The sequence below is a fragment of the Brassica napus genome, chromosome C5 (assembly GCF_020379485.1).
Source record: "Brassica napus cultivar Da-Ae chromosome C5, Da-Ae, whole genome shotgun sequence".
Lineage (NCBI taxonomy): Eukaryota > Viridiplantae > Streptophyta > Magnoliopsida > Brassicales > Brassicaceae > Brassica > Brassica napus.
In genome coordinates, this window is record NC_063448.1 from 51,027,290 (window position 1) to 51,162,458 (window position 135,169).

A 135,169-nucleotide genomic window follows, 5' to 3' on the forward strand; every position below is an offset into this window, starting at 1 on the left:
AGAGATCCATCTGCCACTTTCTCCCGAGCAAAGTGATAGTGTGTAGCGAAATGTTTGGACTTGCGATGAAGCACTGGGTTCGCAGTCAACTGCACCGCGGAGAGATTGTCGCAATAGACCTCTGCAGCAGTTTGATGCTTTACTCTCAATACTCTGTAACATCCCACTAATCCAAGATAGTTCAGCCGCTGTATCCGACAAGGTTATGTATTCCTCTTCAGTGTACGAACGAGCAACTGAGTCTTGTCTCTTAGCAGGCCATGAGATCAGATTTGATCCAAGGAATGTGCAGAATCCTCCAGTAGACCGTCTCGTATCTTGACATCCAGCCCAATCATTGTCACAGTAGGCTCTTAGCTGTGAGTCTGTATCTGACGTTAAGAAAAGTCCCATGTTGATGGTCCCTTTGAGGTATCTCAGAATTCGTTTGAGAAAGTTGAAGTCTGACACACAGTTGGCTCATGCATCTTCTAACACACTAGGTTCACAGAGAACTGAATGTCTGGTCTGGTCAATGTGAGGTATTGCAGTTTGCCTGCAAGGCTTTGGAAGTAAGTAGGGTTCGAGAATACTTCGTCTTGATGTGGAACTCTATCAAGTTGTAGAGGAAGTGGCGTCGGCATTGGAGCACAATCTAGCATGCTTGCAGCTTGCAACAGATCAGAAGCATACTTTTCTTGATTGAGAAAGAGGCCAGTGGGTGTGAAATGAGCTTGAATCCCAAGAAAGTAGCTCAGATGACCCATATCTTTCATTCTAAACTGCTTCTTAAGTGCATCAGGAAGTTGTTGAACCAATGCTTTGTGGTTTCCTGTCAGTACCATATCATCAACATACAGGAGCAAAAAGATCACATCCTTCTCCTTCTGATAGACGAACAATGAAGGGTCTTTAACATTGCAAGCAAAGCCAAACTCTAGCAGGTAAGAGCTGAATTTATCAAACCAGGCCCTTGGAGCCTGCTTGAGACCATAGATAGCTTTGCGAAGTAGGCAAACATATTCCGGATGAGCTTTATCTTCAAAACCCAGAGGCTGTTTCATATATACCGTTTCATTCAGATCACCGTGCAGGAAGGCATTCTTAACATCTAGCTGCCTTATATCCCATTTGTTGATGACCGCAAAATGTAGCATTATTCTTACTGTCGCAGTCCTAACAATTGGACTGTAAGTTTCCAGAAAATCGACGCCTTATGTCTGCTCATTTCCTCTTGCAACTAGTCTAGACCGAAGCTTTTGTAGTGTTCCATCAGCAATAAGTTTGACTTTGTGAACCCATCCAGGTCCAATTGATTGAACTCCTGACGGCAATGGAACAAGACTCCATGTTTCTGTTTCATTACATGTTGATATCTCCTCTCCCATTGATCCATTCCAGCCTGGGTGATTCAAGGCTTCTACCACTGTTCTAGGAGGTGTAGGAAGGTTTTTACCGTGAATATGGCATACCTTGGATTAGGTTTCATAACTCCTACTTTTCCTCTGGTTGTCATCTTATGGGAATTGGCAGGAGGTAGAACAACTGGAGCTTGATCTTCTTGAAAACCATCTTGACTGCTCTCATCAGAAGAAGAACTATCAGTAGACTGATGAGAAGATGAACCTTGCGCAGAAGGAGTTGCAACAGGTGAGGTTTGGTCTAGTACATGCTGATGATCAGAGACCGGTAACAGAATCGTTTTCCCAATCTCTTCTTGAGTGTTGGGGATAGTTTCTTCGGTTGAAAGTTGTTCTGTTACTGGATACTGTAGTCTCCAAGAAGAGCTTAATGGAGTTGTTACAGTAGGAAGCAAGTGTCGATACACATCAGTATATGGAAGTCTTGACTCATCAAACAAGACATGTCTGTTGATATACACACGTCCAGTTGGAGGATGGTAACATCTGTAGCCCTTGTACCTTTCGTTATAACCAACAAAAACACACAGCAAGGACTTAGGGTCGAACTTATTCTTCACATATGGACTTAGATACGGGTACCAGGCACAGCCAAAGACTCGCAAGGCTGTGTAGATAGGACTGTTTCCATTCAGCAACTCAAAAGGACTTATCATCTTGTCATTGACTGAAGACGGAAGAAGGTTGCTGAGAAAGGATGCAGTGTAAAAGGCTTCAACCTACAGTGTGTAAGGCATGTGACTCTGGTATAACATTGACAATCCAATCTCCGTAATGTGTCGATGACGTCTCTCAGCAATTCCATTTTGTTCCGGAGTGTGTGGACGTGACACAATTTGTTTGATCTCGGTTGCAGCAAAATGATCAGTGAGAGACTTGTTTATGAACTCACCACCCCCATCTGACTGAAAAATTGCTATCTTCTGATTATATTGATTTTCTACTTGAAGTTGAAAGGCTTTGAAGATTGCAAACACATCAGACTTTGATTTAAGGGGATAAAACCAACAGAATCTTGAGTAATTGTCAATGAACACAACATAAAAACGAAAACCCTGAACTGAAACAACAGGTGCAGGGCCCCAAACGTCACAATGTATTCTCTCAAGAACTCTACTTGATCTGAAAACTGAACTAGAAAAGGGAAGTTTGCTTGTCTTGCCAACTTGACACGCTTCACACAGAAACTGAGACAGCTTATTGAAAGAAATGACCTTTATTGTTGATAGATGCTTCAGAACTTGATCATTTGGATGTCCTAGTCTCATGTGCCACACTCTATCACTGGCGATATGTTGTCTTGACGAGTAGAAAGCCTGAAACTGAGAGTCATTGAACCGATATAAGCCCTTATTTTTGCTTCCCTGACTGAGCACCTTGTTGGTTTGCTTGTCCTTAATACACACAGTAGTAGCATCAAAGGTGAACTCACATGGATAATCATCAGTGAGTTTAGACACAGACAACAATGACTTGGTAATTTTCGGACAGATTAACACATCAAGGAGTGGAATTTTACCTGATCCAGTAGGAATGGATGCAGAACCAACATGAGTGATAGGAAGGAAGTCACCATTGCCGACCATTACTTGACCATCTCCATCATATTCTTGAGCATTGTCTAAGAGGTGAACTGAACTGGTAATATGGTGAGAAGCCCCACTGTCTGGATACCATTCAGCTCCTGGTGCCCTGTTGTGTTGTGATGTGGTGAGGAAGTTGGCTTGTGGAGAGGGACTGTTGATGGCAAAGTGTTCATCGAACCTTCTGTAGCACTTGTACGCAGGATGACCATATTTGCCACAAATCTGACACGTTGGACGTTGATCAGACAAGCCAGAAGACCTGCTTGCTGGATGACCAAACTGTTGTGGGAATCCTCTTCCTTGCGTAGTGTATGAGCCACGACCTCTATAACCTCCACGGTTCTGTCCTCTACCGCGTCCAGAGTAACCTCCATGATTTGTATAGTATGCTTCATGAGATGAGACGTCAGGAACTTGTTTGTATGTCTCGAGAACTTGTTCGTATGTCTTGAGCTTGTCCTCAAAGCCGGTGAGTTTGTGAACAACATCTTCAAAGCAAGGACCTGGATACACATCCATTGAGTGCTCTATCACGGTACAGACTGCTTCATATTCTTTCCCTAGACCATTGAGAACTCCATAGATCTTCTCATGCTCTGTGATAGGGGCTCCTATGGAGTCAAGCTGGTCACAAAGATACTTTATTTCAGATAGATACACTCCCATGGTTTTGTTTCCTTTTACCGTTGTCTGAACACGCCGCTGTAGGTCGAGCTTTCTTGTTGCAGACACACGGTTATACTTCTTTGCTAACGCCAACCAGACATCTTGAGAGGTGTGGAGACCATAAACTGACTTGAGCGCATCTTCAGATAATGTTCCGTACAACCAAGCGAGAATGAGTTGATCCTTCTGGATCCATTTGTTGAACTCTGGGTTCACAGCTTGAGTTTCTTCTTCACCGTTGAGGACTGTGAGCGTCGGAGCAGGACGAGGCAAAGCACCAGTGACATACCCCAGAAGCGTCTGATTGGAGAGAAACTGCTCAAACTGAAGTTTCCAGATGAGATAGTTCCCTTCTTTGAGCTTCAAGGTTACTGCTTGAGTGATTGTGAGAGCTGAAACAGCGAGCGGATCTTGATTGCCGTCCATCGTCTGAGCTCTGATACCATAAAGGTAAGCAGAGAACTTGAGAGAAAGTAAAGATCTTTTTTGAAGTTTTATTAATCTCAAACTTGATTACAACTCTTGCTAGGGTTTTTTTATTTATAACAATCGAAAGAGCAATATGATGACCTCACAGCTGTCATGACAGCTCACTCATCTTCACTTTGGAGAGCATCAAATCGGTTGCGCTGAGGGAGGTGATTAGCTGTGAGGACCGTACTCGTATCTTGTCTTCTTGTTCTGTTTTGACTCAGAGGATTTGTGACCGTTGAGAGTTGTTTGATCTTGGTATGTGGAGAGCCCAACTCGTTGTTGCTTTCTGACCCATTGGGCTTAATAACTAAGACAGGCACTGCCAAAGCTATCTTGCCAACATCCTCGTCATAATCTTTTTAATACGAGCCTGATAAGTGAAAAAATAATTCGTACATGATAGTCCAACTTCAATGATTCAGTATAACCTAATGCAATGAACCGTCTTCAATTGATTTCTACGTCATATTCTACTACCGATTCACCCTAAATAAGATGAATCCGGTGACAGCGGTTTTCCTCCTGACACTCCCCGATGGAAATAAAATTAATTTTATATTATGTATAACAAAAAAGTTGGGTCAAAGGAAAAAATGCATATAGTCAAAAATCTAAAATCTATAGTATGTTAGTTTTTTTTTTTGGAAAAGTTGCATAGAAAACCCTACAAACACTTTAAACCCTCAAACTTTTTTGGCTAGCATTTTTAACTTTCAAAGTGATAATTGTATCATAGAAAACCTTCAACCTAAAAACTGACCTGTTGAACAAATAAAAACGATGAAGTATCAATTTTTTAAAAAAAAAATAACTATTTAATTAATAAAATAAATAAAAATTCAAAAAATTAAAAACTAAATTTCGAAAACTAAATAAAAATTCAGTAAATTAAATAAAAATTCGGAAAATAAATAAAAATTCATAAAATTAAATTAAAGTACATAAAATTTAAAAACAAATTAATTAAAAATTCTGAAAATTCATAAAAATTAGAAATATCAAAATATCAAAATATAATTGAAACAAAATTAAAAAAAAAATTCTAAAAAAATTACAAGATTATTTTTTAAAAAAACTGACATATCATCATTGACAATAAAAGTTTTAAACGTATCACTATTGACGATGATGGTGTCTCATATAACTAGGCCTGGAACTTTTATCCGAGATCCGGATTCGATCCGTGATCCGATCCGGATCCGATCCGAAAATCCGGATATCCGGAGAGGCCGAATCCGGATCCGGATAGTAAAATGTTGGATCCGTCAAAGCCGAATCCGGATCCGGATATCTTGATTTTTTAGTCCGGATATCCGGATCCGTAAATTTTATTAATAACTATTTCAAAAATAGTAATATCTATATATAAAAACTAATTTTATTTAATATATTTTCACTTTTATAATAGTATATATAAAATTTATGTAAATTTTGTAATATTATACATAGAAATAATAAAAACATTATACATTTTTTTATTTTTTAATTATTGTTAATATTTTATATATATTAATATTATTTTTTATTTATTTTAAGGATCCAAATCCGGATCCGGATATCCGCCGGATATTATAATTTTTAGAAGGATATCTGACATCCGGATATCCGCGAACCCCGGATCCGGATAAGGATAGTAAAATTATGGATCCGCCGGATAAGGATCCGGATCCGGATATCTTAAAATTGCCCGGATATCCGATCCGTCCCAGGCCTACATATAACCATTAACAATGACGGTTTTTGACATATTTTCAATGATAATTTTTGACATCTTCGTTGAAAATGGTGGTAGACATGTCAATAACGAGATATCTTAAAAATAATATTCTTGTAATTTTTTTAATAAAAAGATTTTTGAATTTTTGTGAAATTTATGAATTTTTAATATTTTTTAATTTTATGTCTTTTAATATAATTTTATTTAGTTATTTGAATTTTTATTTAGTTTCATGATTTTTTATTTAATTTCTGAATTTTATTTATTTTTTATTTATTTTACTGATTAAATAATCATTTTTGGGAAGAAAACTGACGGCTCATCGTTTTTACCTATACAACAAGTCAACTTTTTACTTGATGAACATGTAAGTTAAGTTGAAGATTTTTTATGATACGAATATCAATTTGAAAGTTAAAAGGTGCTAGCCAAAAAAGTTGAAGATTTAATGTGTATTACTGACTAGTAACACTTAAGTTTTTTTTGTTGCAAAAAGTAATGTTAGTTATAAATAACTTTATATGGTGGTTCACAAGTATTCGTTAGATTCACTAAAATCAGATTGTCCGAAACGATCTGACCATGATATGGACCTCGTGGGGGGAGTTAGTTTCCTTTTTCTTTCGCTTGAACAAAAAATTAGTTTCCATTTTTTTCTAAAGTTAGTTTCCTTTTCTTGTTAATGGCGGTCAAAAAAAAAAAGGGAATATCATACGACAATAAATATAAACTAGATTTTGACCCGCGCTTTCAAAGCGCGGATTTATTTTTGTTTTTTTTTTCAATTGACAAATATTTAGTAAATGTCACATTTTCATATATTTGTGTTTTACTTTATAAAAGACTTAAAAATTTTATCTTTATTTATCGTATTTCATTTTAAATGACTATTTATGTTAAAAAAAACTAAACTTTATTTTTTTTATGAATTAAGTTGGTATAACTCTGATAAATTAATTTTATTATGGGGTTAATATTTTAATTAAAAAATTATATACTTTTAATAAAGATTTATACTTTTCAATAAAAAAATTCAATTATTTTTATGAATGCTTAAATTATATTAAGAAAAGAAAAAAATAATAATTAAGAATAGTTGAAAAAAAATTATTTGAACTTGGACTCAATGGTCCAAAGGAAAAAAAAAGGTGAGAATTGAATCTGATTTTTTAATAGGCCCAAATGGCACAAGGGAGATTTGATTTGGGCTGGATCCAAAAATAATGACCCAATATAGATTTGTTATTAATATTACTTAATTGCGCTTAATGAAACATGCAATGTTAGTGAAGGAAACATGCCCCTAAGGTAATTATGACAATAGGATCCTGCTTTAATAGTATAGATACAGCTGGTGATCAAGTCATCTGAGAGAGAAGAAAGCCAGAGATTAAGAAACAAGAGTAATGTTCTTGTGTGTTCTAGTTAAAACCTAGAAATCTCTATATTTCTTTGAGTGAATAGAAAGATAGGGTTTTTTTGATATTGATTTCATTCCAAGTTTAAGCCCTAAGCAAAGGTTTAAAAGCCTAAACCCGTACGAAATGCAGCAATTCCTCACCTCCGTTCTCATAGAGAGCGGTCCCGAATCCGTCCCTTACGTAGAATCCAGCAAGCTGTTGATCAGGCAACATCTCCTCGACCTAATCTCTTGCTACCCTTCCTTAAACCCCAAAACGGCGACGTTTATCCACAACGATGGCTGCCCCTCCATCAACCTCCTCCAAGCGGACGGAACGATCCCGATGGATTACCACGGAGTCACATACAACATCCCCGTCATCATCTGGCTGCTAGACTCTTACCCTTTCCACCCTCCTTGCGTCTACTTGAACCCCACTCCAGGCATGATCATCAAGCGACCTCACGCCCACGTCACCCCTTCGGGACTCGTCTCGTTTCCTTACCTCCACAACTGGGCTTACCCTAGCTCCAACCTCGTCGACCTCGTCTCCGAGCTTACCGCTTCCTTCGCTCGCGATCCGCCTCTCTACTCCCGACGCCGTCCTCAACCGAAGCAGTCGTCTCCTCTGCGTGATCAATCATTGTCGAGACCGTTCCAGCACGTTCACCACCACCAGCAATCAGATGACGTGGCGGTGGTTTACAAGAAAGAAGCGATCGATAAGGTCATTAGAGAATTAGCTGAGTTGAGTTTGCAAAGAGTGCTGAGGAGAAGAGAGGAACTGAGGAAGAGATCAACAGAAGGTTGAGGGAGATGGTGGCGGAGAAAGAGACAGTTTACATGCCTGAGTGAGGTTCAAGTTTTTTCTTCTTTTTTTTTCTGAGATGATGTTGTCTCACAATGATGGTTATTATATAGTCTTGTGGTCAGCATCTTTGATGAGAATTATGTGGCTTTAGTGTGAATCATGCCTTCCTCTTTCAGCTTGCGACTTTTGTCCAAACCGAACCAAAATTTTCGGTTTTAGGTTCAGTTTCGGTCTTGAATTCGATTTACTTTGGTAGGATTTTGAAAAGTAATTCGGCTTTCGGTACGGTTTTCGATTTTCAAAAAATAATTTTAAAAAATTAAAAAACCGAAAAATAACCGAAAACCGAATCAAATTTAACCGAAAAAAATCAAAAATATCCGAACTTAACCAAAAATATCCGATTTTTTTGAAAAATTAGACCGAAATTAACCGAAAACAAAAAAAAACGGTTATTTTCGAAAATAATTATGAAAACTGAAATTAACCGATAACCGAATCGAACCGAACCGAACCAAAATTTAATTCGGTTAATTTTCGAATAGGTTTAAAAAATTTTGGTTAACCGAAAATCGACGGTTCGGTTTGGTTTCGGAAAACTGAAGTCGCAGGGCTAATTTATACATTTACACAGCTGTGTGCACATACACATTTAAATGGATCACAGTATCACATCTTTTCTTCTTTGTTCAGTGTGTGATGGGAGAATCATCTCCATTTGTGAATCTGTGATCTATGACTATTTCTTTTTTATTTTGGGAGTCTTTTCTGATGAATGTCATTATCTAGTGAGTCAATTGGTTTGAGAATGTCAATGTGTCGATATTGGAAACTGGAACATGAGAAAAATTGGTGCGTGAGTTCAGTTCATCATGCAGAAGGAAACGTAGCACAAACATAATAAGCCATAACACATGAATTCCTGCATTAATTTTGTCAAGTCTTGTTATCAGCAACTGCAACATTCTTGAACATTGGGTTTCATCACTCTAGGTGCAACAATAGAAACATCTTCAAGGTGTGCTCCTCCTTTGAATCCTTCATTGTCATGTACAAAACTAGTCACTTCCTTGCAACTCCTCACGCTTGACCTCTTGGTCTGGAACAGAAGGATCTATTCACAAAGTCAGAACTGTAATCGCCAACACTTGTAAATATTCAAAATCAAATCAAACTGAAATTCAATAATCTATGAGGTTTATACTGATACAACACTGAAAACCACTTCAAAGGAAACATGAAAAACAAAATTCCAACTCATTTTTGACAGGCACCACATTTAAAGTTGAAACGATTTAGATTTAGGTGGTAAGTTCCATGATGGCAGTGACAATATCTCCATCAGCAGCCTTAAGCGCTTTCACAGCCTTTGGCCTAGTCACTCCCGCTTGGGTCATCACCAACTCAACGTCCTTTGCGTCAACACCATCCTCGTCAATCTCCTCATCATCGTCTTGAACCACTGCAGCGCTGGACGAAGATTCACCTTGCGAGACAACGTTGCTGAGATCCGGAGCCTTGAACTGCTCTGCGGCCTGGGACTGGATCTGAGAGCTCAAATCCTCAATCTTTGCCTCTCCGAAGATCACATAAGTGTCTGACGCAGGGCTCTTGAACACATCGGGTTTCGATATGACGAACATGATCTGTGATGTTCCCCACAATGAATCAATATATTATAAAATGTGTAAAATCTATGTAAAAAGGAGGAACAAAAGAAAGAAAACACCAACGTTCTTGCTCTTTTTGATGGTGACACGGCTAACACCAGTGATGGGTTTCATCCCAAGCTTCAACATGGCTTTGCGACTCTTCTTCTCACTCCTGCTTTGTTTTGACTTGCCTCCCTCTCCATCTTGTCCTGTTTCACAAACAGGAGCTCAAAAACGACACAAACTAGAATAAAATATAGTTCCACATACAAGAAACATATGATTCAGACAGCACAGCACAAGGTATGTTCCGTAACAAAGACGAGTAAATAAATCCACTTCAAGATTTGTTTTTTTATCAAACACCTTATCTATCTTACACATACTCAAAGCATAAAACCAATGTAAACTAACCAAATACAAAGACTTACCCTCTGCATCATCATCCTTATCATCGTCTTCGGAGTCATCCTCATCGTTGTCGTCAGCGTCCTCAACCTCAGGCTTATCAAGCTACAACCAGTCCACAAAACCCAAACAAATTCAGACACAGGCTAAGCTAAAAAATTCAGATCTAAAGTTGCATAGCTCCAAAACACTAAGATCTGAGCGGGAATCAATAAACTAATTGCAGTCTAGTTATGTTCCAAAGTGAAGAGAGTAAGAAGATAATCAAAATTACATCGATCTTCTGCTCTTCCAATTTGGCGGCGAGGATCTCTTTCTCTTCGGTAGTCATGATGATATTGATACGTGTATTGAAGATTCGTGCGGAAACCTTAAAAACCCTAGAAAAGATACAATGGAAGTGAAAGCAGACCGAGAGCTTAAGTGTTCATTTTTATTGCCAAGGAAAATTAAAAAGGCCCAATACGTAGTTCGATATATGGGCTTTGGGCCCAATTAAATACTTTTTCTTTTTTATCAAAGGCCCAATTAAATACTTCTCGACTTGTTTTCTTCTTTCCTCACCGGAGAGACTATGGAAGTGAAAGCAGACGGAGAGCTAAAGTGTTCATTTTTATTGCGAAGGAAAATTAGAAAGGCCCAACACGTAGTTCGATATATGGGCTTTGGGCCCAATTAAACACTTTCGACTTGTCTGTGTTCATAATGTATCTTCTTCTTTCCTCACCGGAGCACTAGCCGGTGGAATTACTTATATGGTTGAAGCAGACGACGGCGACTAGGGCGAGGACTGAGAAATAGGCATGCCGATCGTCTCGAAGACACGCAGGCAGACTGATTATAACCTCTTTCCACCTTCGGTTCCCATCGTTATCGATAATGGCGCCTCCTACTTCCGGATCGGGTACCTTATCCCCATAAACCCTAACTTTCATTCCATCTCAGTTTTACTTCTGATTCTGTTAAAAGTTTGAAACTTTCTCAGGTGGGCAGGAGAAACCGAGCCTCGTATTGTTTTCCGCAATATCGTGCAAAGACCGCGTCACAAAGCTACAGGTCTTTGATTTGTGGTGCATTCTTCCCAAATTATCTGTCTTTAGTGTGGCTTCTTGTATGCTTCTTAGTTGCTTCCCTTTGGTGGGTTGCAGCTAGTGTAGTCAACCAATGAGTCTAATGATATCTTCCTCTTCGTCTCTTTGAAGTTGATTGAAACTGTAGCTGCGATTTACTGATATATGATTATGCTTAAACTTATTTTCTTTACTGGATTGCCTCCATATTCTATTTTATTTGTGTCTGTATCCGTTTGTTAATGGTTTATAGATTTGGTCTTATTTCTGGTACAGGAGAAACTGTTACGATTGTTGGCGACCAGGGTCCTGCGATGATGAAGTTCTTTGATTGCACTCGCTCAGGACCACGTTCCGCTTTTGACAGCAATGTTGTTTATCAATTCGAGATCATGGAATATGTATGGTTTCTTAACCCGTTTAGTTCTATTCTTTGTATGATTTGTCAGTGAATTTTCCTGCTCACATCATGTTTTGTACCACTTTTGTATTTGGTTTGGCTGGTATATAAGTGTTCTCTTTTTCTTCGAGTTCTCTGATTTTTCTGTTCTGATTTATTAGATACTTTTGTCGGATCAAACTTCAAACTATGACTCTTTAGATATTCCCTGTTGCATTTGTGTTCATTAGTTAATGCAATCACTAACGAACTTGTGACACTTATCTATTTCATTTTCCTCTGTTTTTAGATTCTTGACTTCGCCTTTGATCGTTTAGGGGCTAGTGGATCAGCGGTAAGTTTCTTCTGTCATCTTGATTTTGTGTTTCATTATACTCCTTGTTAGCTCTTCATTTAACGCCATTTTATGGCAGGGCAGATCGATCACCCAATCCTGATTACAGAATGCGTTGGCAACCCAGTTTATTCTCGTAGCAAAATGGCAGAACTTCTATTTGAGACTTATGGAGTGCCTTCAGTTGGTATGACTCTAGTTTCCTCTGAATTTGATTGTCTCTTATTGAAACAAAAGTTTGATAGAACTCTCCTGTTAACGCAGCATTTGGAGTTGATGCTGTTTTCAGCTACAAGTACAACCAACGACATGGGAAATGTCAAAAAGATGGAATTGTTATCTGTCCTGGCTTCACTACAACACACACCATTCCGGTATGTATCTGTCACTACTCATTCATTGGTATGATAGTGTTTAGAAGTCCATATTGATCTGGTGCATGGTTTCACTGGTTACAGTTTGTGGACGGAGAACCTGTTTATAAAGGATCCTGCAGAACTAACATTGGTGGATATCATGTCACTGATTATTTAAAGCAGCTTCTGTCACTCAAGTACCCTTTTCATTCGTGAGTACTTCCACTGGATCTATATAATCTCAATTTAGTTCCCCAGGTTTCAAGATTTTGATATTTTTGTTGTCTCCATCTTCAATTTCACTAAAGGTCTATATTTACATGGGAGAAGGCAGAAGAGTTAAAACTGGAGCACTGTTACATCGCTCCTGATTACGTTTCTGAAGCTCGGAAATTCCAGGTAATTTGATTATTAGGTAGCTTCTGACACTACTAGTAAGCTAAAGCCACATGGTATTCATTGATCAGGAAGGAACAAAGGAAGCTGAAGAGAAAACAAGGTACTGGCAGCTTCCATGGATACCTCCACCCATCGAGGTCCCTCCATCAGAAGAAGAGATCGCGAGGAAAGCAGCTATAAGAGAGAAACAAGGACAAAGGCTGCGAGAAATGGCCGAAGCAAAGAGATCTTCCAAGATAAACGAAATGGAAAACGAATTGCACAGCTTGCATTTTCTTGTGAAGCAACTTGACCAGGTTGAAGAAGATGACATTCCGTCTTTTTTGTCAGACACTGGTTACGCGTCCAGGCAAGAGCTGGAGTCTACTGTCTCGAAGGTGACACAGGCGCTTCGAAAAGCAAGGGGTGAGCCGAAGGATGAAACTGATGAGTTCGAAGAGAATAATGATTCTAACGAAAAGTATCCTCTTATAAACGTCCCGGACAATATGCTTACGCCTGAGCAGGTTTGTTTTCAGAACAATGTGAATCAACGCATATGATGGTGATTTGGTTTTAATATCATTTGTTGATTGCAGATCAAAGACAAGAAGAAGCAGCTATTTCTTAAAACAACAACAGAGGGACGGCTAAGAGCTAGACAAAAGCGTAACGAGGAGGAACTGGAGAAAGAGAGAAGAAATCAATTAGAGGAGGAGAGACGTCGGTAATGTCTCCAATCCAACTCAATAGTTAAAAAAATGAGACATCATTTCATCATGTTGTCATCTTCTTGTTGTTGTAGTGAGAATCCAGAGTTCTACTTAGAGGAGATGCGAGCTCAGTACAAGGAAGTGTTGGAGAGAGTCGAGCAAAAGAAACGGCTGAAAACAAACGGATCGAACACAAACGGGAATCAAAAATCTGGAAACGTTGGGCGAGGGGAACGACTAAGCGCTGCAAAGAGAGAAAGAATGCGTCTGCTAACGACAGCAGCCTTCGATAGAGGCAAGGGAGAGGATACGTTTGGTGCTAAAGACGAAGATTGGCAGCTCTACAAGCTTATGAGCAAGGATCACGACGAAGACGACGAAAGACCTGACTCAGACGAGGCTGAGCTGGCTCGTTTATCGTCCAGGCTTCAGGAGATAGACCCGACGTTCGAGCTGAAAGCAGAAGGAGAGCCGGGTCAGGCATCAGGGGAGGCGCCACGTGTTCGTCCACTAACGGAGGAAGACTACAAGATAGTGATTGGTGTCGAGAGATTCAGGTGTCCTGAGATCTTGTTCCACCCTAACCTCGTTGGGATTGACCAAGTGGGGTTAGACGAGATGGCCGGTGCATCTATCAGAAGGCTGCCGCACGATGATAAAGAGTTGGAGGAGAGGCTAACGAGCTCGATACTGATGACCGGTGGGTGCAGCCTTGTCCCGGGGTTGAAAGAGCGGTTGGAGTGCGGGATTAGGATGATCAGACCGTGTGGATCAACCATAAATGTGGTTCAAGCTAAGGATCCAGTGTTGGACGCGTGGCGTGGAGCATCTGCGTTTGCTGCTGATTTGAACTTCTTGGGGAATGCGTTTACCAAGAAGGATTACTACGAGAAAGGTGAAGAGTGGCTTCGAAGATACCAGATTGGATACAACACTTTGTGATCCCTCCTCTCCTATTGTGGACCTATCTATTTGAGCAGCTTTTTTAGCTCTCTCTATATTGCTACTTGCTTAACTCAGTTTAAGGATGTTTTAGATTGAATATAAAGTTGTTCGGACAATTTACCTAATATAAGGATGTTTAGGGTTCGGTTCGTTAGCTTAATTCGATTCGGCAAATTTGGTTCGTAGTTGAACTAAAAAATACTAATTGTCGAATTGAACCGGATTTATAACCGAACCTGAACCGAAACCAGAGTAAAACCTCTCCGAATCTGAGCCCTAGTCTCCTCTCATTTCGCACCTTCCAGCGAGATGGCCAGCCTCAGAAGAGCTCTCCTCGTCGCAGGCAAGACGAAGCTCAACCTCCAGAACTGCCACTTCATCACCGGGATCAACTACAACGGCCTCACCGTGAAGCAGCTACAAGAGCTCCGCGGGATCCTCCGCGAAAACAGCAACACGAAGCTCCTCGTCGCCAAGAACACTCTGGTCTTCAAGGCCCTGGAAGGGACCAAATGGGAGTCTCTGAAGCCGTGTATGAAAGGCATGAACGCCTGGATCTTCGTGCAGACCGAAGATATCCCCGCGGCTCTGAAGACGTTCGTCAGTTTCCAGAAGGAGAAGAAGCTCTTCGATAACAACTTGGGAGGTGCCGTGTTCGAGGAGAAGCTGTACGCTCCTCAGGATTACAAGGTTATTGAAACGATGCCGTCTCGGGAAGATGTGTATGGGATGATGTTTGGGGCTTTGCATTGGCCGGGGTTGGATCTCGTCAATACGTTGGAGGCGCCGGCTGCGTCTGAGAATGAGAGTGCTGCTGCTTAGAGGATGAAAAGAGAAATCCTCTTTTGTGTTTGTTCTTCTGGATTAAAGATAGTATTTTTTTTTGTCAAAATAAAAATTTGAACTTCAGTTTCAGACCAGTGTTTCTGGTTTTGTTATAATTGGGATTGAGATTTCTTGTCGTATACTGTTGTTTGTTTGAAGTGAGTTGGCTGATCGAATGGTTAAATAACAATACTTGCTGTATGTAGACTTGAGATCCTCTGAATCCAACATGTTTCAGCCTTTCAGGTAACCTATTCTAGAACCATTGCATCACAAACTTGACTTGCTTGAAATGTACTGTTCTCAGAAGTGTTTGTTTGTGGATACCTAACCTTGAAACTACTAGCTACTTTTACAGTGCTTTCACTTCCATGGCTTTGTCTGCGTGTTCTTAAGGTTTATACTTAGTATAGACATTCTTATTCAATGGTTGTTTTGCCACTACTTGTGAACAGTAGTGACTTGTTGGAATGAGAACTGCCTTTCTAAACCAAGCCTTGCTTCATTTTCTTTTGTTTTTTTGTGTGGATCATACGAGGAAGCAGTACACTGTTATCCATTCTTTCTCGGTGACTTGCCCTGCTACTGCTCCTCTTTCAATCTAAGTTAGATAGATAATTGTGGCTATGTAGAGAACGTACGCAGCTCCTAACCTTGGTTCAAATATAGCATCGGGCACAAGAGATTATTGGAATCATCAAGAATATAAATGATTTTCCAACCACAGGACGAACTCTTACTTGTAAAATAAAAAAATTAAAATGGTAAACCATTCCTCGGAGAGAACGTGAAAGTCCTTGTGGCCACGCGCTGTGAAAATCTGGTGTGGTGCGGATTCGAATTCGGTTCCCTTGGAAATTCACGGAACGTCTTGACCATCCGAGCACAGACGTGTGGTTAAAAAAGTGCTTTCACCTCTTTGCCGGGAACCCAACGTAAACTCTTACTTATATGTACATCTATTCTCTTTCTGAATACGGTTAACCGAAATTTTGGAATATAATGAGTTGAGCAGTGTTTACAACGTTTTGTGACAATTGTGTTTGCCTATTGATGTTCAGGCTTTTATACACAAAACCGTCTAGTCTAAGCTCTCTTCACCAAATATATTTACATCATTATTATACCTTCATGCATCATCATTTTAAATTGCAAAAATAGGATCAACTTCGGAGTTGGAGTAATCTGAATGATGCCACGAGTTGGAACCACTCCTGCGCGCACTCTTAACCTTCTTCCTCATAGACCTCGTCCTCTTCGACTTCACCACGTAGTAAGTCATTGTTCCAAGAACACCAGCCATTATCACACCACCAACAACCGTCACAAGCTCGGCCGCCCACTCGTTTTTACGCCCAACCACAATGTACGACGACGCAATAAACGCCACAGACGTACACATCGATGCCAACCACATCAGTTTGTTGATCACTTCCACCACCCTCTTCTCAGCTTTCGTCTCTCCTCTCACCAACGTGATCTGGACCACCACGACGGCCAGAGAAGTGAATAAGGCTATTGCGTTGAAGATGAAGAAGATCTTGAACGATGCTGTCCCCACCACCACCGCTGATCCATCGTTGTTGTCTCCTCCAGGCACTGTGAATATAGCAGCAAAAGCTACAGTTGCGAACAGCACAGCCACGACTGTTACCGAGTTGGTTGCGTTGTTGATCCCTTCTCTGTGGAGTTTCCTTAGCTCTTTGGAAATGTTGTGCACGTTTTTGTTAGTTCTTTTGGTCTGTTCGAGCTGGATATGAACATCGTTCTTGATTTGTGTGACAGTGCTTCTCAGCTCGTCTCTTGGCTGGTTAAGCTCATTCGCTCTAAGAGCTCCACGGCGAGCAAGACACTCTTTTATGTATGAAGATTCTTCCGAGAGTGGAAGCCCCTCTGCAATGTCGAGTGCTGTCTTGCGTTCTCTAGTTAAAGCATTGGCGTTGGTATCAGGGAGTGACAGCAACAGTTCTACAATCTGCAAGAACATACCAATATGTGAACACACAAATTAAAGACATCGAGATGAAATCAAACCAGCTAGGGGATACATTAGCCCTGGGCATTTAGTTTTCAGTTCGGTTCTTTTGGTTATAGAGGTTTAGTATCCATTCGAGATAATTTAAAATTATCTCGGTTTCGGTTCAGTTATTTTGGTTTTCGGTTTAGGTAACAAAGTTAGAAAACAGCTAACGAGGTAATAGGCTTTGGTTCCAGATTTTCGGTTAAAAAGTCTGAAAATTTGGGTTTTCCGGATTACATATCAGAAATTTTTGAGTTTTCAGATAAAAATTTGGATTATTCGGATAATTTTAAATATTTCGGATAAAAAATATTCTGTTAATTCATTTTTTGATATTTCGGTTTATAAATAATTTTTTTAATTATTTGATACATACCTCTGCTCGTTTCTTCCTGGTGGCAACATGCAACGCCGTGTTACAAGACTTGTCAGGGAGCATAACAATGGCAGGATCTGCATCAAGCAGGAGTTTCACCACTTCAGAGCTCTGTCCTTTTACAGCCATGTGAAGTGCAGTTTGTCCTTTCTTATCAACACGTCTCGCTAGGTGAGCATCCTTGGCGAGCAGAGCTTTGATGACCTCCACATGTCCTTGTCTTGCAGCTAGATGCAGTGCATTTTTATGGTTAGACCGAGAAATATCTAGCAGATTCCCAGCTTTGGATAAGAGCTGGTTCACAACTTCTGTATGGCCTCTCATAGCTGCTGACACAAGCGGAGTTGCATTTGATGGTCCAAATGTATGGCTAAGCGTCGCATCGTGATCTAGCAAGACCTCAACAATAGCTGCAAGAAAAAACCATATTTTTATTAGGCTTGCGGGTTCGGTTAGTTTAGTTTTTGGTTAGTTCGGTTCAACCTAAATCTTACCGAATTAACCCGAAATAAAGTTTGGTTCGGTATGGTATTTGGTTAGTTCAGTTTTTGAAAATTCTACTGAAGTTAAATTTGGTTTAATTTTGTTAAAATTTTGGATAAATTTGGTTAATTTATTTTGGTTACACGTTCAGAATTTGGTTAGTTTTGTTTAAAATCCTAGCCTGGTTTTTATTATTAACATATTCAGAACAAATAGCAGATCCAAGAGGTAAGGAGAGGAGCTTTACCATGATGACCTTGAATGGCAGCAATATGAAGAGGATCATAACCAGACCGGTTCTTCTTAGCAATACTCTCTCTACTCGAATACTTCAACAGCTCTTTAACAACATCAAGATGACCTTTATCAGCAGCAGTGAAGAGCGCAGTCTCACCTAACTCATTCACCTCATTCACAATCGAAGCCCTAATCTCAGCAACTTCAGCGTCAAACTCTTCCCCACTCAGAGTCCCTTCCATCTGAGAGTTAATGTCCTTGAGAATCTGCTGCACAGCTGCTAAATCGCCGCGCTGAGCAGCTAAGTGAAGCTCAGTGTCGTTGTGACGGCCAGTGACTTGCTTGACATACTTCTTTTTGCCAGCTTGATCCATTCTCTTGCCTGAGTTAGACAGAACCAAAGCTGGCGCAGTTGCTGTTGCGGACGGTGAAGGTGTTGGTGAAGGATCTTGATTCTCACTTGACTGTAGAATCATTCCTCCTTTCTCCATATCTATGTCTCCTGAAGAATTCAATAAAAGAAAACTTCAATAGATCTGGAATATATACACATCTATGTAACATAAATGATTAATCATTTTGGATTTAAATAAATTTAAGACAATAGTTCATGAGTGAAGAAGCATGTGGGTGGTTCGGTGATTAACAGACAAGACTCGGGACCATGAAGATCAGCATGTCTGAAAACGGTTGAATTATTCTCTTCCGACAATCACGCAAATAATCAATCAAACTGCCAAACTTCGAAGAGAATAATATTCAAGGCTGCTTAAAACTAAGTTTCCAGCTCAACACAAAAACAAATAAAGTAGAGATCTTTTCAATAAATCAAAGATTCTAGATCGTGTGGTTGTGTTACCATCTAGAACGGATGAGGCGGCCATGAGTGAAGCTCGAAGCTACGAAAGATAGAAGAAAGAAAGATGTTTGGTGTGTTTGTTTTTGAGATGTAATTGAGGAAAGATAGAGAGAGAGAATGAAGGAGATGGGAAAGTGAGAAGTTAGATGGAAAAGGAAGACTCATAGCCATGTGGTCAAATCCATTAGAATATTTGCTTCTTTTCTCTTTTACTATTTAATTAAACTAATCTCAAGCTTTTTATGTTTTATGATTTTGCCCTTTATTAAGTTATGTGTTCGCAAACTTTCCACGTACTTTAGTGTAGGACTTGCAAAGTTTTTTTGTCAACTTGTACATTTTTTTTTTTTGCAACTCCAACTCGTGTCTTCTAATAATTGTCATATCACTCCAATAAGCTCCATTGTATTCCTATATTTTTCTAAAATAAAAGAATCCAATACGCAATAATACGAAACAATATATTTACTCTTTCTATTTAGAAAATAATTTATTTACTAAATAATATATTTACTCTAATAAATATAAATAATATAACGTTTTTGAAAATAAAAATGATATTAGTTTCTTTAGAATTAAAAAAATAAAGGTTGGAAGTTGAAAATGCTCTAGCTAGTAGCCCACCGATAAAGTCACTCTTACGGTAATAGATGATTAGTTTAAACTTGGCTTTTGAATCTGTTGATGATATACAATATTTTAGTAAGTTACAGACTGTAACGATTGAAATATTATATACTTTCCTAAGCTTTATAGTGTAAGTGGATGTGATTCCACCAGTCACCAGTAGTAACCTATTAAACTTTCCAGGAAATTGAGTACCACTCACGAAAATGTATGTACTTGTAAAAAATTATAAAAAATAGAATATAAAAATTTCTTATCCAAAAGGCAAAGGAGGAGAGTGAGAGAGAGTGGGAAGGAGACACGAAGCTCTCTGAACAAACACAAAAAAATGGCGATAACACCTCTACGAATCACGACCCCTATCCCATCTCTGAGCTTCCTTCCAACCGGAAAGCCACACGCTTCAAAGATCTTCACCGTCCGCGCCACCGACGTCGAATCAACGGAAGAGACTCCTCAACCCGACTCAGACACCGAAGACTTCGAGTCACGTCTCTCGAACATCCGTCTCAGATACCGAAGCGGAACCGGGAAGAAAGCAGAGGTTAGAAAGTCTAAGAAAGGCTCAGCAGGGCCACCGTCGAAAAGCTCGGGGCTTTACTTGCCGCCGGTGAGTTTAAAGGAGCCGGTTTCGGGCGGGTTGAAGGTGGAGTTGGGGTTTACGCCTTACACCGAGCGGCTCAACGGGAGGATGGCGGGGTTGGGGCTCGCGGCTTTGCTTCTGGTTGAGCTGGCGACGGGGAAGAGCTTGTTGAGTTACCACACGCCTTCAGTTGTGTGGCTTCAGGTGTATTTCATGGCGGCTGTTTCGGCTATGTTTGTTAAGATTGAGAAGGAGAAGGTTAGTGTCTGGCCTAAGGATTAAACGTTGCTTTTGTGATTGAAAGGTGTATGCTTTTGTATTGTATATGTAATGTATACTCTATAGAATTGAACAGTTTAAAGGATCTTACTTTGGAGTGAGTTTGTTGTTGTTCTTGTTGTTTTGAGTAAATGCAAATGCAAGTTTTTTAAAGAAAATTATGGATTATTAATTATAATGGTGAGCTAAAGAACGTTGGATGTTGAAAGAAGAGTTGAATCGGAGTGATGTTTGTTCTCTTGATTCGTATTCAGTATAATTTGAGATGAGATGGATGTGATTCATATTCAAAGTTGTAGCCGTCTGCCACAAAAGAGTCCAGGTCAACTGCGAAATGTGGTTATCCTAAAAACATTTTGGTTGGCGAGTCTTGGAAGCGAATATTACAAAATTTATACAGACTTTCTTCAGTCTTTGACGGCTTTGAAACCGCCACAAAACATCTCTCTCTCAAACTAGGAATGGTCAGCGCAAGTTCATGACTCATTTGCTTCTTATGTTAAAAATTTGATAATATCTTTCTTTTGAAATTTGGGCTATATGAGGCCTTTTATTGAGTTGTCATTGTTTTTCTTGCACTTGTTGTGATGATGACGATGATAAACAGACCAGGGATTGAAAATAACCGTGCCTAAGAATAAGTGGCTAGTTTATGAAGCGGAGGCTGTAAAAATCAGACGATGCCATCGCTTTTCAAGAATAAGTATTTTTTTTGGAGTTCATGCTGGTTATAGTTTGAATAAATGCTTCTGAATTATTGAAACATGTACTCTTTCTAATATCAAGTTTTAAGCCATTAAGCATTGTTGCCACACACTTATAAAGTAAAAAGAAACTTACTGCAGGATGTAAAAAGAACCAGATTCTTTAAAGACAGATCAAAACTGAAGTTTGCAACATTAAAGTCATCTATATACACACAAATATACACATGTAGTAACAAAATACTTCATATAAGAAGATGTAGAGACGATAACGGTTGATCTTGATCCAACAAGAGAAGCTAATGTACTCTTTCTGATAGAGGAAAGCTGCTTATGTTGGATTCCATCTTGTTGTATGTGAGGTTTGCGACGGCTCTATCGATTGAGTTCGTCTCAGATTCAATCTCTTCCTCTCTACTCATCCTGCAATCAAGTAACTGTCACTCTGATCAGTTTCTATCCTAATGATATTACCTCATTTCATGTGCGGATTAGAGAAAAAGAAGAAGAAGACATGATGCTATACCTGGTATTATCACCATAAGCATATCTGGATGCTTGCATATATAACTCCTCTGAGTTGGTGCTGACTGAATCAAACTTCTCCTGTGAGTTTCTTGCAAGCCGGTAAAACGTATCACGGAAGCACTTTCTTGTATCATCAGTTAACTAGCAAGAGAGAAAACAAACACTTATTCAATATTTCCAAAGACGAAATCCAAATTTCCAACAAAACAGGTCCATTGTAAACGGGAACTCACCTTTTCAGAAGCTCTTTGCAGATCCTGCAACACAAGTTCTTCAGAAGACAGTTCATCCCCATACTGTGAGTCTAACATGTTCTCTTCAGACAGATCCGAGATTGTAAATGGAGCCTCCTCCTATTAACCACAAAGAAAAAAAGGGAGAAATCTCAGGCTTTAACATCAGAATCTCCAAAAGGAAACCAGCGTTGATCAGCTTCAATTTTATAACATGTAAGAAAAGTCAACTTTGGAGACAAATCTCTTACCTTCAAAGGCATGTCATGACAATGGAACATGTGAACTTCATTTCCACCATACAAAGAGGAAGATCCGACACTGTTGTAGCTGCTGGAAGCTTGATGAACATCTCCATCATTCCCTGGAACATCCTCCAAAATTGAACTTCTTCAGTAAAAACCGGAAACACACAGAGAGAGACAAAACATAAGCATATGCAAATTAAAAATGACAAAGACACTTATTTAGCGATGATGATGATCAAAGAAAGAAAGAGGCTTTACAAGAATATATCATCCATGTGTTCGATTCCTTCGAAATCATGAAGAGAAGAAGCACCGTAGAAAGCCTTTGATCTCTTGGACTCCTCCTCTTCTTCACTCGTCCTCATACCCATCTGACTATACAACGATCCTTCTCCACTGAAACCATCGTAATTAAAACATGTTTCTGCAGCTTCAGGGGAGTTCATGCTCCACCCACCCCACATACCATCAGAACGGTATGTCTCTGATGACGATGACTCTTGATAATTGGGCACAGCAAGCTCTTCAAACTTCATTCCGGAATAACAATCCATGATCGATAGATCTGTCATAATAACAAACAAAGATAGCTAATTTCAGAAACCCATTAGAGAATAAACCTAAACTTATCGAGTAAAAACAGAGAAAGGAACTCACTTTCAGTGAACCGATGAGAGATTTTTTTGATCAGACACAAACCAGAAACTGAGATTAAGAGAGAAGAGAGAAAGTTTTAGATTCGGTTGTCTTCACCTGTAAGTTAGAAGAGACCAAAGAGAAAGGAGACTAATGTGTTCTGTGTATTGTTTCAACTTCCGAGGAGGTAAGAGCAGCAATCAAGCAAACGCGTGGTGTAGATAGCGCGTGAGGCAGATCTTGTTTTCGTGGCTGAGAATTCATAGACGAGATTTGTGGCTCAGATCTCTCCTCCATCTAAAGCACTCTTCTCATTGGTCCACGTGTAGTTCACATCTTTCCAACCTTTGTATCATTCCGAAAATAGCCCTCTGAAGTTGTGAGCGAATACTGCGGTAGTTAGAGGATAAACTAGTCATTTGCGTATCAAGAAACGTGTCTTTGATTGGCTTATATCGACCTAACACGTGGCGAAGTTTTTGTGGAGAGACGAGCACGTGGCATGTGATAAGCGGTAGAATGGCACGTCGGTATTATCCAGGCGAAGGGCATATGCTGGAAAGAAATGGTATCCACTATCTAGCTGTCTTTCAACTCAAAGAATAGGACAATTCTTAATGGGTCAAGGCCCAAGGCTTACAACATAAGCCTTACAAGGATGATGACATACAATCCAATGTGCTTGAAGTGGTTGGATCAAGCATCCCATCATGTACGTGTGCATGCAAATTTCCAAATATCATGGATGGTACAAGCCATCCTGTAACTCTCACCTGTCTGTAATAGATCAGCGGGACATGTAATGTATGTAGACTGGGTAGATACAAACAGTAATATACCATGATAATACATAAATAAGATACATAGTCTATTTGTATAAGTACAGTCTATTTGTATAAATACGGAGAAACTACTCAGCAATCATAATGGCCGACACATAGAGCCCACACGAAAATTTCCGCAGCAAAATAATAAAATTATCAATTAATTAATCACTCAAAATGTCGACACCACTCAGAAGATGACACGTATCAAGACAAGTGTCGGCGCCATTCAAAAAAAAAATGTATCAAGACATTAAGCTTCCTCATTATCAATAAAGGAAGGCACAATTGTAGAGATTATCAACTTATATTATTTAGGTTAGAAGTTATCTTGACCTAGGTCTTAGTACTGAAAGTAAAAGACACACGATTTAATGAGTTCACGGCCTCTAGCACGGTACGTTTTGTGGAAGAACTTCTGCTCCCAAAATCCACTAGATCAAAGAGACTCTAGCAACACCAAATCAGTGTGCTAGATAGTTTGTTTACAAAGAGCCAAATACTCCAAATCTAGAGGATACAACAAAACCCTTAGATAATAGTCTTAGGCCTAAGCTATGTATCTTGCTTATCCTTGATTGATCTGATTCTTGTTGCTGTAAACTCTGAGTTTCCTTAATGACTTTGTAACCCTAATCATCATATTAACATCTAATATATATGCTTCGTATGTGATCAGGTGTCATAAGCTGGAGTGGGCTTGTGTGTGCTCAGTCCATGATGACATGATGTTGTTGCTGGGCCATCTGACTCCTGGCGAAACCCAAGCTTCACAAATCTCCACCAGCTTGGATCGAGCCCATTGATGGCCCATCAGGCAAATCTTTGTTGCCGACAGCCCAACTCCTCCTCTTCTCTTTGTCTTGATCGAGAAACCAAAAAAGCCAGTTTGACTCTCTCTCTCTCCTCTCTCCTTGTCTTTCTCTCGCGAACCTTCTCCAGTGAAATGGACTCGGTCTCACCGTGAGAGATCCCCGTTTGCTCCGCGCAAACGCTGCTCCTATTAATAAATATCTCGTCAGCTCCACCACGATGGCGTTGCATCTTCTCTTCTTTACTCTTTCCATTGAAGTCTCTTCACCGCAAGGCGATTTACTTCTCTGTGAGCGACGATAGCTACCTCCGTCGTGACTCCATCACCTTTACCTCTTGAATATCCTCAGGTACATCTAATCTCTTCTCATCATAAGCGATTAGGACCTTCTGTTAAGAATATCAAGTGGATCTTGTGGGTATGTAACTAACCCGTGGATTCTTCTCTTTTGCATACCTTCTCAGACGGCTCGTGTCTCTTCTTTGGACGCGAATGAGATTCTGACATGTACCTGAGCTCACACCTGAGCTCCACCATCACGCTCCACCTCTTCCGTAGACCAAGTAATCTCCTTTCTCGGCGAACCCTTTACAATATGCTTTTCATTTGTCGATCTGACTTCTCTGAATTGTTTCATGAGTTGATTCAGCTCGATGATGAGCTACCATAGTTTCTAGCTTGAAACCCTTCCTTGATTAAACATTTGATTCAGCTCCCTGAGCTGTTAACAAACTATCATGTTTTGTTGGTAAGCCTTTCCTCAAATACTCTTTTGCTAGGTAACACTCTTAAGTTTGTTACTCACAACAGTATTTTGTGGCTTGATGTAGATTCACTTTTTCTGAGATGTTGGTGATAAGTTTCCGAACTCTTTCCTGATCCGGATGCTTGCTTCTGACGGCTCACGAAGCACTTTCTGGATCATAGTGTCTTTCATATGGGAATGTCTGGTGGCCCAATGTTGCTCCACCTGAACCTGTCCTTCTGCCTCGGTTCTTATTATCCTCCAGGTGATTCCTCCTTCTTCTACTGACACTCCCTGTTGTATTTGATTTCCCTTTTCCGTACACACTGACTATTTGTTTTATGTCTGTGTATTGCGAGAATGAAATCATACAACTTGAATCACCTAGAACGTCTCTAGTCTTATCAGTTCACATTCAAAAGCTCACAGCAAAGCTGGAACTTCTGACCAGGTATCGTCTTAGTTAAGAAATCTGCAGGATTAACATTAGTATGGATCTTGTTTAGGACAATGTCTCCTGCTTCCACTAGGTCTCGAATGAAATTGAACTTGGTAGTTATGTTCTTCTCGTGATTGACTGGATTTCTTGCTAGAGCTAGGGCACTTTGAGAATCGCAGTAGAGTTTGATCCCCTTGCTTAAAACCTAGTTCAGCGCATATTTCCTTTAGCCACATTGCTTCTTTAGCTGCTTCATTGATAGCCATGTACTCTGCTTCTGTAGTAGATAGAGCAACCACTGATTGTAAACATGACTTCCATGAGATAGTGTTGCCTCCAAATTTGAATGCATATCATGTTACTGAACGCCTTCTGTCTATGTCTGTTGCATAATCTGAGTCTGAGTATCCTTCTACTAGAAGTGTAGAGTTCTTCTTGAATGTTAAATTCGAATCAACTGCTCCCTTTATGTACCTTAGAATCCACTGAACAGCTTTCCAGTGTTCTCTTCCTGGTCTACTCATGAATCGGCAGACATAGCCTACTGCGAACCCTTGGTCAGGTCTGGAGCCTACCATGGCGTACATTAGGCTCCCCACGGCGCTAACATAGGGAATCCTTTCCATCTGAGAAGCCTACACTTTCCATTCATCATCTGTGAGACTTCTTAATTTGAAATGTGATGCAGTAGGAGTAATCACAGGCTTAGCGTCCTGCATTCCAAACGTTCTTAGGACTTTCTCAATGTAGTTGCTCTGAGATAGGATCAGGGTTCCTCTCTCTCGATCCCTTGTGGTATCCATGCCCAAGATTCTTGAGGATTTTCCCATATCCTTCATCTCAAATTCTCCACTTAGCTTCTCCTTAAGATCTTTGATCACCTTATTGTTTCCTAAGGCAATCAACATGTCATCGACATATAGGAGTAGATAGATAGCCTTATCCGTTTGAACATCCCTCATGTAGACACATAGGTCCTTACTGCAACGTTCAAATAACTGATCCTTCATGAAGCTGTTGAACCGATGGTTCCATCTTCTTGGGGATTGATTCAAGCCATACATAGACTTCCTTAACATGCATACTTTATTCTCTGTCCATGGCTTTATGAACCCCTCAGGTTGTTCCATTAGGATTCTTTCCTCTAGGCTCCCATGTAGGAAGACAGTTTTAACATCCATCTATTCTAATTCTAAATTCAAATTCACCACAATGCTGATCATAAGTCTGATAGAGACATGTTTCACAACAGGTGAAAATATCTCATTGTAGTCAATCCCTTATGTCTGAGAATATCCTTTAGCAACTAGTCTGTCTTTGTATTGTTCATCCTCAACACCTGGGATTCCTGGCTTTAGCTTGAATAGCCATCTGCATCAAACAAACTTTGCCTTTGCAGACCTATCAATGAGATCCCAGGTTCTATTCTTTCTATGAGATTCCATTTCTTCTTTTGTTGCATGCTTCCATAGTTTCTTTTCTTGGCTTCTCATAGCTTCTGCATAGCTTTTTGGTTCCAGAACTTCCAAATCCTCAATCACATTGAGAGCGTAAGCTACAAAATTCCCATCTTCATATCTAGATGGTGGTCTCACATTCTGTCTTCATTCTCTATCTCGTGCCAGAACATAGGTATTTAGAGTTTCAGTGTCACCACTCTCACTCTCACCCTCGTGATCACTTTCACTATCAACTTCGTGATCTTGTTCTTGGTCACTTGAGCTGTTAGAGCTAGATGATGATGATTCTTCTCCACCTTGATCAGATGTGTATTTGGATTCGACAGAAGGAGAAGGCCCTCTGATCAAATCATCACTGAATGAGACCTTCTTCTTAGCTAGTTTGTCAGTTCCTTTGGTCACTTCTGTGCTTTGTTTTTCTTTAGCAATAGTGTACTTGTAAAGCTCTTCTTCGTTGAAAACAACGTTTCTGCTGGTTATACATCTGCCTTCGTCCTCTATCCAAACTCGGTAACCTTTAGTACCCATAGGATATCCCACGAACACTCCCTTTATGGCTCTAGGTCCCGTTTTCTCCTCAGTTACATGAACATAAGCAGTGCATCCAAATGTTCTGAGATGTCCCAAGTCGGGTTTAGCTCATGTCCAAACTTCTTCAGGCATTTTGAATTCTAGTGTAGAGTTAGGTGACCTGTTAATCAGATGGATAGCAGTAGATGCAGCTTCTGCCCAGAAGCTTTGGTCTAAGCTAGATTCGGCTAACACGCATCTCACTTTATCCATGATGGTTCTGTTCATCCTTTCTGAGACCCCATTCTGCTGCGGGGTATAGCTGCATGTTCTGTGACGTTTAATTCCAACATGTTTGCAGTAGTTATCAAACTGTCTATTATAGAATTCCAACCCATTATCTGTCCTTAGGCATTTGATTTTCTTCTCTGTCTTAGTTTCAACCTCAGCTTTCCATTCTCTGAACTTAGAAAATACCTCATCCTTAGTCTTCAGAAAATAAATCCAGACTTTCTTCGAAAAATCATCAATAAAAGTCACAAAGTAGTTGTTCCAGCAAGACTGTCTGGTGTAGAATGAGAACCCCAAAGGCCAGAGTGAACATACTCTAGAATCCCCTTAGTAACATGCTTAGCCTTAGGAAAACTTTGCTTGTGAGATTTCCCAATTATGCAGTGTTCACAGAAATCCAATGTCTTAACCTCCTTGTCAATGATAAATTCCCGTTTGACAAGTTCAGACATATTATTAAGACTCATATGACCGAGGCGTGAATGCCAAACATTAGTCATATTCTTCTCAACTTTAGATAGATTAGCCTCTCCTCTTAAGACTGTTCCGTGAAGATAATATAATCCTTGATGATATTTCCCTGAGATAACCTTCTTGTTGTCCTTGTAGAAATTAACCATGAGATCTTTACCTTCATATCTGCATCCTGAAGTTTCCAACATACCATAAGAGATTAAATTTCTACTCATACCAGACATGTATCTCACGCCTGTTATAATCACGCTAGAGCCATCTGCATTCAGAATTTTAATCTTCCCAATTCCTTGAATGTTGTTGTGTGTGTTATTTGCCATTAACACTTTTCCACCTTTAAATTCTTTCAGGTCGAATATGAAGCTTTTATTAGGTGTAATATGGAATGAGCAGCTGGAATCCATTACCCATTCCTCCTTGGTGTCGTGGGTACTAACTGTAAGTATCATTGATTCCTTAGATTCCTCTGCTAAGTTAGCTGAATCTTGCGGTTTGAATTGCTTCTTGTCAGGGCACTCACACTTTCAGTGGCCCTCCTTACCGCATATAAAACACCCCTTTGTGTTTTTGTTGTTCCTGGGACACGATTTAGACCGTCCATGTCTGCATTGGATCTTCCCTTATAGGATTTTCCATTGCCTTTGCCAGAACGTTGGTCTGATCTTCCCATGTCTGCCACCATCAGACCTTCTCCACCTGAACTGGTAAACTTGCCACTCTCGATCAACTCTCTTTCTTTTGACTTAACGGCCCCAGTAACCTCAGCTGGGCTCAGTGTGTCTCTCTCATACTTGAGAGTCTCCTTGAGTTGATCATACTTGTTAGGTAGAGAACTTAGCAGTAGAATGGCTTGAACTTCCTCTGATACTTCAACTTGCAAATTGTTTAAATCTGCCACTAGCTTTAGGAAGTCATCCACATTCTCATCAATATATTTTGAATCAACCATCTTGAAAGTGTAGAATCTGAGATGTAGATAAATTTGGTTGGGTAAAGAAGTCTCTGTGTACAGGCTATTCAATGTACTCCACATTGCAGCAGCAGTCTCACAGTGTTGAATTTTCCTTAAGACTTTGTTCCCAACATTCAGCACAATCAGGTCCTTGGCTTTCTCTGATTTTTCGAATTTTGCAGGATCAATAGCAGGTGTGGGTGTAACGATTCCAGCTAGCCCCTTACCAGTGTCTTTCATGGCAGACTCTGGTTCATCCTTTGTGTCAGGATCATCCTTTAAAAGCTTCTCGTCAGTGAGAATAACTTTTAAGCCGAGCACTCCAAAGTGAGCAAACATCCTCACTTTCCATAGTGCGAAGTCACCATCACTCTCGAACCTGTCTGATCTCGATGCGTTCCTTTGACTTCACCATCGAGGAGCAGATACTGAATATGCACCTCCTTTGTCTCTATCTATCCTAAGCAACCTTGATGTAAACTGGATGCTTTGATACCACTTGTAGAGATTATTAGCTTTAGGTTACTTAGGTTAGAAATTATCTTGACCTAGGTCTTAGTACTGAAAGTAAAAGACACACACGATTTAACGAGTTCCCGGCCTCTAGTACGTTACGTCTCGTGGGAGAACTTCTGCTCCCAAAATCCACTAGATCAAAAAGACTCCTAGCAACACCAAATCAGTGTGCTAGATAGTTTGTTTACAAAGAACCAAATACTCCAAAGCTAGAAGATACAACAAAGCCCTTAGATAATAGTCTTACGCCTAAGCTATGTATCTTGTATTGTTGTCTCCTTCCTCTTGCTTATCCTTGATTGATCTGATTCTTGTTGCTGTAAACTCTGAGTTTCCTTAATGCTTTCGTAACCCTAATCATCATACTAACATCTAATATATATGCTTCGTATGTGATCAGGTGTCATAAGTTGGAGTGGGCCTGTGTATTCATGATGACATGATGTTGTTGCTGGCCCTTCTGACTCCTAGCGAGACCAAACCTTCACAACAATCAATTTTAAACTTTTGATATTCTTTTTAACACTCCAAGTTTTCAGGTTTTAAGTTTTTGAAATTTTTACATTTTTCTTTTGTAATCTTATATATTAACTTTGTATTTTAATCCAAAATCTAAAGAAAAAGTTTTAATTATACATTTTTACAATTTCATTTTCAAAGTTCATAAATAGCAAATTACAATCGTTTAAATTACCAATGTAAATGATATCAAAGCCAGGTTTTGATCATACTGATGCTAAACCTCATGTTGTGTACAAATTTGCGGGAAACAAACATTCAAAGGACATGCAAGCTTCACTTTATTTGCAAGGAACAATGTCATCAAACCGAGAGCGTAATTATAAAATGTATGAAACTTCAGATTCATTTATAAAAATACAGTAGGATATTATTTTACTGGCCAATGACCCGCTTGGCACCGTCTAAGGTGTTCCTCAGCAGCATCGCCACTGTCATTGGACCTACACCACCAGGGACAGGAGTTATGCAACCTGCAACTTTACAAGCTTCTGCGTAATCAACATCTCCAACCAACCGGTATCCTGACTTCCTGCTCGGGTCGCTCACTGCATTAGTTCCAACATCGATCACCGCAGCACCTGGCTTAATCCAGTCGCTCTTAATCTGAAATGCAAAGACCAAGAGTGAGTGTTTATCTACAAGAACTAGACTGTATTATCTTCTCAAAGACAAGTGAAAACGTCTGGAAAAAAAAAACTCACCATGCAGGCTTGTCCGGCTGCAGCAATAACGATGTCAGCTTCGCGTATGATAGCCTCAGGATCTTTGGTGTGAGAATGTACGGTTGTAACAGTAGCATCAGCCTTGAGCAATAGAAGCGAAACAGGTAATCCAACAATGTTGCTGCGACCTACTACAACTGCTCGTTGCCCTTTTATCTTTACGCCACTTCTCTTTAAGAGTTCCAAACATCCCTGCACACAAACAAAATCACCTCACCACTAGCAAATTTTCTTGGCACTTGTTAAGAGTCTGTATGGAAAAGAAGGAAGGAGACAGTACCTTTGGGGTGCATGGAAGGAAGAGGGGCTCTCTGCCTTTCATGGCTAGCTTACCAATATTCAGAGGATGGAAGCCATCTACATCTTTATCAATGCTGATTGCACTTAAAACATTCTCCTCATTGATATGTTTCGGCAACGGGAGTTGAACTAATATACCTGCAAAATCAAGTGCATTCATAGTTGGGATTAAATGATCATACAAAAATGAAGCATTTATTTACAATAAAGCTAACCGTGGACATCAGGATCTGAATTTAGTTGATGAACTTTGCTGATAAGATCAGCTTCAGAAACATCCTCTGGTAGGTCCACGTCAACTGATTTGATCCCAACCTCAGCACACGCTTTCCTCTTCATATTCACATAAGTTTGTGAATCCTTCCGTACACCAACTATAACCACCGCTAGTCCTGGGACCTGCTCCAAGGTAAGATCAGACTCAGTTGAAGCATACAAACAAACAAATTCAAACCTTTTGTTACATTATCTCTTCCTTTCTGCTTTGTTACAATAACAAACCATATAAACTAAACATACCATCTGTATTGGGGCTACTAAAGTAGACACAAAAGATAAATGCTTTAGTGAACCAAACTCAAAATATCTAGAAGTGACCAACGCAGACGCAGTTTCAAATTATTCAACTGAACTGGAGCTAACGTTTGAGAGATGTGACTATAGCTGTCTAACGCTACATAGAACACTAAAAAACTAACATAAAAGTAAAGTTTTGATATTTCAATCATCTTATGATCAATCGCGGTTCGGTTAATATTGAGACACATCTCAATATTCAGACACTGAGTCTTTAGAGCAGTAAAAAATCGTTTCTTTGGATCCCAAACAGTGCTAAAACCAATGAAAGTGACTATAATTGATATAAAGTGAGTCTACCTTGCCGTGTTTCTCAGATAGATCGCGAACTTCCTCGGCGATCTCTGATCGGATGGTATGAGCAATCGCCTTTCCATCGATTATCTTCGCCGTTTGATCAGATGAAGCCATGAAGCTTGTTTGGGAAAAATAAAAAAATCTGAGTCTCTGGTTAGGTGTGGCAGTGTATCATCCACAGTCGAATGATAACGAAGCAGACTTTATTGAATCTATAAATCCATCCACGAATAGGAAGACACTTGTACTCCTGCAACCAAACAAAGTTAATTTTTCCAACTAAACGACAGTCGATAAAAACGGCGTCGTTACAGTGTGGGTCCCGTCGTAACATTCACGAGGCTTTGTCGCAGTCACGAAACCCCAGACGGCGAGAATCTTTTTTTTCCCTCCCAGACTTTCACGCAACAGTAAAGTAAGTTTTGGCGGTAAACCGGGGTCAAAGGAGGGTACGTGTCGAGATATCATTGGTTGAGAGTGCGCGTATGTAAAATGTATACGCATGTATGTGTATGTATACTTGGTATTGTTTTTCCCGCGCAAGATGTATTATTTTCTAGGGTTTGCCGCACAAATCATACCCCACAACAGTCTAGAGAGAGAGAGAAAGAGTCAGAAGAGAGGGAAAATTGGTAGGAGATTGACAGAGATCTCTCCTTTTCCTCACTGTTTAATTCGTCGATTTCAAGTGAAGAGTTCTTAAAAGTTGGATCCTTTGTTCAGCTTTAACCAGCTGACGTCTCCTTTTTGTGGGATCTGTGATACAGAAACAAATGTAAGATCTTTCCCCCTCGTGTCTATCCTTCGATTTGAATTTTTTTTAATTAGGCCCTGAATTTTCTTAATTTCGTTCTTCAATTGCAACTTTGAAAACTTTTTCTCCTGAGAAAAAAAAAATCGAAACTTTATTGTGGAATTTGCGAGTTTTATTTCCTCTCATAGTGTTAGAATCATTGTTCGATGTGGTTCAATTTACGCATCCTATTGCCTTGAAAAAGTACTGTCTTTTATTTATCCGTAAGAGCAATTAAGTTAATTTTTTTTTTTTTTTATGTTTTTCAGCTGAGCTGACACGACCATGGAAGAAGTTCAGCCACCAGTGACCCCACCCATTGACCCCAATGGTAAAAGAAGTGAAGCCATTCTCTCTGACTTATGCGAGGTTCTACTCTTTATCTTTGCCTGTTTATATACATTATACGTAGATACCACTGAGGATGATTTGAAGATTAGATAAGCTCTAATCCCTAGAATTGATTTTCTTATTTGCAGAAAGTTCTGTCTCTTGAAGGGAGCATTTGCGATCAAGCTTTGAAGTTGTTTACTGAAACCAAACCGATTTTGTCAGCAAACATGGCTAACATTGGAAGTGGAACGGTGAATATATAATTATTGTTTCTTCTCTTTTTTTTTGTTAAGACTTAAAGAGTATGGTTCACTATGACTAAGTCGTTGTTATTTTACTTATTAGCGGGAGGAAGTAGAGAGGTTCTGGTTTGCGTTTGTTCTCTACTCAGTGAAGATGCTTACTCTTAGAAAACAAGTGGACGGACAGTCTGTGTCTGGTGATAATAAGTTTAATCTTTGTCAGATACTGAGGGCTCTAAAGCTCAAGTACGTAATGCCCAACTCGTCTTTTCTTCTTACCTTTCTCTTTATACATTTGCATTGATTATATTCTTTGTTTCTGTTTCAGTATTGTGGATTTCTTTAAAGAGTTACCTCAATTTGTGGTCAAGGCTGGCCCTGTGCTATGTGAGCTTTATGGCGCAGACTGGGAGAACAGACTTCAGGTTCTGCTTAAGCTCTTTTTCTATATAATTCATCACTTCTAAGTTTTACTTCTTCTCTTAACCTGTGTTTCCTTTTCCTAATATCTAATTACTAGGCAAAGGAGCTTCAAGCAAACTTTGTGCATCTTAGCCTTCTAAGCAAGTGAGTTTAGTTCCCCTCCTCTGTTTCGTCTTTTCATTTTTCTTGTTCTTTCGCATGATAATGATTGACATAGATACAGTCTGTTATACCTGAATCCGAGAAGAAAACTTTCTCATTATGCAATAATCAGAAGAGAGCTTGAATTATTCCTCCGACTTTCTATATTATCACGATTTAGAATTTCATGTGAATAGCTCTAGTGAATTGTCGTGTATGTATAACGTTTTTGGTACATTTGGTGACAGATACTACAAACGTGGGTACCAGGAGTTTTTCTTGACATACGATGCAAACGCAGAAAATACCTCAGCGAACTCTGCTAGTTATTTGCCAGATAGTTACCGTTTTGGGTGGTTACTCTTTCTGGCACTCCGAAACCACGCTTTTAGTCGGTTTAAAGACCTTGTGACATGCACCAATGGCCTAGTTTCTATATTGGTTAGTGACTACCTTTGAAGTACTCCCTTGTCCGTTATTTATTTTAGTCTTGTTCTTTGTACTCACTTTCTCATTCTTTTTGACATCAGGGTATTTTGATCCTACACGTCCCTTGTCGGTTTAGAAATTTCAGCATCCAAGACTCTTCACGTTTTGGTAAGTGTTTATGTTCTCCTCTTCATGTAACCACGGCGGCGTTGAAAATATATATTCTCTATTCTCATTTATGTGTTTAATTTCAGTTAAGAAAGGTGACAAAGAGGTAGACTTGGTTGCATCACTTTGCAAGATATATGACGCCTCAGAAGATGAGTTGAAGAAAATAATGGACCAGGCAAATAATTTGATAGAAACAATATTGAAGAAAAAGACATCTTCAGCATCCACTTGCAAAATTGACAAGCTAGATAATATTAACCCAGGTTGGTCTAAGAACATTTTCCTTTCACAAATTCATGAGTTGATTGAAACGTTACCTGATTGGAGTTTCATTTTCAGATGGCTTGACTTACTTTGAGGATTTACTGGATGAGGCATCCATCTCAACTAGCTTGATCACACTAGAAAAAGATTACGAAGATTCAGTTTGCAATAAAGGCGAACTTGATGAGAGGGTGTTCATCAATGAAGAGGATAGCTTACTCGGATCCGGAAGCTTATCTGCAGGAGCTGTAAATGTTACTGGTGTTAAGAGGAAAATTGATTCTTTGAGCTCACCTGCGAGGACATTTATAAGTCCACTCTCTCCTCATAAGTCACCTGCTGCTAAGACAAATACTATTAGCGGTGCCATCAAGTTGACAGCGACACCAGTAAGCACAGCAATGACAACTGCCAAATGGCTCAGGACGGTTATATGTCCGCTTCTGCCAAAACCTTCACCTGGGTTGGAGCATTTCCTCAAATCCTGCGATAGGGATATAACAACGGATGTCACACGAAGAGCACATGTAATGTTGGAAGCTATTTTTCCAAATAGCTCCCTTGGGGACCGATGTGCAGGGGGAAGTTTACAACCTGTTAACCTAATGGATGACATATGGGCAGAACAGCGAAGATTAGAAGCTGTGAAGTTATACTACAGAGTTCTCGAGGCAATGTGTATAGCAGAAGCTCAGATTTTGCATGCAAACAACTTAAACTCTTTGTTGACGAATGAGAGGTTCCATAGATGCATGCTGGCTTGTTCAGCTGAACTGGTTCTGGCTACCCACAAATCCATAACGATGTTGTTCCCGGCGGTTCTTGAGAGGACTGGGATCACAGCCTTTGATCTCTGCAAGGTTATAGAGAGTTTCATCAGACACGAGGATTCTCTACCTAGAGAGTTGAGACGGCATCTGAACTCACTGGAGGAACGGCTACTCGAGAGTATGGTATGGGAGAAAGGCTCTTCAATGTACAACTCTCTGATCGTTGCCAGGCCATTGCTTGCGTTGGAGATCAACCGGCTCGGATTACTAGCTGAACCGATGCCATCTCTGGATGCAATTGCAGCTCTTATTAATTTCTCCGAAGGATCACATCATGCACCATATATCCAAAAGCATGAAACATGTCCAGGTAATTTAATTTGTATTTGAGTCAAAGCAGTTAAAATCGAACTTGCTCTTACCACAAACTTCAAATTTTACTGCCACACAGGTCAAAATGGGGATATAAAATCGCCCAAAAGACAGTGTACAGATTACCGCAGCATTCTAGTTGAACGCAATTCCTTTACATCACCGGTAAAGGATCGTCTGTTGGCCTTTGGCAACGTTAAATCAAAGATGCTGCCACCTCCGTTGCAGTCTGCCTTTGCTAGGTACATTTTGGTTATTAATTTTCTTTTTTTTAATCTAAAGTCTATCAATCTAGTTTGCTTTTCCTGAGTTTATCCATGTACTTGTTAAGCTTACCTTTTCGGATATTTGTGTACAGTCCGACACGGCCAAACCCAGGAGGCGGTGGAGAAACTTGTGCAGAAACTGGTATCAACATTTTCTTCACTAAGGTAGGTCAATGCAATCTTTGGTCTAATGCACTAGAACTTTTGATTAATCGTTTGGTTGGACTTGGATGTAACTAAAATATAGCACATAAAACGTGATAGTGCTGATTAGGCTGGCTAATGTTTTAATGTCGTATTCATTCAATGATGTTGTTCCCCAGATTAATAAACTGGCTGCTGTCAGAATAAATGGAATGGTGGAAAGGTTACAACTTTCGCAGCAGATAAGGGAGAGTGTATATCGTCTCTTCCAACATGTACTTGCTCAGCGGACTTCTCTTTTATTTAACCGGCATATTGACCAGATCATTCTCTGTTGCTTTTACGGAGTGGCCAAGGTGAGCAGCGTTATTCCTGGTCTTACGTTGATGTTGTCTGGTTTATATTGACTTCTCTTCGGCTAACACTTTTTTTTCTTCCATGAACTCCCTCTAGATATCCCAAATGAGCCTAACTTTCAGGGAAATCATATACAACTATAGGAAGCAACCACAGTGTAAACCACTAGTTTTCCGCAGCGTTTATGTGGATTCGCATCAGAGTCGCCGTCAAGGTCAAGGGGTAATTTAATATATATATATATATATATACACCCTTAACTTTAAGTTGAACAGGTCTAGTTTGTTTTGTGAAGAAGACTAAAACTTTGTCATCAATAACTTGTGTAACAGAGAGTGGGGCCAGATCATGTAGACATCATCACATTCTACAACGAGATGTTTATTCCTGCCGTAAAGCCGTTGCTGGTGGAGATAATTCCTGTGAAAAAAGACCAGGCTATGGAAGCCAATAATAAACCTGAAGGTAGTTTAGAAATGCTAGGTTATGTGAGCTTTTTATCCATGAATGAAATATTTAAGTTAATTGACTGTCTTATATTGGATTTACAGGTCATTGTCCTGGATCGCCAAAGGTGTCTGTGTTTCCAAGTGTTCCAGACATGTCCCCTAAAAAAGTATCTGCTGTGCACAATGTTTATGTTTCTCCCCTTCGGGGATCAAAGGTAGATATCCTAGTATCATGATATGAGAGAGTCATGAGGGAAGGTTGGTGACAAGGTTGTTTTGGCTAAACCTTCCGTGTGTTGGTGTGTTTGCAGATGGATGCTCTTATTTCACACAGCTCAAAGAGTTACTATGCTTGTGTTGGAGAGAGCACACATGCTTACCAGAGCCCTTCAAAAGACCTATCTGCCATCAACAACCGGTTGAACAAGTAAGTTTAAAAAAAAAAAACATATCTCCTCATCAGCTTCTTCCATATGTGCAATGTGCATAAGACCATCCCGCATATAAAGATATATCTCATTTTGTGGCATAGCAGCTGCAGCACCAACCGCAAGAGGACGCTTAAATTTGACGTGGAAGCAGGACTGGTCAGTGATTCCATGGTAGGAAACAGCCTTTACCTCCAAAACCAAAACCAAAATGGAAGCGATGCATCGTCTTCAGGTGGTGCACCCCTTAAAACCGAACCAGTAGATTCATCATAGATTATATATTACTTTTCCTTATTTGCAACGTCAACTTCTCTGTAACTATGCTATCATCTGTAAATCCTTTTCCTAGAGAGTTGTTTTTTAATGTTAAGCTTTCTAGTGATCACCTCAGGCTATGAGCGAGTGGATCTTTTACTGTTTCTCTTTCTTATTTATCAAAATAAGCGTTAATAAAAATCTTCTTAACAGTTGGTACTTACTTTTTCCATCTCTAAACACAACTTAGGGTCCTAATACTATGTTTAATAGCAGAAAATCCAGAAAATGACTCTTAGTTGATACGTTTTACGCAAATCTAAATCATTTCCAAATTTAAAAATTCTACCAATTTGATTAATGAAAAGACCTTTAGCAAAATTGAAGTTAATCATCATCTTTGTTGTAGATCAAAAATGCAGAAAATGAGTCTTACAAAAGGGTACAACAATCACATTCATAGATTAAATATCTGAACTGGCCAACGACGCTTCTGACCCTTTGAGCTCACCCCTGTAGTCTCTAATGAGACATCAATGCTGCGATGCTCAGACGCTCTTGCAACACTCACGCGAAGTTGAATGCTTGAGGCGGGACATTCTTTCGTTCCAACGGCTCCTCGTCTATCATCACCAGACAAAACAGTTGCCGGTGCCAATGAGATTGGTTCTTGAAAAGTCAAGACCGTTTGTGCCCAATGTGTTGGGGGAGTGTAGGGTGATGTGGATAGCACGGTTGGGTTTTCCTTGCAGAACCTATCCGTGAAACCTGTGTCGAACCACAGCACAACACCATGGCACAACCTAGCTTCTGTTTCTGCCTCTGTGGGTTCGAGTGTTGCTGTTGCTGTGAAATCTACTTCATCTGGTATCATGGTAGCCAGGTCAAATGACTACAAACAAAAGAAACATAAAAAGTTCAAGTAACTTGTCTTTTTTGTTGGGAGAAACAAATAAAACTTGAGCTTTCAAACCTGGAGAAGTGCAGGCTGTGTCACTAAATCACGCTCCTCTATAACGTCAACAATGGGAATCCGAGCTGTATCTTCAAGAATTTCTTTACCAATTGAGGACATGTCAAAGCCATAGACATCTTCCCAGAAAGGGAGACTTGTGGCGCCTTTTCCAAATCCAGCAACTAACTGATCCCAAGGAGTAAACAGAGATAACACTCACCGATGTGACTTCAGAAGAAGAAACAACATCAAGAGAGAAAAATAAATAAAGTGTTTTTTACCATTGTGGCTGTGTCAGGGAGGATTGCACCTCCAGGCTTCAACCACCGATCTCTTGCATAGAGCACAGAAGTGAGCATTGACTCATATAGAAGGCAGTATCCCATCCATTCGCTGACTAACACATCAACACTATGCGGTTGAATCTTTATGGATTTTTCTAGCTCTTCCACCATTGAATTTGCAACTTCAAGTACCCCACTGTGCTCCTTATCATTAAACACTTTGTTATCCTTGGCAATCTGTTACGAAAAATAACGGGAGAAAAAAAATTAATATATGAGAAATATAAGATAACGAAAAACGATTTAGAAAGTAGAGAAAACTAACCTTCGTTGCAACTTTGGCCATCTTCTCACTAGCTTCAACTGCAACCACCCTTGACGCCCCAGCTTTAGCAGCAAAGAGACTGCATGTAAAAGGAAAAAAAAATGTACATTATTCCTTTTCAATTAGGATATTGCATCCATATCCTAAATAAGAAACACCAAACTTTTGGCATAAACAATCAAACAATCTGCATATAGACATGGTAAAGTAAAGAAAGCCTTCAGAATGCGAAACAAAACAGGCAATTAGAGCCACCAGACAAGAAGACGCAAGTAAAAACTTTAATAACATGTTTAGTTTTAGAAAATAGATGCAATAACTGAGAATGAGTGAGAGGATCCCTGAAGAGAATGAAATGGCCAATATAGAGTGAGAGTTACCTCAATATTCCAGTTCCACAACCAACATCCATTACAACAGAGCCAGACAAGAGAGACGGATTCTTCAAAAGTGCATCCCGGTAAGCTTCTGTTCTAACCTGCGAAGGAGAATACATCCAACAGTTGAGAAACACACTCCCACATTTGCAAGTTAGTTCATATTGACATTATTTACCAAAATTTTAAATGCATTTACCTTATCACTTATCATCTCCCTGTGAATGCCGAAAGAACTATAAGATCCAAAATAGTTCTCATTCACTTTTCTGATGTTCCTACCAACTAGCCTCCCATCACAAACTCTCGGTTCTTTATCTTTCCCATTGACTATTTGTTTCACATCATCGCAGTTTGAGATACGATTAACATCCTTGCATTTGCCATTGTTTGTCATGGAGCTCTCCCCGATAGCTTCATCATCAACAATGCTCAAATCCCCAAGTTTCTGCAAATCCTCAATCAAATCTTCTCTGTCTAACGCCTCTTCTTCATCTTCCTCCTCCTCGTCATCTACAAAGCTGTACAAAAGCGAATCCTCCTGCCAAAAGGGCTTCAGATACTTCTCTTCATCCCAAGGAAAGTTCACATCTTTGGCTTCGAGTTGGCACTTCTGCAAAGCTCCCCAGCTCCAGCATTTGTTCGCAGCCACCTAGTTTCATTAAAGGAACAAACTTTATCAATAAAACAGAGCACGAGAAACAGAGAATGAGAAACAGAGAGATTCACCAACCTGTGAGCGGATATAGTTGATGAGCTTAAACGAAGCGTAGAAGTCCAGCTTCAGTGCCTTTCTAGCTCCATGAAAATCAAAACCGTGGCTCAGACGACAGTGCTCGAAGAGTGAATCACACGAAGCGAAGCGTGATTCACAGAACAAACAAACGAAATCAGATTCGAGGACGTCGTCGTCGTCCTTATCAGCTGCTTCCCAATCTCCCCAGTCTCCATCGTCTGAGAAGTTCTCTTCTTCTTCGTTATCGCTGTAGTTGGGAACCACGTCCTTCACCATCTTTGTTTCCGCCGCCATGAGAATGATAAACCAAGAACGGCGCCAAGTCCTTGAGAGAGGGTTTAAGACAGCTGAGAAACACCAACGGAATGGACGAAAATGACCATTTTACCCTTATTCAGAAAGCCAACTGGTTCAATCAAATATGATTTAAACTAAACTGAGGTAACTACGACCGGTTCTATTTACAAATTATTCTTCCTCCTCAGATTTCATTTTTATCGATTAGGCCCATTATCCAAAAATATTAAATAGGCCCATTTGGCTACTCTTTTTGAAACGACGTCGTTATTGGCAATGATCTTTCTACTCTTCTTCAGAAAACCAATTTGGTTCAATCCATTATGATTTAAACCAGAGATTAAACCGAAACCTGAAAGACTCGGCGTCAAAAGACGTCGTTGACTGTTCAGATGTTTACTCTGTTTTTATCTCAGGAAGAGAAGGAAAGACTCTCTCTCTTGAGCGATTCACCAGCGTAAGATCAATCAGATGGCAGCACCTTTCACGTTGAGGAAGATCGGAGTTCCGCCGAACTCAGCTAACCTGACGGAGGCTCGCCGCCGTGTTTTCGATTTCTTCAGAGCTGCGTGTAGATCCCTCCCCACCGTAATGGACATTTACAATCTACAAGATGTCGTCGCGCCTTCTCAGCTCCGCTTTGCGATCTCTGCTCAGATTCGTAATAACGCTCACGTCACCGATCCTAAGGCATTTCCCCTAATCTCACTCTCATTGGTTACCACATCGACACGAAACATTTGAACGGTTTCCTGTATTGTTAAGCTGATTGCTTCATTGATGTTTAGGAGATCAGTCTTTACTTCCTATTGCGATTTTGACTTTTTTTTTAACTGTCATCTATGTTTGAAAGTTGAAAGCTTTATCCTCTGGGTGGGTGGAGATTTGCTCAGAGCTGAAAGGTGGGAGCTTTACACCGTTACTTAATGTTAAAGCTGTGCTACCTCGTGGTTCCTTCTGTATGTGAAGGATTAATAGATTCTTTCTCTTTAGTAGTACCCTGTGTTAAGATTTGGTTGTGTGGCAATCTGTTTGAGTTTTGAACTATTAGTTGAAGGCAGCTTTCTTGTGTCTTTGGATGCATTGGTCTCGTGTTGTTTTGGTTCTCTTTTTAGAATGCAATGTAAAGTATTCCTGATGATAGTTCGTTGCTTCTGCAGGTAATTGATCTTCTGTTATTCAAGGGAATGGAAGAGCTTACTGACATTGTGGATCACGCAAAGCAGCGTCACCACATTATTGGTCAGTACGTGGTGGGTGAAGGGCTCGTCCAGAATACTGGAAGCAAGGATCAAGGGAAGTCTGATTTTCTCAAGAACTTCTACACCAGCAACTACTTTTGAGCTGGTGATTGTTTTTCTCTACTGGATTTACCAAATTCAAGAATAATTAGACATTTTCATTTGTATTAATTTCGCCAAACATTCAAGTTTTATCTGTGACAGTGTTAGCTGCGCAAACAATGCTATGATTTCAAGGTACATAATCAGCTCTCTTTTCTTTCCAACTCTTAATGTAAACTGAATGTCTATTTGACTTATGATTATCATACAATCCAAATTCCTGAAATTATCCCATCTTCTGTCATGTTGGTTGCTAAGATCTTGCACTGATGATCTAAACATTCACTCTCTATAAACTACACAACCTGATTGGCTAAAGATTACAACACACACAACAATCTAAGGAAACCATTTCTAAATCTGTATCTTCTTTCCCAAAAATATTGCTTTTGGTAAGAATCTGAGAAGGCCTTGCTTTGTGATCTCTCTCTCTCTCTCTCTCTCTCTCTTGGAAGGAGTGTCCCTACCGTACAATTATGTATAGAGCTGAGCAACGCACTATTCTCGTGTGTTCACTCTCTTGGCCTGGCAAGCCACAAGGAACTAAGGGCCCGTAGTCGAGATGAATAATCATGTATAGCAAGAAGAGCACGAGCTGACTGACGCGTTGTTAACACTCTAATCATCTGTTGCAGTGTTTGCAGCCTCAAGTTATCAGCCTGTCACCAAGAAATGCATGCCCTATGAACTCCAATAACAGACAGAGATACCTATGCATAAGATTTATCTCTTTTCATTACAGGATATATCTAACGAACATACATTCGCATTCCAAATGTACCTGGCGGATAAAGCCTTCGAGTGTGCCTAATTGCCCCATTGCCATGGCCATCTGACCCATGTAGCTCGCAACATTATCAGACGAACATGAACCAAGAGTTCCACTAGACAAAGTCTCAGCTAACGATTGCTGTAAACTCTCCATCCCTTGAGATAACGCATCTTCAGCCTGCTGGGACGTCTGCTGCAAGCTGTTGATGCCCAACACCTGTCGCTCTGTCATTGGCTCCAGCTGATTCGCAAGAAGCTGTTGTAAAAGTTTTGACCCGTTAGAGTTGGTTTGTTTTAGACCATCCAATGAACTTATATCTCACCTTGAGAAGTTCTGATGAACGGAACCCGCCAAGCCACAAGAAACATCTCTCAGCTGGCGTTTTCCACATTCCAGATAGTATATGGAAGACATCGTTCTTAGCTGCATTGCTTTTAATCCTGAAAAGCTCCTCATAGTGAGCCATCACTCCATCCACAATTGTCCGGAGCTCGGTATCACCAGCGTGAGCATTCAGAGCAGATCTCAGCTCGTTCATTTGCCTGTTCTTTTCTTCAAGCCATCGTGAATATTCGGCATCAAATGCCAAAGCCCCTGCAGGAAGACAAGTACACAAGATCAATAACAAACCCATGATACTCACACCTGTCAAACCTAAGCCTACACCAGCTTGAACATAAAATTAACTTCCCATCCAGATGCTAACTGAACTCTTGAAACTATGAACTCTAAACAAGCCTTATGTTGCCATGAGATGAGTTATGCAATCACCAACCCATCAACAAACATCAAGCCACTAGCCAATGAAGAATATGCAACTATCTTTCCTATAAGTTACAAGCCAAAGGATCAATCAGAAAACTAATGAAAAGGAAAGAAAACAACACACCATTTCCACCTGTAGAATGGGCTTGGTCTCCAGAGCTTGAGATGAAAACTCCCTAAAATTATGGAAGTAAGAAATATTAGTAATGTATGCAGAAGTCTTACTTATAAGAATCAAACCGAATAAGAAGAAGAAGAAAAAAAAAAAGTTGAACCTGCTGCCTTGCTCTTTGCAGCTCTTGCTCCAGTTGAGTCAGCTTCAATCGGCTGTTCTCCAGCTGCTGAACATACGCCTATGGAGGAAACAATAACATGTTGCAAGGTAATGGCAAATAGCTTATTCTTCTACAGATGTTGCAAGGAAATGAGGAGGAATATACCTTTTTCCTCAGTCTACTTTTCCTTGCTGCCTCTCGATTTTGAGCAAGCCTACGAAGGGTCTATGGATAGAAGAAAAAAAAGGATTATGCATATGAGCAATATAAGAAGATAGTTATTGATCGGCAAAGATGAGTAAATCACCTTTTGATCCAACTTATCTTTTGATCGATCACTGGAATCAGAAGCACCGGCAAGCATCATTTGCCCTCTCTCGGACTGCATGTAATTGACATCAGGAGTTAGTCCTGTGGAGTTGGCTCTACCGGTAGAATGTCCCAAGGGAACCCCGGTTCAAGCCTGCCACGAATGACACTGTAGAGATTATAAAATGACTAAATGATTAGAGCCAGATTACGAGCTAACCCCCAGATCTCTAGGATCTGTGTCGCCGTCAGTTGAGGCATCAGTCCTTGAACTGGTATCAGCCATATTGATTTATGTACTAATGCTTGTTGCAGAGACAAGTATCCACGTCTGCTCCTTTTGCAGTGCGGCGATTAACCTCTGGTGCAGACACTAGAGGAAGAAAAGACTGCAAAGGGGAAGAGAAAAACATGAAGGGTAATGAAATTAACAGGTAGCAGAGAAGGGAAACATTACAAAGCTAAATCACCTTACCAAAAACAACCAATATGAATGGATAAGGAACAACCAGAGAACCATTAAATGAACGGAATGAAAAAATAAACAGTTTTAAGTACTAGTATCTTTTTTAGCTACCATAGGTTTTACATAATCCAGACAAGGGGTATATACTTGGTGGTTGGTGCTGTTTCATCCAAGTTTAAACAAAAAAAAATGCAAAGGGAACTCACTAAGGCACCGAGAACAAAGTAAAACCAATATAGTTCTGCCCAACCAAACAAGTAGTTTCTGCAACTCCCGACCCAAGTTACTCTTAACTATTTTCTCTTAGCCAGTAGACCAGAGTTAATGTAACTGCAACGGTAGGATTTTTCTAAGCTTGGGATTCGAGTTACACGAACAAGAGATGAAGATATTGGTTCAGTAAAACCCGGCTTAAGCCACACTACAGTAGCTTTATTAACAACTTGAGCCTCTTAATTAGGAAACAGGTTCAGAACAAAGACAACGGTTTCTGTAACTAACATCAACTGAAACCAAACCAGGGCTTGTAAAATCTATCACAAGCGAGAGAACTAAGCACAGAAGCAGCAGTTCATCACTCAAACCAATAACTCACCACCCGAGGATTCAAAAACTACTTTTTAAAACAGAATTCAACAGACAAATGAAATTCCAAATCATATTAAAATTTGAATTCGTCGGAGAAAAAAAAAAGCTTAAAACTTTTTGAAAAGAAAAAAAAAAGAGTAAGCTTTCTGATGACTAAAGCAAAACAGAGAACGAAGAAGCTCTCCAAGGAGGAAACAGAGTAAGCTAGAGAGTTTGAGTTAAGGTAAAGAAGCTGACCTGAAATAAAAAAAAAAAACCGAAATCTTCTGTCCGAGTAAAAAGGTTGTCTGAAATCGGATTGAAAGAAGAAGCAGCGGAGACACGATCTGTAGTTTCAATCTCCGAGACGTCGTTTTGTCTACAATCAGCCCACCATCCCCCAGAAGAACATCGAACAACTTAACGGAAATTTGCAAACTAAGCCCCGCGTAGTATTATTATTACCCCCAGAGAGATCTGTGTTTTCTTAAATAACAAAACTGCCCACATAGTTGAAAAATTAATGTCATTGATCAGCTTGCTTCCATGTGCGTAGTACTGTAAAGCACTTTTACACACGACTATGTCCGTTCTACTCTACTACGTGCATGAGCTCACGTGACCCAACTTTTTATTTCAGGATTCTTTCTTGTGAATATTCGATTTAGATTTGATTGGATAGAAGTGAGAAAGGCAAAGATCTAAAGATAATAAAAGCAGAAAGATTATTATAAACCCCCTTACCTACTCGGTTATGGACTAACTCGAGTTTTGTTGGTTTAGATATGGCTATCGATCGGTTTATATGGTTAAGCGGATACCAACTGAAAAGATTCCATATTTTTGGGGTCAAACTCAAGTTGCTGCAGCTGCAAGCTGATATTCCTTCCTCTTGAGCTTGAGACCGGGTTTTGTTCCTCTCTTTCTTCATCTTTGCCTTATAAATTTATAATGTATGGCTCTTTATTCTCAGTTTTGGAGTTTATTAATTTCAGGTACAGTAGTGCTGGTGAGGCAGAGAGGAAGGTCAACTCTTCTACTACTTGATCAAATCTGAGCAATCTAAAAGAAGACCCCACCTTCTTATTTGATTAACCGGAGGACCTGGCTGCTCTTCTTTCTCTGACATTGTTTATGAGAATGGTAAATCTAAAATCTTATATCTTTAACTCATTCTCACTGGCGGAGCTAGGTGAGGAGTGGGTGGGTCAACCAGCGGGTTAGCCAAGTGGTACTTGAAGGAGCTTCGGCCCCTATACGGTCCCGGGTTCGATTCTTGCTGGCCACTGGGGGAAAATTTTAAAATCCGGGCTCCCCCAGCGTCCGGTGACCGAGGCGTGGTCCGGCCGAAAACGTAGGCTGCTACGGACCGTCGCCGCTAGTCTGGACCCACCACGGTGGGGGCCTGGATACACCGGGTTATTCAAAAAAAAAAAAAAAAAAAAAGGAGTGGGTGGGGCAGCTGCCCCCCATGATTATTTTTTTTTTGCTAATATTGTATATAAATTTTTAGTAATGTCCCTGATGAAAAATTGAATTTGTAACTATATTACTAGTGTTTTAAAGTTTTGTTTCGGGTGAAAACTATTCCTAGATCCGCCAGTCATTCTCATTTGTCAATGAGTTATTTGAGTTGGGGAAATCAGGACCTCTTGCTTTCAATGTCGAGACCGACAATGGAAGTATCCATTCCTTGGTTTATACTACTAAGGTAACAATAAGTTGAATTCATATTCATGATGCTCAAGGGAATCTTTTCCATCTTCAGGTTAAATGCATATAACAAACTCAGGTTGTCTTTTATAGCATCTTTCTGTTGATTCATACACATTTTGAGTGTATTATTATTCTTGTGCAGTGTGGCTAGCCACGGATCCTGAGTATCTTTGTGATTGAGGCCAAAACACTCATGAAAATGGATAGGCATACTAGTATTACTACTAGAGTAGTTCAAAAATTCAGGAAAACTTACAGAGACTTTCATGGTAGATCTTAAAACAGATAGAACACGAATTAGCAAGAAAGTAACCAAACAAGGGGAATGACAAAATCTGCTAGATATTCGTCCAGATTATGAGAAAAAAAATAGCCGATGATAACTGAATGAATATACTACAACAGGGTTCTTTGGTGGTTGGTTACTCCTTACGTTTTCTTTTCTTCTCCGATGAGCTCTTCTCGGCTGGCTTTGACTTGGAACGCACAGTACAATTCCATAGAGCTCTCTCAACATCTGAAGCCCCACCCCACTCTCCTTCCAACTTTAATTCCTACAATCCATAACTATTATTTTAAGGCAAGGTCCACTCCAAATTTAAACTAATGCTTTAAACACCTTTCCTACTAGACGAGAGAGAAGACAGTCAAGATCATCATACGCAGAACCAAAGGGAAGAGATTTTGTTTGTGAGATGATTCAGCGCATATGTAAAGACTCTAACTAAATAGAATCACGCAAGCAGCAGTAAGTAAGAAAAGAGTTAATGCTAATAACACAGGACAGTTCCTACCACAGTTATCAGTGAAGATTCTAGAGTAGGCAAGTGTGTGTATCAGGGACAAAAGTGAAAACACACAATTAACTTTGTCTGAGAGAGAGAGAGAGAGAGAGAGAGGCTAACCTTTGACTTTTTCTGTAGCTTAGTGACAAACAACAAGTATCGCTTCAAAGAGTAATCCTTTGAGTTCCCAAGAGCCACCTCCATTGCCTTTACATTTCACAATTAGAGAGAACAAAAGAGAGTGAATAAAGATTGTTCCTTTGCTGCTCTCTGATTGTAAACACAGAAGAAGAAACGTACCTCGTCGGACATAAACGGAGCAATGTCGGGAGCGTAAGCAGCCAGAACAGCGGAGGCAGTTGCGGGACCCACGCCTTTAAGCACGGTGAGCTCATTCACAGCCTTGGAGATGTCAGGGAGCGATTTGAAAGCCTTCTCAGAAGCAGACTTCACCACCGAATCGTCCAGAGACGACACGAAGTCGAGCAGACGCGGCCTTGGAGGAGCAAAAGGGAGAAGAAGTAAAAACAAAACTGAAAAATCAAATCTAGGGTGTTTAGAGAGAAAGAGAGAGAGAGAGAGAGAGAGAGAGAGTACCGCCATTTGCCGCGAGAGAGCTTCCATTTCATGAGCTGAGAAAGCTCGGAGGTGGTGAGGTAAGGGTTAGGGTCTCGGCCGTGAAGAAGACTAGGGAGCTCGACGCGGTAGTATTGGTCGAGAGAGACGAGGTCTGGTTTGTTCAGAGACTCGACTTTTGATTCGTAGGAAGACAGAGCCTTCTTCCAGACTCCGACATCCGAACACTTGAAGTCTAGTTCCATCGCTGACAATACAGACAGGTCGTGTTCACGTTTACGACCTAGTAACTACTCCGCCGCTAAAACATAACCTGTCTGAGTGAGTTAAAACGCGCGGATTGAGTCGAGAGGACTCGAACAAGGCCCATCTAGTTTTAGGCCCATCTAGTTTTAACAAGGTCCATTTTGCATTACAGCTCAGGGTTATTACTTCTTGCATCACTGAGCTAACACCATGTGCCCTGAGGTATTAGAGCAACCACAACTCTGCTAAATCAGTGGCTTCCTCTCTTGATACGTGGGTTTATTCGATTAGGGTTTCTTCTTGGGGAGCTTGCATGTCGATTTCGATGTGATTTTGACTTGGGTTTCGGGATTTTCGAAACGGTCTGGGGATTTTTCGATTTGGGGTTTTCAATCGAATAGGGTTTCAAACCGATTCCGATTTTAATGGTTTTAGAGATTGATTTCGTTCTCATTTGTGTTTTCTATTTCATTAGAATCCTTAACTCTTAAAAAAAAATAGTAAAATATACTTAAGGACTCCAACGGTGGAAACACCATTGGAAATGCTCTTAGAAGATCAACCATATCCATATGTATATAAGTCTTGACATATGGTCGCTGGGTAAATTAAAAGAGTTTAACTCCCAATACGTTCAAGACTTCAAAGTAACTGATAAAGAATCACATTTATTTATGCTTGATTTGTTTTGTTCAGGTTACTGTGTGTATGAGATTACATCACACCAGCCTGCGATTAAAGCTCCGGTGAGCCTGTCTTAGCTTTTTATATCTCTTGATGTGACTATATGAAACTTAAGTTAAGAGGAAAATTACAGTCATCAACAAAATAAACAGAGCCATGTTGTCTCATATTCCTCTAACTTGTTTCTTCTTCTTTCAAGTGACATAACCATCCAATGCCAAAAAACGAGTCACAACTGTTTTCATAGTATATTACAGGAAACAAATGATAAAGCTTATACTTAGGAAGAAGCCGGAACATAGACCAACCAGGCCCCAGGGCCCATCACAATTTTTGTATTTTCTAAGTTTAGATTAGGGTCCTTCCAATAAAAAAAAAGGTTAAATTAAGAAAAAGACTCCAAATTTGTCACAGTTCAGGGCCCATAATATTATTGAGACGGGCCTGAGACCGACAATAAGTTATTGACATAGATCTTTGTTGAATGTACAGTAGTGTAGTGATCATTTGACTAACAACACTAATGCAAGTAATTATTCTTCAGGCTAGTGAATTGTTAAGGAACCCTTGTCTACAGCCATACCTCCTTCAATGCCAAAACCTGTCTCCTATTTATCTTCTTGTTTTCCCTATAGGCAGTCCAAAGGATAAGACAAGAAGAAGTTTACTGCCAGGCAAGTTTGCTAAGGAGAGAGATTCAATTTTGGACAACCTTTATCCGTTTTGGATATGACTGGACCTAGTAGCTCACCGCAAGCGGCATCATCCACAAATGGATCAGAGGAGAAACTTGAAACTAAAAAAGAGTTGATCCAAGCTGCAACACATTGAGCTGTAAGTTAGACCATGAGACTCTAAGCTACACACTGTAGAATCTCAGCTACGTAATGTTGATGTCGGGGTTGTGAGTGGACAAGAAGCTGAAACTCAGGAGGAAGTTTTAGAACCAATTGTTAGATATTTAAGTGAATCCTTACAACCATTAAAGTGAAGCATTGCAATTGTTTAAATGAACAAATGCAACCGTTTGTGATTGTATCTATTAGTGATGAACATGTGCAACTTTTGGTGATAAATCATTTCGAGCTCTGAAGTTGTAGCAGAAAGTGAGTGCTTGTCTGGAAGCGTTGAGGTCACTGAAGCCAAGACGGTGAAACTAAGAGCCGAGTGAAATGTCTTCAATACTGTGTAAGTTTACGAAACTTGTTCCACCGCAGAGTAAAGAAAGGGCAGATGGAGTGTTTGTTGGAGAAATGTGCAGGGCTCGGAAAGCAAGAGAAGTATAAAGCACTTGCTGGTTTGCTTACACCATTAGGAGAAGAAGGTGTTTCGGCTAGGGACACTGCTATTTGTTTCGCAACGACACTCCTTGTCTTCTCACAAACTCAACCAAGGAACCTGATCAAGTTTGAGTATGAGCTCAAAACCATTTTCTTAATTCTTCAAATACTGAAACTTTCCTTCTTTTTTCTCTAATAAGTTTTCAATTTAGCTTGTGAACAATCTGTTGTCCTGTGAGATTTAGATTAAATCCCTAATTTCACTAATACTAAGAAGGGAATGTAGAACCAGCTGTCATAAAAGTCTATCACACACTAAGAAAACAAATAGAGATGCATCAAAACAAGTGAAGTAGATCATCATCCTCTGTGAAGCTATAGACCGCTGAGAGAGTGAGCCTGTGAAAAAAACGTGGTATGGACTCAGTAACAGAGAGAAGATTTCAAGAAGAGCGCGTCTAAAGCTGTGATTTTTATTACCTAAAGACAACCATGATGAAGAGAAAGATGTAGAACCCGAGCTTGGTGAAACGGAGCTTCTTTTCAAAGCTAATACCACGGAACACTTCAGTGACATCAATGAGATGTCGTCGCTCTTTGTATCTTTAGTAAAAACCAATTGAGGAAAGGTTAGTTTCCATACATTTCAATCAAGAAACAATAATACTAATATAGGATAGAGAGGGACTTACAGCATAGCGTGATAGCATGTTACAGGGAGAGCCGCGAGAAAAAACACCCAATGCCATGTGATGAGGAAGAGAACACAGAGTGAGCCTTGGAGGATAAACTCAGGTAGTATCAATCGGTTGATACGGGTTGATGTTTCAAAAGGGTTCAAGTAATCCGCTTCTAAATCCGTTAAACATATAACCTACACACAAAAAGAACTTCACACCATATCAATAGAAGAAGGGAACTGAGGCTAATAATCATTGGCAAGAGGTACAAGTAGTATCTTTATATCTCATTGATTACATCACTTCTTCTCCCTATTATCTCGCAAAGACATCAACTTTACACTATGGAAGCATCATCTTACAGACCCAGTAGCTGCTAAAACTAGTCTTGAAGACAAAACTAAAATCACAATATGTGAACAATTCCGACATTCAAGATTTGAACAGGACAGATCTCGATTCAAGAATCTCAGTTGTTGACTGAAATTAAGGGGGGAGAGAAAGGTGGGTTGACCTGATAGAAGACGGAAGCGACGAGGGCTAAGCTGACGAAGAAGGAGAGAATCCATAAGAACAAGTCCCAAGCCATTGTTTTTCTTCAAAGAACCGGAAACCAAATCTACTTCTCAATATGCGACTCTTCCTCTTGCTTGCTTATACTACTTGCCTTTACTCTCTTTTTTTTTTTTTAGGAAGTTCTGCTAATATTTTACTTTTTTCAGTTTTGTACTTTTTACTTTATGTCCGAGTGAGTTTCTGTTCGAAACTAGATTCCTTTATTTTCTTGTCGGAATATTTCCTTCGTTCTTTTGGCGTGAATTGCATTTTTACGGTGTGGAAAGAATATGAATTTAGTTTGGTAAGGTTAAAGTTTCCTTATGTTTTGTGAAATGTATAATCCCCACATTATCTGAAGAAACCCTCTCAGAGGCAAAACGCTGTCTTGATTGATCAAAAAGTGATAATTTTAGATTAGAATTACGATAGAGATTCACACTGTAGCAGAAATGTAACCTTAGGAGAACAAACATGTGTGATCTAAAGATTCTGAGAACATTCTTGTCCATCACAAAGACAAAACCTATAAGATCACACACTACGTCTTCTTACTTTGCTTGCAAACACCTTCCCCATCCCTCCAAAAGCTTTACTTTCTTCTAGGCTTCTTCTTCTTCGATGATGATGATGATCTCTGGCTTTCAAGTTTTCTCTTGGCAGCTTCAAATTCTTCTTCGCTTGGCTCTGAGTCAGCATTTTCACCATACCTGGAGACAAGTGACGAGAACATGGTGTCGAACTTCTCTTTCCTCGCATCTCTTCGCTGTGCAATCAAAGCGTAAAGATCCGTCTCTGCGCCCTTCTTTGCTCTACAAGTATTGAACATTTGAAACATGTCACAAGAAAAGGTTATTACTTTCAAGAGGGAAACTATTCGAAAAAGGTAGACATAGATAGAGAAGTTTACTTTCTTCTAGTCTTTCGAGGGCTCGTGGGGGGTTTTATTTCTGAAATTTCCTTTGCCCACTTGTTGTAAGCTTTTGTTGCCTTCACTTCTCCTGCATAAGTAAAACAATGGTTTCATAGCGCACAAGTAAATAACACGACCTGGCACACAGAGTTACTGCAAAAGAGACAAGCTTACCCGCTGTGATGGCCTCATCAATAATATCTTTGAAACGGTGTGAGTCAAGCTTGGGGTTTGAGCAAAGCATTGAGCAGAATAGCCTGGAAGAGATGTAATGGCATTATGGCAATAATGTTCATATAAACTTCAAGTTCACACAAATTGAATATAACGAATGAAAACAAGGTGGATGATCGTAATAAATTTTACCTGCTCATTTTACCCTTAAACTTGGTGTAGAGCTCAATCAAATCTTTCTTCTCAGACTCAGAACCCCTGTAGTTGGCCTCAAACTCTTCAATATCTTCCTCGGTGACCTATTACACGAGAATCAGTAAGCGAAGGAAACAGAACAAAGAGTGGTGTGGAAAGTCCAAACAGGATCCAAAATGGTGCAGGTTACCTTCTTGTACATAGCCTTGAAGAAGTCCCTCAAGTTGTCAACCACATCTCCCGAAAGATCCTAATGAGATAAGAAACACCAAGTTTGTAAAAAAAAATATCTCCTAGTATTATTACCCAAATTGAGAGCTTTTCTTTCACCAATTCATATGAAAACAAACTGGATATGTGCAGTGTGAACAATCTACAAATCACCAACAGTCTGAAACTCAAAATCAGGAAGAAGCTGACTTACAGCATCATCAACGGAGCCAGTTTGATCATAGACTGCTCTTTTCTCTCCATCACCGAGAATCGAAATCACCTTCTGCAGCTGCTGAAACTTCTCTTTAGCTTCCTGTTTAAACCAAAAGAAAATTCAAACTTCCTTGTTAGATACACGCAAAACAAAGCCAAGCCACTCATCTCAAGAGAAAAGTGTATAATAACCTCATCGTCCTTGTTTTTATCAGGATGAAGCCTCAAAGCCAGCTTATGGTACGCTTTCTTTATCTCCTGTTGAGTTGCTGTCTCTCCGACACCAAGAACCTGTAACAGAAACCGACTTAGATTTGAATTTAATCTTCTTAATCATACAATTTAATCACCAACAAAACAAGTGGATAATAAACAAGTAGAATTTCAACAACTAGCGATGAAATTCAGACACGGAACATCACTAAGAGAAGCAATCCAAAGCACATAGATGCCCAAACGATGAGGATAAGAACAATAAAATTAAAAAAAAAAAACAATTCGAAGCTTAATCGCCGAGACAAATCAGAAGAGAGAGAATTCACAGAGGATTGATAAAAGAGATACCTCGTATAGATTTTTCTCGCTACATTTTCCATCCTTGTCCATCTTCAACCTTCTCGTTTTTACTCTTTCCGCGAACACAGCAATAATTGAGAGAAGCGATCGAGTTAAATAAAATGCTTCTTAGAAGAAAGGTTTGTGGCGCCAATAATTCCCCCCACCGTTTTGTGTTGCCGCCTATTCTATATCGTGAAGATATTATTTATGATCGTCTCTTAAACCTAAGAATCTGGTCAAGTAGAAGTAAAGGAGGTGGTATGATCACAAATTTGTAGAACTTAAGGGGTTAATTCGTTATTTTGTTAAACCGAATTTAACCGAAACTGTTCTAAATAAACAAAAACCGATTGATTTGGTATTTGATTTTAATCATTTCGAACCAAATCAGCGTTTTGGTTTCTTTATGAATTGAAGGAAATTATGGTTTGCTTGAATTTTTCGAAATTAAAATGGTTAAGCGATTTAACGGTCAAGATGATTTCATGGTTTAGTGTGGAATACGTGGTACACGCCACACAGGAATAGAGTAACTGGGTCCCGCATCGGCCGTTAATCCGCCCTTTTTCGCTTTCTTCCAATTGGCTCGTTTCCCTTTGTCTCTCTTTCCGTATCCAATGCCTAACCACCATTCTGTCCTCGCTCTTTGATCTTGAGTTCCTTTGTCCGTTCATGGTAGATTCGGCTGCTTACGTGCGCAATACGAATCCGAGAGAGAGAGAGGAGCCTTTCGATTACGTGATCTGCAATTATCTGGACGTTTTTGTTTCCGACCAATAAGGTGAACGGATCCGAAATATGTCTAATCTGCAAGGAGATTACAACCAAAAGATCGACTATGTATTCAAAGTGGTGTTGATCGGTGATTCCGCCGTTGGCAAAACTCAGCTGCTGGCTCGGTTCGCTAGGAACGAGTTCAGCGTCGACTCTAAAGCCACCATCGGTGTCGAGTTCCAGACTAAAACGCTCGTCATCGATAACAAAACCGTCAAAGCTCAGATTTGGGATACCGCTGGCCAAGAAAGGTTTGCACATTCCACTTATTTAAATTGCTTATGATCTCTCAAACCGGGCATTAATTATTTGAGAGAGTGACATGTGCATGTATAGAATGTGGTAAAGATATTCTGTATCTGTAAATTACAACTACCCTTTGATGATTGTCGGAAACATTCACAACTCATCCATTTGATCGATTGGTGTTGGCAGAAATGTATTCGAATATTAGGCAACATACGATCCTATTTAAGTATATACGAGTAACAGGTTGGAATCTTCTGGAAATGTATTCCAAAGTTTTAGTTCTTTTATTTTTTCAAGTGGCAACAAAATTCAAATAAGATTGTTGTTTATCTTAAAGATATCATCACCTTTACTGAACAAGATTGCTCCACATTGCTTTTGTTTACTCCATGCCACTTTTTTTTGTCAGCTACTCTATGCCGCTTATGTGAACCAGTTTCTGCTTTCTTTGTCTCGTAACTATTCATGTGTACTCATTAAATAAGCTTATATTTCATGCATTACTTCTATAGTTTGATATATGTCATACTAAAGGCAACATGACTATCTAATTGTTTGACCGTTCCTTTAATTTTTTAGATACCGAGCGGTGACAAGTGCATACTACCGTGGAGCTGTTGGGGCAATGTTGGTCTATGACATGACCAAACGTCAATCATTTGATCACATGGCTAAATGGCTGGAAGAATTAAGAGGACATGCGGACAAAAACATAGTCATTATGCTTATTGGAAACAAATGTGATCTTGGAAGCTTAAGAGCAGTGCCAACAGAAGATGCACAAGAGTTTGCACAGAGAGAGAACTTGTTCTTCATGGAAACATCTGCTCTCGAGGCTACCAATGTCGAAACCGCGTTTTTGACCATCTTAACAGAGATCTATCGAATAATCAGTAAGAAAACCTTAACGGCTGATGATGATGACGCTGATGGGAATTCAAGTCTTTTAAAGGGGACTAGGATCATCATTCCGAGTGAGCAGGAGACTGGGAAAAGAGGTGGATGTTGCGGCAAATCGTAACTCACAAAGCAAAAGACAATACATGATCGTGTTTTTTTTTTTGGTTCTTGTTGTTTTTGTTTTGTTCAGCCTTAACCATATTTTCTTGATACGAAACAATAAGCGGAGATTTACTACAGAAAAAGTATGAGTGTGAAACCAAGAGCCCACATTTTTGCATACCACGCAACATTTTCAGATAGTGACTGTTTATTTTTGACTTTTTCTTGGGTTCACAAACCAATAGAAAGTTGTCATTTTAGATCTACTATCTTTTAATTAAGGAAACAAAATAACTTGCCAAATTATATTATGCTTTTAAAATAAAAAAATAAAAAATTAAATAAATAAAAATAACAATAGTTCTAAAAAAAGATTATTTAAAAAAAAATATTTATTTTTAAGATTTATAGTTTAGTGTTTAAGATTTATAATTTAGAATTTATCCAAATGTTTAGTGTTTTTCCAAGGGTTTAGGGTTTACCTAAGGGTTTAGGGTTTACCCAAGGGTTTAGGGTTTACCCAAGGGTTTAAGGTTTTCCCAAGGGTTTAGGGTTTAGGATTAGAGTTTAGGGTTTAGTGTTTTGTTGACAACATGTTTAGTGTTTTTTCAAGGGTTTAGGGGTTTACCCAAGGATTTAGGGTTTACCCAAAGATTTAGGGTTTAGGATTTGAGTTTAGAGTTTAGTATTAGAGCTTAGGGTTTAGTGTTTTGTTGACAACATTTTTTTTATTTTGAATTCGTTTTTTATATATTATTTTTATTTATTTTTAAATTTTATTTTGAAAAAACAATATAATTTGCAAGTTATTTGGTTTCCTTAATTAAAAGATACTAGATTTAAAATGACAATTTTTTATTGGTTGGTGAACCTTTAGGTTCACCCCCTAGGGTGAACTCAAGAATAACTCTTTATTTTTTGGAGAAACTGAGAGTAGTAGGTGAATGAATATATTTTGTTTCACGTACGCCCATAATATTTTTCTATGGCCGTAAGTACATACACTACCAAAGTCTAATTATCTACAATAACAACAAGAACATATATCTTCCTCTAGTGCTGCACACGTTCTCATGGTTTGTGTGGTTATTATGTTCACAATTATAATTAACAACCTGATGTAATAATATACTTATTAATATTGTTGTAGAGGTTAGCTAAGCATAATCAATTTAAAATATTATGATCGACTTTATATTGAATCATGTGATGTTTTAAAATTACTTAATGGAAATATGGAAAAGAGTATTGTTTCTAAAATCTATTGTGGCTGATATGAATATGCAGCTTGATTGGTTTATATTCTACGAAAAGCGAAGAACAGAACAAATCAATGAAATCACATAAGAAACCATTAATTCTTAAACCTTATCAAAGAAAATAAAAGAAGCAAAATCAGACCATGCATTTATCAAGCAACTTTTGTTACCTGTACCGAGAATCAAAAAAAAAAAAAAAAAGACAACCAGTAAACAGAGGCCCAGCAGATTTCAACCATTTCATACTTTTGGCTTCAAAATAATAATATTTATTTTTTTCACAAAAATGTCACTGTCAAATAGTATTTTTAATGAATAATCTCTAAAAAAGACCAAACACACAAAACGGGGACCCATTCAATGACAGCGTGGCACCATATCATATGATTAGTCACAAAGCCCACCGTTTCTCTCTCTCTCTCTCTTCTGCGGTTTTCTTCTCTTGGCCTATCTCCTTCTTAGGTTTAATCTCCGTCGATCCATCACAACATTAACGTTTGCTTTCGATTCCGTAACCTTTAATCCCAAGTCAAATCCTCAACGCTGTCATCGATTCAACAAAGTAACAAAATATATCTGCTTTCTTCTTTCTCATCAGATCTGAAAAAACACCCGATTCCAAATTCCACATTCTCTCGATCAGTTAAACAATGGTATCCGCCAGATTGGGAATGCTCCACTACGTAATCGACCACGTCTACGGAGCCTTCATGCACCGCACGAGGATAACCCCTCCCTTCTTCTCCCGAGGCTGGGGCGGTCCCAAGCTCGAGCTCCTCGAGCGGATGGCTAAGCAGCTCTTCCCTATGTACGTCGAAGGTCACAATTGGCCGCCGCCGTTGGTCCGTCCCGTGTGGAGGACCGTCTGGGAGACGAAGACCGCTCGTCTCAGAGAAGGCGTTTTCCAGACTCCATGTGATGACGAGCTTACCGCTGCTCTGCCTCCAGAGTCTCGCACGGCCAGAGTTGCCTGGCTTGTTCCTAAAAACGTTCCTCCCCAGAAGATGTCTTGTGTCGTTCATCTTGCAGGTAACAACGCGCCATGGAAACAGAAACGAATTGATATGTGGTATAATGGGTTTGTTTAGTTGTTGATGTGATCTTGATTTGTGCACACAAAGTTGTGGCTTCTTGGTTGTTTGTGATTGATATATATGCAATGTTCAAGATATAGCTTGGCATTTTATGGGATTATTGATTAGACGGATGCCTAGACCGATTTTTTTAGTGCATAGACTAATTTAAAAGAAAATAGTTTTAGAAAAATCATTTTGTTTAGGTCTGATTTGTCGACTAGACAAGGTCTAAATCATTTTTTAGAACACTGACTATATGCCAGTTGCTCTTAAATTTGTAAATGGGATTATTGATTAGACGGATGCCTAGACCACCAATTTTTTAAAAATTCTTTATATTTTAAACCGATTTTAAAATATTTAGACGGCAAATCATTTTGTTTTGGTCTGATTTGCCGTCTAAATATTTATAAAACACTGGATATATGTCAATTGCTCATAAATTAGTAAATATTATATATTTTTGATTATGGTTTGGATTGTTGTAGGCACAGGTGATCATACATATGACAGGAGACTGCGTTTGGGTGGGCCTTTGGTGAAGCAAAACATTGCAACCATGGTGCTGGAAAGGTAATCTTAGAGAGACTCTTTCTCTCATTTGATGAAAGCTTTTTAGCTTTGGCCGCTTTTGAAGCTTTTGCCATGTTTTTGATCAAACATAGATAATGAATGCCACTGCAGCCCTTTATATGGCCGAAGGCGTCCGTTTCTACAGCGTGGAGCGAGGCTTCTCTGTGTTAGCGATCTTCTTTTACTTGGGAGGGCAACGATTGATGAGTCCCGCAGTCTTCTCCACTGGCTAGACACCGAGGAAGGCTTTGGAAAGATGGGTGTTTGTGGGCTTAGTATGGGTAAGTTCAAGAACAACTTGTGAGCTATTGACACTGTGTTACGGATGCTTTCTAGGACTAGCCACTGTATTTTGAAAAGTCTTGTGAATATATGAAGGAGGAGTACATGCTTCGATGGTTGGATCACTTCATCCAACACCAGTTGCAACGCTTCCTTTCCTGTCTCCACACTCTGCAGTTGTTGCATTCTGCGAAGGAATACTAAAGTATGGAACCGCTTGGGAGGCGCTGAGGGAAGAACTTGCGGCGCAGAAGATCACAATGACACTTGATGAAGTGAGAGAGAAGATGAGAACTGTTCTCTCCCTCACAGATGTCACTCGGTTCCCTATCCCCAAAAACCCTGATGCTGTTATCTTTGTTGCTGCAACTGTAAGTATAGAATTTTCAACAGTTTGTTATGGAGACACATTGCTAATGCTGCTGAATCTAATCTTTTATGATTTTGTATAGGATGATGGATACATACCGAAGCACTCTGTGTTGGAGCTTCAAAAGGCGTGGCCTGGTTCAGAAGTGAGATGGGTTACAGGTGGACACGTCTCCTCCTTTATTCTCCACAACGATGAGTTTCGCAGGGCAATAGTGGACGGTCTCGATAGAGTAGAGTGGAAGGAGTCATGGTGACCCAACATAACACAACTCCGTGTTAACTCAAAGAGAAGGGGTCTTCATGTATATGTCTTAAATCTCCTCTTGTTGTTGTATCATTTGTTCTTTTTAACATTCTTTTCGCTTTCAAAAGTGGTGAGGATATCTAATATCCACTTGATTTGGCCGTTGTATTGTTTCTGTCTCGACACACACAGCAACAGTTTCAGGGAACTTCACTTATTACATTCCATTATTAACTCATATGCAATAGATCTCTCTGTAGTTTGAAAAGGTTTTAGAGCTCTTTTGCCTTGCTTTCACTGTAATCTGGAAAGTCTTGTGAATATAATGAGAGGTACATGCATCGATGGTTGGATCGATTCATCCGAAACACTTCCATTTCTATTATCATAAACATTGATTTTAACACGTTTTGCTTTTCTCTGAGAAAAGTGTCATGACGTGGTTATACTGTACTCATTAGTCGTCTAACATCTAACAATTATTATTAACCTTACGTATTATACTGTTCAAACATTTAGTACATGCGACTCTTTTAGCTGCATGTATATGAAATGGTTGCAGCATGGGAATGGTCGTGGAGTTTGAAGAAATCACTGAACCGAACCGGAGGACTTCTAACCGTACCAAGATTCCAAACCGGAGATGTATATGTAGCAGATGACTAAGTCTGTGCTTTTTTATTTAACTTCATGTTTTTACAAATAAGAGAAGAAATGGTCTTCCTTGTGTTTAGGAACCAAACAAAAACAGTTCTATTCCTTTTGGAACCATCAAAATCTCTGATATATATAGTGGCTTCACTGCGTCAAGGCAACCACTCATATCACAATGAAGCTCCTTCTTTGTCTCTCTATGCTCTTCATCTCTTCTCTCCCATCATCATACAGCTGCAACTCAAAAGACGAAAACACCCTCCTTCAAATCAAGAAACATTTTAACAACCCCGATCTCCTCTCCACATGGAACCCTGCAACCGACTGTTGTACTAGCTGGACCGGCATCGAGTGCACTAACGGCCGCGTCACGTTACTCTCTATGTCCAAAGACAACAACCTCGTCGGTCATATCCCGGACCAGATAGGCGACCTCCTCGAACTCCAATCACTCGAAATGAGTTACATGAATCTAACCGGAAACATACCACGCACCATCACTAAACTCAAGCACCTAGACTTCATCTTCTTAAAGTGGAACAGACTCTCCGGTCCGATTCCTGATTACATCAGCGAGCTCAAAAACGTAACGTTCATGGACCTCTCCTATAACAAGTTTACCGGTCCTGTTCCCGGTTGGCTTACTCAGATGCCGAAGCTTCAGACCTTTCAGATCGACAACAATTCGCTAACCGGTCCTATACCGAACTCTTTCGGTTCCTTTGCTGACAGCGTCCCTAATCTCTTCTTGAAAAACAATAAGCTCTCAGGTATACCAATATATATATTGTTTAATTATACTATTTCATAGCATAAGTAGTTTAATTAAGAATTTTTTTATTACAAAATATAAGTAGTTTTAAGATTTGTATGCACTTTTTACATTTATGTGACCAATTATGAAAACATTTTTATGATTAGTTATGAAAATGTTAAATTAGATTAAATATTAGTTTTTTGAAACATATAAGGAGGAGTATAACTTTAGATTTAAATATTTGATCTATAGATACACCAATTTGAGATTTCTTAAAATATGAATTATTTTTAGAGATCGTATTATTAATTATTTTCAGCACCAAATTGTTATTCTTATTATTGATTAATAAATCAAATTCATTAACATTGCTCTGGCAGGAAAAATACCGGAGTCGTTGTCAAAGATCGACTTTCAAGCAGTAGTTCTGGCGGGAAACAGTTTCACAGGAGATGGTTCAATGTTTTTCGGAGGGAACAAAAGAACAGTACAAGTGGATCTATCGAGAAACAAGTTTGAGTTCGATCTCTCCAAAGTTAAGTTCGGTAAGAGCATGGCTTTGTTGGATCTGAGCCATAACCGAATCTTCGGGAAACTTCCTAGGGAGCTGACCGAGCTACCTCTCCAGCGTTTCAACATTAGTTACAATCGTCTCTGCGGAAAAATCCCACGTGGTGGTAAACTTCAGACTTTTAAATCATATGAGTTCGCTCACAACCGCTGTCTTTGTGGGTCCCCGCTTAAGAAGGCTTGTTAAATTGATTTGTTTAGTGGCGTGACAACAAATAATTACGTTTTATCTGTACGATGATGATGTGTTAATTATCACTGCTTATCAAATGAATTGTTCCTTTGAGGAATTAATGCTGTTGTATCATTTGTTCTCTTTTTTAAGAATAACGTTCCTTTTCCTTTTAAAAGTGGTGGGTATACCGGTGATTCATTAGCTGAACTTGAAATGCCTTTGGCCATTATATCAGAGATCCTTGATAAAGATAATTTAATTATGAGAAATTTTAAAAATACTTTTGATAAAGATATTCTAAAATATATAAGTAGTCTCGTACAATGTAGATTCCCGCCAGGTATGAAAACTCACGTTTATTTTCTATAATAATAAGTAGTAGTTCATTAAATGGCTGGCAGCTCAGGGGCTTAATCAAGATCTTATTCACATTAGAAGATTCTTTGATCACTTATAAATTATCAGAGGAACGACGTACTACACGTCTACACCCAAGTTGTTCACATTATTTAATAACAGGATACAAAAATTGTTCACATTCGAAGTAATAAAATATTTATTGACTTTTGAAATACGATGTTTTTTTGGCTACTTAACATGCGATATGTAATACTTCCATATCATGCACAAAAAAAAAATGAAAAATGAATATTGCTGACACTTTCTACTAAAATCATACGAGGAGGACTTCTAACCGTACCAAGATCCCGAACTCCGAACCGACGATATATGTAGTAGACGACTAAGTCTTTGCTCATTTATTTAAGCTCATGTTTTGCAAAATAAGAGGAGAAGAATTGGTCTTCCTTGTGTTCCGGACCAAACAAACATAGTTATTGATTTCTATTGCCAGGCCATTGCTTTTGGAACCATGAAAACTCTGGTATATAGTAGCTTCACTGCTTCAAAATAACCACTCATATCACAATGAAGCTCCTTATTCGTCTCTCTATCTTCTTCGCTGCACTCTTCATCTCTTCTCTTCCATCATCTTACAGCTGCAACCCAAAAGACAAAAACACCCTCCTTCAAATCAAGAAACATTTTAACAACCCGAAACTCCTCTCCTCCTGGGATCCTCAAACCGACTGTTGTACTAGCTGGACAGGCATTGAGTGCACTAACGGCCGCGTCACATTATTCTCTATGGCCAACGACGACAGTGTCGTCGGTCAGATCCCGGACCAGATCGGCGACCTCCCTGAACTCCGTACACTCGAAATGAGTTCCATAAATCTAACCGGAAACATACCACGCACCATCACCAAACTCAAGCACCTCGTCCTCATCTTCTTAAGCTGGAACAGACTATCCGGTCCAATTCCTGATTACATCAGCGAGCTCAAAAGCGTTACGTTCTTGGACATCTCCTTTAACAAGTTTACCGGTCCTATTCCCGGTTGGCTTACTCAGATGCCGAAGCTTCAGACCTTTCAGGCAAACAACAATTCGCTAACCGGTCCTATACCGAACTCTTTCGGTTCCTTTGTAGGCAACGCCCCTAATCTTTTCTTGCCTTACAATAAGCTCTCAGGTATACCAATATTTTTTTTTCTCAATTGTAATATTTCATAATATAAGTAGTTTAGGATTTTTTTTTATATTACAAAATATAATTAAGTAGTTTTGACATTTGTATGCACTTTTTACATTTATGTCACCAATTATGCAAACATTTTTATGATCAGTTATAAGAAGGTTAAATATTTTCTTAATCATTGGACTTTCACTAAAAGACCTAGAGCATCATTATTGGTAAGCTTTAACATAGTCTCACCATTATATTAATGAAATTAAATGCAAAAAGTAAAAAAAAAAAAGAGAATCGATGCAATAAGTCTCTGCTGAGAAATTATATCTGATAGTTATGAAACTCAAATGCAAGGTGTCTTCTTTCTATTGCTCTACTTTTTAAAAATTTTAAATTATGGAAGTAAACAATATTATTATTATATACATTAGATACTTATAGGAAGACATTTACCGTTAATGATGCTTTTATATTTTGAAACATATGAGATGAATTATAACTTTAGGTTTAAATGTTGGATCTAAAAATACACTAATTTGAGATTTCTTAAAATATGGATATTTTTAAAGATCATGTTATTGATTATTTTCAGCACCATTGTTATTATTATTATTATTGATAATTTAGTAAATCATACTCCTTACCTTTCTCAAAAAGTGTCAGTTTGATAAATTTCAAGCCGAATATCCAATAACATTGCCCTGGCAGGAAAAATACCGGAGTCATTATCAAAGATCGACTTTCAAGCAGTAGTTTTGAAGGGAAATGGTTTCACAGGAGATGGTTCAATGTTTTTCGGAGGGAACAAAAGAACAGTACAATTGGATCTGTCGAGAAATTTGTTTGAGTTCGATCTCTCCAAGGTTAAGTTCGGTAAGAGCATGGCTTTGTTGGATCTGAGCCATAACCGAATCTTCGGGACGCTTCCTAGGGAACTGACTGAGCTACGTCTCGAGCGTTTCAACATTAGTTACAATCGTCTATGCGGAAAAATCCCACGTGGTGGTCAACTTCAGACCTTTAAATCATATGAGTTCGCTGAGAACCGCTGTCTTTGTGGGTCCCCACTTAAGAAGGCTTGTTAAGTTTGTTTTAATGGCGTGACTACAAATAACTACGTCTTATCTGTACGATGATGATGTGTTAAATATCACTGTTATTAAATGAATTGTTCCTTAGATGAATTAATGCTGTTGTATCATTTGTTCTTTTTTAAGAATAACATTCTTTTTGCTTTCAAAAGTGGTGGGTATATTTTGATCAAAAAAACAAAAAAAGTGGTGGGTATCTCTAGTATCCACTTGTTTGGCCGTTGTATTTGTTTCTATCTTGACACACAGCAACCGTTTTAAAGTTCATTCACTACACTCCACACTATTAACGCAGTTTTTCACACTGCTTTTCTTTGGAAAGTAAGTCATGTATTTTGTTAGACTTGACGTAAAAATAATAACATCATACAGGCTATTCATATCTAACATCTAACAAATTTGTCATCATCTGATATAAGTTCTCTGTGGTACGTACACAAGTTAATAGAGTGCATGCATGAAAAGGTAACCAAAGATACTCTTTGTAGTATCACGAGTTAAGTTCAAGTGTTAGGATTAGACTGATTTTTAATTGAGAGCCGTACAGAATCCGTCCGAGGGATCTATGTGATTGCATCCCCATGCATTGATTGAATTGTTCTTTTTCTTTGCTTTAACTGAAACCTAAAAAAGTCTTGTATATGTAGGAGGGGTACACGCTTCGATGGTTGGATCGCTTCATCCAACACAGTTGCAACACTTCCATTCCGATCTCCATACTATGCAGTTGCTGCATTCTGTGAAGGAAGACTAAAGCATGGAACTGTAGTGAAAAAAAAACATCATCAGTCACAAATTTTTAAAAATATTGGATGCTGATTGTATGAGTGTGATTGGTTTGATAGGATGGTGGATACATACAGAAACACTCTGTCTTGGAGCTTCAAAAAGCATGGCCAGGCTCATAAGTGAGTTCATATCATGCATGCACACAAAAATGAAATATGAACATTGCATACACTTCATACTAAAATAATCATACGAGAGAGAGAGACGGGGATATTGGATTGATGAAACATTGAACCGAACCGGAGGACTTCTAACCGTACCAAGATTCGAACATACGGTATATGTGGTAGACGACTAAGCCTCTGCTCATTTATTTAGGTTCTTGTTTTGCAAAATAAGAGGAGAATAATTGGTCTTCCTTGTGTCTAGGAACCAGACAGACATAGATTTTTGAGTTCTATTGCTTTTGGAACCATGCCTCACTGCGTCAAAAAATAACCACTCATATATCACAATGAAGCTCCTTCTTTGTCTCTCTATCTTCTTCATCTCTTCTCTCCCATCCTCTTACAGCTGCAACTCAAAAGACAAAAACACCCTCCTTCAAATCAAGAAACATTTTAACAACACGGAATTCCTCTCCTCATGGGATCCTCAAACCGACTGTTGTACAAGCTGGACAGGCATCGAGTGCACTAACGGCCGCGTCACATTATTCTCTATGGCCAACTACAGAACCCTCTACGGTCAGATCCCTGACCAGATCGGTGACCTCCTTGAACTCCGTACACTCGAAATGAGTCACATGAAACTAACCGGAAACATACCACGCACCATCACCAAACTCAAGCACCTCGTCTTCATCTTCTTACTGTGGAACAAACTATCCGGTCCAATTCCTGATTACATCAGCGAGCTCAAAAGCGTTACGTTCTTGGACATCTCCTTTAACAAGTTTACTGGTCCTATTCCCGGTTGGCTTACTCAGATGCCTAAGCTTCAGACCTTTCAGGCCGACAACAATTCGCTAACCGGTCCTGTACCGAACTCTTTCGGTTCCTTCGTAGGCAGCGTCCCTAATCTCTTCTTGAAAAACAATAAGCTCTCAGGTATACCAATATTTTTTTTTATTATACTTTTTCATAATATAAGTAGTTTAGGAATTTTTTTTCATATTACAAAATATAAGTAGTTTTGACATTTGTATGAAGTTTTTACACTTATGTGACCACTTATGCAAACATTTTTATCAATAGTTATGAAAAGGTTAAATATTTTCTTAATGATTGTACTTCACCAAAACACCTTATATTTTGAAACATATGAGGTGAAGAATAACTTTAGGTTTAAATGTTGGATCTAAAGATACACTAATTTGAGATTTCTTAAAATATGAATTATTTTTAAAGATCATATTATTAATTATTTTCAGCGCCAAATTGTCATTATTATTATCATTGATGATTTAATAAAATATATTCAATAACATTGCTCTGGCAGGAAAAATACCGGAGTCGTTGTCAAAGATGGACTTTCAAGCAGTAGTTCTGAAGGGAAACGGTTTCACAGGAGATGGTTCGATGTTTTTCGGAGGGAACAAAAGAACAGTACAAGTGGATCTGTCGAGAAACTTGTTTGAGTTTGATCTCTCCAAGATTAAGTTCGGTAAGAGCCTAGCTATGTTGGATCTGAGCCATAACCGAATCTTCGGGACGCTTCCTAGGGAGCTGACTCAGCTACATCTCGAGCGTTTCAACATTAGTTACAATCGTCTTTGCGGAAAAATCCCACGTGGTGGTCAACTTCAAACCTTTAAATCATATGAGTTCGCTGAGAACCGCTGTCTTTGTGGGTCCCCACTTAAGAAGGCTTGTTAAGTTTGTTTTAATGGCGTGACAACAAATAATTACGTTTTATCTGTACGATGATGATGTATTGATTATAACTGCTTATCAAATGAATTGTTCCTTGGATGAATTAATGATGTTGTATAATTTGTTCTTTCTTTAAGTGTTCTTTTTTTAAGAATAACATTCTTTTTGCTTTCAAAAGTGGTGGGTATCTCTAGTATCCACTTGTTTCCCGTTTGTATTGTTTCTATCCTAACCGTTTTTGGGAAGTTCATTCATTACACTTCACTATTAACGTAGTTTTTCACACTGTTTTTCTTTGGAAAGTAAGTCAACTATTTGGTAACAGACAAAGTGTCCCATATAGGTAGTTGAAAAATATCATAAGCAATATATAAGATAGATATGCCATTTTATTCCTTTTATCACCAATTGATTTTAGGTTGGAAGTCCAACTAGCTTAACATGGTATCAGAGCCCGATCCACGCAGTCCAACCAGATCCACATCGATCTAGCCCAAAGTTCTCATTGATCCTTGCCTGAACATTCCAAGATTGATGTTCAAAGAGTCTATCATCTCGTATTAGACACAAAATATCTCAACATCGATAGTTGGAAATGATTTTTAATAATATATAAGATAGATGAACCACGTTTCACATAAAAATAATAACATCATACACGCTATTCATCTAACATCTAACAAACTTGTCATCATCTGATATAAGTTCTCTGTGGTACGTACACAAGTTAATAGAGTGCATGCATGAAAAGGTAACCAAAGATACTCTTTGTAGTATCACGAGTTAAGTTCAAGTGTTAGGATTAGACTGATTGTTGAGAGCCATATCAACTAACAGAATCCGTCCGAGGGATATATGTGATTGCATCTCCATGTATTGATTGAATTGTTCTTCTTTTCTTTGCTTTAACTTAAACCTAAAAAAGTCTTGTAAATATATGTAGGAAGGGTACATGATTCGATGGTTGGATCGCTTCATCCAAAAGTACAGTTGCAACACTTCCATTCCTATCTCCATACTATGCAGTTGCTGCATTCTGTGAAGGAAGGCTAAAGTATGGAACTGTAGTTGAAAAAAAAACATCATTGTCACAATTTTAAAAAAAATATTGGATGCTGATTGTATGAGTGTGATTGGTGTTGATAGGATGGTGGATACATTCAGAAACAATCTGTCTTGGAGCTTAAAAAGCATGGCCAGGCTCATAAGTGAGATCATGGTTACATGTATGTATCCTCCTTTCTGCTGCACAATGGTGAGTTTCGCAGGGCAATCATGGACTGTATCCATAGGTTTTGGAGTGGAAGGAGCCATGGTAACTTAACAAGAACACAACTTATTTGAAAGGGAAGGGGTCCTATGTAATGTATTAATCTCCTTGTAGGATTGGTTTAGCCTTCGAAAGTGGTGGGCTCTACTAATATTCGTTTGCTTGGCTATTGTATTATTGTTTTGTCTCGACACATGGTCACTATTACGTCCATTGTTATATAATAAACATAGATTTGCTCAAAGAAAAACATAGATTTTAACACGTTTTAATTTTATTTTTGAGAAGTGTCATATGTTGACTTAAATATTTTAGTATATACGACTCTTTTAGCTGCATTCATATGAAATGATTGAATTTCTGACTTCCAATCGTCTATGGCTAATGTGATTTTTACGCATGTTAATTCGTTTTATAGATCTTATTACCCGCGGAATAAGATACATTGTTGAAATTATATGATTAAGTATAACATAATTAGTTTTCAATAAAAATATAAATGTATGATTCATTTAATTATGATATTATCGACTCAGTGATTACACGTGATTGTATATATGTGTTCACTGGAGCCAATTACTCGTTTTGATGTTGATCAACTTCCAAAAAATAACGGTAGATCAATAACATATTATAATCAAAACAATAACTGTGAGAAATTAAGAAAGTTCATCTCTCGAAATATAAAAAACGTAGTTATACCGAATAAAAGCAATTGAAAGAAATTCCATCCTCTAAAATACATAATTAGTTTTCAATAAAAAACCAAAATAACAAAAAACTTTCATAAGATAATAAATTAAAATCTTCAATTCTCTTGTTATCGAATCAAAATGCGCGGAATAGAATCCTGAAAGTAAAAAAAAAAATTAACATCAATACTATTAAAAAATACTAATTATGTTAACTATTTATTAAAATATTTTTAAATCATTATAAACTCACATTGATTTGTAGTACATTATATACATGATTGTATAAACTCACATTATAAACTCACAATTTCTCCAAATTCCAGCCATCTTTATGATCAATACTCTACGGTGTTTTGTTTTGGATTGGAGATTAAGAGAGGCTTCGGGTTACTCAATATATACTATCCTCTTAACATTAGGTTTATACTTTCTCAGTTTTGTTAATTAGGAAAGAACTCAGTAAATGGTAGGCTAAAATATCCTAAATCTATATTATAAGGAATGTACATTGAGTTTTGAATTTTTTTCATAACTTATTGAAAACTTGGAAACCAAGCATATACAAACCGGACATAATAATCTACAATAAATTCAACGTCTAAGATTTCATGTTTATGTGATAAATAATTGGGCACGTCATATTAGCTCCAACTAAAAACACCACGTGAATACAACATCTAAATGGTCCAGTTCGTCCCATGTTCAATACATAATCATATTCGTACAACAGATAACTAAATTGGTTCCTTATTGTGATCATACAAAACGAAAGCTGGACACATACATGTGATCATACACAAAAACACGATTTTTTTGTACCATCTGAACATACATGTCATCGTACACAAAAACGTGGTCAAGGTTGGAATAAAAGGAGGTTGCCTTATGTTTCTTGTGGCTAGCTCTATGGCCACCTAAAGCCTGAAAAGAAGAGAAGGTCCAGTCACATGGTTTGCACTGATAAACGAAGCTGTCAGCTTTACCACCACCGTTAGATGAAGAAGTCTCTAGGAACCTCCTGCTGCTAAATTTATACGTGTTATTGTTGTTTGTTTCGTGGTTAGGTATCTTAAGATGTGGAAGAGAGTGGCCTTGGGAAAGGACGATCAAACAACTGGCTATATCTAGATCTTCCTCGTCTTCTTCGACTTTCGATGTTGTTGGATTGTTGTTAGAAGACCAAGAGGCTGACGAAGATGAAGACGTGATCACACCATCCTTCTTGTGGTTCTCCACATTATTGCCTAAGGCGTTTTCTTTGGAATCAAAATCAAGATAAGTGTATTCCTCTATAAAGTCGCGTGCGGGGCAAGAAACTATAGGAGGATAGATAGAGAAAGGAACAGGTGATTTTGGACGTTGTCGCTTTGTCCGCTTCCCTTTGAGGATCAGTGATTGCTCCTTTGAGGTTGCTATCAGCTCTTCGAACGCTTCCATCAAGATCAGGAGATAAAGGTTAACACAAGATAAGAGGATTTTTTGTTAGTGTTGATCATGGATCTATGATTATATTTACAACCGAGATTATATGATGTATTCGAAGCTGAATGAAAATAACTAAAAACGTCGTTGAGAAAACTGTGTACATCGAAGATATGTCAGAAGGAAAGTCATCGAGATTATTATTATAGTTCTGTTAAAGGAAAGTCATGTTTGCATTAAACTCAGTTTTTTTTATGAGAAACGATCTCTGCTTGACACGTACGCGTTTTGGTAAATAAAACCTTTTCATGAAGCCATGTCATACACCTTGCCAATACACGATTAAAGAAACTTTTAAGTGCTTCTCCTTTAATATATAGGGGATGTGTTGATTTTTGTGAAAGTTTGAAAGTTTTGTTTATTGACCATATTTTCCTCTGTTTTGGCCACATTCACACAATATCGCGAATCATTTCTCGATATATCACCCATATTTTTACTCAATGTTCTAAAAATCGCTAGGCGGTAACTAGGCGCTTTATAGAGGACTAACGACTAGGCGGATTATTCGGGGCCTAGGCGAGGCCTAGGCGTTAGCAAATTGTTGATTTATTTTATATATTTTATACATTTGTATAACATATTTTAGTTTTTAAGTTTAATTATAAAATTATTGTGATGAATTATCAAAATTAGATATACAAAACAGAAGAAAGTAGACAAATTTGTAGATTTATAATAATATTATTGTTTTATTTAACATATATAGACAATTTTAGATCGATTTTAACCGATTTAGAATAGTTTAAACCAATTTGAATCATATAAATTGGTATAAATCGGATTTTAAGAAAATCGTTTCGGATAGGACCAAGTTGCTGCCTAGGCGGGGGCCTAGGCGCCGCCTAGACCGATTTTTAGAACCCTGTTTTTACTATTTCAATTCAAGCATGTTATAACTCTATAGTTTATATGAATGTGTAACTAAAACAGAAAATGTATTTTGGTGATATATGTAGTCAAATCAATTCTAATAAGTACACATATACACAAACTAGAATGTTAGAATTCACCGTCTCGTCACATATGTTAATGCAAGCCCACACAAAAGTTTACATTCGTTTGGGTTCGCCACTGATACCACTATAACGCTTCAACCGTCAAAGGTAATATGCATCCTACGAGTTGTGCATTAATTTTTTGAATATTCAAAAATTTCGTTTACTGATCTTTCAATCTTCACATAACTTTTCTCTGTATTTTAGTTTCACTTGCACATTTTTTTTTCATATGTCATCCATTTTTTCACTATTTCAACTCAATTTCCTTTTTAAAATCGAATTTTTTTCTGGAAGTCAGACCGAAAAATCAAATATACTTGAACTATTGTACTTGCTATGCCACACACACATGACACGTTGCGTCCGTAATCGTGGAGGTGACCAATGCACGCACGTACGGGTAAATGATTAAATCAAGAATCAAACATGTTTTAACAATTTGCATAACTTTCAAAACTCAAAATAGTAGATGCATTAACCACGTTTTTGCCGAGTTAAAACATTTAAAGAAAATAACAATGTGCTTCGGTCTCATTGGTCTCCACCCCCCTTCAGGTTGGGTCAAATGTAACTACGACGCTGCTCACCGTGAAGGTCCTCACGACTCTGGAATGGGTTGGTTAATCCGTAATAAACATGGTACTCTTTTAGAAGCTGGAATGGGAAATTTTGAAGGACGATCAACAGTTATGGAGTCGGAATTGTCTGCACTGATTTGGTCAATGCAAGCATGCTCATCGTTAGGTTATAGGAACGTCATATTCGAAGGAGATAATCTCAGTATCCTTAAATACATAAAAGGGGAAGCCTACAGTTCCCGTTGTCAACACTTGGTCAACTCAGTCATGGCATGGAAGTCTCAATTTCTCTCAACATCATATGTGCATGTTCATCGTCAACATAATGGTTGTGCTGACTTGCTAGCAAAAAAATCTATTATTTCTCCGACTGATTGGAGTTTGTTCCAATCTAGTCCAAGTTTTTTTGTACAACAATATTTGTGCTGACAATAATTAATAAAATATTTTAGCAGGAAAAAAAAAAAAAAAATAACAATGTGCTTTCGGACTAGTTGTACAAATTCAGTAACATTACACAGCTGTGTTCCATTGAAAATCACTTTTATATAATAGCTTCCCTATCCATGCGACAAAATAACCCCACTCAAACCACAATGAAGCTCCTTCTTCATCTCTCTATCTTCTTCGCCATTCTCTTCATCTCTCTCCCATCCTCTTACAGCTGCAACTCAGTCGAGAAAAATGCCCTCCTTCAAATCAAGAAATCTTTTAACAACCCACGAAAATTCTCCTCATGGAATCCTCAGACCGACTGTTGTACTACCTGGAGCGGCGTCAAATGCACTAACGGCCGCGTCACAGACCTCTCTCTCTTTTCCAGTAAACTCTATGGTCAGATCCCTGACCAAATCGGCGACCTCCTTGAACTCCGTTCACTTTTTTTAACTTACTTGCCACATCTCACCGGAAACATACCACGTACCATCACCAAACTCAAGAACCTTGACTCCCTCATCTTAAGGCATAACAATCTCTCCGGTCCAATTCCTGATAACATCGGCGAGCTAAAAAAGCTAAGTTTCTTGGACCTTTCTTATAACCAGTTTACCGGTCCTATTCCCGGTTCGCTTTCCCAGATGCCGATGCTTGAGACCATTAAAATCGACCACAATAAGCTAACCGGTTCTGTACCGAACTCATTCGGCTCCTTTGTAGGCAACGTCCCTAATCTCTACTTGTCTAACAATAAGCTCTCAGGTAACCAATACTACCTCCTTTCCTTAAAAGTTTTTTTTTTAAAAAAAAATTCTTGTTCCACAAATTTTTTTTTTTAATAAGTATTTTTGTATACTTTAAAAAAATATTTATTACGAATATTTAAATGACTAAATATAATTGTTTGATATCTATTATTGAAAAATGTATAGTAAAAATAAATAATACATTTAATATAAATATTTATTATATTTTTAATAAACTCGAACACTCTATAAATTTTTTTCTTTCACGACCGGAGTATATTTCAATTTTCTAATTATAACTTTCTGCTAAAATGTTGGATCTACAGTCGATTATTGGGATTTAAAAAAATAATTAATATTTAGTGAACTAGCACTAAATTATTATTATCATTTGATAGTTTAACAAATCATAGTAATCAATAACGTTGTCCTGGCAGGAAAAATACCGTCGTCGTTGTCAAAGAACGACTTTAACGGAGTATTTCTGTCGAAAAACAGTTTCACAGGAGATGGTTCGATGTTTTTCGGACGGAACAAATCAACAGTATCATTGGATCTGTCGAGGAATATGTTTGAATTCGATCTCTCCAAGGTTCAGTTCGCTAGGGGCATAGTTGACTTGGATCTGAGCCATAACCGAATCTTCGGGAGCCTTCCTAGGGAGCTGATCGAGCTACGCGGTCTCAAGCTTTTTAACGTTAGTCACAATCGTCTCTGTGGAAAAATCCCACGTGGTGGTCTCCTTCAGTCCTTTAAATCATATGTATTCGCTCACAACCGCTGTCTTTGTGGAGCTCCTCTTAAGGCTTGTTAAATGGTATGAGAACAAATAATTATGTCTTGTCTGTATGGTGACGAGGTGGTAATTATCACCGCCTATCAAAATAAATTGTTGCTTTGAATAAATTAATGTTAAGAAATTGGTAATAAGAATGTTGTTGAGATGTTCCAAGTGTGGTCACTAGCGTTGATTAAGAACAAAAACTATGATAAATTAATTATCTTCTAGCCTATCGCCGACATTGCGACCACTACACACGTGAAGAATATGTTGTATGTTCTGTTCTAGTAACAATTTAAACTATCACCAAAAAAATATACTGGTTTGTTGGTTTGTCCATGTCGATAAAGCTAGAGAATGTGTGTAATCTAAAAAACGAGACTTAGTATTGGGCTACATGGGCCGAAGTTACGCTTCTTAGTGGGCTTATTAGTTCACATTACCAAAACGAATCGTTTTATCTCTAAACGACTGTTCGGCGATTCCGACGCCATCCCACCCGAAGTCCCGGAGAAATCGAAATCGAAATCGAAATCGATCGTAGCTTTCTTTGTTCCCTTCGCTTCAGAAAGATCAGAGGTATGTATAATGCTGTTGCCCTCTGAGAATTTTGAGGAATTAGAGCCTTAGGAGTTAGGGCGTTCTATGATGAACCTTCTCTTAGCTAATCTGCTCATTGGGATATATCTAGCTGTTCAGCTTTGTTTTAGGCGCGGAATTTAAAAAAAAAAGAGCGTTCAGAGAACTGTTATCCGAGGATAGGGTTTAGGGTTTGGACAAAAGTGTTCAGCTTTTTCGTCATCTTATTAATTTAAGGGGATTCAAATTTTTTAGTGTTCTTCTTTCGTTGGCTTGTACAAGATGTTAAGCTTGTTGTAGTGATTGGATCTCACTCCATATATCACTATCACTAAATTGTTGATACCTTAATGGTTGTTGTTGTCTTCATGACAGTAAAGCTTTTAAAAGAGACAGCTTTCATTTGGATGGGGAAGTCTCTGTAGGTAAACCTATATAGTGATATATGGAGGCACAGATTCATCTACTTGAGCAGGAAGCATATATCGCTGTTTTAAAGGGCTTTTGAAGCCCAGTCTGATGCAATTTCTTGGGTACTCCCTCTCTCTTCCATCTTTTGATTTGATTGGGTTACTATGTGTTCTTTCAGTCTCATGACTAAATCGATTGATTCTATTGGCTGTGTTTAGGACAAAGAGGGTTTGATAACGGAATTGCGTAAAGAACTGAGAGTGTCTGATGACGAACATCGAGAGCTTCTGAGCAGGGTTAATAAGGATGATACTATCGGACGGATAAGGTCAGGTTGTTTATTTGCACTTACAAATACAGAACAGTGAATCATCATGAGTTTCTGTTTATCTTACTAAGTTGTACATTGGAACTGTAACAGAGATTGGAGGCAGGGAGGCGGAAGCCAAGTTCCTTCTAGACATGCAACTAATCAGGGTTTCGATGTTGTTCCTAGTCCAACTCTCTCAGCTTCCCGGAAGAAACAGAAGACATTCCAATCTGTAAGTCTTCTCTTTTAGTCATTAGTGTGCTTTCTTCTGTTTATATCCGTTGTGTTGTTTCTTGATCAGTTGTCGGTGATATTCGTGCAGTATCATCCAATAGTCGTGTGGTACCTCGTGGCGTATCAGCAAATGAATCTGCTGAAGCTCTTATTGGAAGAAAAGTGTGGACAAAATGGTCTGAAGATAACAACTTTTACGAAGCAATTATAACCCAGTACAACGCAGTTGAGGTGCTTTTTCTATAAGTCTTTGAATGTATTGCATTTGTACACTGGTTCAAGTGTTTTGTATTGTATTTGTCACAGGGTCGGCATGCTTGTACGATATAAACGCAGTGAATGAAACTTGGGAATGGGTTGACTCAAGGAGGTAAGCGAGATGGTGTATATGCATGATGATGAACTTTGATACAAGCTAATATTATTCTTGTTTGTAGATTTCACCGGAAGATATTAGTTGGGATGGAGAGGAGAATGGGGCAGCTTTAAACGTTGGAGTTGGAAGTGGATCAACCCGCGGCAACCGAAGAAACCAAAGCCATTTTGGTAGAGGGAGAGGACCAAGAATTCATCAACCGAGAAATGAATTTGTACGACTTCCAACACAACAGAATGGTGGTGATGTTGTTGATCGGAGAACTTATTTTGCTGATATTGAATTGTTCAACACAGACTCGCTTGTGAAGGAAGTTAGTTTTCTTTTCTATCTGCTCTTACACATTGTAGGAGATGGATTACATCCCTCCACAAGGCCCATCGAATAACAGGCCCTAGCCCGGCAAGCTTGACCAGTTTAGTCGGTTTAAGCGGTTAAAGATGTCGGCTCGACTCCAGAGTATTTTTAGCCAATCAGTTAAGCCGATCAAGTATGCTCGGCTTAGAGAGAACAGTACCAAAGCCCGCATACTCGGCCTTTAGCGACAGGGCCCAAAGGACGACACGATTAGGGCATCACGGACGAGGACACTATAAGAGGGGATGAGGAGACAACGAAAAGAGGATTTTTTGGCAAGACAGACAGAAGCGGCTAGATCTAGGGTTTCCGAATCATCTCTTTGACCCTGTTGCTTAAACCTTTGATCTTGTCTCCTTATTTCCCGTCAATCTTGTAACCTCTTGTTTGATTCTAATAAAAGCGTCTTTAGTCACCCCATTCTGAAGTTCATCATTCTAATCAACCGAATCTTGCACAAACAATTGGCGCCCACCGTGGGACCCGACTAAAGTAACATTCTAGATCTACATGGTTCAAAACGACGCCACCCTCGGCGCTCCGGGCGGTGAACCAACCCCAACGCCCGAAGCCGCGCCGCCCATCACCGCATATTTCATGAGCTCTATCATGGCTCGACTTGCTCATCAAGACGAAATCCAAAAGACGGCCAACGACCAGTTAGCTGCTCTGGTCGGGGCCCTCACAGCTCCCGACGGCCAAACAAGCCATCCCCAGTAGATACGCCGTCGCCTCTTTAACACCAACCCGACGGCGATCGAAGGCGAACATATCTCAGACGACTCCGAGCCTAACGAAACCCTTCTCGCCGACCACCCCCCTGTAGGTTCTGATCTAGCAACCATACGCGAACTCGCCGAGCTCAAACTCAGCTTCCAACAAATGAGCAAGAAGATCCATCAAGTAACCAGCGCGGCTCCGCAAATCGAGAGCGTCCTCGCCGCAACATCATGCACTCTGTTTACTAGCGCTCTGACCAGTGTCCAACTCGGAAAGATAGAAAAACTGCGCCTACCCGAGTACAAACCCGGCGGAGACCCAGTGGAACACATGACAGCTTTCAACATTGCGATGGCGCGGGCTCGACTCCCAGACGAAGAAAGGGACGCAGGCTACTGCCAACTGTTCGTCGAAACTCTCCACGAGCAAGCCCTAACCTGGTTTTTCCAGTTAGAAGAAAACTCCATCGGAAGCTTCTGCGACTAGTCAGCAGCTTTTCTCAAGACTTACATTATGTTCACCAAGCGCAGCGCTACTGCCTCTAGCTTGTGGAACCTCAACCAAACCAAAGACCAGAGCCTTCGCGACTACATGGAGAAGTTCAAAGCCGTAGTCTCGAGGATTGAAATTCCAGACGGTATCGCCATTGACGCCTTGCAGAACACGTTGTGGGTCCGTTCTAAATTCCGGGAGGATCTATACCAAAACCCAACTACGTCGCTCCAGGACGCTATCGCGCGATCTGACAATTTCATCTGATTGGAAGAAGATACTAACGCCATTCTCAGCAAGATGAACGCACCCAAAGCTCCAGCGGCTAAAAACGCCAACACGCGACAAGAACCGCGCCAGCATGCTCCAACCGACAAAAACGGCCGCAAAGACGGATACATGTATGTTGTCAACGAGAACAACGCGCCGGTTTCAACTCTCGTAGTCCGCGGAGAGGGATGGAATAAGTGGGTAAGGGAGCTCGATTCGCCCGACAAACCAGTCGATACTGTTTGCACCACCCAACCTACAGCCGGAGCCGGGTCAGCAGCGGGGCCTTCCAGGATCGTCGATCTCACCAAGCATTGCAAATATCACGACGTCAAGGGACATGATACCACAGAATGCAAATCACTCTACGCTCATTATCTCTCGTCCCTTGCGAGCGGTGAATTTAAGTTCGAACCCTTGAAAGCTAAACCAAAAAATGGCACCGGCAAAGGTCGACAAAACGACGCTCAACGACGAGACGACGAGGAGGAATCCCCGAAGGATAACGGTGAGGGAGACTCCTCAGCCGACGAAGAGCATCCTGCTAATCGCAGACGCATCGAGGTTATACTCTCTCAGCAATCTTTGTCGTCCGACGACGATAACAACGATGCACCTGTACTCGGAGATCTGAGAGACGTCCTGAAACGGAAGTTCGAGTCCGAAAATGATAGCAGTCCCAAGCACAGAGATCTCCGGACGATGCTGGATACACGGAAGTCTCAACGTATCTCGACAAGCGACGCTAACAACAACAAAGGGCCAATTAGCGACCTCCGAGATAAACTCAACGCCGGCGCATGCGACCTTCGCATACAGCTCAACCATTCCAAACCAACGGACTTACGACGACAGTTGGAGCGAGCTAAAGGTCATTCTCAACCTCCAGCGCATGACCACAGAATATCCACAGACCTCCGCACCTTGTTAGACTCTAAGCGAGTACAAACGGGACAGTCGTTGAATGTCATCATGGGAGGCTCCCCTCCTAGGGGGGACTCTGTCCGTTCTGTAAAAGACTATCGTCGACAAGTCGCGACTTCCCAGAAGTGGCCGACTAAGCCGACAAGTCATTCTCCGATAACCCTCTCACCGGACGACGCTGAAGGAGTTCACGCTCCCCATAATGATCCTCTTCTCGTCGTCCTTGGAATTGTAGAGTATGACGTCACCAAGATCCTCATTGACACCGGAAGTTCCGTCGACCTCATCTTCCGAGGAACTCTGCAGAAGATGGAAGTCGATCTTGACGACATAAAAGCGTCCTCCAGAACATTAACCGGATTCAATGGATCCTCCGAAACTATCTTGGGAACGATCCGCCTCCCGGTACGCGCGTGTGGCGTTACTCGAACGGTTAAGTTTGCCGTTGTAAGCACAAAAGCTCCGTATCACGCTATACTCGGCACCCCTTGGCTACACTCGATAGAAGCTGTTCCTTCCACCTACCACCAGTGCGTCAAGTTCCCTGGCACGGACGGAAGGATAAAAACGTTGCGAGGGGATCAAAAGGCCGCTAGGGATCTCCTAGTCGCCATAGTCAAACTCCAACGGTCATCTCTACCCGTTAATTCTGTGTCTCCCCCAACCTCAAAAGTCTGTTCCCAGGAAAGCGAGGTTCTCGAGTTACCTATTGACGACGCCGATCAAAGTCGAACCGTAAGGGTTGGTGCATACCTTTCTGAGGAAATGCAGCAGTCAATTCTGGATTTCCTCAGGAAGAACGTGTCTACATTTGCTTGGTCTATGGCAGACATGAAGGGCATTGACCCGACTATAACGACTCACGAACTAAACGTCGACCCAACGTTCAAACCTATCCGCCAGAAGCGACGTAAGCTCGGCCCTGACAGGTCGAAGGCCGTAAACGAAGAAGTTGACAAGCTACTCGGCGCAGGTTCGATACCCCGAATGGTTGGCAAATCCGGTAGTCGTCAAAAAGAAAAATGGCAAGTGGCGCGTCTGCGTCGATTTCACCGATCTGAATGAAGCCTGCCCAAAGGATATTTACCCTCTCCCCAACATCGACCGTTTAGTCGAGTCTACGGCCGGAAACGAGATGCTAACCTTCATGGACGCCTTCTCTGGATACAATCAAATAATGATGCACCCGGATGATCGCGAGAAGACGGCCTTCATCACAGACAGGGGAACCTATTGCTATAAGGTCATGCCGTTCGGTTTGAAGAACGCCGGAGCAACCTATCAACGACTTGTAAACAAGATGTTCGCAGACAAGCTGGGCATCACCATGGAAGTGTACATCGATGACATGCTGGTTAAGTCTCTCCATGCCACCGATCACCTCCGTCATCTGCAAGAATGCTTCGAAACTCTCAACAAATACGGCATGAAGCTGAACCCAGCAAAATGCACGTTCGGAGTCTCTCCAGGCGAGTTCCTCGGCTACATAGTCACACAGCGAGGAATCGAGGCAAATCCGAAGCAAATATCCGCTGTCCTGAACCTCCCGAGTCTAAAAAACAGTAGAGAAGTACAACGGCTCACGGGCAGGATAGCTGCTCTAAATCGTTTCATCTCCAGATCCACCGACAAGTGCCTGCCCTTTTACGATCTCTTACGAGGAAACAAGAGGTTCATTTGGGACGAGAAGTGCGAGGATGCATTTACTCAACTCAAGCATTACCTGACAACACCTCCAGTACTCGCTAAGCCAGACGTCGGTGATGTTCTATCTCTTTATGTCGCAGTGTCACAAGCTGCATCACAAGCTGCAGTCAGCAGCGTTCATATAAAGGAAGACCGTGGCGAACAAAAGCCCATCTTCTGCACGAACAGGCGCATGACCGGACCAGAGACGCGATACCCAACCCTGGAGAAGATGGCTTTGGCAGTCGTCGAAGCAGCGAGAAAGCTTCGACCATATTTCCAGTCGCATTCAGTGGAGGTACTGACTGACCAGCCTCTCCGAACGATACTCCAAAACACCAACAGATCGGGCAGACTCACGAAGTGGGCCATCGAACTCGGCGAGCTCGATATCACCTACAAGAACCGCACAGCGGCGAAATCCCAAGTCCTTGCGGACTTCCTGGTCGAGTTGGCCCCAGAATTGGAGCAAGATCTCACACTCCCAAGCTCAAACTGGACGCTGCACGTCGATGGATCGTCGACCAACAAGGGAGCAGGTGCCGGAGTCCAACTACAGTCCCCGACCGGTGAACTAATCAGGCAGTCTTTCAGTTTTGGCTTTCCTGCATCAAACAACGAAGCAGAGTACGAATCTCTAATCGTTGGACTCCGCTTAGCAAAAGCCGTAAAAGCTAAACGACTAAGCGTCTATTGCGACTCCCAGTTAGTCGACAGTCAGTTCAGCGGCGACTACGATGCCCGCAACGACCGAATGGACGCCTATCTCAAAATAGTGCAAAGCCTGGCAGCAGAGTTCGAGTTCTTCGAACTCATCAAAATTCTCAGAGGCGAAAACGTCTGCGCCGACGCCCTCGCGGCCCTTGGCAGCAAGCTTCATGATCAAGTTAAACGAACCATCCCGATACATCGTATCGAGAAACCAAGCATCGATATACCGACCGACTAAACCCTCGTTGCCCCGGTCATCGAACCCGCTACTCCAGACGACGACGGATTTGGTCCAGATTGGAGAACTGAGTTCATCGACTACCTCTCGAAGGGAGAACTCCCAACAGAAAAACGGGCGGCTCGCCGACTAAAAACACGCAGCGCCCATTACGTCGTTCTTGACGATGAACTGCACCGATGGACCGCGAGTAAAGTGCTCCTAAAATGCATCCATGGCAATGAGACAGCAAGGGTCATGGCAGAGACGCACGAAGGCGCTGGCGGAAATCATTCGGGCGGACGTGCATTAGCGATCAAAGTAAGGAGCTTGGGATTCTTCTGGCCAACAATGAACGCAAATTGCGAGTCTTACGCGAGAAGCTGCGACAAGTGCCAACGTCACGCACCTAGCATCCATTGTCCAACCGAAATGTTGCGAACAAACACCACCCCATACCCGTTCATGCGATGGGTAATGGACATCATAGGACCACTTCCCTGTTCCCGCCAAAGACGCTTCATCCTCATCCTCACCGACTACTTCACCAAATGGATCGAAGCTGAAGCATACGCTCAAGTCACAGACAAAGAAGTCCGCGGTTTCGTCTAGAAAAACATTATTTGCCGCCACGGTTTGCCTTATGAGATCGTTACCGATAACGGATCGCAGTTTATGTCAGACAACTTCAAAGAGTTCTGTGGCAAATGGAACATTCGACTAAGCCCCTCCACTCCTCGTTACCCGCAAGGTAATGGCCAAGCAGAATCCTCCAATAAACTCATCATCGATGACATTAAAAACCGTCTGGATCTGAAAAAAGGGTCACTGGGCTGACGAGCTCGACGGAGTCCTATGGAGCCATCGCACAACGCCGCGAGGATCGACTAAATCGACACCTTTCTCCCTCGCCTACGGCGTAGAAGCCATGGCTCCCGCCGAAGTCAACGTTTCAAGCCTCCGACGCTCCAAGATGCCTCAATACGTCGAACTCAACAAGGAAATGCTACTTGACGCCCTTGATGAGATAGAAGAACGACGAGATCAAGCTCTGCTGCGCATCCAGAACTATCAACACCAGATCGAGAGTTACTACAACAAAAGGGTCCGTGCCCGACCTCTGGAACTCGGTGACCTCGTCATGCGCAAGGTGTTTGAAAACACTAGGGAGTTAAACGCCCGTAAACTCGGCGCCAGGTGGGAGGGACCTTACAAAATCATCAAAGTCGTCAAACCTGGAGTATACCGACTTCAAACTTCACGTGGCGAAGAAGTTCCCCGATCATGGAACTCGAAGCACCTACGACGTTTCTACTCGTAGGTGTATTACCAAAAAAGAAAAAAAAAAACCGAGTAGATGCACCCCCGTGGTCACTTCTACTCGACCGAGTAAATGCGCTACTCACGGCACTTTTACTCGGGGAAAACGAACTACGAATGGCTTGATCCTTAACCGAGGTACGTAGGCAGCCTTAAAAGGTCCAGCTGTAACAAAATCAAAGTCAAAATCTTGTTCTTTGTCTTAACTTCTACTGAGTAGATACCTGTTATCAAACCCAAGGGCTCCCGTGTCTCCAGCAGGAGATACGCGGAAAATATCGTTCCATTTCCTAGCTATGTCCTGATCAGACACTTAGCCTGAGGACCCAACAGTCGCTAGTCACCTATGCCCAAGGAGCATTGACCGACTAAACAGAGTGAATCTTTAACCTTTCCTCGACTAAACGCGTAACGGACTAGCTACCCAATTACTCGATTGTCATTGAGGAAACGGACGAAAGAACCTTCCACTCTTAGATTCAGTCCCTTGTTTTCGAATTAGAACGATGCGCCTCGACGTCGTATCGATCGAAACACCACAAGAGCTGAATAAAGCCCCCTAGCGGTTCGTTTCCTTATCTATTTGCGAAAGCCAAAGTTTGCAAGTACAGATGAGAAACACAACAACCCACAAATTTAAAGTCCGCTTAAAACAGCGACTTGCCGATAAAATAAAAGTATGTCTAATCGTACAACAACAAGGTCTATCAAGACCACAAACAAAAAAGAAGAGGAGAAAAGAACATAAGTAAAACATCAAGGCACAAAATCTTGATCGTCAGGACCTTTGGTAGCGGCAGCAGTCGGGTCCTCCGCCCGAGTAGAAATAGGGGCAAAAGAGTCTACAACAGGAGGTGGAGGAACATTTGTATCCCCAGCTTCGTAAGTCGTCTCCTCCTCAGCGGGACGTGGCAGCGACGTCTCCTCGACTCCATCGTTTTCCTCCTCTTCATCCTCTCGTCCTTCGGAGGAAGAATCCGAGACAAGCACAGGATCCTCGACGCCCATGTTCTCGGTCTCTTCCTCTCGAACCAGAGTGTCGCCCATCTCGAGGCCGTGCTTTCGAGGAAACCTCTCCAGATTCTCATTCTCTGGGCGCTCATCAAAACCGCTTCCCACCGGGGACTTAGACATGCTCAGTAGGGATAGACGTGACGTCAACCAGTGGCTCCTCTGATGGTTCCTCAACAACTTCGAACGAGGTAACGAGCCGAGAAGCCGTCTCTGGCCCGATCAAATTTACGTTCGGCCCATAGGGATCGAATGACGTTCTGAACAGGTCCGCGACGAAACGAGAAGGAAGGACCAGCGGAGAAAGTGTAAGGTCGCTATCAGACAGCGGCTCTACTCGGAGTTTCATAACCTCCACCTCGTAAAGTTTCTCCTGCTCAGCGAAGACATCGGTCATTTCTTGGGGGATCTCCGTCCCACTCGCCTTTATAACCTCGAGGCACTTCTTCGTTCCCGAAGCTTGACCATACAGGTTCTTTGCCTTCTCAAAAGCCTCCAGACGAGTAAAATGGTCGCGCACGCGATCAAAACGGCGACTTGCCTTCTCAGCCATGGCAACCTCGACTTTTTCCCTCTCGCGAGTAACCTCCAAACCCCGGGAGTCCCTCAAGCGTTGCCTCTCTCTGATTAATTTGTCTACCGCGGCATCTCTCTCTTCGACTAGCTCAGTCTTCTCCTTCTCCAGGTTCGCAGCCGTTTGCTCCAAATGACTTTTCTCTCGGACGAGCTCTTTCCTCGCCGCGCTGGAAGATTTAAGCTTCCCCTCCAGCTCTTCGAACTTCACTCGAAGAATCTCTTTCTCCTCCGCGGCCTTCTCATTGGCCTTCTTATGCTCCGCCCTTACTCTCTCGATGACCTTCAACCTCGTCTGGGCAAGCTTCTTCGAAGATCCCAACTGGATCATCGTCTGTTTCAGAGTACTATCGTATTTCTCAACGAGAAAGTTCATACTCCCGTCACTCTGCAGTTTCGACAAACACAGACCGCGTGAGACGAATGAACCCGACGAATCAAATAATGAGATAAAGTATGAAGGGTAGCGCAGTTACCCGAGCTCTCGAGGAAGCAGCGTCTATGTATTCAGTCTTGAAGTAAAGGTCGTCCAATTGTGGCATCTCCTTCGTCCCACCACGAATTTGGCGCGTCAGCTCCGCGCACCTAAGAGGATTAAGGATTAGGGGAGTCGTCTCGTTGTAGGAAAACTCGACGCGATCAGGGAACTCGATCTTCCTTCTCCTCACAGTAGAACCTTCTGAACGAGACCCTTTCCTCGCAGACGGATCAGGAATAGATCCCTCATTTGCAACAGGATCACTGCCCCGCGCTGAGGCCTCTCTCTCCTCAGGAGGGGTTTCAAGAGAAACGCCGCCCCCACGACAACCTCGACCAGGCCCGTCTCCACATCAGAAGGACGCGGCTCTGCCTCGATGGACTTCTTCTTCTTCTTCTTTCTGGGACGATCTTCTGGCGCCGTTTCGGAACGGTCAGACTCGACGGAACCCCATGTAGCGCCTTCTCGTCCTACTGCCGGCGCCTCTCCGTGATCAATGGAGGAAGTAGAAGGGAGTAGCCCCTTCGTAAGGTCTCTTCCTTCCTCTCTCTTCCTTCCTTGCTTCCAAACCCTCGGAGGTTTCGTCAAGAGAAGCGATCTCTTCAAGAGGAAGCTCTTCGGTCGCTTTCCTCCTGGATTTCTTGCTCTGCTTCTTCTTTTTAGGACTCGAGGCAGGAGGCTCCGCCCCAACGTCTTTGTCGACTAAACCATGAGCTCCTTTCTTGGAAGCTCGACCTGCGTCAGAACTGGTCGACCCTTGCACATCGGCAGGAATTGACTTCTTCGAAAGCAATTGCAGCTTCCCCTTCAACAACGCACTCAAATCCGGCACTCCGTCCATCTTTCTAGCTTCGTCTAGAAGTTTCTGCTGTTTCCGAGTTAAAAGGGACAGACGCGACTTACGGGGCCCGAGTACAACAGGAAGTCTCGACTCCCAATCAACTGTAAAAAAGAAAAAGAAGAGAGACTAAGTTGTTAATAGAACTTTTTGGAGAAAGACCGATGAACTCACCTCTAGCAATCCGAGCTTCTTGACGTCTTATCCACTCTCGACTAAGATCAGGCCAACGGAGATGGCTGTGAGCCGCGATTGCCTGAGCACTCTCGAAGAATTTCTCCGGGTATGCGATCGTATTTGGGTGACGAACTGCGACAACAAGAAACACGCTGTTAGAATACTCGAATAAGGCATGATGACAACAAACTATATCTACCAAGCGTTTTGTTCCATAGAACGCGGTAGTCGTCCCCAGGTGGCTCCGAGAAGGCATGCTCATCAGACTTGACGTAAAAATATGAGCGGTGCCAGTCCTTCGTCTTGTTCGGGTGCCCAGCCAAGACGTTGTAGCTCGAGCGCATCTTCACTGAAAATATTCCATGTGGCTCCGCCTTCGTAAAAGTTAACTCTTCGAATACTCTCACACTCATCGAAACGTCTATCTCCGCTGCCATCACCATTAGCATAACCGCGATGCGCAGCGACCCGTTAAGCAGCTGACAGATGGCGATGTCCCGACGAAATGCGTACGACGTGATCAGTCGGGGAATTGGAAACCAGAGCTTCGTATGGTCTCCAAAATAGGACTCGTAGACACACTGATAGCCAATCGGAGGCGACCAAGGACGCTGTCCCTTGGAAGGAATGATGTATGTAACGCCGGCACCTCCACTTCGCCTCAATAAATCCCTCACCGTCTTGTGAGAGGAGCAAGAATCGAAGACATTCCCCCATGACTGAGCCCGCGTGTCACGAAGCAATTCGGACGGGAGTGGGCCGAGTTCTTCGAAGATCCCGCCAGGATGATAGATCGTGGGACGGCAGTCTATCTGGCCGAAAGGAATCTCCCGACTAGCTCGTCTCAAAGGTCTTGAGGCTTGGCTAGACGCTTCAGAGCCGCTACCGCTCACGTCACTGCTCCCGACTTCAACGCGATCCGCACATTCATCACGGATCATCTTATGAGCATCAGCGACCAAAAGGCGTTGAGATAGGGTCATATTATCTGAATCCCGAAGAGCGTCACGATGAATCAAGTCGAAATCATCCGGTGGACTGTCGGTTACCCGTGCATCTCTGATCGGACTCGGAGAATCTGCGACACCCTTCCCTTTTTCTTCTTGCGACAATCGACCTCTCAGAGGCATGATCCTGGATTTAGGGGACGACTACAACCGCTAGACGATACCGACGAGCCTGTATAAGGAGAAACGTATCTAGAGAGAGAAAGTAAAAGTAGAGAGAAGGGAGAGAAAGCGGAATACCTGAACTTGCAGAGAAGAATGACGAAAGCGAAAGGGAGGAGCCTATTTATAGCAAAAACAAGGGCACATCCTCCGAAGTGCAATCATTAGGTCTACAGAAGCCTAAATGGGCCTCAAAGGCCGCCTAAATACCCAAAGGCTTACTCATGACGGTTCAGTTTCTCGCTCAAACCGATCTCTAATCGAGATGCCCGACCGGAATTAATCCCCGATTTCTGTCTAAACCGGTTTTCTAACGTAAACCGATGAGATAATCTTGAGCTCTTATATCGGGGTAATTCGCCGACCGAGTAAAACGTGCCTCCGTGACAAAAACCTCGGCGAGCAAAGCAGATCATGAAGAAGTACTACTCTAAGCGACTAGAAACGTTAATTCGCCGACCGAGTAAAACGTGCCTCCGTGACAAAAACCTTGGCGAGCAAAGCAGATCACGAAGAAGTACTACTCAAAGCGACTAGAAACGTCAATAAAACAGCGTGCGACTAAACATGCTAGGACCTGTTATACGAACGAACCTGACCCACAAATTCACTGAGACCGCTACGCCGCTCACAAGTGAACTGGGGGGGGGGACTTATTGTAGGAGATGGATTACATTCCTCCACAAGGCCCATCGAATAACAGGCCCTAGCCCGGCAAGCTTGACCAGTTTAGTCGGCTTAAGCGGTTAAAGATGTCGGCTCGACCCCAGAGTACTTTTAGCCGATCAGTTAAGCCGATCAAATATGCTCGGCTTAGAGAGAACAGTACCAAGGCCCGCATACTCGGCTTTTAGCGACAGGGCCCAAAGGACGACACGATTAGGGCATCACGGACGAGGACACTATAAGAGGGGATGAGGAGACAACGAAAAGAGGACTTTTTAGCAAGACAGACAGAAGCGGCTAGATCTAGGGTTTCCGAATCATCTCTTTGACCCTGTTGATTAAACCTTTGATCTTGTCTCCTTATTTCCCGTCAGTCTTGTAACCTCTTGTTTGATTCTAATAAAAGCGTCTTTAGTCACCCCATTCTTAAGTTCATCATTCTAATCAACCGAATCTTGCACAAACACACATTAAGCTCAATGGCTGTTCTAAAGCCAAAGTTTGTTTTAGGTGGAGAGAGTTTTCGAGTCTAGGAATCCTGATCTTTTTGAGCTTGATAAGGCCAAGAAAATGCTCAAGGCCTGAGACTAATAACCCCTTATTAGCTATAGCGAATGGTTTAATGCTGTAATTCTGATGATAATAATACAAATTGTGATGCAGGAACATGAACATGCGCTTATTGATGCCATTGCAGGGCTTGCGGATACTTCTGATGGGGAAATCGGTAATAATAACAAAAGCAGGGCTTCGTTTTGTTTGCAATCTAAGAATAATCTTTTATTTACCATCCAATTCTGTACTCTGATGATAATACCAAAGGTTAATTACAAACGTAAGCATACAAATAAACATGCTTTGAAATCTTTTTTTTGCTCAGCATGTTATACACTAGAATAGCCTCTAAACCTGTAAATACATGATTATATAAGTTTTGTTCTGGAACTTTGGATTGTGTTACTCTTTGTTGCAAACTATGATTTGATTTATTCTGGTTTCCTGCGTCTCTAACTCAGCAGATGGAGATCCACCATTTTTGCAAGACCATCCAATATCACAGGGATGATGGAAGAGCGTAGTGTAACAACACCCCATCCCATGGTGTTTGGTCAGCATCATCAACCTAAGGACAATGGACCTTAGTCAAGCGTTGTTTGAAGGTCACCAAAATGTATGAAAGAATTGTTAGGATTGGGACAGCTTGTAAGGGCATTATTTGGGTTTAGAGAATGTAACTTGTGAATATGATGATAGTCATGTAAAGATGTTGGTGATTCCACCTCCAATTGGATAACTAGAACCTGCCTCCAAAATTCATACAGTTCAAATGCTTAAAGGCAACCTTGAGCTAAGGTTGCATTATACAAAGTAAATTTTATTATTTCTTCGTTTGAGAGAAGCACTTGTGTTTGATTAGCAAAAGGAGGTATGTATTTTCTGCAAGTCTCATCCTTTGTTTGTTACAAATGACATCGGATTTGTAACAAAGGATAAGACTTTCAGAAAAGACATACCTTTTTTGCCTTTTTTTTTTGCAATCATCTTCAATCTGGAATGTTGGTCTCCTTGCCATGGTGCCTATTGAATCGAAAATCATCTCAAAAGTATAAACATAAGATTCTACACCAGTTCCTAAGAGATTTGAAGGTATTAAGGTCCCAGACTAGTTGACATGATATAATAACACATGAGCCAAATACCAAACGATAAATCTAAAGCTGAAAAGCATAAAACATGTAAAAATCGAAAACATAGCTGGAGACCACCGATAACACGAGTAACCTATTGATTCTTAGAATACATTGTCTTTTTGAGATCGTTGAGAGTCTAGTTTTATCCGAAAACAAGGGAAAAGAAATGATTCTTTCTCTAAGTATTTTATTAAAACATCAAAAGCTAATCAAAAGCTAATCGACTACAAACGAAGACAAAGCTTAAATAACAAAACTAATGAAAACCCTAATATAATAACAAAAGCCACGTTAATATGTTAACGTACAATTTATAAAGCCATACACTTAGCCCATACGACCCATAAGAGATGGAGGAGACCCAACGTCTTTGTATGTCGTCAATAATATAGAACGAAAGATTGCTTTGAGCCGTTTTTACCTTCTTTTTTATCCTTTTTTTTATTTGCTGAAGAAAGGAAAAAGTTTAATAATTTTAAGTTTTTAACCAAATAAATAAGTAACGAAATCAAAAATTTAAATCATATGATAATAAATCAAATAATAACTAGAAATCTTTTTTTTGTTTTTTTTTTGAACTGAAATCTTTTTTTTGTTCATAGTAGATTTGCACTAATCCTACTTAGATCATCATCCTTAAGCAAGTTACAAGCTACCCCTTTTCGAATCTTCTTCCTCTCTCTCTCTCTCTCGAAAGAAAACAACAAACAATGCAATTTGACTTCAAACATATAAACGTTGTCCCCATCGGCAACGAGTTCTTCGACCACCTCAACCATTCCCGCGTTTCAGACAAGAGTCTCAAACTCAACCGTCTCCGCAAAGTCCACACCCGCCACGTCACCAACACACACCTCACCTTCCGCAACAAACTCTCCACCATCCTCCGCGACTTCCCTCTCCTCGACGACATCCACCCTCTCTACATGGACCTTCTCCGCTTCGTTTTCGATAAAGATCGTTACAGCTTCTCCCTAGGTCAAGTCAACACCGCCAAAGACTTGATCGCAAGCATCGCTAACGACTACGCCAACCTTCTCGCGTTCGGTGGATCGCTTAAAGAGTGTAAAGCCTTGAAAGCGAGCGCTGTCGCTGGGATGTTTAGCGTTGTCAACGAGATCACTCCTGGTTTGGCTTACCTCGAGCAGTTGAGGCAGCACATGGCGAAGCTTCCTTTGGTTGACCCGGACGCTCCGACGATCTTGGTTTCGGGTTACCCTCATGCGGACAAGGCTTGTTTTGTTAACGGAGTCGTTGATTTTAGTGCAAAGTCTGTGGCTTTCGATGTGGGTTTTAGTGGTTATGAAGGTTCGATGAGGTGTCAGGTGATTGATGGGGTTTTGGATAAGCCTGTGTTTGGAGATTGCGATGTTGTTGTCGACGCTTTGGCTCTTCATCTTGGGGATGCGATTGTGTTGTTCTTTTTGGATGTTTCTGGTACTTGTGGTTACAGCGTTGCGGATCAGGTTGTGTTTTTCCATAGCGTGAAGGCTGTGTTTGTGGACAGACCTTTGTTGATTGTTTGTGACGAGAGTGATTTGATGCAAATGTCTGACGAAGATTGGAGACTGATTGAAGAGATGGATGGTGGAATGGGAGAAGAAGAAGAAGTGGGGTTTAAGATTAGTAATTTGAGGAGTGAGGAAGGTGTTATCTCTGTGAAGAATGTTGCTTGCGAGAGGCTGTTATATCAAAGTGGGAGACTCAGTTGCATTTCTCTGGAAGAAGCTAGGGTAATGAGGAACAAATACATCGTGGCTCATCAAGAGCTTGATGATGATGAGCATGAAGTTTCAGACTTGTTTCTTGATCCAGACGTTTTGTCTAGGCTTGAGGAGCTGGAACACGAAGAAGGAGTAAAGCAGTCTGAGGAAGAACAAGAAGAAGATGATGATGATGATGATGATTTTGTGATAGCTGAGGAGCGTTTTACCGAAGAGCATAAGGATCAACTTGTTGCCATTCGCAAGATACAACCCTTGAGGATATTAATAGCCTTTGGTTTTTGTATCCTTGTGGGGAATACTTATGGAGCCCTTCAACAATGTCTCTCAACTCTAAGTTTTTGAGTTAAAACTAGTGTTGGTTTAACCTGCTCTACGGAATTAAGAATAACTAGCTTTTTACTAGTGTTGGTTTAACCCGCTGGAATCAAGAAAATAACTAGCATTTGATCCACGCACCGGCGCAAATGTTATATCAATATTTTTTTTATAGTTTTTGTTAGTGTGTATTTTTGACATTTATCGGTATTATATATTAATTGAATATAATATTTATACACAAAATTTGATGTTGCTTATATGGAGTATTTTTATTTATTGTATCAAATCGTTAATTGGATTAGTTGTTTATATATATTTGTTTTATGAAATTTACAATATTGGAATATAGTTATATAAAATATGCATGAAATAACAAATGTAAACAGCCATTTTTATTTAATATAATTTTCTAAATTTGACTATTTACATCACTACAAGAAAACGTAGCAGTAACAACGGCGGTTTACGACAAAATTATTTCCTCGTAACTTTACATGGGCTTTACAACGCAATTACGACGAGACATTATTTCGTCGTAAACTCCATGGTAATTTACGACGAAAGGATTTCGTCGTAAAGTCAATGTAAGTTTACGACGAAAGTACGTGGAATGCGAAATAGTTGTAAACGTTATATCGACATTACAACGAATCATGTTACCGTTATATAAAGGTGAAAACGTGCATTCAATGTGCTTTAACTTACCTAAATTCGTTGTAAAGTCGTTGTAAATGTTCCATGTAAAATCCATGTAAAACTTTTCTTGTAAAATCATTGTTATATTTCTCTATATATATATGTCATTTCCCACAACTCTCTTCTTCACAACACACAACTCTCTTCCTCTCGAACCTGATGGCGTTTAGACTATGTTCCTCATTCAGCCACCAATTACTATTTCGAAGATGACGATAAGGAACATGAGTCATTCGTCTGTCTGCCAATTCAGTGGAGCGACAAGGAGAAGTGGACGGAAGTGCAGTTGGTTTATACTTGAAAGGAACCTCCAACCATCGTCAAAGGTTCCTCTCAAGTACAAACCAGCTGCACTTCCGTCCACTTTCTCCTTGTCATTCCACTGAATTGGCAGACAGACGAACGACACAGGTTCCTTATCGTCGTCTTAGAAATAGTAACTGGTGGCTTAACAACGCAATTACGACGAAACCAACGAAACCAAATTTCGTCGTAAACGCCATGTAATATTACGACGCAAGTACGTCGAAAAGTAAACTTTACATCGACATTACAACGAATCATGTTACCGTTATATTTAGGTGAAAACGTGTATTCAATGTGCTTTAACTTACCTAATTTCGTCGTAAATTCGTTGTAAATAATATGTTAAAACCATGTAAAATATTCCTTGTAAAATCGTTGTTATTTTTCAACTACCTAACTCGAAAATTTCTCTATATATATGTCATTTCCCACAACTCTCTTCCTCACAACACACAAACGGGAGAAAAAAAATCCGAAAAAAAATCAGAAAAAAAAAGATTTGAAAAAAAAATCTAAGAAAAAATGGCCGGTGGCGGTAGTATTTACGAGTTACGGAGTTGGATGTATTTGCACAAAGATTCCGACGGGAGGGTGACAAACGCATTTCTGAGCGGGCTAGAGACATTCATGCACCAGGCGGGCTGTACACCGATCACACAGGAAAGCGGTAAGATGTTCTGCCCCTGTCGGAAATGCAAGAATTCAAAATTTGCACGTAGTGAAACTGTATGGAAGCATTTAGTAAACAGAGGATTTACACCACAGTACTACATTTGGTATCAACATGGAGAGGGTTATGGGGGAAATGAAGCTAGTAGTAGTAATAATAATTTTGAGGATGGTCATCATAGTGAAGAACCGAATCATTTGCATAATGGATATAATTATCATCAAGATCATGAGCAGATGGTAGATCATGATAGGGTTCAAGATATGATTAGTGATGCATTTTTAGAAACAACTACAACAATAGCTGATGGAACTGGAAATGTAGAAGAACCTAATTTGGATGCAAAAAGGTTTTATGAAATGCTAGATGCTGCAAATCAACCAATCTACACTGGTTGTAGAGAAGGTCTCTCTAAATTGTCTCTAGCAGCTAGGATGATGAATATTAAAACGGATCATAATTTACCTGAGAATTGCATGGATGCATGGGCGGAGTTGTTTAAAGAGTATTTGCCAGAAGACAACGTGTCTGCTGAATCTTATTATGAGATTCAGAAATTGGTTTATAGTCTTGGGTTGCCTTCGGAGATGATTGATGTTTGCATCGACAACTGCATGATCTACTGGAAAGAAGATGACAAGTTAGAAGAGTGTCGATTCTGCAAAAAACCACGATTCAAACCGCAAGGCCGTGGGAGGAATAGGGTACCGTACCAAAGGATGTGGTACCTACCAATTACAGACAGATTGAAAAGATTATATCAATCTGAGAGGACTGCTGCATCGATGAGGTGGCATGCGGAACATGTCCAGAGAGATGGTGAGGTTGCACATCCATCAGACGCAAGAGCGTGGAAACATTTCAACAAGGTACACGCAGATTTTGCTACAAATATTCGGAATGTCTATCTTGGGTTATGCACCGATGGATTTTCTCCATTTGGAATGTCTGGTAGACAATATTCTTTGTGGCCAGTCATTCTTACGCCGTACAATTTACCGCCGGATATGTGCATGGAACAAGAATTTCTATTTTTGACCATATTAATCCCTGGGCCGAAGCATCCAAAACGGTCTCTTGATGTTTTTCTTCAACCGTTGATAGAAGAGCTAAAGCAATTGTGGTCAGAAGGGGTGTGGACGTACGATTGTTCCTTGAAAAACAATTTTACGATGCGAGCAGTTCTGCTGTGGACGATAAGTGATTTCCCTGCTTATGGGATGTTGTCTGGCTGGACAACACATGGAAGATTATCTTGTCCATATTGTCTTGGATCGACGGATGCTTTTCAACTGAAGAATGGTAGGAAGAGTTGTTGGTTTGACTGTCATCGTCGCTTTCTTCCACTTGCCCATCCGTACAGAAGAAATAAGACATTGTTTCGGCACAAAAAAATTGTCAGAGACGGTCCTCCTCCATATCTCACCGGCCAGCAGATCGAAGCAGACATTGATTATTACGGAGCTCAGGAAACAGTTAAAGTTGGAGGAAATTGGCATGTTCCTGGAAATATGCCTGATGGATATGGTGTGTCTCACAATTGGCATAAGAAGAGTATATTTTGGGAGCTACCCTATTGGAAGGATCTTCTCTTACGCCACAATCTGGATGTCATGCATATTGAGAAGAACTTTTTTGAGAACATCATGAATACATTACTTAACGTCCCTGGGAAGACAAAAGATAACAAAAAGTCAAGGATGGACTTACCTGATATTTGCTCAAGAAGTGAGTTACATATCAAGAGCAATGGAAACGTTCCTGTTCCCATCTTCCGGTTGTCATCAGAAGCCAAAACAGACTTGTTTGACTGGGTTGCATCAGAAGTTAAGTTTCCTGATGGTTATGTTTCAAATCTGTCAAAATGTGTTGAACGAGGTCAAAAGTTCTCCGGAATGAAGAGTCATGATTGTCATGTGTTTATGCAACGACTTCTTCCATTTGCTTTTGCCGAGCTCCTTCCAGCAAATGTCCATGAAGCACTTGCAGGTAATTATAAAACGTTAATATATATACATATGTTATGAAATGTTATTAATTTGATTACTTTTGCAATATACAGCCATCGGCGCTTTTTTCAGAGATCTCAGCACACGTACGTTCAAGGAAGAAGTCATCGAACAACTTCATCATAACATTCCGATCATATTGTGCAACCTGGAGAAGATATTTCCTCCTTCATTTTTTGACGTCATGGAGCATCTAGTTGTCCACCTACCATATGAAGCATTGCTTCGTGGACCTGTTCACAACGGATGGATGTATCCGTATGAGCGACAGATGAAACATTTGAAGGGGAAAGCAAGAAATCTTGCAAAGGTGGAAGGTTCAATAGTTGCGGGAAGTTTGACAGCCGAAACATCTAACTTCACATCATACTACTTTGCTCCAACTGTTCGTACGAGGAAAAGAGTTCCTAGAAGATATGATGATGGTGGAGTACCGACATCATATCCAATTGATGGTGTTCCTGACATTTTCTGCGAAATTGCAAGGTTTGGTGGTAAAACGAAAGAAGTATGGTGGTCATGTGAAGAGGATAAACATAGTGCCCACACTTATATTCTGCTCAACTGCGAGGATGCAATGACCCGTTACTTTGAAAGGTAAATATTTTTGTGAATGTTAATTATATGAATTGCAGTTAATTATGTATGACTTGATTATTTGTTTAATTTGCAGCATGTTTGTATCTCAAGTTGAAGAAGCAATACCAGGAATATCTGCAACTGATGTGGAGACACGTAAAGATAAGCACTTTGTCAAGTGGTTAAAATCACAGGTACGTAATATATCTCATACATTGATTAATTAAGTAAGTGTTTTGATACTTCAATATTAATTAAGAATAACTGCTTTTTGCAGGTTGATTACGACGATCCTTATTATCCCGTATGGTTTCACGAATTGGTTCAAGGTCCAGTTGCAAAGGTCACCACATCACCTATGTATTTCACACGAGGATTTACCTTTCACACATACGAGTATGGGAGACATCGGGCAACGAGTAACTACGGAATATGTGTGAAAGGTGAAACGGACTTTTACGGGATCTTGCAGGAGATTATTGAAGTGGAATTTCCGGGGTTATTGAAGCTAAAATGCGTCCTCTTCAAATGTGAATGGTTCGATCCTGTTGTGAACCGAGGGATTCGGTATAACAAATTTGGTGTTGTGGATGTCAATTTTGGGAGAAGATACAACAAATTTGAGCCTTTCATTTTAGCTTCACAAGCCGAGCAAGTAAGCTTCCTTCCTTATCCTCGGCTTCGAACTTCCGGGATAAACTGGTTAGCTGCTATCAAAATTACACCTCGTGGACGCATTGTCGCTGGAGAAGAACCGCCCTTGCAAGAAGAAGACGCTATCAATGAAGTTGAGGTACCAGAACAACCAACTGATGAAATCCTTTTGATCGACCCGCAAAACTTTCAATATGAAGATATTCCCGAAGATGCGACAGATGAAGCACGTGAAGACGAGTTCGAGAGAAGCGACGATGATGATTGTAATGATAGTGATGAGAACGAAAACGATTTAGAGTGATGTAATATTGATGAGAACGAAAACGATTTAGAGTGATGTAATATATGTCTCTGATGTTGTATTTCTCTATTGTAACGTATGTTTAAAGAAATATTGTTTTTTTACCATCCTAATGTATGTGTAACAAATGTTGTTTTATATAATATGTATTTGTGTTAATTTTAAAAAAATTATTTGGAGTTTTAGGGTTTTAGAGTTTAAGTTGGAGAAAGAGCACAAAGTAGTAGAGAAGAAGAGATATGATGTTAGATGATATGTGACTTTGGGGTTTAGGGATTTCATTCTCGGTGTTTAGGGTTAAGCGTTGTAAAATCGTCGTAAACCGATTTTTCGACGTAATTTCGTCGTAAATGGAAAAACGCGGGCCTGGTAACTTCGTCGTAAACGTGGGCCTTGTAAATTCGTCGTAAACCAATGTTTCGACGTAATTTCGTCGTAAATCGAAAAACACGGGCCTGGTAACTTCGTCGTAAATGGAAAAACACGGGCCTGGTAACTTCGTCGTAATGTTACGAGGAAGTTACGAGGAAACCGTTTTTATATATATGGGAGAAGTCGAAGATACGAGCACTGCTCGTATCTTCCTCCCTAACTCCTCTCCCCCTCTAAGGTAACTTTCTCTCTCTATCTTTTTTTTTTTTTTTTATAGTTTAGGTTGTTAGTTTAGGTGATTAGTTTAGGGAATTAGTTTAGGTGATTAGTTAACGGAATTAGTTTAGATGATTAGTTTAGAAAATTATTTTAAACAATTCGTTTAGGATATATATTAATTTAATTTTTTTAAATTTTCTAGATGGCTCCTAGACCGAGACCAGCAGCTCCTGCACCTACGTATGCGGATTTGTTTGGCGATGGATCTTCCTCTAGCGGTCCATCGTCTTCTTCCGGGACAGTTCCAGACTCTCACACATCTCGGAGAGTTCCTTCGACCCCTCCTCCTCTTCCATCTCAGATGCCTCCCCCACGAGCTCCACCTGTCGCCCCGGATCAGCCTGCCCCACCGGCTGCAGTTCATCCCGATTTGCGGGTGCCAGCTCATGCACCATTCGCAAGATACACCGTCGAGGATTTGCTTGCCCAGCCCGGACGAGAGGGTTTACACGTTCTGGACCCCGATAGACCCCCGGGTACTTATTGGTAAGTACATAAAATTATTAATTTTAAATTTAAAATCTTTGATCAATTTTTTTAACAAATTTGTTATATTTGCAGGTTTGGGGCTAACAACCGTGTTAGCCGGAGCGTTTCAGAGACGATGAAGGGATATTATGACGGCCCTTATCCCAACTGGACCATGACTCCCGATCACGTCAAGACGACGTGGTTTAAATGTTTTGCGGTAATTATATTTACATATTATTAATATTTATATTGTTAATTAAATAATTATTATTATTTTTTTCTAATCTTTTAAAATGTTTGTTTTTTCAGCAAAGGTGGAACTGGTCCGTAGGAATCACCGAGAGGGTGAAGAGCGAATTTATTGCAAAGGCGAAAACTCGTCTTTGCAACACCGTCTCCGATTGGAAGGACAAGTGGGAGATTTACGGCTATGAGGGGAAGCCGAGCGGGGTCACAAAGGAAGCATGGGATGGCCTCATCACCTATTGGAACGAACCCAGCTCCATCCGCAAAGCCAACTCCTGCTCCGCTTCCCGAAGAACGAGGGATAAAGATGGCCATTTGCCCATGGTTCATAGATCCGGCCAAAAACCCCATGCCGGAATTCGTCTCGAAGCTGTAAGTTTTATTTAAATTTATAATTTTCATTATTTTAAACTTGTATTTATTAATTATATTTAATTTATTTATTATTGTTGTTTATTAGTTGGAGAAGACGGGAGTTTTGCCATCTCTCTCGGACTTATTCAAGATGACTCACGCCTCACCAGATGGGGTTTTTGTGGATCCTGCATCCGAGAAACTCTTCAACGCTGTGGCGTCTCGGGTTGAAGAGCAAGAGACGCAACTTACCCAACAGTCTGCAGATGGATTACCCGTCAAGTTGTCAACCGTAGAGGTCGACCGGATCTTCGAGGAGGTAAAATTTAATAATTTTAATTTTTTTTCTTTATTTTATTATTAACTCTAAATACGGTTTTATATATATACATATAGGTGGCTCCTAGAAAGAAGGGAAGGACGGTTGGAATAGGTTCCGTTAACGAAGTTGCAAGGGCGACTTCGTCATACTATTCGAGACGGGACCAGGACAACGACCGGATGCAGGCTCGCATGGATACCCAGCAGCAGCGTTTGGACTCTCTCGAGGGTTTGCTGGATGTGATGGCGGTGGGAAATCCAACTTTGCAGAGAGCTTTGGCGGAGAGACGAGCAGCTCTCGGGATGAGCCAGCCGGATCCCGAAGCAGGAACGTCTACAGACCCGAACCCCTCAGCCAACTACTTCGATGACCATGATGTTGGCCTTTAGTTTCCTTTTTTAATTTCTTTTGTTTTGTATAAAAAATTTAAATTCTATTTAATTAATGAATTTATAGTTTTAAAAAAAAATTATTTGGTTTCATATTTAATTTTATTTCAAATATTTTAAATTTTAAAATTATTGTTTTATAAAATTTATATAATTATTATAATTAATTAATATTTTAAATATGGAGATGTAAATTCGTTGTAAAATTCCACGTTAAGTCCTCGTAACGTTTACGAGGAATTTACATGAAGTCGTTGTAAAGTCCTCGTAAAATTTACATCGACTTTACGTGGAAGCCTTACGTGGCTTTTACAACGAACTATTACGAGGTATTTACATCGTCGTTTACGAGGGCATTACGACGAATAGTTTCCTTCCGCTTTACGAGGAATTGACTTCCTCGTAAACGTAACTAGGACTTTACGACGAAACCTCCGTTACGACGAGCGTTTAACAACGAAACGCGTATCGATGTTAATTCGTTGTAAAGCCCCTATTACGACAAATTTACAACGAATACCGCCCTCGTAAAAAATATGTTTTCTTGTAGTGCATGGGATTGTACAGTTTTAGTTATTATTAATAAATAATACCATAAAGAATATTTTGATGATCAATTATCTCCATTTGCTAAAACAGGGAAAATATCCGAAAATAAAACTATGGATTTATATAATATAAGAAAATAAAATGACTTACAAGTATATGTATACAAAGTTATTTTCATTTTCTATTTGCAGAATATACAAAGTGTATGTATAAGGTTTAGAAAGTACATAATATACAATCTTATGTATAAGGTTTAGAAAAAGTGTCCAACTTATTTTCATTTCCTATTATCGATTCTATTATTAATTAATGTATGTCATATCGTTTTTGTAGATATTGTTTCTATTAGTATTGGAATATATTATATACTAGGGGTTGGCCCGCCCGTAGGGGCCCTGAGTTTACATTAAAATTATTTTATATTAAAATGTATTCTAATTTTATTAAAACTCTGAATTTTTATTTTAAATTGAATATGATAAATATAATGTGTTTTCTAATTAGATCATATATATGTATTCTGTTAATATTTTACCTTTGTTTATAATTCTTACGTATTTGGATTTTTACCAATATTTTTACCAAAAGGGATTCGTTCAAAACAAATTAACAATATTTTATGACATTGTACTGTTTCGTTTTCAGTGTCCATTTTAGTTATATTTTCTTAATGGAAAAATGTTCTTTTTTGTTGCACTGCATGAGATTATATGTGTAGTATTTTAATATATTTTTTAATTGTGTGTTTAAGTTTTATGTCTGAATGTATTCTATTTGTGATTATGAATGTGTCTCTAACACTGTTTTATTCAAAAAATTCTTGACCAAATGCAAAATCTCATTGTCTTCGGCTAATCCAGCATATTTTATGTTTTCGAGTTTTTTTTTGTTTAGTATTAATCAGAATTTTTTTTAGTGAAGGACAAATTTATTCTAGAACAAAATTTATTATATTTCACTTAATAATTTTTTTCATTTATTTATAGTAATAGCATGTATCACATCTATTATTTATATTGGATCGGTGACATATTATTGGTGCTCTTGTGTATCTATAATTGGTGAGATAACATTGTAGTCAGGTGACTCTAACTCTATGAATAGACCTTTTGGTTCGTTTCCAGCATTTGTAGATGCGAGTTTTACCTTTTTTCCATTCAAGTGTATCCAATATTTCAACTATAGAGAGAGACACAGAAGATGGAACATTGTGATATTTTCTTCTTTTTTGCGTATGTTATTAAGGTCGGATGCGTTGGTCAATTTATAGGTGACATGTTATATTATGTGAAAGTGAATCATGGCGGAGTTATTGAGATGTATAGCTAATATTTGTTTGATATTTTCTGTTATGGCGGGAGTTTAATTTGTGATTGTGCTTTACTGGCCTATATTTTGGAAACCCAAGTTAATAATGTGATTGAATTACAATATTTTTTTCTATAACCTATGCTACTGAATTTCTTTCACCTTTGAGTTTTGTGTGTGGAGTTGTGGTTTATTATACCATTATAAACTTAAGTGGAGGAGTTATTTTATTTTCGACCTTAATCATTGTTTGGACCTTTGTACGACACTGGGAAGATGGGGTCTTTATGATATCTTCTTGCCTGGGGTGCAAATTTAAGGGAGCCGTTATGTTGAAGTGTAACTATGAGTGTTGTATAGAAGTTTATTTTCCATAAATTAGATGATCATGTTGTATTGATGATTGTTTCTTGGGAAAATTGCCAAAATAGAACAAAAATTTAGCATGGTTGTCCTTTTGGTATAAAACTAATTTTGTCCATTTTATCTTTTTTTTACCCTTTTCATTTCTGAAATTTAATGAAAAAAATAGTTTTATGAATCAAAAAAATTATTAAAAATATAAACAATTAATAAAACACCAATATACACAAACACATATATTTTTTTGGTTGAAAAACTTGATAAATACTATTTTTTAATTTTTGCTATACTAAAAGTAGAATTCGTCTTCTACGGAAAATGAGTTAGTAGAAAACGAATTCCAGAATAAACAAATCCATATGTTTTTTTAAGAACGAAAAATCTACTTTTAATTAAAATTCTAAATATGGAGAATACGAATTCTACTAATTGTAAAGATATCTACTTTTCTCTCAAAAGCAGTTTCTACTTTTATAAAGTATTCTAAAATTTCGGGAATGCGAAATCTAAATACAACATGTAAATCTACATAAGGTAGAAATTGCATTCAAGATTTTTGTCATGGTTCTACTCATTGTAGAAGGTGACTTCTACGGATAAAAAAAACATGTTTTTCGAAAATTAAGGAAGTTTTTGTTAAGAAAATATTCTAAAAATATTATAACTTCCTAAAATGTGTTTTGATCGATTTGCTTTGCCAAAATATTAAAAAAAAAACGATTTTTCCTTTTCTTGTTAATCAATCTATGATTTTCCCATAATTAGTCTTGTGATTTTCACAAACTCTTGTTCTATGATGCATATCTATACAACATGTGGTGTTTGGAAATTTAGAGCAACCACGGGATGAGTTTTTTTGGGTGATGACAAAGTGGGTAGACTACTGTTATTAGAATCAAGTTATATCTTAGAAGATTTTAAAAGAATGGTTGCAGAGGATTTTGATATGGAAGAAGATTAGAGTTAGTATGGATATTTGGTTCCGTATTTCAGTGTCTTTTGTTCCCTTTTTTAAATTGTTTTTACATTTTTTGTCTTTCTGAAACATTTTATTTTTATCCTTTTTCATTAAACTTTTAAAAATGGTTTTAATGTATGTTTAATTTGATTAATGAAATGTTAGTTTTGGCATTATGAAAAATATTATACTATAGGGACAACTTAGTGATGGTATTATACCAAGGGGACAACTATCCTAAATTTTTGTTCCGTTTTGGCAGTTTTTCATTGTTTCTTTAGCTTCCCCTTTTACTATGTTGTTAATTTCTTTTTCCTGGTATAGTAAAAAGTGTGTCAATAACGTTTTGAGATACATAGATTTCATGAGGAGATGTTGCCAATATAGACGCAAAGAGCTAATTAATTTTGTTGTAGCACATTCATATAGTTAATGGTTTTCAGTGTACTTGTTTAATAATAGAGAATTTGGACTTATGATAGAAAATCAACAGTGAAAGCTTGAATGTAAAAGGCATTAAATGGTGAAGAGGCGAATAAGGACACTTGAATCTGCCAGCTTGAAGTGGGTGTTGCTTCTTGCAACCTCAAAGCAACTGATCTTATAAGTGGCCCCTTCTTTCAGAAAGTGTTTGATAGTGTTAAGCCGATGCATGTTGATAGACCCTTGCAGAAGGGTCGATTGTGAAAAGTGAAAACATGAAATGCGGTCGACTGAGAATAATTTTGTGAACATCTATTACAATAAAATCACAAAGAGTTAGTTTTTTTTTTCTCAATGATCTAATGATAGATACCAAAACCAAACCCGAGAAGTTTCTGATTAATTGTAAGTTTTTTTCATGGTATACCTTAGTGTGAGCGTGAAGGAGGGTTTGGGCGTTGCTGGCTCAGATTTTCAACAACTGAGATGCCAACCTCTGTCTCCAGCATTAATCTTCTACTCTCCCTGATTATGTTGCTTGATTGGTCAAGCATCTCCATTGACATTGCAAATCTCTCACCGTGATCACCTGATACCTGGAAGGACTACAATAATGTAACATCTCTGGCATCTAAGATAGGTTTAGACAGAAGAGCAAGAACACTTTACCGCATGCACATCCGCCATTCCGGGTTCCATCAGATCTTCACGTGTAGATTGGTTAGCATCTGGCGAAGACACTCGTTTGAAATCTTTCTTCAATTGGTTCAGATCAGATTTATACTCTCTTAGTTTAGAAAGACACACAAGATTAGCACTCTGCTGCAAACTTATTGCCTCTAGGTAGAAAAAAAACAGAAGCTATGTTTTAATTTAAGAGAAAAGAACAATAAAAAGATTTATACATAAAGCCAAATAAATGGAAATACCAAGCATCATCTTCTTCCAAGCCAGACTTAATCTCAGCAAGCTTATCCTTCTTCTCTTCTACAAAAATCACATAACAATGAACAAACCTCTACTCTGATTTTATGGCATCAGTCTTTAATGAACATGAACATGAACATGTATATGCAATATAATTTCAAGGAAGAACCAAAAAGATTCAGCTACAGAATCATTGTTGAGCTACTAAAGTTTCCATCTTTACTCTAACCGATTAATCAATCCCTCGAAAAATACTATAATATGAATCCAAGCAATGAGATTACATCACGTATAATTAATATCTAAACATTCTCAGATGCTCGTCAGATCAGTCAGATTAAAGAAGTCAAAACGTTTAGTAAACGTCTCGAAGATTCAATCAGGATCAGAACGTTTTATACCTCTGTGGGAGAGAAGCGACGCATAATGAAATTTCCTGGAGAGACTGGTGGAGAGCTCGCAGTACTGATGCTCGAACCCTTTTAAATATGTCGCTCATCTTCGATCTTAACATAATTATATAACCTCTTTCAGTTCTGAGAACGAAGTACCATCGTTGAATCTAATGGAGACATCGGCTTCAGAGAGTCGAAAATTGTTGTTGCTCAATGAAAAGTTGCCAAAAAAGGGTTAACATGAGGCAGCCATGATTACTGCCCGTCGTCAAGGAGCAGCATGTCAATCCCATTAGTTCACCGCCCTTCTTGACATTCCTAGCCTCCTAGAACCTCAACAGGGGAATTCGCCATTATTGGTTATTTGCAGAGACTATTCTTTTCGGTTTCAAAGTGGTAGATGATGAGTTCGATTAAATGCTGGAGAGTGAGACGTGTGGGATAAATCACGTTAATGGTCAAATTTAAAGTGCAGATAACGCCGTTAGAGAAATTTTTTCCTATAGAGCATCATCTGAAAAGAAGCGACGGCGGCAGCTCTAGCTCAATATTTCTAAGAAATAGAAACCCTATATACAGTGGGCCTCAATGAAAGGACAGTCTAAAAGCCCAAACAAATGACATTTTGGTATAAATGTGACGAAAACAATTGGATCCGTACAACTTTTGATAACGAAAAAATGAGTTGAATAAAAAAGAGTTGCCACGTGGCAGAAGGAGCCCCATGCTTCCTTGCTGACATGGAAGGCTGCGTGCATCACACAAGTCAACTTTATATATAAAGATATATATATTAGATTTTTTTGTGGGAAGTAAGAGATTACAATCTTTTAAGTTATATCTAAATTTTAGGAATCTGATAGTAATAGATTAACCATGTCATAAATATTAGGAACAATTTTAGGAAGTAAAGAATATTGTTTGTGATCTAATCGTTTAAGAAATATACCATTTTTGAATATCTCTTATACTAATGACATCTACGTGGTTATATTGTGCCATTTGCTATTCTAATTACTTTAGCATAGTAAAATTTATTGGTTATTTTGAATAGAAATATTCATAATTTTCTATTACTATTTATATAATTAAACCCATATGATTTTTTGTTTGTAAAGAACTCTGACTATCAGATGAAAGTGTTACAATGGGACAAAACAAAATGATGAATCCACAGATTCTCGTACGATTTCTCATGTAAAAACAATTTTATTGATTCAGTTATTTGCCTCTGTCAAGTTCAAATTAAAAGAGAGACTTTTCTTTCGGTCAACAATATCTAGGAAAAAAAACAATATCCAGAGAAATCTAAGAAAAGAAACAATAAATAAACAATCTTAAAACAATGATAATTTAAGTAGTTTTATTAGGGTAATTTAGTAATGCTTTTTAAATATGAAATAAAAGGCTAGTGGCATGTAAATATTAGAAAAAAAACTAGGGTTAATTTCTAATTATACTTCAGTTTTAATAGATTAGATAAAATAATATTTTAAATTTAATATATATTTACAAAATTGGTTTATTTGCAATTGAAGATAATATTCATCTTCCGTATTTTTTGTTGTTCTTGTTTCAATTGACATGTTTGTGAATTTTCTTTTTAGTTAATGTAATTTTTTTAAAATTTATTTTTTGTTCTACTTTGTTATAAAAGTAAGTAAATAAAAATGCATAGAAATATCGGTTAAATTCAGTACATACATCGTTGATTATTTTTCCATCTTATATATTTTTCAAATATATTTGTAATTTTTTTATTAGTTGGACCAAGATTCACTAGGAAAATTTGTTTATATTAGATATTTTTTTAACACTTGTTTGTATTTTAAAATGTTATATTATATCTTATGTGTGAGCTATTAATTTCTTATTTTCTTATTTTTATTTTTTTATATTAAAATTGTATAATATTATGATATTTGGCATTAGCGTTGTTTCGTCAACTAAAATCCATAATAGGATTGTTGATATAGTTTTAAGAGCTTTGATGGAGCTATTTTAATTTTGGAGGTGTAGGTATTTTTGTACATTTGTCTTATTTTAGATCACATAGTTTAATTTTACGATTATTGTCTTTTTCATATTATTTATATAGTGTCTGTTTTTTGGATCGTAAAAATACTTTTTTTTTTAAATGTCATATCAATACTGAAATTATAGTCCTGATATTTTCTGAAATTCATGACAGAAGATTTTTGTTTATCACATTTATTTAAATACAAACTTTTAATCTTCTTTTATATCATGAGGATTTTTCTTTTATCGTTCTTTCGTTTACTATTTTTCAAAAATTGTTCTTGAAATCTTCATTTTGATTATGTATTATTTTTTGGTTATAAATTTTCATAAGTGTCTTATTAATTAATGTTTGTTTAAGTTTAGTGATCAAAAACAAAAAGAAATGCATCAAATTTATTCATTTTATTTAGTTAATTTTGGTTTGATAAAAAGAGAAAACTTAACCAATATCATAGATGAAATTTCCTAATTTTTATTCTTATGGATATCAAATATTTATTTTTGAAATTCATGTTTTTGTTCTATTATGTATTTTGAGTTATTTATATGTCTAACTGATTTTATTGTGTTATTTTTAGTTTCTCAATTTTTTTAAAAAAATTTCTTTTGCTTATTATTTAATAATTGATTGTGGTTTCCCAACAATTATTTCTATTTTATAAGTTTGAATTTGGTGACAAACAAAATTTAGGGTTCTTCGCGGTGGCATGTTTAGGTGAAGACAATATAGTAAAATAGATTTTTTTTTCTTATTATGAAAATTTACATTTATTTGCAAAATTTCATTTATTAGAATATGTGAATTTTTCACTAAATTATTATTTTATTACAATTTTCACATAATTCAAATTATATTAGGTATTTTCACTAAAATTTAATTTTATCATTTGTTATGTGTTTCCTTTTGGTTCTCAATTTAAAAAACTATTATGTATTAATCTTTCGTTATGGTTTCCTATTTTTTTGTATTTTTTTCAAATCTGAGTTTTGTGACTAGAACAAGTATTTTTCTTTGTTAGATTATATATATATATATTTTAGTTTGTGTGATTTTGATGAAATGTGAGATACCATTCTCTTATACATTTTAAATGTAAATTTATGTAGAAATTAAATTATTAGTTGTTAAGTATAATTTTAAGAAACTTAAGTTATATTATTTATTTATACTAAAGTTGTAAAATTCTTTTTGTTATTTCTTGTTATTTTTTTTTAACTTATTTTCTTTTAAATTTTTTTTTTTTGATTTTGTATTAACTTTTTGTTATGATTTTTATCATTTTTTTAAATTTCTGTAAACTTGATGTTGATGACAAAGAAGTAAAATAAATCTCTGTGAATTCTTGCTTTTGTTTTATTAGTCTATGTTTTATTAAAAATAAAAAGTATACTGTAAGATGATTTTCCTCTTTTAAAAGTTTTCTATTTATATTTTATTTTTATGTATTTTGGATTGTATTTTCATTAAATCGCTAGTTGGTTTTTAAAATTTCAATAAATGCAATTTATATTAAGTATTTTAAACTAAAATATTTTCTTTTGTATTTGTTATATTTTAGTTTTTTTTTCCAAAGTGAATTTGAATTTTTTTTAAATTATTTGATTGGGTATTATCACTGATTATTGTTTTCCATTGTTTCTTTTTATTTATGTATTAATAATTGATTATTGTTTTCCATAGTTTCTTTTTATTCTTTCTTAGATTAAATTTGGTACGAAAAAAAGATTTCTCAAGGTTCACCTTTTTAACTTGATTTGAAGAAACATCTTAAATAACATAAATAATTTTTTTTTGTTTTATGAAATTTTCTATTTATTCTTGAATTTCTTTTTCTTTTACTATGTATTGTTGCTAAAATAATATATGTGGATAGAATGATTGATGTAAAAAAATTGGTTGAATTGAGAATAGAGTACTAATTATAAAGTATATGGGTTATTTCATGTTTTGTTAATAGATTTGATCTAAATACCAAAAAATGAAAAATATGAGACAATTTATTAATTTTGTAAAAATTTATAATGTGTGTCAATATTTGGCATAACCTTTGTTTATTTGACTTTAGAAGAGAAAAAAACCAACTTTATTATAGTATATAGATATATCTGAGTGGTTCAAAAAACATATATATATATATATATATGTCATCTTTGTAAAGAACTTGAATAATAAAATTTCTTTTACCAAAACTTTGATCTATATAGTATTGTATATCAGTAACAACTCAAACACTCTTACTAAGCATCATCTATACTTCAAAGAACAAGCCTAGGGAAAACAAAAGGTGAACTATACCAAAATATTCTATCAGTAGTAATTACTAGACACCTAAGAGATGCACATGAGTGTGTTGACTTACAACTTAACTTCTGATACCTTAGACTTAATGACCTAGTAGTAGTGTAAAGGAGTTGGTTATGTTGTGTCTCTGATTCAAACTACCCTGAGCAAGTGTTGTTCTTTAAAACCAAAACATGAATTATGTTACTTGGTTGTTATTGCGCGGCTATTGCAACTGTTGTAATACGATTTTGTGAATATAATTATTGTAATTGAATATTAAATTTTTATTTACACCAATAAAAACTTGTTACAAATAAAATATATATTTCATGATAACATTTAAAATGGCAACATACATATAATTTATATCAAATAAAACACCCAAATATTTTAAAATATATATATATAAGAAACAATAAGATAATGGAAGACCGTAAATTTGAAACTAATTATTAAGAACATGTATTCAACTTTTCGCAAATGTAATCCTTAATTTTCACTAAAAGACCATTAGGTCTACTAACAATATATTCTTCATGACTTGTTAGTTGTTTATTGCAAAACGTTTTGCAATCTACTTCACAAGTTGACGGATCTGGTTTTCCGGATTCTTTCATGCACTGATTCAAGATGCAATGTTTGACACATTTCTCCACATTGGCTGAAAGAGAAATTTGTGCCTAAAGCATCATAATACACATAGCTACTATCATGAAAATAGTGCATGCTTTTTTCAAAATTTGAGTTTTCATACTGTATATATGATTACAGCAAATGTGAAATGTGTATTAGTTTAGTCTTTTTTTAGATCGTGAACAAGATGATTCTGATATTGTGTTAGTCTTGGTGAATTATATACTAAAGTAAATGATGAGTATTTTTAGAAGTTTGTTTTAGTTTGGTTGTTGTTTCTTTTTTTTAATGTATATACATCGATTAAGTTGTGCAGAACTTACCTATATTTTGTTGTGTTAGCTATGTAACCAATTTTTGTTATAACAATAAAATATATCTTTTTTTGTCAACAACAATAAGATATATTTTTTTGGTAACTATTACAGTCTTAAACTAGGATATAATCCGCGCCTTGCGGATGATGAGAATGTTCAAAGCAAAATCAAGACCAGCCATTTGAAATTATGGAATATGCAAGACGTTTAAAGCTGAATGATTTGTACGATTAGATCAGAGTTGTATATATATATAGTAAACCAACGGTCCCTCCTCAATTATTGAGAGTGAAAAAAGGAAGGTGGATAACCTAATTGATCAATTAGCTTATATCATATTTGGCTAACTCGTACCAAATTAGATCTATCCCCAATATATTATTTGAGAAGTGATGACTAAATATGACATGGAAATTTACATTTCATGTTGATTTATATTTTCGGTTAAATTCTTATAATATGGTAATAACTCATATAATGTATTTAATGTTGATTTATATTTTATAGTAAAGTTTTTAGAATATGGTAATAATTCATACATCATTATTAAAATAAATATATTTAAATATGACACAAAATTCAAAATATTTTTTTTATAATTATAATAAAAAATTTCAACAGTTTTTTATTAAATTATAATTTTTAATCGTAAAATTATTAGTTTCTTTTATATATCCACAAATTTTATAAATATTGTTTAGTTTTATTTTTTGATAATTATAGAATTTTAGATCAATTTTTAATAAATTTTATATAAGTCATATATTTAATTCAAAAATAGATAAAAGAATCTATATAAAATTATAATTGTAAATATACACATATATATTCTTAAATATAATTTAAAATAAAACTAATATTTTTAATCTTAATTTTTTGTTTAATTAAAGGGAGATTCTCCCAAATAGATATTTTTAAGTTTTTCTCACAAAAAGAGCTCTCAAAGAAAAATCACCAAAATAGGTTTCATTAAAGATCCAAAGACCCGTATGACCATATATGTTTTCAAAATTCAGACTATTTCAAAAAAAAAATTCCAAATATTTTTTTGAAATTGGAAAATGCTTTTTGAAACTATGTTTTAAAATTTATATTTTTAAAATTTTATTTTTTATTTTTATTTTTTAAAGATTTTAAACTCCACCCCTTAACTCTAAATCATAAGATCTAAATTAGTTAACCATAGGGATAAGTGTATATTTAACCATATAATAAAATATTTTGGTCATTTTGATTCTTAGGGACTATAGTTGCGACAAAAAACTTTTTTAAGGATATCTAAGGGTATTTCTCTTAACTAAATCAAATGTATATTAAAATATTGATAAGAAAATAATAAGATCTACAATATGATTTAAAATTTTATTTTTAAATATAATTTAAATTTTTAAAAGTTATTACTGCACATGGTGCAGGAAAACACTTAACAGACCCGTAAATTTGGAAATTTGATTCAACCTTGCACTAATCCCCTATATATTAATGTGAAAATTGCCACAAATACCACATTCATAGTACTATTTTTCATATCTACACTAATCACTTTTACTCTCACTATTAATGAAAGGTAGAAGACACTTATACCCCTAGGGTTAACTAATCTAGACTTGGAGTTTAGAGTTGAGGGGTGGGTAGGGTTTTTAGAATATGAAATTTAAGATTCTAATAAATATATAAATAAATACTTAAAAATATAATTAAAAACAATAATTTCAAACATAATATTCGATTTTCAAAAAGAAAGTTTGAAAAAATAATAAAAATGATTTTGAAAAAAAATTAAATTTTTTTTAAAAAAAAATTCCGAATTTGAAAAAGTATAATTCGAAAACATAAAAAAAAGAAATATTTTTTATTTTATTATATTATATTATATTATTTATTATTTATTTATTTTTCTTTAAATAATTATTTATTATATATATAGAGTAGAAAAGTATAAAAGTCTTTTACCACTTAATGAAAAATGTATTTTTGAAAATGTCCCTTTAGTGGTGGTAAAGATGAAAAGTGGTACCTTGAAAGTGGTAAACATGAAATTTCCCCTATATTAATAGAGAAACATTAAAAAAGTTATAACACGTAGTTTGTATTAATTAAAAAAGTCTCTTGCTGAGTTGTCACGTAGTTGAAATGCTAATTTTGCTTACGTGGCGGCTTGAGAATCAATTGAAAATTTTGTTAGTCAAAAATTAAACATATATTGAAAAGTTAATATTTTAATTTTGAAATCTTAATTGTTTTTTTTAAAATAATTATAAATTATTGAAACCACCAAACATTTTACATTAAGAAAAAATCGTTGGTGTAAAATTTTGTTGCACAAATATGTAAATAATAATAAAATCATATGAGTAGAAACCTCAATTAATAAATATAAATATTAAAAGTATACTATATATCTATGTTAATATCATTTAAATTTAATTATATATCATATACGGTAGATAAAATTGATTGTTTTGATTTATTTACCCTAAAATGATTGCGAATAAACAAGAGTGGTCGTTTTATTTATATGCGCACGCCAATTTGTTACATAATAGTAACTGATTTCTTAGTTAGTTAATATATAATTATTATTTTGTTATTTTATAATATGCAAAAAAAAAACATAAAAAGGAATAAATATAAAATATTTATTCTGAATAAGGCTCGGATCTTAACCTAAGTATGTATCTATTTAATACTTTTAAATCTTAAACATTTTCTAAATCTCAGGGCAAAACAAAATAACGAAATGAACATAAACTCAAAAATCAATATTTGTATCGAGTAATAACCAAAATGAAAATTTCTCATAACCATAATTAACTTTTAAATTGCTAAATCATGAAATAAAATTGATGTCAAAAAAAATCATGATATAAAACCGAGTTGACATAGTTTCATTGTAACTAAATAGTAGGCCTCAGATTCTTCGGCCTAAATGTTAGGTTCTTATGCGATAAGTGAGTTTTTGACCTAAAATATTTGTAAAAATGTGATTAGTTTATTAATAAACAAATTATGTAATTAACAAATTTTTTTTTAGAAAATTGTTTAAGTGTCAAAAATATTAATTCTATTAAGAATATAAATTTTATTTTCCATACAATATTTCTTAAATATTTATTATATAAATTCACCCTCCGCAAAGCGTAGGTCTTATCCTAGTTGCATTATATTTAAAAATTCGAAATTGTCACTTAAGGATTGCGTGATTGAGTATCACTTAAGGATTTCGGGACTGAGTATCCACATAAATATACAAAAACAAAGGAAATTTGGAAACTAATAAAATTTCTTATAAGTATATGTATCCCCTATATATTAATTGAGAAGCATTTGAAAAATTAGAACCTTAATTTTGTATTAATTAAAAAAAAACCTCAAATCCTAGGTGGCACTCTAAATGCCTTCTAAATTTCATATCAAAGAATTTTAGAGCATCTAATATAAAGTATAGTTTAATCTAATGGTGTCACATTATTCCATAATTATATAACACTAGAGAACATTATGTTAACCTAAAATATATGAAGTGTGTATTCTTTCCTTAAATAAAAGCTACGAAATTACCTAATATGATTTACATATATACGGGTATTAATGATTATGAATAATAAAGATTTGATAACAATTTTTGCATCTTTCTTCATTTTTGTTTAAATTTATATTATTAAAAAAACTTAAACAATCACATTAACCATATAATAAAAAAATTAGATTTTTTCTTATATGTTATATTTTGAATTTTTTAAAATGATTTTAAATTACAAAAATGAGGAAACCTTTATATGTTATATATTTTTTTAAAACGACTTTAAAATACAAAAATGAGGACACCATATATGTTATATTTTTCTTATATGTTAGAATTTTCTTATATGTTATATTTTGAATTTTTTTAAAAAGACTTTAAATTACAAAAATGTAAGTTTTTCTTAAGTATACGACTAAAAACATTAAAATGACATGTATCAATTTGATGGTTGATTTGAAAGCTTCCAAAACCATATGGAAGATAAAAGTCAAAATAATTCAACTGTGAAAACAATACTGTTCACTTTGTTCAAGAATGTGTTCTTTAGAAAAAATAAAGTTTTTATGTCATATTTTGTTTAATGTCCACTAGAGAACATTATATCAACCTAAAATATAAGAATTGTGTATTTTTTCCTTAAATAAAAGCTACAAAATTACATAATATGATTTACATATATATGACAATTAATGATTATGAATAATAAAGATTTGATAACAATTTTTGCATCCTTCTTCATTTATGTTTTATTTTATATTATTAAAAAATAAACAATCACATTAACCATATAATAAAAAATTAGATTTTTTCTTATATGTTATATTTTGAATTTTTTAAAATGACTTTAAATTACAAAAATGAGGAAACCTTATATGTTATTTTTTTTTTTAAAAACGACTTTAAAATACAAAAATGAGGACACCTTATATGTTAGATTTTTTTTATATGTTATATTTTGAATTTTTTAAAACAACTTTAAATTAGAAAAATGTAAGTTTTCCTTAAGTATACAACTAAAAACATTAAGATGACATGTATCATTTCGATGGTTGATTTGAAAGCTTTCAAAATCATATGTAAGTTAAAAGTCAAAATAATTCAACTGTGAAAACAATACTATTCACTTTTTTAAAATTTTGTTCGAGGAAAAAAAATAAGGTTTTTATGTCATAATTTGTTTAATGTCTACTAGAGAATATTATATTAACCTAAAATATAAGAAGTGTGTATTCGTTCCCTAAATAAAAGCTACGAAATTACCTAATATGATTTACATATATATGGCAATTAATGATTATGAATAATAAAGATTTGATAACAATTTTTGCATCCTCCTTCATTTTGTTTAATTTTATATTATTAAAAAAATAAACAATAACATTAACCATATAATAAAAAATTAGATTTTTTCTTATATGTAATATTTTGAATTTTTTAAAATGACTTTAAATTACAAAAATGAGGAAACCTTATATGTTATTTTTTTTTTAAAAACAACTTTAAAATACAGAAATGAGGACACCTTATATGTTAGATTTTTCTTATATGTTAGATTTTTTCTTAGATGTTATATTTTGAATTTTTTAAAACGATTTCAAATTACAAAAATGTAAGTTTTCCTTAAGTATACGACTAAAAACATTAAAATGACATGTATCAATTCGATGGTTGATTTGAAAGCTTTCAAAACCATATGGAAGATAAAAGTCAAAATAATTCAACTGTGAAAACAATACTGTTCATTTTTTTTCAAGAATGTGTTCGATGGAAAAAATAAGATTTTTATGTTATAATTTGTTTAATGTCCAATCCGATCAACCCATGATGTATTAATTATAGTTTTGTTCCATTATTTTTAATAAAAATTGATCCGATCAATCGGAAAAAAATTATATAATAACAACAAAAAATATTTTATATATGTAAACAAAATGATCACATATATAAAAAAAACTATCGATAATATATATATATATATATATAAATAAACTCACTCTGCGCAAGGTGCATGTCTTATCCTAGATCATAGTAAAATCAATCATAGTGACATGATTGATAATCAGACGGTAATTTTAGGAAACAAAAAGATTACCAACTGTTATAGAAAACATACTGAATAAATTCTTCACGTTTGACCATCATTTTGAATTGCATAAAAATTTTAGTCATATTTCTATTGAGATAAAATGGAAAAATACGTAACATAATGAGTTATTTTGGGTAGGCTTTTATTAAAAAATATAGATTATCAAAGATGGTTGCCGTTACCTTTTATAAACAAAATAAGCATAATAAAACAAATTAGTCAGATCATCAAATTCATATTAAAGAAATACTTGAATGTGGGAATTAAGAATTATTTAACAGTGAACATGTTCGTCTCCTCCAATATACATGGACTATGAAATATTAACCGCATATTCTATTATAAGCTTTAATATACCAAAAAATCATGTCTACAAAGCATCAATGTACAAAAGTTGGCGAACCGAACATCACTGGTTTTAGTTTGATCTATTGATATTCTTCAATGTACAAAAGTTTGAACCGAACATCAATGTACAAAAGCTCGGATTTTTTTTTTAGTTTGATCTATTGATATTCTTCCTGTCCCAAAAGCATGAAGCTATAAAACTTAGCCAGAGGAGGGTCTGTATTTCACTAAATTACTAGGTATTTTCCTGCATCACGTGCAATAATTAAATTTTTAAATCTAACTTATATTTAAAAATAAATTTTATTAAATATTATAGATTTTACTATTTTCTTACTAATATTTAATATAGATTTGATATATATTAATCAATTTGTATAAAACTAATAAAATGATTTAACATTGTATAATTATCAAAAAATTAGCCTAAACAATATTTATAAAATTTGTAGATATATAAGAAACTAATGTTCTTACGATTAAATATTTAAATTTTTAAAAAATTGTAGAAAATTTTGAAAGTTTTAGTAATACAAATTATATAATTATACAAAAATAATAATATTTCGAAATTTAAAATGTTATATATAAATATATTTATCTTATAGATGGTGTATGAGCTATTACCAAATTTTAAAAAAGTTTACCAAAAAGAAATATCAATATTAAATGTAATATATGAATTATTACCATATTCTACTAAATTTGCCAAAAATATAAATAAACAATATTAATTTTTAAAATAACAAAATTTTGTTAATGTATTAACATTACAAAATTATAAACATAACATACAATTTTTTTTATAATTTTTAAAAAGTTTATAACTTGGGTCAAAATTTGGCATATCCTAAACTTATTTGACTTTCAAAGAAAAGAGAAAAGACAACTTTATTATAATATATAGATATATCTAAGCTGTTATATATATATATATATATATATATATATATATATATATATATATATATATATATATATATGTCGTCTTTGTAATGAACTTGAACAATAAGGGTTCCTTTACCAAAATTTTGATCTATACAGTATTGTATATCAACTCGAACACTCTTAGAAAATATCGTCTATACATTAAAGAACAAGTATAAGGAAAACAAAAGGCAAAGCAAACCAAAATCTTCTATCAAGAGATCCTCTCTCTCTCTCTGTCGAAAACAAACAAACAACAATGCAATAGGCAACGAGTTCTTCGACCACCTAACCCCCCATTCCCACGTTTCCTCCTCAGGTTTCAAACTCAACCGTCTCCACAAACTCTACACCCGCCACTTCACCAACACACACCTCACCTTCTCCAACAAACTCTCCACCATCCTCCACGACTTCCTCTCCTCGAAGACATCCACCCTCTCTACACTGACCTTCACCGCTTCGTTTTTGACAAACTAATTTATTTTCTATATAAATATACATTTAAAATGTGTAAGAGAATGGTATCTCACGTAAAAATATATCTGAGCGGTTCAAAAAATATATATGTTTATGCGGTCTTTGCAAAAGTGTAATAGTATATAAATATATCCGAGCGGTTCAAAAAAAATATATGTATATGCCGTCTTTGTAAAGAAATTGAACAATAAGAGTCTTTTTACCAAATTTTTTGATCTATATAGTATTGTATATCAGTAACAACTCGAACACTCTTACTAAACATCATCTGTACATTAAAGAACAAGTCTAAGGAAAAAAAAGGTGAACTAAACCAAAATCTTCTATTAATAGTAATTACTCAGACACCTGACAAATGTACATGAGTGTTTTGACTTACAACTTAACTTGTGAAACCTAAGTGTTAATGGCATAGTAGTAATGTAAAGGAGTTGTTTCTGTTGTGTCTCTGATTCAAACTACCCTGAATAAGTGTTGTTCTTTAAAACCAAAACATGAATTATTAACTTGGTTGTTATTGCGGTGGTTATTGCAATTGTTGTAATACGATTTTGTGAATATAATTATTGTAATTGAATATTAAATGTTCATTTAAACCAACAAAAACTTGTTACAAATAAAATATATATTTCATGATAACATTTAAAATGACAACATACATATAATTTATGTCAGCTCAAACATCCAAATATACAATATATAAATTTATAAATACAAGTGTAAATATATAAATATATATATATATATATATATATATATAAATTGAATATGTAAGAAACAATAAGATAAGGGAAGACTGTAAATTTGAAACTAATTATTAAAAACATGTATTTAAATGTTTACACACGTAATCCTTAACAGCCTCAGCAACACCACTATTTTTAGTTTTATGAATAATATATTCTTCATGACTTGTTAGTTGTTTATTGCAAAACGTTTTGCAATCTACTTCACAAGTTGTTGGATCTGGTTTTCCAGATACTTTCATGCACTGATTCAAGATGCAATGTTTGATACATTTCTCAACATCGGTTGAAAGAGAAATTTGTGCCGAAAGCATCATTATACATATAGCTACTATCATGAAAATAGTGCATGAATTTTTCAAATTTTGAGTTTCATAATGTATATATGATTACAACAAATGTGAAATGTGATGCAGATAAGTATTTGGAATATTTCCAAATATCTTGTCATTTATTTTATTAGTTATATTAATTTAGATAATTACCTTTTATTTGTATTTTCTATATCTTAATAGTTTTCCTATTTTAATTAATATTAAGGTTTTCTAGATTTAAAGATTTATTATAAACTAGATTTGGACCCGTGCGTTGCAACAGGCTTTATTTGATATTTTAATTTAATAAAAAATATTAAAAAAATTATTAATTTTTTAAATTATTTTTTCATATGTTATGTGAAATTTATTTTATAGTTAAGAACTCGTTTACACACATAAGTTTCAGTTAATATTTGTTAGAGCTAGAAAAAACATCCAAACGTAAAAATTTAAACCGGATCCAACCCAAAATAATAATTATAATGAAATAAAAAGGAATTTAGAAGTTAAATAAGGCCAAGAAGCAATGACAACATTATACACTTTTTTATGTACTAATTTAATGTTTTATTAAACTTATCTGATGTTAAATAATTTTCTTGATTCATTATTTATTAATGATATATTTTCATAATAACATTTTAATTTAAATGAATTTTAAACTAATGCATATCAAACATGTGTTTGATTTTCGTATAACCAAACACATAAATACCAATCACGACAACATCCTAAGTTTTGATTTTTTTTTAAATTTAATAGCTTTAACATCATACTCGTTATCAAAATCTTTTTTTAAATACTATTAAGTAGGTATGTTTACTTTTGTTAGGATTTTTTAAAAAGGAAAAAAAATATTTTCTAAATCTTGTTTTCATTTAAAATTAAAAAAAGAAAAACTATCAAATACTTTTTTATATTTTTGTTTAGGATTATAGAAAAGGAAAAGTATTATCATATAAATTTTTACAATTATCTTATGTTTTGAATTTCAGAAAAATCTTATTGCTATCAAATAATTATTTCTAGTTATTATTAAATAATTTTAAATTATGATTTTTACGGTTCATATCAATACTATTTTTACACTTCATTTTTAATTAAATAATTTTTAGTATCATGTTCATCATCAAATTTTCTATACTATCAAATAACTTCTTACAATTCCCTTATGGTTATGAATTAAAAAATATGATACAAATCTCTTTTGTTTAGAATTTTCTTTTTAAAGGAAAAGAACTATCAAATATATTTTTTACAGTTTTAGGGTGTTAGGAAAGAAAATTAAAACTACATAATCTTTTATAATTATTTTTTTCTAAGATTTAGAAAATAAAAATGCTATCAAATAATTATTTCCAGCAAATATTAACTATTTTTAAAAGTTGCTATTTTCAAAATTCGTTTTCTCAATAGCACTAATATTTTAAATTAAATATTTTCAGTATCATATTATTTTCAAAATTCGTTTTCTAAATATCACTAATATTTTAATTAGATATTTCAGTATCATATTTATCATTAAATTTAAAAAGTAAAAATTAATTTTACAATTCTATTTGGTCAAGATTTAAAAGGAAAAAAATCTTATTTGGTTAAGATTAAAAGAGGAAAAGGTTATTTTACAAATTTCTTTTATTTAGGATTTTAGGAAAAAAATTATTTTCACATAATGATAGAATTTTATTAATACATACACAATTTTTTTTTTGTACAAATGTCACAATCATATCGGGTAAAATATTTGAAGTTAATTTTGGTTTATAATTTTTAACACAAAATTATCTATTAAAAAGAAAAGTTAGTTATTTATAAGAAATGAGTTACTTTAAATTTTTTTAAAAAAGAAAATTCCAACTATAATTTGTTCTTGTTTTTTAAGAATTTTATACAACTAATATATTTTCAGTAAAAAAAATTATTTTTAGTTAATTATATTTTTTCTTATACATACAAACATATATTTCTCATATTTACGCATACTTATGTAGGATAAAACATAATAATAAAAAAATTTGTGTTAGCGTCATAAGATGTAAAAATGATGATAAAAAATTGAGTTGTTTAGAAAAATTAAAAGAAAATACTCAGATAATTTTTTTATTGTCAATACTATTTTTTGTGAAAATAATATGAGGAACTTTAAACCTAAATATAGATGTGAAAATAATATTTATTTTGGTTTATATTTTTGTAGCATACATTTATCGGTTAAAAAGGAAAGTTAGTTATTTATATGAAAATAATAAGAGTACTTTTACATTTTTTTTACTTAGGTTTTTAAAAAAGGAATATCACTTATTTTATAGTTAGTTTTTCTATTTGATTTTTATTAAATAATTTCTTGTACTTGTAAGCTTTTATAATTCGTTTTTATTTAAATTTTTTTTTAAAAACTTAATATTTTATCTTATAATATCTTTCTTTAGTATCCTTAAAGATGAAAATATACAAAATATTTTAAAAAGAAAAAAATACTTTCAAATAGCTTTTTACAATTATTCTTCGTTTATAGAATTTTCAAAAATTAAATTTACTATCAAATATTTTTAAAATATTATAAAAAGAGCCATACAAATATAATTGTAAAAGGCTATGTAATAGTAATTTTTATTTTCTTAACTCTTAAAAAGAATAATAAACTATATTTTTGTAATAATTTTCATTTTCTAGTGTCCAAAAAAATGTGATAATAATTTTCTTTTTCTAAATCTTTTTAAATCCTAATAAAAGAGAATTGTAACATATTTTTGACACATGTCACAATCTTAATAAATTAATTGACACATGTCGCAATCATGTTAATTAGCAACTTTGAAAAACCAAGCTTTATATAATAAGAAAAAGAGCCATACAAATATAATTGTAAAAGGCTATGTAATAGTAATTTTTATTTTCTTAACTCCTAAAAAGAATAATAAACTATATTTTTGTAATAATTTTCCTTTTCTAGTGTCCAAAAAAATGTAATAATAATTTTCTTTTTCTAAATCTCTTTAAATCCTAATAAAAGAGAATTGTAACATATTTTTGACACATGTCACAATCTTAATAAATTAATTGACACATGTCGCAATCATGTTAATTAGCAACTTTGAAGAACCAAGTTTTATATAATAAGATAGGCATTGAAGCCTAAAGTTGTATTCAGACTTTGATAATTAATAAAGTAGTTGTTTTGCTTTATACCTTGTCTTTGCTTTGACTAAATTCATCAAGCAGGAAGTTGGTCTCAAGAAGCTATCGAAAGAAACTCTTGATTGATCCAAGAACAGGTCTCTAAGAACCCTAAAGGTTCCTTAATCGACCGTTCAACCTAGTTGTCCGCTGCATCAGGTGGTATCAGAGCTGCGTCTCTTTGATTTCTTACTCGAAGAACGATTCTGGATGTCATGGTGAGTGCGAACATCTATCATATCCAGGATGAAAGTCCTTTTGTTGAGAGAGAAGAAAACTATGAGATCTATGGTGATCCGATCTACGATGTCTATGAAGATGATATTCGCGTTGTCGACTTCGTTTTCAGTGAAAATTCTTTTGCAAATTTCGTCTGTGCAAAAATCGGGCAAGACGAGATTCGTGCAAAATTCGGGAAAAGTCAGAAGATTCGGTTTTATGAAAATTTCGGATTTGAAGATAAATATTGGAAGATTTCATCATGACTTGTTAGTTGTTTATTGCAAAACGTTTTGCAATCTACTTCACAAGTTGTTGGATCTGGTTTTCCGGATACTTTCATGAACTGATTCAAGATGCAATGTTTGACACATTTCTCAACGTAGGTTGAAAGAGAAATTTGTGCCGAAAGCATCATTATACATATAGCTACTATCATGAAAATAGTGCATGAATTTTTCAAATTTTGAGTTTTCATAATGTATATATGGTTAAAACAAATGTGAAATGTGTATTAGTTTAGTCTTTTTTAGATCGTGAACAGGATGATTCAGAAATTGTGTTAATCTTGGTGAATTATATAGTAAAGTAAATTATGGGTATTTTTTAAAATTTGTTTTAGCTTGTTTGTTGTTTTTTTAATGTATGTACATCGATTAAGTTGTGTGGAACTTACCTATATTTTGTTGTGTTAGCTATCTAACCAAATTTTGTTATAACAATAAAATATATCCTTTTTTATCAGCAGCAATAAGATATATTTTTCAGTAATTATTATAGTCATATTTATAAATTTAAATGATATCATAGTATTACATTTAAATTTTGTGATCTAAACACAAAAATTATTTTATTAAACTTTTCACATAATTCAAGTGATATTATGTATTTTAATTAAACTTTAGTTTTATCATTTGTTATATGTTCACTTTTGGTTTTCAATTTAAAAATCAAATTATGGTTTTCTATTTTTAGTATTTTTTTCAAATCTGAGTTTTGTGACTTGAACAATTATATTTCTTGTTAGATATATATATACATATATATATTACACTGACCTTCACCGCTTCGTTTTCGACAAAATAATTTAGTTTCTACATAAATATACATTTAAAATGTGTAAGAGAATAGTATCTCACGTAAAAATATATTTGAGCGGTTAAAAAAAAAAAAATATATATATATATATATATATATATATATACATATATATGTATGTATATGCCGTCTTTGCAAATGTGTAGTAGTATATAAATATATCTGAGCGGTTAAAATGTATATATATATATATATATATATGTCGTCTTTGTAAAGAAATTGAACAATAAGAGTTTTTTTATCAAAATTTGATCTATATAGCATTGTATATCAGTAAAAACTCGAACACTCTTACTAAACATCATCTACGGATTAAAGAACAAGTCTAAGGAAAACAAAAGGTGAACTAAACCGAAATCTTCTATTAATAGTAATTACTCAGCCACAAATGTACATAGGTGTTTTGACTTACAACTTAACTTGTGAAACCAAAGTGTTAATGGCATAGTAGTAATGTAAAGGAGTTGGTTCTGTTGTGTCTCTGATTCAAACTACCCTGAATAAGTGTTGTTCTTTAAAACCAAAACATGAATTATTAACTTGGTTGTTATTGCGGTGGTTATTGCAATTGTTGTAATACGATTTTGTGAATATAATTATTGTAATTGAATATTAAATTTTTATTTAAACCAACAAAAACTTGTTACAAATAAAATATATATTTCATGAAAACATTTAAAATTACAACATACATATAATTTATGTCAGATCAAACACCCAAATATACAATATATAAATTTATAAATATAAGTGTAAATATATAAATATAAATATATATATATATATATATATATATATATATATATATATATAAATTGAATATGTAAGAAACAATAAGATGAGGGAAGACTGTAAATTTGAGACTAATTATTAAAAACATGTATTTAAATGTTTGCACAAGTAATCCTTAACAGCCTCGGCAACACCACTATTTTTAGTTTTATGAACAATATATTCTTCATGACTTGTTAGTTGTTTATTGCAAAACGTTTTGCAATCTACTTCACAAGTTGTCGGATCTGGTTTCCCGGATACTTTCATGCACTGATTCAAGATGCAATGTTTGACACATTTCTCAACATCGGTTGAAAGAGAAATTTGTGCCGAAAGCATCATTATACATATAGCTACTATCATGAAAATAGTGCATGAATTTTTCAAATTTTGAGTTTTCATAATGTATATATGATTACAACAAATGTGAAATGTGTATTAGTTTAGTCTTTTTTGGATCGTGAACCAGATGATTCTGAAATTGTGTTAGTCTTGGTGAATTATATAGTAAAGTAAATGAAAGGTATTTTTAGAAATTTGTTTTACCTTGTTTGTTGTTTCTTTTTTTTAATGTATATACATCGATTAAGTTGTGTGGAACTTACCTATATTTTGTTGTGCTAGCAATCTAACCAATTTTTGTTATAACAATAAAATATATCCTTTTATTATCAGCAGCAATAAGATATATTTATTGGTAATTATTATAGTCATATTTAAAAATTTAAATGATATCATAGTATTACATCAAAACTTTGTGATCTAAACACAAAAATTATTTTACTAAACTTTTCACATAATTCAAGTTATATTATGTATTTTAATTAAACTTTAGTTTTATCATTTGTTATATGTTTACTTTTTGGTTCTCAATTTTAAAAATCTATTATGGTTTTCTCTTTTTTGTAATTTTTTTCAAATCTGAAATTTGTGACTTGAACAATTATATTTCTTGTTGGATTTATATATATCTATTATGGTTTTCTCTCTTTTTTTTGTAATTTTTTCAAATCTGAAATTTGTGACTTGAACAATTATATTTCTTGTTAGATATATATATATATATATATATATATATATATATATATATATATAATTTTTTGTTTTTTTTGTGTGATTTTGATGAAACGTGAGATACCATTTTCTTATACATTTTAAATGTAATTTATGTAGAAATTAAATTATAAGTTGTTAACTAAAATCAGAAGAAGCTTAAGTTATATTGTTTATTTATACTAAAGTTGTAATGTTTTTGTTATATCATGTTATTCTTTAAAATGCTTTTAGTATAAATTATTTTTTTATTATGTATTAATTTTTTGTTATGCTTTTTATCATTATTTTTTTTATTTCTCTAAACTTGATGTTGGTGACAAAGAAGTAAAATAAATCTCTGTGAATTCTTGTTTTTGTTTTATTAGTCTATGTTTTATTAAATTAAAAAATATATTGTAAGATGATTTCCCTCTTTTAAAATTTTTTTTTTATTTTTTTATTTTATTTATTTTGGATTGTATTATCATTAACTCGTTTGTTGTTGTTTAAAATTTTCACAAATTCAATTTATATTATGTATTTTAACCAAAATTATTTTTGTTGTATTTTTTTAAAATATTTTTGGTATTTGGTTTACAATGTGAATTTGATTTTTTTTAAATTTGTTGACTGTGTATTATCATTGATTATTGTTTTCCATTGTTTTTTTATTTATGTATTAATTATTTATTATGTTTTCCCATAGTTTCTTTAAATAATGTAAATAGTTATCTTTTTGGTTTTATAAAATTTTCTATTTATTCTTGATTTTCATAATTTTTACTATGTATTGTTGCTAAAATAATATATGTGCATAGAATGATTGATGTAAAAAAAAATTGGTTCATTTTGAGAATAGAGTACTAATTATGAAGTATATGAGTTATTTAATGTTTTGTTAATTGATTTGATCTAAATACCAAAAAAATGAAAAATATGAGGCAGTTTATTAATTTTTAAAACATTTATAGTGTGTGTCAAAATTTTCCATATCCTTTGCTTATTTGACCGTTAAAGAGAGAAAAGCCAACTTTATTATAGTATATAGATATATCTGAGCGGTTCAAAAAACAAATATATATATATGCCGTCTTTGAAAAGAAATTGAATTCCTTTACCGAAATTTTGATCTATATAGTATTGTATATCAGTAACAACTCGAACACTCTTACTACACATCATCTATACATTCAGGAAAACAAAAGGTGAACTAAACCAAAATCTTCTATCAGTAGTAATTACTCAGACACCTCACAGATGTACATGAGTATGTTGACTTACCACTTAACTTGTGATATCAAAGTGTTAATGGCATAGTAGTAGCGTAAAGGGGTTGGTTCTGTTGTGTCACTGATTCAAAATACTGTCGGCAAGTGTTGTTTTTTAAAACCAAAACATGAATTATTTTACGTGGTTGTTATTCCGGTGGTTATTGCAATTGTTGTAATACGATTTTGTGAATATAATTACTGTAATTGAATATTAAATGTTTATTTGCAGCAACAAAAACTTGTTACAAATAAAATATTTCATGATAACATTAAAATGACAACATATATATATATATATATATATATATATGTGAAACAATAAGATGATGGAAGACTGTAAATTTGAAACTAATTATTAAAAACATGTATTAAACTTTTTGCACATGTAATCCTTAACAGCCTCAGCAACACTACTAGTTTTAGTTTTAGGAACAATATATTCATCATGACTTGTTAGTTGTTTATTGCAAAACGTTTTGCAATCTATTTCACAAGTTGTTGGATCTGGTTTTCCGGATACTTTCATGCACTGATTCAAGATGCAATGTTTGACACATTTCTCAACGTAGGTTGAAAGAGAAATTTGTGCCGAAAGCATTATTATACATATAGCTACTATCATGAAAATAGTGCATGAAGTTTTCAAAATTTGAGTTTTCATAATGTATATATGATTACAACAAATATGAAATGTGTATTAGTTTAGTCTTTTTTAGATCGTGACCAAGATGATTCTGATATTGTGTTAGTCTTGGTGAATTATAAAGTAAAGTAAATGATGGGTGTTTTTAGAAGTTTGTTTTAGTTTGTTTGTTGCTTCTTTTTTAATGTATATAAATCGAAAAGTTGTATGGAACTTTCCTCTATTTTGTTGTGTTAACTATCTAACCAATTTTTATTATAACAATAAAATATATCATTTTTTTATCAGCAACAATAAGATATAGTTTTTTGGTAATTATTATAGTCTTATATTTAAATTTTTTAATGATATCATAGCATTACATCAAAATTTTGTGATCTAAACACGTAAAATTATGGTTTTATTTTGAAATTTTAAAATTTTAAAATTCTGAAATTTGAAAATTATTCTTTATTTTTACCAAATTATGGATTTAAGTTTTTAATTTGAAAAATATTTAAAATCTATTTTTTCTTATAATTTATTCAGATAGCAATAACGGAATATCAAACTAATAACATGTCAAATATTGTTAATAGGTTAGTAGAAATTATGTATAAAATTAGGATATACAATGATAATTAGTAGTGACTTAAAAAATTGTTAATATTTACGACATAACATTTGCTAGTTTTTCTTAAATAGTAGTGGAAAACATTGTATGTAGTTTTCACATGTAGTATATCATTAATGTTAAGGATTCCATCATAATTATCACAATTATTACTATTATTATTATGATATTAATAAGCAATATTAATTTTAAAAAATAATAATATGATGTTAATGTATCTATATATTATTAAAATAGAAGTACCAATAAAATATGTCCCTTAGTTTTCCATCTTATTTACACTAGAATGCTACTGACTAATTAAATAAACTATCCTTTTTTTTAATTCTTGTCTTTTTAAGTTAGATTAATATGTTTTCCTAAATTAAATTTGAACTAAAAACACTCCTATTCACTTCTTTATTAAATCAAGGTCAAAAGTATTTATTTTTATCCTACAAACAATTCATGAAAATTAAGACTTTGGCTCTTCATTGAACTTTTACATGTAAGTACAATCTGCATTATCCAACTTACTTTAATAAAACCTATCAAGATGTACCTGTATAAAAATTAGTGGAAGTAAATAATATAGGTAACATATAAAGTATATCGACGCTTATATATTATTGTCACCTATAACCATGATAAATACATATATATTTCTTAATGTATAATATTCAAACCATCTATACAAATGGATTTAGCTAATTATTCTAAACAAACCAAATCAATTAATTTAGAATCAAAACAGAATATCTTTATTCGTCTATCCAAACCTCCAATCAATGTTCAATATTAATAACACCTATAAAATATAGAAAGTAAAACATACACAAATAATTAAAATATTAGATATTACTAGATCAACTAATATGTTTCCAAATAATTTTTTTCTCCTTCAATACGAGAACTGGTTATACTAAATGAGAAATATTGTAAATATTTAGCATCCAAACTATAGCCATGATTTTTGCTATCTATTATATTTAAGAAAATAATATATTATCTATATTTTGTTTCCTAATATATTTTCATCACTTGATTTACGGAATACTTAACAATAAATTAATTATTTTCTGAATATGATTAATTTAAAACAATTTAAAAATAAAAACAAATTCTATAGAATTTAAATAATCATTTATTTTCTTACAAATGTTATAACTAATGTATCATTTTAATTTTCTCTTTTGTATTTTTAATTCAGAAAATTTGTTTTCTATATATCTTAGACGTAAGTCTAATTATGTAAATGTTTGATTTGTCAAAATGATACCCAATATCGGTGATACAATTTACGGTAAAACACACAAAAAACAATTTACTCGATGTAATTAAAAATGGTTATTTTTCAAAATGTTACATTATAACAATTTTGTAATACGGTTACATTTACAAATATAACATTTAGTACAACAAAAATTAAAATTTGAAAACAAAACACATGTACGGTTGCGCGGGTCAAGGTCTAGTTATTAATTATGATAGATCACTAGAATTTTGCCCACTGACCGGATTGTTTATTAAAAAAAAAAATATTGTTAAATTTTTTATCTTGAAATTCGGTTGTTTAATTATGTTGCTTAGAAATCAAAAGATGATCCACCAACCAATAAAAATTAGTTTTTGCTCTTTGAAGTATGTATTAGAAGATAATAATAATAATAATAATAATAATAATAATAATAATAATAATAATAATAATAATAATAATAATAATAATAATAATAATAATAAACAATTTTTGAAGATGAAAAATTATTAATTGATTAGGAATCCACCAAAATATATTTAAAATTATTTCTTCATTAATTTTTGATTAATCAACACTTTTTGGTAATTCACTAGGCCCAACATTACTGTCTAATTTACGTTTAGTGCAGTTTCTTACAAAGGATAAATTAGGCCTGGGCGTTCGGTCCCCCGATCGGGTATGGTTCGGTTAAAACAGGTTTTCGGATCTAAGTCTAGAAGTCCCATTCAGTTTTTCTAAATTTTCGGTACGGTATCGGTTCGAAACCAATCGGGTTCGGATCGGTTTGGAACAGCCACTGAATATCCGCATAAATCCAAAATTGAAATGAGTTCGGTTCGGTTATGGGTTTTGATACCAAAATAACCAAAAAATCCCGAATAAAACTGAATAGTACACATTAACACACCAAAATTTGAGTCTAAAACGTGTTAAAGATAACAAATTCTAAAGTCACACAATAGCACCAGTAGACAATGCGAATTAAAGTGTTCAAACCCCATACATAAAACGTAACCTTAAAGTGTAGAAGCAAATCAAAATGCTTAATATTGTTGTAGGATTGTTGCATCACCATACTCTGAAATAGTGTTAGCATTATTCATATTGCGTACTAAGCTAATATATAAGCTTGTGCGATGTGATTAATAATGCTACCTCTTTCAAGCTTTTCTACATCTTCAAGCTGGTGAATCCATCTGTAAACATGAAAAACCATATGTAAATGAAGAACAAAAAGACATGCAAAAAGAAGATAAGATAATGAGAAAAATAAATTAAAAAAGGACATGCAAATAGAAGACATGCGATTTATTTCGAATCGACTACCAAAGTTTCATAAGAACCAAAGAAGAATAAGTACAGAAGAAATAAAACAAACGAACCTGAAATAGATTTCTCTAATTCTCGGATGTAGTGGGGATAAAGAGACTAGTAGATTGTTTCCAATTAATTGTAATTATTAAAAGATTGAATCAAGAAAGCTTTTCTGGGACTAGGGTTTGCTCAACAGGTGAGATTGTGAGGAAAGTAAAAAAAAAAAATGTAATACTAGGGTCGGCCCGGGCTACGCCCGGGATTTTCCTATAATTTTTGTTATATGTTTGGTATTTATACTTATATATATATATATGTGTGTGTAATAAAATATACGACTTTAGGCAATTTTAAAATTATTTTCATTATTAAAAGCTATGGATAACAAAATAAAAAAAATGAATAAATAATAAATTAAATCTTAGTTATGGTCTAATTTTTTTATCTTACTTATTAATGTTTAATGTAAAATAATTGTTAAAAATACACAAATTAAATTTTACTTTGACTATAGAACCAATACTTTTATAATTTTTAAGGGTCTTAGAACATTTTTCTTTGGAAGTTTTTTTTCTTCAGCCTGTCCTACATATATTTTGATTTATTTGTACCATCTATATTTTCCAATATATATATAATCAATTTTGAAAAATGGTCATAATCGTATTTGCATAATATTGTTTTTTTCTTGAACAAAATAGTTATTAACAAAGTATAACAAATTATATATTGTGGTTAAAATTCTACATTATAGTTGTCATTGGATCTCATATGATAATGCATGATATGTATTTTGACATTTTCTCAAAAGCAAACAATGCATGATATGCAAGTGAGGCTTTTTTCTCATAGAATAAAACAATATCGACACCAACACGGCCGTCTAATAGCACGCGCAAGTGGAGCGGTCGAACATGGCCCGATATATAAAAATAAAAAGCTTAAGAATTTTTAAAAATATATAGATAAATTATGGTAAAAAACTTTAAAATTTTAGAAATAATGCTAAATTTAGAACTTATAATTAAAAAAATCAGACAAAGTTATTAAATTTTAAAGGGAAAATTGCCAAAAGAGAACAAGAAAACAGCATAGTTGTCCCTATGGTATAAATCCATTTTTTTTTCATTTTTTCTCCCCTTTACCCTTTCCATATGTTAAAATTAATGAAATAAATAGTTATAAAAATCAAAAAAATTATTAAAAATATAAACAATTAATAAAACACCCATTTACACAAACACATATTTTTTCTGGGTTGAAAAACATAATAAATAATGTTTTTAAATTATGTTCTACTAAAAGTAGAATTCTGTTTCTACCCAAAACGGGTGAGTAGAAAGTGAATTCTAGAATGAACACATCCATCTACTTGTTTTAGAACGTACAAACTACTTTTTACTATAATTCTAAATAGGGGGAATACGAATTCTACTATTTGTAATGATCGCTACTTTTATTCAGAAAGATGTTTTTACTTTTATTGAGTATTCTAAGTTATCAGGAATGCAAAATCTAAAACATACACGAACGTCCACTTAGTGTAGAAATTACATTCTGGAATTTTGTTATGTTCTACACAGTGTAGAAGGTGACTTCTACGGATAAAAAACTGTATTTTCGAAAATTAAGGAAGTTGCCGTTTTAAAAATATTCTAAAAATATTCTAATTTCCTAAAACGTGTTTTCATTGATTTGCTTCGTGAAAAATAAAAAATAAAAACGCTTTTGAATGTTCTTCTTCACCAATCTATGATTTCCCTATGATTTCTCTATAGTTTGTCTTGTGATTTTCACAAACTCTTGTTCTATGATGCATATCTATACAACATGTGGTGTTTGGGAGTTTGGAGCAACCACGGGATGGGTTTTTTCGGCTGATGAGAAAGGGGCTAGGCTACTGTTATTGGAATCAAGTTCTACCTTAGAGGTTTTTAAAAGAATGGTTTTGGAGGATTTTGATATGGAAGAAGATAGCTTACCCGATTTGGAGTTGAGTTATCTACCTACTGAGTTGATCAATACATCAACTTGTCCACCTGTGATCATTGCAAATGATCGACAGCTTCAGAATTTTGTTGGTTTTGTTCAAAAGTGTGTTTCTACTCGATTGTGTGTAACATCTAAAGCCAAAGTTGAGAATCTGAATGAACCAGACTTTGATCTTAACAAGTCGCCAGCTGATTCAAGTACTGCTCAAGGGGAGGGAAACTCGGTTGATAGGGGGAACGAACCAGCTCCTGTGTTTGTTGAGAGGCAGTGCGAGAAAAAGAAAGAAAAGATTAGCAGAGTCGAAGTTGATGAGGATGCCTATCATGCTGATACCATGATCTCGGCCAAAGAGGACATACATAAGATGTCAAAGTTTTCTGTGCTCAATGTTGTTAAGAAGGGACAATTGTTTGAGAACAAAACTTTGCTGAAGGCGACTTTCGAGATATGTGCAATGAAGCATAACTTTCACTACGAGGTTATCAAAACGGATAGACAGCTTTGGTATGTTAGATGTGAGGATAATGCATGCAATTGGTGTGTTCGAGCAGAGTGTTTGAAGGATTCTGCATATTTCATTATCAAAAAGTATGTCGGTGAACATACATAGGTAGTCTGATTATGCATAGGTATGAAGGGGTTAAGGAAAGGCCGAAATGCAATGATGTAATACAGATTATGCTTATGGATCATGGCTGTGAGATCACGAAATCTTTAGCATGGGATGTTCGTGAATATGCGGTTAATGCTGTTAGAGGTATACCAGAGAGAAGGTATGGAAAAATACTGAAATACTTGCACATGCTGAGAGAGGCTAATACGGGTACACATTCATCGTATGAGATTGACAGCAAAGGAAGATTTTGGTACCTGTTTATTGCATTTGGGCAATCGATACGAGGATTTAACAGAGTCATAAGGAGGGTTATTGTGGTTGATGGCACTTTTCTGAAGAACAAATACAAAGGAGTTCTATTGGTTGCAACTGCTGTAGACGGAAATTCTAATTTGTATCCTCTTGCATTCGGAGTAGTCGACTCAGAGAATGAAAATTCTTGGGAATGGTTTATGAGACAACTAAATATTGTCATTGCTGATGATCATCATTTGGCTTTCATTTCTGACAGACATGCGGCCATTGCTAAGGCGCTTGAGACTGTGTATCCAACAGCTAAACATGGTATTTGCATTCATCATTTGTTGAATAATGTGGTAACATATAACCATGGGAAAGGACTTGTTGGGTTGGTTGCAAAGGCGTCCAAGGTTTATAGAGTTGCTGAGTTTGAAAAGATATTTGCTAATGTGTGTAATATCAGTCCGGCAATTGGAAAATACCTAAAGGATGCTGAAGTCCAAAAGTGGGAAAGATATCAATTCTCTGGATATAGATATGACATAAGGACAACAAACCCTGCCGAATCCATCAACTCTGCTTTGCGTCCGCCGAGAGAGTATCCAATCATTCCCTTGTTGGACAGTATCAGGGAAATGCTGACTCTGTGGTTTTATAACCGTAAGAAAAAGATTTCAAAGCATAATCATCCTCTTACCATAGATGTGGAGAAAAAGATTGAAAGGAGAACCAAGAAAGGCAAAAGATTTGCAGTTTACCCTGTCAGCGATGGTCGATTGCTTGTTAGAGGTGATAAAATCGACTGCTTAGTTGATTTGGATAGACGTACTTGCTCATGTGGGAAGTACAACCTGATGAAGATACCTTTTCGGCACGCAATTAAAGCTGGTTTTCATGTTGGCAGACAGCCACACACATTGACTGATTTATTTTACACTACAGAAGCTTGGCGAGAAGCTTATCATGAAAGCATCAATCCTATTGCTGTTCCTGAGGATGCTTGGTCCATGCCAGAAGATGTTGTCGTGGTCAATGTGCTACCACCAGAGTCAAGAAAATCAGTTGGAAGGAATAGAAAACGCAGATATGAAACTGTTGAAGATAAAATTCGGTCATCGCAAACATCAGAAAAGAGGCAGCCTCGCAAGTGTAGTAGATGTGGTATTAGTGGGCACAACAGAGCAACTTGTAAAATACCAATATAGCCAGTCACATATGGTAAGGGTCAGCTTATATAGCCAGTTCGTTTATATGTTTTTCAATCTCGATTTAATTGTGTTTCATGTATGGATGTTTCTGTTACAGGTTGGTCTGTTCAAGTATGCAAGTTGTGGTGTTTGAAAGTGCAGTATTGCCTTGTCTCGTATGGTTTTTTCTTCTAAAAACAATCAACTTTGTTTTCATTTTGATTGTTATACTTTGGATAATTCTCGTATGGTTATTTTCTCAGTTTCATTGTTATACATTGGCATTATTTTCTCCTCACTTCTCTATCTCTCTGTTTGTTTAGTTATGTTATGTTCAACTATGCTTTTGAGTTTGAGTTTGAATTTGAGTTTGAGTTTGTTTGACAATAGCTGCTGCCCGATTTTTCAACAAGGAAGGTGGATTGTAAGAACAGAACACTGAGCACAAAATATAAAGAACCACTAGACTGGTTAAGTCGACACAAACAATGTAACAACAAAACACAAATTGAAGCCAATACTAAGAATCAGTAGCCTGGTAAAGACGACAAGAAAAAACTAAGAAGAAGATACTTAGAACCAGTAGACTGATTTCACTCATTCTTGGCTTCTTAATCTTCCAAAAAGCCATAGAATGCTTCCTAAGCAACCTAATTCGAGTGAATTTTTCTGCTTCCTAACTTCTTTTTCTATTGTCTGTGTGATACTACTTTTCAGATCTTCAATCTCTTCGACAATTCTCCCTTGCTCAGCCTCTACCCTTCGAATCTCATCAAGCAGGGTGTCATCAACCCACTTAAATAAATGATTTTCCTTCTTTCGGTACATAGAAACGAAAATCAAGTTAGGAGAAACAAAATGGAATGAAAAAACAGCATGTTTTTCCTACACAATCGAATATCGAATCAGACAAAAAAAGAACATAACAAATCGAAAATCGAATCAGACTATGAACCTGTGCCCCTATTTCACATCTATAGAACCGTCGGTAAGGATTGTCATCAGTTCTCGAATAGAATATCACAACCCCTTTCCCGCACCAGCACCTAGATGGCACCCCGTACGAATGTCGCCTTGAAGTATTCATGGGTGTGAGAAACTGATTCAGAGAGAAAAAGGAGATTGAAGGAAAATAAGATCTGAAAAAATGTGAAAAGTCAGGTTTCATTGCTGAGTTGGTCTTAAATATGTCAGGTTTTAGGTTTATTGTGGATCTAGTTCTGGTTGGGTTTGATTGTTGAGTTGGATCAAAAGTCTGGTTTACAAGAAGCCAAATTAAGTGTATTACATTTGATTCGATTTATTTACTCCTACAGGATGATCTAGTAAAACAGTTTTGATAACTGTTCTTGTGGTCTTGTTCCGTGTTTTGGTTTCGTTTAGGGTATGTTTAGGGTTTAGGTTAGGGTTGATTGTGGTCTTGTTCCGGGTTTTGGTTTTGTTTAGGGTATGTTTAGGGTTTAGGTTAGGGTTCTAATTTAAAACAGTGTTAAATTCTAGCATTCTTCAGCTAAAAACTCTTAATAATAAAACCACAAGATGTA

At 36.6% G+C, this 135,169-nt stretch overlaps 26 protein-coding genes, 1 long non-coding RNA gene and 1 pseudogene across 43 annotated transcripts; 16 read left to right on the forward strand and 12 right to left on the reverse strand.

The window, feature by feature from the left end:
• Positions 1-7,091: 7,091 nt before the first annotated feature.
• LOC106435392 lies at positions 7,092-9,094 on the forward strand (annotated as a pseudogene).
• Positions 9,095-9,211: 117 nt separating this feature from the next.
• Positions 9,212-10,558, reverse strand: LOC106435414 (nascent polypeptide-associated complex subunit alpha-like protein 1). The gene is made up of 4 exons (XM_013876304.3): positions 10,391-10,558; positions 10,140-10,221; positions 9,790-9,917; positions 9,212-9,702 (listed from the first exon to the last, which is right to left on the reverse strand). The coding sequence occupies exons 1-4, from the start codon at positions 10,445-10,447 to the stop codon at positions 9,358-9,360; spliced, it is 612 nt and encodes a 203-aa protein (XP_013731758.1). The 5' UTR covers positions 10,448-10,558; the 3' UTR covers positions 9,212-9,357.
• Positions 10,559-10,795: 237 nt separating this feature from the next.
• Positions 10,796-14,456, forward strand: LOC106435401 (actin-related protein 5-like). The gene is made up of 11 exons (XM_013876277.3): positions 10,796-11,020; positions 11,102-11,172; positions 11,463-11,587; positions 11,876-11,920; positions 12,005-12,107; positions 12,185-12,294; positions 12,379-12,488; positions 12,585-12,675; positions 12,744-13,181; positions 13,254-13,381; positions 13,460-14,456. The coding sequence occupies exons 1-11, from the start codon at positions 10,920-10,922 to the stop codon at positions 14,307-14,309; spliced, it is 2,172 nt and encodes a 723-aa protein (XP_013731731.2). The 5' UTR covers positions 10,796-10,919; the 3' UTR covers positions 14,310-14,456.
• A 93-nt stretch (positions 14,457-14,549) lies between these two features.
• LOC106435402 (50S ribosomal protein L10, chloroplastic) lies at positions 14,550-15,338 on the forward strand. The gene has a single exon (XM_013876279.3). The coding sequence runs from the start codon at positions 14,622-14,624 to the stop codon at positions 15,132-15,134; it is 513 nt and encodes a 170-aa protein (XP_013731733.1). The 5' UTR covers positions 14,550-14,621; the 3' UTR covers positions 15,135-15,338.
• Positions 15,339-16,112: 774 nt separating this feature from the next.
• On the reverse strand, positions 16,113-19,328 carry LOC106435400 (ankyrin repeat-containing protein ITN1). Its single transcript, XM_013876276.3, has 4 exons — positions 19,113-19,328; positions 18,264-18,755; positions 17,534-17,943; positions 16,113-17,112 (listed from the first exon to the last, which is right to left on the reverse strand). The coding sequence occupies exons 1-4, from the start codon at positions 19,135-19,137 to the stop codon at positions 16,282-16,284; spliced, it is 1,758 nt and encodes a 585-aa protein (XP_013731730.1). The 5' UTR covers positions 19,138-19,328; the 3' UTR covers positions 16,113-16,281.
• A 443-nt stretch (positions 19,329-19,771) lies between these two features.
• Positions 19,772-20,759, forward strand: BNAC05G40750D. The gene has a single exon (XM_013876285.3). The coding sequence runs from the start codon at positions 20,068-20,070 to the stop codon at positions 20,602-20,604; it is 537 nt and encodes a 178-aa protein (XP_013731739.1). The 5' UTR covers positions 19,772-20,067; the 3' UTR covers positions 20,605-20,759.
• Positions 20,760-21,446: 687 nt separating this feature from the next.
• On the reverse strand, positions 21,447-23,174 carry BNAC05G40760D (protein LNK3). 6 transcript variants are annotated; one of them, XM_013876261.3, is made up of 6 exons: positions 22,972-23,174; positions 22,573-22,879; positions 22,318-22,453; positions 22,067-22,186; positions 21,832-21,974; positions 21,447-21,728 (listed from the first exon to the last, which is right to left on the reverse strand). In XM_013876261.3, exons 2-6 carry the CDS (start codon positions 22,866-22,868, stop codon positions 21,605-21,607), a joined length of 819 nt encoding a protein of 272 aa, XP_013731715.1. In that variant the 5' UTR covers positions 22,869-22,879; positions 22,972-23,174; the 3' UTR covers positions 21,447-21,604. The 6 variants fall into 6 exon arrangements, with proteins under 6 accessions (XP_013731715.1, XP_048615181.1, XP_013731713.1 ...); XM_048759224.1 differs by having other exon boundaries at positions 21,447-21,742; XM_013876259.3 differs by having other exon boundaries at positions 22,318-22,456.
• A 7,504-nt stretch (positions 23,175-30,678) lies between these two features.
• On the reverse strand, positions 30,679-32,655 carry LOC106435403 (bifunctional protein FolD 2). The gene is made up of 5 exons (XM_013876281.3): positions 32,396-32,655; positions 31,735-31,918; positions 31,500-31,657; positions 31,199-31,411; positions 30,679-31,100 (listed from the first exon to the last, which is right to left on the reverse strand). The coding sequence occupies exons 1-5, from the start codon at positions 32,504-32,506 to the stop codon at positions 30,870-30,872; spliced, it is 897 nt and encodes a 298-aa protein (XP_013731735.2). The 5' UTR covers positions 32,507-32,655; the 3' UTR covers positions 30,679-30,869.
• Positions 32,656-32,935: 280 nt separating this feature from the next.
• On the forward strand, positions 32,936-38,444 carry LOC106435408 (retinoblastoma-related protein 1). 3 transcript variants are annotated; one of them, XM_013876286.3, is made up of 18 exons: positions 32,936-33,167; positions 33,455-33,554; positions 33,665-33,769; positions 33,864-34,006; positions 34,089-34,185; positions 34,281-34,327; positions 34,573-34,765; positions 34,855-34,921; positions 35,008-35,187; positions 35,264-36,328; positions 36,410-36,572; positions 36,689-36,761; positions 36,920-37,096; positions 37,194-37,319; positions 37,430-37,562; positions 37,649-37,761; positions 37,858-37,973; positions 38,079-38,444. In XM_013876286.3, the coding sequence occupies exons 2-18, from the start codon at positions 33,471-33,473 to the stop codon at positions 38,248-38,250; spliced, it is 3,054 nt and encodes a 1,017-aa protein (XP_013731740.1). In that variant the 5' UTR covers positions 32,936-33,167; positions 33,455-33,470; the 3' UTR covers positions 38,251-38,444. The 3 variants fall into 3 exon arrangements, with proteins under 3 accessions (XP_013731740.1, XP_013731742.1, XP_013731741.1); XM_013876288.3 differs by having other exon boundaries at positions 38,056-38,362; XM_013876287.3 differs by having other exon boundaries at positions 38,082-38,362.
• Positions 38,445-38,567: 123 nt separating this feature from the next.
• Positions 38,568-41,314, reverse strand: LOC106435382 (probable protein arginine N-methyltransferase 3). The gene is made up of 7 exons (XM_013876258.3): positions 40,907-41,314; positions 40,373-40,825; positions 40,177-40,274; positions 39,797-39,875; positions 39,469-39,708; positions 39,206-39,373; positions 38,568-39,124 (listed from the first exon to the last, which is right to left on the reverse strand). Exons 1-7 carry the CDS (start codon positions 41,201-41,203, stop codon positions 38,690-38,692), a joined length of 1,770 nt encoding a protein of 589 aa, XP_013731712.1. The 5' UTR covers positions 41,204-41,314; the 3' UTR covers positions 38,568-38,689.
• A 227-nt stretch (positions 41,315-41,541) lies between these two features.
• Positions 41,542-42,775, forward strand: LOC106435411 (NADH dehydrogenase [ubiquinone] 1 alpha subcomplex subunit 6-like). 3 transcript variants are annotated; one of them, XM_013876299.3, is made up of 3 exons: positions 41,584-41,896; positions 42,367-42,553; positions 42,637-42,775. In XM_013876299.3, exons 1-2 carry the CDS (start codon positions 41,678-41,680, stop codon positions 42,547-42,549), a joined length of 402 nt encoding a protein of 133 aa, XP_013731753.1. In that variant the 5' UTR covers positions 41,584-41,677; the 3' UTR covers positions 42,550-42,553; positions 42,637-42,775. The 3 variants fall into 3 exon arrangements, with proteins under 3 accessions (XP_013731751.1, XP_013731753.1, XP_013731752.1); XM_013876298.3 differs by having other exon boundaries at positions 42,652-42,775; XM_013876297.3 differs by having other exon boundaries at positions 41,542-41,896; positions 42,367-42,775.
• LOC106435410 (transcription factor TGA6-like) lies at positions 42,717-46,181 on the reverse strand. 6 transcript variants are annotated; one of them, XM_013876289.3, is made up of 9 exons: positions 45,962-46,181; positions 44,891-45,059; positions 44,669-44,743; positions 44,527-44,586; positions 44,362-44,439; positions 44,211-44,262; positions 43,644-43,915; positions 43,331-43,576; positions 42,717-43,208 (listed from the first exon to the last, which is right to left on the reverse strand). In XM_013876289.3, exons 2-9 carry the CDS (start codon positions 44,954-44,956, stop codon positions 43,062-43,064), a joined length of 996 nt encoding a protein of 331 aa, XP_013731743.1. In that variant the 5' UTR covers positions 44,957-45,059; positions 45,962-46,181; the 3' UTR covers positions 42,717-43,061. The 6 variants fall into 6 exon arrangements, with proteins under 6 accessions (XP_013731743.1, XP_013731750.1, XP_013731744.1 ...); XM_013876296.3 differs by having other exon boundaries at positions 43,312-43,576; positions 45,962-46,114; XM_013876295.3 differs by having other exon boundaries at positions 42,942-43,230; positions 45,962-46,114.
• Positions 46,182-47,610: 1,429 nt separating this feature from the next.
• BNAC05G40820D lies at positions 47,611-49,199 on the reverse strand. Its single transcript, XM_013876283.3, has 4 exons — positions 48,802-49,199; positions 48,505-48,700; positions 48,325-48,411; positions 47,611-47,973 (listed from the first exon to the last, which is right to left on the reverse strand). Exons 1-4 carry the CDS (start codon positions 49,023-49,025, stop codon positions 47,842-47,844), a joined length of 639 nt encoding a protein of 212 aa, XP_013731737.1. The 5' UTR covers positions 49,026-49,199; the 3' UTR covers positions 47,611-47,841.
• A 1,958-nt stretch (positions 49,200-51,157) lies between these two features.
• Positions 51,158-52,379, reverse strand: LOC106435406 (protein cornichon homolog 1). The gene is made up of 4 exons (XM_013876284.3): positions 52,185-52,379; positions 51,683-51,864; positions 51,471-51,593; positions 51,158-51,389 (listed from the first exon to the last, which is right to left on the reverse strand). Exons 1-4 carry the CDS (start codon positions 52,257-52,259, stop codon positions 51,329-51,331), a joined length of 441 nt encoding a protein of 146 aa, XP_013731738.1. The 5' UTR covers positions 52,260-52,379; the 3' UTR covers positions 51,158-51,328.
• A 238-nt stretch (positions 52,380-52,617) lies between these two features.
• On the reverse strand, positions 52,618-54,743 carry LOC106435404 (chaperone protein dnaJ 6). The gene is made up of 8 exons (XM_013876282.3): positions 54,498-54,743; positions 54,126-54,224; positions 53,932-54,033; positions 53,698-53,757; positions 53,505-53,611; positions 53,313-53,395; positions 53,136-53,226; positions 52,618-53,037 (listed from the first exon to the last, which is right to left on the reverse strand). The coding sequence occupies exons 1-8, from the start codon at positions 54,537-54,539 to the stop codon at positions 52,818-52,820; spliced, it is 804 nt and encodes a 267-aa protein (XP_013731736.1). The 5' UTR covers positions 54,540-54,743; the 3' UTR covers positions 52,618-52,817.
• Positions 54,744-54,970: 227 nt separating this feature from the next.
• Positions 54,971-56,771, forward strand: LOC106435394 (ras-related protein RABA4d). The gene is made up of 2 exons (XM_013876272.3): positions 54,971-55,516; positions 56,094-56,771. Exons 1-2 carry the CDS (start codon positions 55,290-55,292, stop codon positions 56,533-56,535), a joined length of 669 nt encoding a protein of 222 aa, XP_013731726.1. The 5' UTR covers positions 54,971-55,289; the 3' UTR covers positions 56,536-56,771.
• Positions 56,772-58,138: 1,367 nt separating this feature from the next.
• On the forward strand, positions 58,139-60,560 carry BNAC05G40870D (protein ABHD18). Its single transcript, XM_013876257.3, has 5 exons — positions 58,139-58,804; positions 59,340-59,424; positions 59,536-59,705; positions 59,803-60,077; positions 60,159-60,560. The coding sequence occupies exons 1-5, from the start codon at positions 58,426-58,428 to the stop codon at positions 60,330-60,332; spliced, it is 1,083 nt and encodes a 360-aa protein (XP_013731711.1). The 5' UTR covers positions 58,139-58,425; the 3' UTR covers positions 60,333-60,560.
• A 412-nt stretch (positions 60,561-60,972) lies between these two features.
• LOC106435396 (leucine-rich repeat protein FLOR 1-like) lies at positions 60,973-62,706 on the forward strand. Its single transcript, XM_013876273.3, has 2 exons — positions 60,973-61,746; positions 62,114-62,706. Exons 1-2 carry the CDS (start codon positions 61,152-61,154, stop codon positions 62,488-62,490), a joined length of 972 nt encoding a protein of 323 aa, XP_013731727.1. The 5' UTR covers positions 60,973-61,151; the 3' UTR covers positions 62,491-62,706.
• A 532-nt stretch (positions 62,707-63,238) lies between these two features.
• Positions 63,239-65,259, forward strand: LOC106435398 (leucine-rich repeat protein FLOR 1-like). The gene is made up of 2 exons (XM_013876275.3): positions 63,239-64,012; positions 64,718-65,259. Exons 1-2 carry the CDS (start codon positions 63,406-63,408, stop codon positions 65,092-65,094), a joined length of 984 nt encoding a protein of 327 aa, XP_013731729.1. The 5' UTR covers positions 63,239-63,405; the 3' UTR covers positions 65,095-65,259.
• A 485-nt stretch (positions 65,260-65,744) lies between these two features.
• Positions 65,745-67,832, forward strand: LOC106435397 (leucine-rich repeat protein FLOR 1-like). Its single transcript, XM_013876274.3, has 2 exons — positions 65,745-66,938; positions 67,330-67,832. The coding sequence occupies exons 1-2, from the start codon at positions 66,344-66,346 to the stop codon at positions 67,704-67,706; spliced, it is 972 nt and encodes a 323-aa protein (XP_013731728.1). The 5' UTR covers positions 65,745-66,343; the 3' UTR covers positions 67,707-67,832.
• A 1,138-nt stretch (positions 67,833-68,970) lies between these two features.
• On the reverse strand, positions 68,971-72,955 carry LOC106435391 (zinc finger protein ZAT5-like). Its single transcript, XM_048759231.1, has one exon. The coding sequence runs from the start codon at positions 71,103-71,105 to the stop codon at positions 70,425-70,427; it is 681 nt and encodes a 226-aa protein (XP_048615188.1). The 5' UTR covers positions 71,106-72,955; the 3' UTR covers positions 68,971-70,424.
• Positions 72,956-73,167: 212 nt separating this feature from the next.
• On the forward strand, positions 73,168-74,865 carry LOC106435412 (leucine-rich repeat protein FLOR 1). Its single transcript, XM_013876300.2, has 2 exons — positions 73,168-73,929; positions 74,351-74,865. The coding sequence occupies exons 1-2, from the start codon at positions 73,296-73,298 to the stop codon at positions 74,725-74,727; spliced, it is 1,011 nt and encodes a 336-aa protein (XP_013731754.1). The 5' UTR covers positions 73,168-73,295; the 3' UTR covers positions 74,728-74,865.
• A 165-nt stretch (positions 74,866-75,030) lies between these two features.
• On the forward strand, positions 75,031-85,278 carry LOC106435386. Of its 3 annotated transcripts, none has more exons than XM_048759228.1 (7): positions 75,031-75,273; positions 75,649-75,806; positions 75,903-76,017; positions 76,106-76,226; positions 76,317-76,459; positions 76,535-76,598; positions 76,666-85,278. In XM_048759228.1, the coding sequence occupies exon 7, from the start codon at positions 78,474-78,476 to the stop codon at positions 80,430-80,432; it is 1,959 nt and encodes a 652-aa protein (XP_048615185.1). In that variant the 5' UTR covers positions 75,031-75,273; positions 75,649-75,806; positions 75,903-76,017; positions 76,106-76,226; positions 76,317-76,459; positions 76,535-76,598; positions 76,666-78,473; the 3' UTR covers positions 80,433-85,278. The 3 variants fall into 3 exon arrangements, with proteins under 3 accessions (XP_048615185.1, XP_048615184.1, XP_048615186.1); XM_048759227.1 differs by having other exon boundaries at positions 75,903-76,012; XM_048759229.1 differs by having other exon boundaries at positions 75,654-75,806; positions 75,903-76,012.
• Positions 75,624-76,717, forward strand: LOC125575670 (protein EMSY-LIKE 1-like). Its single transcript, XM_048757604.1, has 6 exons — positions 75,624-75,647; positions 75,903-76,012; positions 76,106-76,226; positions 76,296-76,404; positions 76,535-76,598; positions 76,666-76,717. The coding sequence occupies exons 1-6, from the start codon at positions 75,624-75,626 to the stop codon at positions 76,715-76,717; spliced, it is 480 nt and encodes a 159-aa protein (XP_048613561.1).
• Positions 84,428-87,508, reverse strand: LOC106435385 (meiosis-specific protein ASY2-like). Its single transcript, XM_013876265.2, has 6 exons — positions 86,578-87,508; positions 86,376-86,510; positions 85,934-86,305; positions 85,554-85,848; positions 85,362-85,470; positions 84,428-85,273 (listed from the first exon to the last, which is right to left on the reverse strand). The coding sequence occupies exons 1-6, from the start codon at positions 87,506-87,508 to the stop codon at positions 84,428-84,430; spliced, it is 2,688 nt and encodes an 895-aa protein (XP_013731719.2).
• A 2,294-nt stretch (positions 87,509-89,802) lies between these two features.
• Positions 89,803-93,311, forward strand: LOC106363002 (nucleolar GTP-binding protein 1-like). The gene has a single exon (XM_013802815.3). It carries the CDS (start codon positions 90,615-90,617, stop codon positions 91,971-91,973), a length of 1,359 nt encoding a protein of 452 aa, XP_013658269.1. The 5' UTR covers positions 89,803-90,614; the 3' UTR covers positions 91,974-93,311.
• A 4,824-nt stretch (positions 93,312-98,135) lies between these two features.
• Positions 98,136-98,824, forward strand: LOC111206292. Its single transcript, XR_007324310.1, has 2 exons — positions 98,136-98,304; positions 98,380-98,824. It is a non-coding gene; the product is annotated as an uncharacterized LOC111206292 (long non-coding RNA).
• A 4,325-nt stretch (positions 98,825-103,149) lies between these two features.
• Positions 103,150-105,085, reverse strand: LOC106435393 (vesicle transport v-SNARE 12-like). The gene is made up of 5 exons (XM_013876271.3): positions 104,530-105,085; positions 104,131-104,188; positions 103,871-104,040; positions 103,629-103,797; positions 103,150-103,513 (listed from the first exon to the last, which is right to left on the reverse strand). The coding sequence occupies exons 1-4, from the start codon at positions 104,551-104,553 to the stop codon at positions 103,630-103,632; spliced, it is 420 nt and encodes a 139-aa protein (XP_013731725.1). The 5' UTR covers positions 104,554-105,085; the 3' UTR covers positions 103,150-103,513; position 103,629.
• Positions 105,086-135,169: the final 30,084 nt, after the last annotated feature.

Excerpts from the sequence above, each read along its gene's own strand:
- LOC106435386 (XM_048759228.1), top strand. The coding sequence starts at position 78,474 with ATGAACGCACCCAAAGCTCCAGCGGCTAAAAACGCCAACACGCGACAA.
- LOC106435403 (XM_013876281.3), bottom strand. The coding sequence starts at position 32,506 with ATGGCTTCATCTGATCAAACGGCGAAGATAATCGATGGAAAGGCGATT. Across the intron at positions 31,919-32,395 it reads TATCTGAGAAACACGGCAAG|GTCCCAGGACTAGCGGTGGT; the intron begins GTAGACTCACTT and ends ACCTTGGAGCAG. Across the intron at positions 31,658-31,734 it reads TTCAGATCCTGATGTCCACG|GTATATTAGTTCAACTCCCG; the intron begins GTTAGCTTTATT and ends TTGATTTTGCAG.
- BNAC05G40820D (XM_013876283.3), bottom strand. The coding sequence starts at position 49,025 with ATGGAACTAGACTTCAAGTGTTCGGATGTCGGAGTCTGGAAGAAGGCT. Across the intron at positions 48,412-48,504 it reads CTCCGTTTATGTCCGACGAG|GCAATGGAGGTGGCTCTTGG; the intron begins GTACGTTTCTTC and ends TGAAATGTAAAG. Across the intron at positions 47,974-48,324 it reads AGCTACAGAAAAAGTCAAAG|GAATTAAAGTTGGAAGGAGA; the intron begins GTTAGCCTCTCT and ends TATGGATTGTAG.
- LOC106435382 (XM_013876258.3), bottom strand. The coding sequence starts at position 41,203 with ATGGCGGCGGAAACAAAGATGGTGAAGGACGTGGTTCCCAACTACAGC. Across the intron at positions 40,826-40,906 it reads TCAACTATATCCGCTCACAG|GTGGCTGCGAACAAATGCTG; the intron begins GTTGGTGAATCT and ends TAATGAAACTAG. Across the intron at positions 39,125-39,205 it reads CACAGCCTGCACTTCTCCAG|TCATTTGACCTGGCTACCAT; the intron begins GTTTGAAAGCTC and ends TTTTGTTTGTAG.
- LOC106435412 (XM_013876300.2), top strand. The coding sequence starts at position 73,296 with ATGCGACAAAATAACCCCACTCAAACCACAATGAAGCTCCTTCTTCAT. Across the intron at positions 73,930-74,350 it reads GTCTAACAATAAGCTCTCAG|GAAAAATACCGTCGTCGTTG; the intron begins GTAACCAATACT and ends TTGTCCTGGCAG.
- BNAC05G40870D (XM_013876257.3), top strand. The coding sequence starts at position 58,426 with ATGGTATCCGCCAGATTGGGAATGCTCCACTACGTAATCGACCACGTC. Across the intron at positions 59,706-59,802 it reads TGTTTGTGGGCTTAGTATGG|GAGGAGTACATGCTTCGATG; the intron begins GTAAGTTCAAGA and ends GAATATATGAAG. Across the intron at positions 60,078-60,158 it reads TTATCTTTGTTGCTGCAACT|GATGATGGATACATACCGAA; the intron begins GTAAGTATAGAA and ends GATTTTGTATAG.
- BNAC05G40760D (XM_013876259.3), bottom strand. The coding sequence starts at position 22,868 with ATGGATTGTTATTCCGGAATGAAGTTTGAAGAGCTTGCTGTGCCCAAT. Across the intron at positions 22,457-22,572 it reads CACATGGATGATATATTCTT|AAGTTCAATTTTGGAGGATG; the intron begins GTAAAGCCTCTT and ends TTTTTACTGAAG. Across the intron at positions 22,187-22,317 it reads GTCATGACATGCCTTTGAAG|GAGGAGGCTCCATTTACAAT; the intron begins GTAAGAGATTTG and ends TGTGGTTAATAG.
- LOC106435401 (XM_013876277.3), top strand. The coding sequence starts at position 10,920 with ATGCCGATCGTCTCGAAGACACGCAGGCAGACTGATTATAACCTCTTT. Across the intron at positions 11,173-11,462 it reads ACCGCGTCACAAAGCTACAG|GAGAAACTGTTACGATTGTT; the intron begins GTCTTTGATTTG and ends TTTCTGGTACAG. Across the intron at positions 13,182-13,253 it reads ATATGCTTACGCCTGAGCAG|ATCAAAGACAAGAAGAAGCA; the intron begins GTTTGTTTTCAG and ends TGTTGATTGCAG.
- LOC106435414 (XM_013876304.3), bottom strand. The coding sequence starts at position 10,447 with ATGACTACCGAAGAGAAAGAGATCCTCGCCGCCAAATTGGAAGAGCAG. Across the intron at positions 10,222-10,390 it reads TGGAAGAGCAGAAGATCGAT|CTTGATAAGCCTGAGGTTGA; the intron begins GTAATTTTGATT and ends GACTGGTTGTAG. Across the intron at positions 9,918-10,139 it reads TAAGGATGATGATGCAGAGG|GACAAGATGGAGAGGGAGGC; the intron begins GTAAGTCTTTGT and ends TTTGTGAAACAG.
- LOC106435391 (XM_048759231.1), bottom strand. The coding sequence starts at position 71,105 with ATGGAAGCGTTCGAAGAGCTGATAGCAACCTCAAAGGAGCAATCACTG.
- LOC106435408 (XM_013876286.3), top strand. The coding sequence starts at position 33,471 with ATGGAAGAAGTTCAGCCACCAGTGACCCCACCCATTGACCCCAATGGT. Across the intron at positions 36,329-36,409 it reads AAAGCATGAAACATGTCCAG|GTCAAAATGGGGATATAAAA; the intron begins GTAATTTAATTT and ends ACTGCCACACAG. Across the intron at positions 37,762-37,857 it reads CTCCCCTTCGGGGATCAAAG|ATGGATGCTCTTATTTCACA; the intron begins GTAGATATCCTA and ends GTGTGTTTGCAG.
- LOC106363002 (XM_013802815.3), top strand. The coding sequence starts at position 90,615 with ATGCAATTTGACTTCAAACATATAAACGTTGTCCCCATCGGCAACGAG.
- LOC106435411 (XM_013876297.3), top strand. The coding sequence starts at position 41,678 with ATGGCAGCACCTTTCACGTTGAGGAAGATCGGAGTTCCGCCGAACTCA. Across the intron at positions 41,897-42,366 it reads CTCACGTCACCGATCCTAAG|GTAATTGATCTTCTGTTATT; the intron begins GCATTTCCCCTA and ends TTGCTTCTGCAG.
- LOC106435393 (XM_013876271.3), bottom strand. The coding sequence starts at position 104,553 with ATGCGTCGCTTCTCTCCCACAGAG. Across the intron at positions 104,189-104,529 it reads GTCGCTTCTCTCCCACAGAG|AAGAGAAGAAGGATAAGCTT; the intron begins GTATAAAACGTT and ends TGATTTTTGTAG. Across the intron at positions 103,798-103,870 it reads GAATGGCGGATGTGCATGCG|GTATCAGGTGATCACGGTGA; the intron begins GTAAAGTGTTCT and ends TAGTCCTTCCAG.
- LOC106435410 (XM_013876289.3), bottom strand. The coding sequence starts at position 44,956 with ATGGCTGATACCAGTTCAAGGACTGATGCCTCAACTGACGGCGACACA. Across the intron at positions 44,263-44,361 it reads TGCAAAGAGCAAGGCAGCAG|GGAGTTTTCATCTCAAGCTC; the intron begins GTTCAACTTTTT and ends CCATAATTTTAG. Across the intron at positions 43,577-43,643 it reads GTTCATCAGAACTTCTCAAG|CTTCTTGCGAATCAGCTGGA; the intron begins GTGAGATATAAG and ends CTTTTACAACAG.
- LOC106435402 (XM_013876279.3), top strand. The coding sequence starts at position 14,622 with ATGGCCAGCCTCAGAAGAGCTCTCCTCGTCGCAGGCAAGACGAAGCTC.
- LOC106435406 (XM_013876284.3), bottom strand. The coding sequence starts at position 52,259 with ATGGCTTGGGACTTGTTCTTATGGATTCTCTCCTTCTTCGTCAGCTTA. Across the intron at positions 51,865-52,184 it reads TCGCTTCCGTCTTCTATCAG|GTTATATGTTTAACGGATTT; the intron begins GTCAACCCACCT and ends TTTTGTGTGTAG. Across the intron at positions 51,594-51,682 it reads ACATGCTATCACGCTATGCT|ATACAAAGAGCGACGACATC; the intron begins GTAAGTCCCTCT and ends TTTTTACTAAAG.
- BNAC05G40750D (XM_013876285.3), top strand. The coding sequence starts at position 20,068 with ATGGCGATAACACCTCTACGAATCACGACCCCTATCCCATCTCTGAGC.
- LOC106435394 (XM_013876272.3), top strand. The coding sequence starts at position 55,290 with ATGTCTAATCTGCAAGGAGATTACAACCAAAAGATCGACTATGTATTC. Across the intron at positions 55,517-56,093 it reads GATACCGCTGGCCAAGAAAG|ATACCGAGCGGTGACAAGTG; the intron begins GTTTGCACATTC and ends TTAATTTTTTAG.
- LOC106435404 (XM_013876282.3), bottom strand. The coding sequence starts at position 54,539 with ATGGACAAGGATGGAAAATGTAGCGAGAAAAATCTATACGAG. Across the intron at positions 53,396-53,504 it reads TTTAAGGGTAAAATGAGCAG|GCTATTCTGCTCAATGCTTT; the intron begins GTAAAATTTATT and ends CATCTCTTCCAG. Across the intron at positions 53,038-53,135 it reads CCTCGAAAGACTAGAAGAAA|AGCAAAGAAGGGCGCAGAGA; the intron begins GTAAACTTCTCT and ends CAATACTTGTAG.
- LOC125575670 (XM_048757604.1), top strand. The coding sequence starts at position 75,624 with ATGGTTGTTGTTGTCTTCATGACA. Across the intron at positions 75,648-75,902 it reads TTGTTGTTGTCTTCATGACA|GACAAAGAGGGTTTGATAAC; the intron begins GTAAAGCTTTTA and ends GGCTGTGTTTAG. Across the intron at positions 76,599-76,665 it reads GAATGGGTTGACTCAAGGAG|ATTTCACCGGAAGATATTAG; the intron begins GTAAGCGAGATG and ends TCTTGTTTGTAG.
- LOC106435385 (XM_013876265.2), bottom strand. The coding sequence starts at position 87,508 with ATGCCTCTGAGAGGTCGATTGTCGCAAGAAGAAAAAGGGAAGGGTGTC. Across the intron at positions 86,511-86,577 it reads TCTATGGAACAAAACGCTTG|TTCGTCACCCAAATACGATC; the intron begins GTAGATATAGTT and ends TTGTTGTCGCAG. Across the intron at positions 86,306-86,375 it reads AGAAGCTCGGATTGCTAGAG|TTGATTGGGAGTCGAGACTT; the intron begins GTGAGTTCATCG and ends TCTTTTTTACAG.
- LOC106435398 (XM_013876275.3), top strand. The coding sequence starts at position 63,406 with ATGAAGCTCCTTATTCGTCTCTCTATCTTCTTCGCTGCACTCTTCATC. Across the intron at positions 64,013-64,717 it reads GCCTTACAATAAGCTCTCAG|GAAAAATACCGGAGTCATTA; the intron begins GTATACCAATAT and ends TTGCCCTGGCAG.
- LOC106435396 (XM_013876273.3), top strand. The coding sequence starts at position 61,152 with ATGAAGCTCCTTCTTTGTCTCTCTATGCTCTTCATCTCTTCTCTCCCA. Across the intron at positions 61,747-62,113 it reads GAAAAACAATAAGCTCTCAG|GAAAAATACCGGAGTCGTTG; the intron begins GTATACCAATAT and ends TTGCTCTGGCAG.
- LOC106435397 (XM_013876274.3), top strand. The coding sequence starts at position 66,344 with ATGAAGCTCCTTCTTTGTCTCTCTATCTTCTTCATCTCTTCTCTCCCA. Across the intron at positions 66,939-67,329 it reads GAAAAACAATAAGCTCTCAG|GAAAAATACCGGAGTCGTTG; the intron begins GTATACCAATAT and ends TTGCTCTGGCAG.
- LOC106435400 (XM_013876276.3), bottom strand. The coding sequence starts at position 19,137 with ATGGCCGCCTCATCCGTTCTAGATG. Across the intron at positions 17,944-18,263 it reads TGCCATTCAAGGTCATCATG|CTATTGTTGAGGTCTTGCTA; the intron begins GTAAAGCTCCTC and ends TTTTTCTTGCAG. Across the intron at positions 17,113-17,533 it reads CCAGGAAGAAACGAGCAGAG|ATTGTAGAACTGTTGCTGTC; the intron begins GTATGTATCAAA and ends ATGTTCTTGCAG.